At 51.4% G+C, this 136,453-nt stretch overlaps 8 protein-coding genes across 13 annotated transcripts; 5 read left to right on the top strand and 3 right to left on the bottom strand.

The window, feature by feature from the left end:
- The first annotated feature begins 8,664 nt into the window (after nt 1-8,664).
- SDHB (succinate dehydrogenase complex iron sulfur subunit B) lies at nt 8,665-15,954 on the top strand. The gene is given in 9 exon segments (XM_014054674.2): nt 8,665-8,806; nt 9,028-9,173; nt 10,289-10,374; nt 10,507-10,643; nt 13,727-13,754; nt 13,757-13,842; nt 15,194-15,295; nt 15,469-15,591; nt 15,718-15,954. Coding segments are annotated over 9 exon segments (858 nt in total). The 5' UTR covers nt 8,665-8,734; the 3' UTR covers nt 15,796-15,954.
- Nucleotides 15,955-18,379: 2,425 nt separating this feature from the next.
- On the top strand, nt 18,380-49,753 carry ATP13A2 (ATPase cation transporting 13A2). 2 transcript variants are annotated; one of them, XM_087702113.1, is made up of 30 exons: nt 18,380-18,602; nt 19,379-19,746; nt 22,284-22,357; nt 23,869-24,036; nt 24,210-24,268; nt 24,581-24,683; nt 24,930-25,009; nt 25,802-25,879; nt 27,317-27,386; nt 30,526-30,660; nt 30,821-30,887; nt 32,093-32,224; nt 32,428-32,595; nt 32,724-32,834; nt 34,343-34,389; nt 35,142-35,330; nt 35,417-35,623; nt 38,163-38,276; nt 39,088-39,244; nt 39,361-39,481; nt 40,083-40,207; nt 40,351-40,493; nt 42,438-42,548; nt 43,394-43,473; nt 43,846-43,998; nt 44,957-45,053; nt 45,883-46,106; nt 46,301-46,452; nt 46,578-46,750; nt 47,944-49,753. In XM_087702113.1, exons 2-30 carry the CDS (start codon nt 19,713-19,715, stop codon nt 48,112-48,114), a joined length of 3,543 nt encoding a protein of 1,180 aa, XP_087558239.1. In that variant the 5' UTR covers nt 18,380-18,602; nt 19,379-19,712; the 3' UTR covers nt 48,115-49,753. The 2 variants fall into 2 exon arrangements, with proteins under 2 accessions (XP_087558239.1, XP_087558240.1); XM_087702114.1 differs by lacking the exon at nt 35,417-35,623.
- Nucleotides 49,754-49,827: 74 nt separating this feature from the next.
- Nucleotides 49,828-56,568, top strand: MFAP2 (microfibril associated protein 2). The gene is made up of 9 exons (XM_014054675.2): nt 49,828-51,324; nt 53,403-53,485; nt 53,908-53,982; nt 54,109-54,141; nt 54,465-54,545; nt 54,722-54,760; nt 54,980-55,067; nt 55,867-55,940; nt 56,129-56,568. Exons 2-9 carry the CDS (start codon nt 53,446-53,448, stop codon nt 56,230-56,232), a joined length of 534 nt encoding a protein of 177 aa, XP_013910150.1. The 5' UTR covers nt 49,828-51,324; nt 53,403-53,445; the 3' UTR covers nt 56,233-56,568.
- On the bottom strand, nt 56,569-84,544 carry CROCC (ciliary rootlet coiled-coil, rootletin). Its single transcript, XM_087702115.1, has 36 exons — nt 84,471-84,544; nt 84,073-84,243; nt 82,584-82,769; nt 81,440-81,523; nt 79,295-79,392; nt 78,563-78,728; nt 77,999-78,105; nt 76,354-76,569; nt 76,163-76,259; nt 74,680-74,772; nt 74,345-74,551; nt 72,748-72,947; nt 71,172-71,354; nt 70,830-70,974; nt 70,277-70,423; nt 69,719-69,949; nt 68,941-69,134; nt 68,014-68,141; nt 67,534-67,700; nt 66,627-66,806; nt 66,294-66,428; nt 65,797-65,940; nt 65,403-65,641; nt 65,039-65,198; nt 64,306-64,473; nt 62,901-63,279; nt 62,008-62,201; nt 61,778-61,898; nt 61,205-61,368; nt 59,906-60,121; nt 59,541-59,765; nt 59,281-59,430; nt 58,908-59,108; nt 58,521-58,652; nt 57,531-57,656; nt 56,569-57,412 (listed from the first exon to the last, which is right to left on the bottom strand). The coding sequence occupies exons 2-36, from the start codon at nt 84,205-84,207 to the stop codon at nt 57,326-57,328; spliced, it is 5,805 nt and encodes a 1,934-aa protein (XP_087558241.1). The 5' UTR covers nt 84,208-84,243; nt 84,471-84,544; the 3' UTR covers nt 56,569-57,325.
- A 663-nt stretch (nt 84,545-85,207) lies between these two features.
- Nucleotides 85,208-91,061, bottom strand: NECAP2 (NECAP endocytosis associated 2). Its single transcript, XM_087701869.1, has 8 exons — nt 90,906-91,061; nt 90,564-90,664; nt 90,333-90,446; nt 89,421-89,502; nt 88,495-88,603; nt 87,476-87,644; nt 86,279-86,366; nt 85,208-85,286 (listed from the first exon to the last, which is right to left on the bottom strand). Exons 1-8 carry the CDS (start codon nt 91,037-91,039, stop codon nt 85,241-85,243), a joined length of 843 nt encoding a protein of 280 aa, XP_087557995.1. The 5' UTR covers nt 91,040-91,061; the 3' UTR covers nt 85,208-85,240.
- A 901-nt stretch (nt 91,062-91,962) lies between these two features.
- Nucleotides 91,963-101,634, bottom strand: SZRD1 (SUZ RNA binding domain containing 1). Of its 4 annotated transcripts, none has more exons than XM_087701968.1 (4): nt 101,502-101,634; nt 96,153-96,202; nt 95,611-95,862; nt 91,963-94,085 (listed from the first exon to the last, which is right to left on the bottom strand). In XM_087701968.1, exons 1-4 carry the CDS (start codon nt 101,589-101,591, stop codon nt 93,983-93,985), a joined length of 495 nt encoding a protein of 164 aa, XP_087558094.1. In that variant the 5' UTR covers nt 101,592-101,634; the 3' UTR covers nt 91,963-93,982. The 4 variants fall into 4 exon arrangements, with proteins under 4 accessions (XP_087558094.1, XP_087558097.1, XP_087558096.1 ...); XM_087701971.1 differs by having other exon boundaries at nt 95,611-95,865; nt 101,502-101,567; XM_087701970.1 differs by lacking the exon at nt 101,502-101,634 and adding an exon at nt 96,988-97,562.
- Nucleotides 101,635-102,384: 750 nt separating this feature from the next.
- On the top strand, nt 102,385-125,965 carry FBXO42 (F-box protein 42). Of its 2 annotated transcripts, none has more exons than XM_087702657.1 (10): nt 102,385-102,503; nt 109,451-109,732; nt 112,836-112,952; nt 113,095-113,229; nt 120,542-120,695; nt 120,808-120,918; nt 121,007-121,103; nt 122,762-122,818; nt 123,719-123,838; nt 124,692-125,965. In XM_087702657.1, exons 2-10 carry the CDS (start codon nt 109,465-109,467, stop codon nt 125,823-125,825), a joined length of 2,193 nt encoding a protein of 730 aa, XP_087558783.1. In that variant the 5' UTR covers nt 102,385-102,503; nt 109,451-109,464; the 3' UTR covers nt 125,826-125,965. The 2 variants fall into 2 exon arrangements, with proteins under 2 accessions (XP_087558783.1, XP_087558784.1); XM_087702658.1 differs by having other exon boundaries at nt 109,448-109,732.
- Nucleotides 125,966-131,065: 5,100 nt separating this feature from the next.
- On the top strand, nt 131,066-135,311 carry CPLANE2 (ciliogenesis and planar polarity effector complex subunit 2). Its single transcript, XM_014072493.2, has 5 exons — nt 131,066-131,245; nt 131,367-131,519; nt 133,572-133,696; nt 133,834-133,970; nt 135,005-135,311. Exons 1-5 carry the CDS (start codon nt 131,140-131,142, stop codon nt 135,249-135,251), a joined length of 768 nt encoding a protein of 255 aa, XP_013927968.1. The 5' UTR covers nt 131,066-131,139; the 3' UTR covers nt 135,252-135,311.
- Nucleotides 135,312-136,453: the final 1,142 nt, after the last annotated feature.

The raw sequence follows: 136,453 nt of genomic DNA, 5'->3' as shown, positions 1-136,453 counted from the left end.
CCTATCCTATTCTAGAGGAGGAGGCCTCAGACACATTTTCTGGGCTGCTCCCTCAAGAAGATCATGGCCGTTAACACACAAAAACCCCTAAGACTGTCATGAGATGGTACATTCCAACGACTCTCTAACTGCCTAGGACCCCCCCCCCCCCGCCTCCATGAGAGGAACCCAAAAACTCCAGAGAAAAAGACCTCTGAAAAGGTCAGCAGGGCAGAGATCCAAGCCCTTCCTCCCTTGCTCAGAATGTCTTCTCCTCCACCTTTGGCCCTTGTCTTTTGGGGGAGGGGGGCAGAGGGCATGGAGGGCAGCAGGACGTCTCCCTTCTAGAGAAAGGCCAGAGGTGTCCTCACCCACCCCAAAATCTATCTTCTTTTTTTCCTAATCAAATGTTCATGCTAGTACTTTATCTTCTAGGTGCCAATAGTTATTATAATATGGCAGGAAGCTTTCTCAGCACATGTCATAAACGTTGACTGGGCTGCCCTGGCTCATTTACCTGCCATTTGTCCTAGAAGATGGCAGGTAATTACATTGCGAGAATAAAAAGGCGGCTGAAGCCCAATAATAGAGGTAGGAGACAATTAGAAACAATTTATTGACTATCTTCTTAGCATTAGCAGCAATTGTGAAGTTTAGGTGCCAGAAGTATCAGCTGGCACCTAATATTTGACAGGAAGATGATGGTCAATAAGTTTGTGTTTGTGAAGTCTGTTTTTTTTCCCCAGTGGTTCCAGAGATGCAGCCCTCCCTTGGGCCATGGGGACACCCTGAGGTAGGTAACCTATAGCCACAAGACTAGGTAGGAGATGAGCCATGAAGGTAAACAGGCTCTTTGGGGTTAACTGGGCTGGAGGGATTTCCCTGGGCTCAGCCCAAATGACCTCATCATCTTCCTTTGTTTTTCAGCGAATAACATCGCGTGGGGGCCACTTGCCCCCGATAGAGCCAGGGTGTCCCCCGCAGCGGTCCAACACCCCCTGCCCCCCCCCAGGTAAACAATTTAAATCTTCGGGGGAAGCTTTTGAGTGTCCATTACTGAGCATGTCATAATAGGACACGCAAAAGCTCAGTGTGAGGGTGGGGATAGTGGAAGGTGAGTGAGAGGATATATCAGTTTATTCACACCTGCTTTTTAAAAAACTTTTCCAGACCTAGAAACCCCAGGTTGGGAACCGCTTAGGACGGTAAGGGGAGAGGACATCACGTAAGTCTACATTCTAACTGTTAGGAAATTTCTCCTCCGTTCTACGTTGCTTCTTTCTAGAGTCTCAACACCTTTTTTACATCTTAGTGGCCAAAACTGGATGCAGGATTCCAAGTGTGGCCTCCCCAAGGCCTTATAAAGTGGAATCAACACTTCACTTGATCTGATTCTATCCCTCTCTGGATGCAGCCTAGAACTGGGTTGGCTTATTTGGCAGCTGCTGCACACGGCTGGCTCCTATTTAAATGGTTGTCCACTAGGACTCCAACATCCCTCTCCCAGTTACTACTATTGAGCCAGGTACCACCTATACTGTACCTGTGCATTTTGTTTTTCTTGCCTAAAGGTAGAACCTTATTTTTTTCACCATTGCATTTCATTTGGTTAGATTTTATTTATTCATTCACTCATTCATTCATTCATTCATTTGTCAAGAAGTACAAGGAAGCAAGTATGAAATCTGTTGATACATTCCAGAATCGTCTTTCTTTTATCCTTTGGGCCACAGTACACAAACCCTCACATGCAATCCGGCCACTGCCATTTCCCTCGGCCCCCGCCACGCCTGGGGGTGTTTTGGGGGGTTGCAGCCGGTTCCTCCCCCTCCCTTGTCCCCAGCCAGGATCAGCCTTGTAGATAGGATGGCCCAGTCTCTCTTAATGGGCCCTGGACTGAAGAAAAGGTTTGATGCTTCAAGTGAGAAAAACAGGGGCTAATTTCTCTCTGGTCTTTGTCTTTGCAGCAGCAGAAGGAGGAGGAAGAATGAGGAGCTCCAGAAAATGGATCCCCAGCTTGCTAATAAGACCCCAGAACTCTGCAGAGAGCTTGAGGAGAAGGAGAGGAGGTGAGACATTCTCTGGTAGCAGCTCTGACTTGGGCTAAAGGGTAAAACTAAACCACTTAGCAAGGAATGGAAAGGGAGTGCCGGGGATTTTTAGGGAGTTTTTATTTTAAATAGGTTGGATGGTTTGAGGGAAAATCAGAGGGGGCTAATTTCGCTCTTGTCTTCCTCTTTCACAGAATAATGCAATTAGAGGAAGAGCTGCAGTGTGAGAAGAACGAATACCGGAGCCTCTTCTGCAGAGTTCTGGAGCAAGCTGGGGAGAAAAGGGAGCTCCTCATTCTAACGAAAAAGCTGCAGGAACAACTGGATAGGTAAGAAATTTATAGAAGAATCCGTCCGTCCGTCCGTCCGTCCATCCATCCATCCATCCATCCATCCATCCATCCATCCATAATTTCTCCTCTTTCTCTTCATAATTTACAGGCATGCCATCATGTTCGAGACCATGGTGGAGGAACGTGTGGCCCTCAAGGCCGAAGTGGAGACACTTCGGCAGGAAAACCGGAGGTTGAGTGGGGAGAACACCTTCCTAACCAAGACCTTCAGGGACCGGCTGAGGAGGTGAGGAGCCCTTAGGCAGGAGGGGGGAGGGGGGATAGCTGAATATTAGACTGGGGAGGCCACATTTGAAGACCGGCTATTAATTCTCCCCTTCTGCTCCTTCCAGAGCAAGAGAATCCCTCACCCGACGACCTTTGTGAGGGACATCACGAGGGAAAGGAGAGGACCAGGAGGAGGACTTGGAGAAGCTCCTGAGGAAACCATCGAAGGAAACATCTGCCGGGAGCTTCGGGTAGCCTCCTCCTCCCCTCCCCCTCCTCCTCCCCCCTTCCCCTTCCTCCTCCCCCTTCCTTCCTGTCCCCTCTCCCTCCCTTTCCTCCCCTTCCCCTCCTCTTCCCCTTCCCCACCCTTCCCCTCCCTTTCCCACCCGTCCCCGTCCCCTGCCCTCCCCTCCCCCATCCCATCCCCTGCCCTCCCCACCCCCTCCCTTCCCCTTCCCTTCCCATCCCACCCCTCCTTTTCCCTCTTCCCCTTTCCTTCCCCTCTCCCCCTCCTCCCCACCCCTTTCTCCTCTCCTCCCCTTACCCTCTTTTTCCCCTTCCCTCTTCCCCTCCTTTCCTCACCCCCTTCTCTTCCTCCTCCTCCTCATTCTTCTCCTCTTTCCTCCTCCTTCCTCCCCTTCATTTTTCTTCTCCTCCTTCACTTTCCTCTTCCTTCTTCTCTTTCCTTTTCCTCCTCCTCCTTTTTCTTCCTTCTCCCTCCTGCTCCCACTTCCACTCCTCCTTCTCTTGCCTTCTCTTCTTTTTTCCTTTCTCCTTCCCCTCTTCCACCACCTCCTCCTTTTCCTCATCATCACATTCCCATCTTCTCCACCAGCACAGCCTCTTCTTCCTTCTCCCTCTCCTCCCCCCTCCTCCCACACCTCCTCCCCCTCCTCCTTTATCTCTTCCTGTCCTTCCTACTTCCTCTCTTCCCTCTCTCCATTCTTCTCCTTCTCCCCCTCCTTCCCTCAGCTTTTTCTTCTTCTCCTTCCTCCTCCTCCTTCTCCTTTCTCCTCCTCCTTCTCCTCCTCCTCCCTCCTTCTCATTCTTCTTCTCCTTCCTCCCCCTCCTCCTCCCCCTTTCTTTCCCCTTCTCCATCTCTCACCTTCCTCTTCTCCTCCTTCCTACTGGTCCTCATTCTTCTTCTTCTCCTTCCTCCATTCTCCTCCTTCTCATTCTTTTCTTTCTCCTTCTCTTCTTCCTCTCTCCTTTAGCACCACCTCATCATCATCTTCCTTATCATCCTCATCACATCCTCTTCTTCACCATCACTTCCTCTTCTTCCTTCTCCCTCTCCTCCTGCTTTCCCTGCTCCCTACTCCCACCACCTATTCCTCCCCCGCCTTTCCCTCCTCCTCCCTCCTTTCCCTCTTCCCTTCTCCTCCTCCCCTCCCCTCTTCCTAATCCCCTCCCCCTTCCCCTCCCCCTCCCTTTCCCCTTCCCCCTCCTCTCCCCTTTCCTCCTCTCCCCTTCCCCCTCCCCTTCCCCTCCCCCCTCCTCCTCCCTCCCCCTCTCCTTCCCCTTCCCCCTCCTCCCCTTCCCCCTCCTCCTCCCCCTCCCCCCTCCTCTTCCTCCCCCTCCCCTTCTTGTCCTTCCTCCCCCCATTTTCCCTTTCTCCCCTCCCCCTTCCTTTCCCTCCCTCTCCCCTCCCCTCTCCTTTCCCTCCTTATCTCTGCCTCCATCAAATCCAGCCGTCCCTGGAAAGGCCTCCTCGCTCAATTTCCTGAGGGTCATGCAAGACTCCACCATGGTTTTGTTTGGTCCAGTTGTTCCTGGTTTTTTTTTGTTGTTGTTGTTGCTCTGTGCCTCTGACGCACAGTCCTTGTCTGTGTTTTCTTCAGCTCCCAGGACTGGCCCATGTTTCTCCTCAACTTCCTCTCTCTCCGATTCTTATTGCCAGCTCCACCGTCCATCAGCCGACCACAACACAACTATGGAAAAGGTGCTCTAATGAAATCTAGGTAGACATAAAACATTTTGAATGAAAAGCTTGCCAGGGCCAAAAGAAACATTGCAGGAGCAGAGAAGAAAAGTGTCTCTCTAAAGATCACCTGGCACACTCTGAAGAGAAAGCCACCTCCTCTCTACCAGAAAACACACCACCCAGGACAGGTGGGATTTTCCAAAGGGCTGGTCTCACTGGGCTGGTTCACAACCTGGCCGGAGCGCAGTCATGGAAATAATTGCCGAGCCATTCAAGGTTGACCACTCTTTACCACTGATGAGCTTTTTCATATATGTTGACCTTTATTGACCTACATTTACTTTTCTTGACTTTTCATTTATATTGAGCCAGTTTGATCTGCGTTGTCCTCAGTTGATCTTGTTTGACTGTTGCTGACCTTGGTTGACCACAACTGACCAATGTTGACCACAGTTAAATGCATTGACCACTGTTGACTAATGATAACTACTTTTCATCAATGTTGACCACCATTGACCACCATTAACATGTTGATTACTGTTGATCATGATTCCCCACTATTGATCAGTGTTGACCACTGTTGATAATGGTTGATCAATGTTGAATAAAGTTGAACTATATTGACCACTGTTGACCACTGTGTGATCTATGTTGACCAATGTGGACCATAGTTGACCTTGGTTGACCACTATTGACTATTGTTGGCCACTATTTACCTTGTTTGACCACTGTTGACCATTGTTGACTTTTGTTGACCAATGTTGACCACCATGAATCAACATTGATCTCTGTTGAACTCTGTTGATATCTGTTAACCAATACTGACCACCATTGACCAAGGTTAACCAAGGTTGCTCACTTTTTTTCTGGTTGTTAGCTGCTCATTTATGTTCAGGTCTAGCCTCAGAGAGATAATGTAGCACTTAGGGATGAAGATGAAGCTCAGCAAACCAGCAATGGAGGCCAGGATGGAGAAGATTTGCACAGCTTCCATGTACTACTTCCCTTTTGGTGCTCAAATAGGTAGGCACAAAAGTCACCCAGACACTGCAGAAGACCAGCATGCTGAAGGTGATCAGCTTGGCTTAGTTGAAGGCCCCAGACAGATTTCTGGCCAGGAATGCCATCGTGAAGCAGATGGCAGTCAGGAAGCCCATGTGGCTGCGGGTGATGTAGAACATGACAACATCCCCTTCATTGCATTTCAGGATGATCTCTCCAGGTTGGGAGTGGAGGTCAGAGTCAAGAAATGGGGGACAAATTCCCAGCCAGATGCCCCCCCCCCCATTCCCTTCATAAGGCACACCTGGGGATGGAGTTTAAAGGAGAGGCAAATGGGGTGGGAGGGGCGGTTGTTGGGAACAAATGCGGAGTTCATCTTGTGTTAACTTTGTTACTGACATGCTACTTCACTTCTGGAACTCCTTATCTTGCTTGACCTGCCAGATTAATTACCTTATCTTGTCTGGTTGGATTCATACTTGGAAGTTTTCTGCTTACAACGTTTGGACTGGAGTAATTTCAGCCAAAGACTGTTACAGGTTTGTGGGAAAGATTTTTTCCAGGCCGGAGAGTAAACGGGACACAGCTGGTGTTAATAAAGGGACTCATACCGGTTCCCTGGTTGTGTTGCCTTTGTGCCACGCCCTGAGTCATCATAGTGTTCATTGTGAAAACTTTGGGTTTTTTTGGCATCTTTAATAAAGTTAATTTTCTGTTAAATTCCGGAATTGTCCCATGGCCTTCTTGCACCTGCCTCAGGGTGGTTGAGCTCCTTACTCTCAAAGCCAGACCTGGATGGGTGAGGACCTTCCCTATGACTCTCCTTGCTGCAAGACACTTACTTTTCAACCTGACACCGTTGCATAGCGTGTCTTCCTATTTGGATTCCTATTTGTTGGATTCGTTGTCTAGTTTGGAAATAAACAATCAGCAGCCAAGACTTCCCAAGAGAAAACAATGGTAATTTTACTCTTCACTTTGCAAAGCGGGTCAACCACACACACGCAGGTACAGTGGAAACACCTTAAATCAGGGAGGGCTAACCTTTTCCCCATTGCATGGCAAATGCGGGGGAAGTGCAGGGGGATCAGGCGAGGGCATGGCCACAACCATAATACCATGCATACAAACTCCACCCCCACCTCCGTACACATGCAAGTATGACCCACCACCACCTTGCTTTTGCTGCGTGATAGACCTGTTTTCCACCCTCCCCAGGCTCCAGAGGCTTTCTAGGAGCCTGGGAAGGGCGAAAACAGCCTCCCCCCTCCCCGAGGCCCCCCTCCCGAGGCCCTCCCTTTAGGGAAGCCGTCTGAAGCCTCCCGAGGATGAAAAACAGCCCTACAGGCAAACCGTACCCTACAGGAAAGTTCAGTTACTTTCCCAAACTTCCAATTAGCCTGTAGGACTGTTTTTCTTCCTCCGGAGCCTTCAGGAGACTTCCCTAAAGGCTCTGGAAGGCGAAAAATGGCCCTACGGGCAACCTGGAAGTCACTTTACCGAACTTCCGGTTTACCCACACATAGGGCTGTTTTTTGCCCTCGGGAGACTTCAGGAGACTTCCCTGAAGCCTCCAGAGCAGTGCTTCTCAACCTTGGCAACTTTAAGCCCTGTGGACTTCAACTCCCAGAATTCCCCAGCCAGCTGAGAAACAGTGCTCCAGAGGGAGAGAAATGGCCCAATGCGCAAACCGGAAGTCCGTTCCCTAAAATGAATGCCGACAGAGCTGACAGGGCACGTCTCGCGTGCCCTAACAAATGGCTCCCCATGCCTCCTGTGGCACGCGTGACATAGGTTCGCCATCACAGCCCTAAATCATCAATACATTTGCTTCATATTCCCTAGTGCAGCTACAAATTTGCCTCCCACCTCTTCTTCATTGGCTTAGTAATTATGATGTCACAACCTATCCAAAGTGTCCAAAATGAATACATTACATCTCCCACTATTTTAATTCTATCTCCCCCCTGCCTTTATTTACGAATAAGCCTGGGGAATTCTGGGAGTTGAAGTCCACAAATCTTAAAAGTTCCCAAATGTGGACATCCCTGCTTTAGAGTAGCTAACACAGTGTTTCTCAACCTTGGGAACTTGAAGATCTGGCTGGGGAATTCTGGGAGTTGAAGCGAATGCTGGCTGGGGAATTCTGGGAGTTGAAGTCCGGACATCTTCAAGTTGCCAAGGTTGAGAAACACTGAGCTAATATATCAGTACATTCTGGTTATGGCCGGGTTCTAGCATAGCAAAGGCCTCTAATCCTAGCTCCTATGTACAATTCTCAGGCTTCAGCCTAGCTCATGATTTTAGAAACAAAACATTTCTGTAAACACAATACAACTCGTTTCCCGCAGTCTGAATCCCAGAACACGGCAGCGCAATACGGGGCACGTGTCACAAGGAGGGTCAAACAGCATCATAAAACGAGCACGTTGCTTCATATACAGCGAAAAAAACGCGTGCCACAACCGTTCTAACACTCTGCTGTCCCCCAAGTCGTAGGGTTGCAGTCGGCTGCTGCCCTCTGAAAAGAACCCGAAGTCTGCGGCGGAGGCCGAACGACGCCTACACTGCCGCTTGGGCTTGCAGTTGCGCGAAGCAGCGCAAAGAGACTCAGTCTCCCGAAGCTACGTTCCATCACCACCGGCTCAGAAGTTCCCGCCACCATGTTAGGGGCCATAATGAGTGGCACGGTCGGCCAAAGGGGCGGCGGCTCCGTAATACCCCTTTCTTTGCTGACTGACCGGGCCCGCTAGGGTTGCGGCCACGAAGGCCGAGGAAAGGGGGGTGGGGCGTCGGAAGCAGCGGGACTTGAAGCAAGTTTGGAAAATTAAACCTCGGGCATTTGGGGAGTTCAATGAAGAACCGGAAGTGGGTGGGGGACCGCTTTCGCGGAAGGACAGGCAGCGAGATTCTTTGCTGACTTAGCGGGTCCGCTAGGGCTGCGGCCACGGAGGCCGAGGAACGGGCCGCGCTGGAAGGAGCAGGACTTGAAGCAGGCTCGGAAAAATAAACCTCGGCCATTTGGGGAAGCTCAGTGAGGAAGTGGGGAGTGGGGGGACCGCTTTCACGGCAGGATAGGAAGCGAGGTTCGGCCATGCTGGGGAGGGAATTGAACCGGAAGTAGGGGACGGCTTACGCGGGAGAACACGGAAGCAGCTGCAGTCGCGTCCCTTTTCACACTCCGAAAGGACGCGGGATCGTCACCCAGAGGGCGCGGGATGGCGCTGATCGGGACGGCGGCGGCGGGTTGGGGGGCGGCGAGGGGAAGGGGCGGCGCGGCGCTGCTTCAGGTGAGCGAGGGGCGCAGGACGGATCGGCGGGGGTGGGAAAGGGACGCTCTCCGGCTTCGGGCTCGGACTTCTCAAATTTCTAGTCCTCAGTGAGGACGTCTAGTCCTCGCTCCGGCTCTGCTCGGGCGCCGGCTAAAGTAGCAAAGTTGGAAGGGATCTTGGAGGTCATCTAGTCCGACCCCCCTGCTTCCCCTCCGCCTCGTTGGGTGTCCCTCTCGCAGATCCGCCGCAGAGCTCACGCCGGGCCGGCTGCATCGCCGGCTACGGAGGCGTCCCCGCGGCTGAAGAGGTTCGCCGTCTACCGGTGGAGCCCGGACAACCTGGGAGAGAAGCCCCGCATGCAGACCTACGAGATGGACCTCAACAAGTGAGTGGCCCTAACGTGGAGAGAAAATTGGTGATGAAGAAGTTAGGTATTATTATAATTATAATAATATATAGTTATAATAGGGAGGCGATGGCTCGGTGGCTAAGATGCTGAGCCTGTCAATCGGAAAGGTTGGCGGTTCAAATCCCTAGCACCGTGTAACGGAGTGACTTGTCCCAGCTTCTGCCAACCAAGCAGTTTGAAAGCAGGTAAAAATGCAAGTAGAAAAATAGGGACCACCTTTGCTGGTAAGGTAACAGTGCTCCGTGTGCCTTTGGTGTTGAGTCATGCCGGCCACATGACCACGGAGACATCTTTGGACAGCGCTGGCCCTTCGGCTTTGAAATGGAGATAAACACCGCCCCCTAGAGTCGGGAATGACCAGCACATGTGTGCAAGGAGAACCTTTACCTTATAGTTATATTATTAACGTTATTGTGATGAGTATAATAACAAATATGTGGATTATGAAATGTTGAAATAACTACCCAGATTACGCACTCTTTGATGGAAATGGAAAGTGATATAAATAAAACAAATCAAACATGGGGGAGGGAAACAAGTGAGTTTCCCCCCCTTCCTGAAGGGGCAGAGGCATCCGCCGGATACAAAACCGCTATTCTTATTCCGCAGGGCAGGCCAGCCCCTCAGCTTCCTAACACAACGGGGCTGAACGCGGACCGTAAACTTGTAGGTTAGCAAATCTAGAAATCTCTAGAAAAAGTGCAGAGAAGAGGCAACAGAGGATGAGGGGACTGGAGGCTAAAACATACAATGAACGGTTGCATGAACTGGGCATGGCTAGTCTTGTGAAGAGAAGGACCAGGGGAGACAGGATAGCAGCCTTCCAATACTTGAGGGGCTGCCATAGAGAGGAAGGGAGTCAAGCTATTTTCCAAAGGACCCGAAGGCCAGAGAAAGAATAATAATGGATAGAAATTGAACAAGGAGAGAGATTCAACCTGGAAATAAGGAGGAACTTTCTGACAGGGAGAAACAATCCACCAATGGAATAGCTTGCCTAATCTCAAAATCCTAATCCTAAAACAGCCCCTGGGGGGTTGGGGGGAAGAGGAGCTGCATTTTCTGACAGCTAGCGGGTTCTCCTCTTCCAGATGTGGCCCGATGATTCTCGATGCCTTGATCAAGATCAAGAATGAAATGGATTCCACCCTGACTTTCCGCCGGTCCTGCAGAGAAGGTAAGAGTGGCCTCCTTTGCGGTCTGGAGGAGGAAGAGTAGGAGGAGGCTGCAGGTTTGACCGCCATCCCAAAAAGCTTCCTTTTTGCTCTTGGAAAGCTCCGTTCTCTGTCTCTCCCCCCCCTCCCCCCAGGCATTTGTGGCTCATGTGCCATGAACATCAATGGAGGGAACACTCTGGCTTGTACCAAGAGGATCGACACCGATCTCAACAAGGTCACTAAAATCTACCCTCTCCCTCACATGTATGTGGTGAAAGACCTTGTGCCGGTAAGTCCAGGGAACGGATGGTCTCCCCAAGGCGGATGAAAAGGGGATGTGTTGGGGGCCCTCGGTTTGCAGAGCCTCTATCGTGGGCTGGCCGTGCTCAGTCAACCCTCCGCCTGCCTTTCTTACCGGGGACGGCAGCCTGGATCTCAACACGATTTCCCCGTACCAGTCATCCAGATGTTCTGGCCATCTGGCTTCTGCAGGGGGATCCTGGGTTCCACCACCATCGTCACCAATGGGCCTAGAGCCAGGAGAAGGGCACTGGCAGAATAGAGTAAAGTAGAATAGAATGTAGAGCAGAGTAGAGTAGAATAGAATGTAGAGTAGGGTAGAGTAGAATAGAATAGAATAGAATATAGAGTAGCGTAGAATAGAAATTAGAGTACAGTAGAGTAGAATAAAATGTAGAATAGAATAGAATATAGAGTAGAATAGATTAGAATGTAGAGTAGAGCTGAGTAGAGTACAGTAGAATAGAATAGTAGAGTAGAATAGAAAATAGAAGAGAATATAGAGTAGAATAGAACGTAGAATAGAATGTAGAGTAGAATAGAAAATAGAACAGAATATAGAGTAGAATAGAACGTAGAATAGAATGTAGAGTAGAATAGAAAATAGAATATAGTATAGAATATAGAGTAGAATAGAATAGAATGCAGAGTAGAATATAAAATAGAAAAGAATATAGTCTAGAATAGAACATAGAATAGAATAGAATGTAGAGTAGAATAGAAAATAGAGTAGAATATAGAGTAGGATAGGATAGGATAGAATTCTTTATCGGCCGTGTGATTGGACAAACAAGGAATTTGCCTTTGGTGCATATGCTCTCAGTGTACCTAAAAAGAAAAAAAAAATATTCATCAAGACTCAAGATACGTTCAACACAGTGATAGTCATAGGTTAATAAATAGGCAATCAAATCATAGTAGGAAACAAACAAAATTATATAAATGGTAAGAGATACAAGCAACATGGTTATAGTCATAAGTGAGAGGAGATAGGTAATAGGAAGGATGAGAAGAATAGTAATACCGTCTTAGTAGGTAATTTGACAGTGTTGTGGGAATGAGTTGTTTAGCAAAGTGATGGCGTTTGGGGGAAAAACTGTCCTTGTGTCTAGTTGTCTTGGTGTGCAGTGCCCTATAGCATCATTTTGAGGGTAGAAGTTGAAACAATTTATGTCCAGGATGCGAGGGGTCGGTAGATATTTTCACAGAAAGGTGTATGTTCTGTTTTGTGCCAGGCAGCCTTCACCTCCAGCTAGACAATTATACTTGTTGCCTCCCATCGTGCTTAGCCTGAATTGGTCGTGTAGTTTTGGCTTAGCATGGTACATATGAGATGCTGTACTTACAAGCTACCTTTTACATCAATCCTCAATCACAGCTTATTCACAAGAGCCGTGGTGGCACAGCGATTAGATTGCAGTATTGCAGGCTAATTCTGCTCACTGCCAGGAGTTCGATCCTCACTGGCTCAAGGTTGACTCAGCCTTTTCAAGGTCAGGATCCAGATTGTTGAGGGGCAAAATAGGTTGACTCTTTAAACTGCTTAGAGAGGGCTGTGAAGCACTGTGAAGGGGTATATAAGTCTAAGGGGTAGTGCTTTTTTTTAACTGAAAATTTTTTGGGAAAAAAAAAGCTTTTACAAATATTTACCTCCCCTCCCCCCCCCGAAACCAAACCCCCCCCCCCCCGACTTCCCAGAACAAATACAGGGTATAAATCTTTAACAAAGATGTTCTAAAATAAATTTAAAGAAAGTTAATATCATTTTTCATTTGAGCTTTAACTCCTCTTTTGTTAGGCTAACTCTAAACAGATTATATCATTCTTGCTTCTTCACTCATAAACTATCTTAGTCCCGTATTTATTTTGAATATAGTCAATCCATCTTCTCCACTCCAGTTTATATTTCTCATTTGAGTGGTCCTTGAAATATGCTGATATTTTAGCCATCTCTGCTAAGTTTGTTACTTTTAATGTCCATTCTTGAATAGTAGGCAGATCTTCCTTCTTCCAGTATTGCGCCACCAACAGTCTTGCTGCCATTATTAAATGCAAAATCAAGTTAGTCTCTATAACGGTACAATCAGTAATTATACCTAACAGGAATAACTGAGGGGTAAACTTATCCTTTTTTAAAGAACATTTTGCATAATCTACCATATTTTTATCCAAAATGCGTTTAACCTTTTTACAAGTCCACCATATATGATAATATGTAGCATCGAGACAATCACATCTCCAGCATTTAGGTTGTAAATTCGGATACATACAGGCCAGTTTTTTAGGGTCTAAATGCCATCTATAAAACATCTTGCAAAAGTTCTCTCTCAAATTTTGGACTTGTGTGAAAGGGCTGCTGCTATTATTCCAAAAGCCGTTTCCCTTCAATAAGAGCTCGATGCTCTTATTGGGTAGGAGGGAGGGAGTTTTTACGAGGGGTGTTAGACTTTAATGTAATATGATTGCACATGTATACTGTTTTCTCTTATTTTTTCTTTAAAACTACGATATGTGAAGTATATTATGGAAGTACAAATACTATCAACATAGATTGGAGTTTGCTCAGAAGCGGAAAATACACCAATGAGAGGAAGAGTGGGAAACAGAAGGGAGATGGGAAGAGAGGGAGAGGAGAGGGTAAGGAGGGAAGATGAGGAGGATAAGGAGGAGCGGAATGTAGAGAGCAAGATGGGAAGAGAGGGATAGGAGAGAGGGTAAGGGGGAAGATGAGGAGGGTGAGGATTAGGAGGATTGGAATGTAGAGAGAGGAGAAGGAGAAGGGAAGGGGGAGTAGCAGGAAAGGATGATGGAGGGAAGATAGGAAGTAGGAGAGAGGTAGAAGAAAGAGGTGTATGGAGAGCAGAAGAGCTAACAATGGGCTTTTATCTTTTTGGGGGGCGTTGATGACAAGAGGAACTGATGTAATCATTATTTATTACTATATGATACTGGCTATGTATAGTATACATGTGATTGTATGTTATGAAAATGGAAATTAAAAATATGTTTTTAAAAAAAGAAGAGCTCGATGCCATGTGTAAACTCAGGCTGTGTTCCTTCTCCCTCCTTCAGGACCTGAGCAACTTCTACGCCCAATACAAGCTATCCAGCCTTACCTCAAGAAGAAGGATGAGTCCAACCAGGGCAAAGAGCAGTATTTCCAGTCCATAGAAGATCGGGATAAGCTGGTCATTGCCGTTTCCTTCTTGCCTCTTTTAGCTGAAAGCAGCGCTCAGCGGTCACTGCTGTTTTGGAGAGCTGCTGCCTCTCCTGGCTGGCCCTTATAGCTCCTCGGTGCCTCACCAAAACCCCATGATGGATAAGAGGGCACTTTTTCCTCCTCCCCTCTTCTCAGGAATAGCCAAATGCTGGAATGTGCTCCCCCAATGTGTGGCGAGCGTTGGATTTCAAAGTGCATCCTGGTCTGCCCAGGCCAACCCTAAAACAGTTTCCTTAGCATCACGAAAGGGGCTACATGATAAAAAGCAGGGAAGGAGGGAGGCTGCTTTACCCCTGGGGTGGGTGGAGAGGAGTGAGAGAGAGAGAGAGAGAAGGCAAAAAGGAGAGAGGAAAGAGACAGAGAAGGAGGGGGAGAGAATGAAAAGGGGGAGAGAAGGGAAAACGGGATGTGAGAGAGAGGGGAGACAGAGGAGAGGGGGGAAAGGATAGAAGGAGAGGGAAAAGAGACAGAAGGAGGGGGGAAAGGAGAGAGAGAAGGGAAAAAGTGAGACAGGAGAGGGAAGAGAGGAGAGGAAAGGGGGAAGGATAGAAGGAGAGGGAAAGAGACAGAAGGAGGGGAGAAGGGAAAAAGGAGGAGGAAAAAATAAGGGGGAAGAGCAGGGAAAAGGGAGAAGAGAGAGGGGGAAAGGAGAGAATGGAAAAAGGAGAGGAAAAGATGGGGGGAAAGGAGAGGGAGAGAGAAGGGAAAAAGGGGAGGAGAGGGGATAAAGACAGAAAAAGGAGAGGGGGGAAGGAGAGGAGAGAAGGGGAAGGGGGAAAGAGAAAAAGAGGAGAGGAGAGAGAAGGAGGGAAGAGGAGAGAGAAGGGAGAAAGGGAAGGAGAGGGGGAGGGAGAAGGGGAAAAGGTGAGGAAAGAGAGAAGGAGGAAAGAGGACAGAGAAGGGAAAAGAGAAGGAGAGGGGAAAGGAGAGGGAGGGGGGAACAGAAAAAGAAGGAGGGAGAGAGGAGAGAAGGGAAAAAAGAGGAAAAAGAAGGAGAGGGAAAGGAGAAGGAGAGAGATGGGAAAAGAGAAGGAAAGGGGGAGAGGGAACGCAAAAAGAGAAGGAGAGAGGAGAGAAGGAAAAAAAGGAGAGTGGGAAAGGAGAAGGGAAAGAGAGAGAGGAGGGGAAAGGAGAGGAGAAGGGAATGCAAAAAGAGGAGGGAGAGAGGAGAGAAGGGAAAAAGAGGGAAAAGAGAAGAAAGGGAGAGAGAGAGAGAGAAGGGGGGAAAGGAGAGGCTGGTGGGCTACAGGGGTCGCACTGTCTGCCTCTTCAGGGAATTCCTCTCCTTCACGAGGCGTCTCTTTCTCTCTCTCTCCCAGGACGGGCTCTACGAGTGCATCCTTTGCGCTTGCTGCAGCACCAGCTGCCCCAGTTACTGGTGGAACGCAGACAAGTACCTTGGCCCAGCCGTCCTCATGCAGGTAACGGGGGCCGCTGGCAAAAGACCCCTCTCCCCCTGCTCCTCGGCTGGCCGCTGTCTCAGCAGGCGCTGGATGGGGAGGTGGGCCTCTGCTCTTAAGGCCCGGGAGGCAGTGGGGGGGTGGGGAGAGAGAGAGGAAAAGCGGATCCTACCCAAGAGCGGCTGCTCCCTCAGGCCTACCGCTGGATGATCGACTCCCGGGACGACTACACGGAGGAGCGCTTGGCCCAACTGGAGGACCCTTTCTCCCTCTATCGCTGCCACACCATCATGAACTGCACGCAGGCCTGCCCTAAGGTGGGTGCTTGGGACCAGGTCCCCCACCTGGGATGGGAGCCGGCTGCCTCGAGCGAGGGTGAGCCGAGCCAGGGCCAGAACAGTGCTCACCAAACCCTCCCTTCCCCGTCCTTTTCTCTTCCTTAGGGCCTGAATCCCGGGAAGGCAATTGCCGAAATCAAGAAGATGATGGCCACGTACAAAGAGAAGGCGGCCCACGGCTAGCTGCTTCCCCCTTGCGCGGAGCCTGCCTTCCTGCCGGGGTGGGTGGGGATATAATTTATAGCTGGGGTTTCAGTGGGGTCACAAACTCCACCCCTTGTTTGTGTGGAATTGTACAGCGAAACCTGTAAAGACTAATTAAAAAAAAAAATCAGTTTGCTACTTTGTTCCTCTCCTTTCCCCCCTCTGTTCGGTTCAGGCTTCGCTGCCAAGGCTTCTCTGCACGGGCCTCAAAAGACCCCGAGGTCTGTGTGTGTGTTGTGGGGTGGGTGAGCTAGAAGCCCAGTGGGTCAACTTTCCTTCTGACTAACCCCCACCCCTTTCTTCAGTTCACGCACAGCCTGTATTCCTTCAGCAACAACGTCCTTGAACGAACAGCGAATAAGCCCATAAAAATACGCCTTGCCCAAATCTGGAAAAGTAGATTAACACCTCTTTATTTATGTAAGGGGAGGCGGTGGCTCAGGCGCTAAGAAGCTGAGCTTGTCAAAAAGGTCAGCGGTTTGAATCCCTAGCGCCGCGTAATGGAGTGAGCTCCCGTGGGCCGTGACTTGTCCCAGCTTCTGCCAATTTAGCTGTTTGAAAGCATGTAAAAAATGCAAGTAGAAAAATAGGAACTACCTTTGGTGGGAAGGGAACAGCGTTCCATGCTCCTTTGGGCGTCGAGTCATGCCAGCCACATGACCACGGAGACGTTTTCGGACAGCGCTGGCTCTTCGGCTTTGAAACAGAGATGAGCATCGCCCCCTAGAGTCGGGAATGACTAGCACATATGTGCAAGGGGAACTTTTACCTTTATTTATGTACGAAAGCAAGGAGAAGACTCCCCCCTCAGAGAGGGGAAGGGGCGTTCACGGGTGGAAAGGTCTTGTACCCATTTGCAAGGATACGGGAGCAAGAGTTGGCATGCCACAAGTTAGCCACTTAAGTTCGTAATTAGGAGTTGCTTTAGGGGACCATCCATGGTGGTGTACATAAAAATGAGGTCGGGATCCACACAGCATGCCGGCTTGCCCTCAAGATTGTTTGTTTTGACTTGGTACATAATTTGTTACACAATTTGGTGAAGAGAAATGTGAGTTCTCCTCCACCAGCTTAGAAAAGGAATAAGAGCAGAGATAGGATAGAAGAATAGAATAAAATATACAACAGAACATGAATGGAATGGGAATAGAATAGAATATAGGATAAAATTAGAATAAATAGAATGGAAAGTATTAGAATTGAATTATGGAATGGAATAAGGAATAGAATAGAATTCTGGAATAAGGAATAGAATAGGATAGAATTAGAACAAATACAATGGAGTGGAGTAGGTATTAGAATAGAATAGAATATAGGATAAAATTAGAATAAATAGAATGGAAAGTATTAGAATTGAATTATGGAATGGAATAAGGAATAGAATAGAATTCTGGAATAAGGAATAGAATAGGATAGAATTAGAACAAATACAATGGAGTGGAGTAGGTATTAGAATAGAATAGAATATAGGATAAAATTAGAATAAATAGAATGGAAAGAACTGAATTATGGAATGGAATAGGGAATATAATATAATATAGGATAGGATAGAAAAAATGGAATGGAATAGGTATTAGAATGGAATAGAATTATGGAATAAGGAATAGAATAGAATATAGGATAGAATTAGAATAAATAGAATGGAAGGTATTAGAATTGAATTATGGAATGGAATAAGGAATAGAATAGAATATAGGATAGAATTAGAATAAATGGAATGGAATAGGTATTAGAATAGAATAGAATTATGAAATGGAATAAGGAATAAATTAGAATTATGGAATAGAATAGAATATAGGATAGAATTAGAATAAATAGAATGGAGTGGAGTAGGTATTAGAATAGAATATAGGATAAAATTAGAATAAATAGAATGGAAGGTATTAGAATTGAATTATGGAATGGAATAAGGAATAGAATAGAATATAGGATAGAATTAGAATAAATGGAATGGAATAGGTATTAGAATAGAATAGAATTATGAAATGGAATAAGGAATAAATTAGAATTATGGAATAGAATAGAATATAGGATAGAATTAGAATAAATAGAATGGAATGGAATAGGTATTAGAATAGAATAGAATAATGGAATAAGGAATAGAATAGAATATAGGATAGAATTAGAATAAATAGAATAGGAGGAGGGAAGAAAAATAGAATATTTTTATTCTATTCCTTATTCTATTCTAATGTATACATAATAGTATATATAAATGTTTAAAAAACTGGATATAAACCTGTATAGAGTAGTTGCAAAGCTGAAACTGTGATGTAAAATGAAGAAAGCTGTATAATAATATTTAAAGAAAGAAAGATGAGAAAGGTTGAAAAAAAATGAGGCAGTGCTGTGGTGATTTAAAAGCCCTATATAGGAACCAGTGTAGGCCTGGGGCGGGCTGCTAATGCCCTTCACGGCCAGCGGCGTCGCACTGCTGGGAGAGGGGAGCGCGAGGGGGGCGGACCTCTGAGTCGGCTCCGCTAGGACTACTTCTCCCGGCAGCCTCCGCGAGCCCAGGCCCCGCCCCCTCCGGGATCAGCTGCTGCCGAGCTCGCCCGCTTAGCTCACCTCCGCTTACCGCCGGCAGCTCCTGGGCGGACGGGCGAGCGTTCGGAGCTGTCCACCTGCTGGAGCCGCTGCCGGCAGGACCGGGAGAGGCAGCAGCTCGGGGCTCTCTTGCAAGGGAGAGCCCGCTCGCCGCTCCGCTTTGCCTTGCCTTCTTTGGGGCGCCCGGGACAGCCTGCGGGCGGTTTCGACCGGTGGTGCCTGTCCCCTGGACGCCGCAGGTAGAGCCTCTTTCTTGATCGCGGGCCAAAGAGAAAGGTGACACGTAGCACTGCGGGCGGCCTGGATTTGGAGGACCGGGGATTGTCGTCCTCCCCCCACCCGGACTAGTGAGGAAGGGGCTTTGCGGGGAGGCAGCGGGGTACGGGCGGGCAGGGGGTGGCCGCCGTTGGCCCAAGAGAAGCAGGTGCCTTTGGATGGAACCTCCTCCTCCTTTCCAGGGGGCTGATGCTTGGCTGGAGGGGGCTGCTCGAGCTTGTCCTGAGTGCCCCCACCCCGCCCCACTCAGCACTGAGCCAGCCCCTTGCCCGGAGTTTCCCCCCTCCCAAAAAGCACTTTGATTTCCGGGTGGGGGGATGCTGCTCTACCTGCATGGCTGGGCTCAGCTTCGGGGGGGGGGTTCTCCTGAGTGCCCCACTCAGCATTCAGCCAGTCCCTTGCCCGGAGTTTTCCCCCTTCCCCAAAAGGACACTTTGTCTTGGAGGGGGGGGGCTGCTGCTCTACCTGCATGGCTGGGCTCAGCTTTCCCTCATTTCCCATGGGAGGGGGGAGTTTGCCCTGAGTTTCCCTCCCCCCCCCTCCCCAGCACTGAGCCTGTCCCTTGGCTGGAGTTTCCCCCCTCTCCAAAAAGGACTTTTCCTAGGGGGTGGGCAAATACTGCTCAACCTGCATGGGTGGGCTCAGCTTCCCCTCGTTTTCCATGGGAGAAGGGGGGGTCTCAGCCATAAGAGGTGTCCCAGCCCAAGCCTTACCCACCTCTCTCCCGGCTTCCTTCCAGGGACTGCCATCCTGCCAGCTTCCTGCTCTCATCTTTTCTCCCCCAACCCCTTTGCACTGACTCCATTGAACTGTCCGACACCTGAACCCTAGAGTAAGTCCCAGGCACACGAGAGGGACAGAGGCCGGGTGCCAGGACGTGCTGAGCGAACGTGTCCGGCCGCTTCCATCCCTGCCTGTGAAGCCCACCGAGGGGGAAGGCCAGTGCTGCTCTGGCTGTAATCACCCAGTGCTGAGAGACGTGCCTTTCCTGAGGCTCCCTGTTTGGCCAGGTACCGATGGAGGGTACGGTGCTCCAATTCTCTTGAGGATGTTTGGAAAAGTTGGAAGATCCCATGGAGGCTGCTGAATGCGCCAGGATCTTGCCAGGTAAGAGGCGAAAGGGCTTAAAAAAGAGAAGAGGGGTGGGGGAGCCAAAATCCAGATGCTTCGCTGTGTTCAGGGCGGCCCCTCTCTCCGTCTCTTGCAAGATGCAGGATCTGTCCCATGAAAGGGAGATAATCCAACCAGCACCAGGTGCCTCTGGCTAAACACATCTGTGTATGATGGGTTGGAGAATCTCTCTTTATCTTGGGCATGAAAATAAGCTCCTATTTGTTTTGGGGAGCAGTCTTTCTTTCCTTCCTTCCTTCCTTCCTCCTCCTCCTCCTCTCTATTTTTTAAAAATAATTTTTATTGAACATTTTAATCCTTAAAAACGGAAAAACACAACAAGAAAAAACAAAACACAAAACACAAAACATACATAACTGTTCTGACCTCCCCCCTCCGTACACCAAGGCACTCCAAGACAAGATTACTGCTAGATGATTTATTCACTGTAAATTAATACACTGACAAGACTTTGGCAGCAAACCAGACTTCCAAGATAAGAAATACACGAGATCTTCTCCAGCGTTGGTATATCAGTTGAATCCTGCCAACAGCCTCCTCCCAAAGTCTCTCCTTATATACGCTCTTGGGAGGAGCCTAATTACAGCCACATGGGTCCAATTATCTTCTGTATCTGCGTAGTTGCTCTCGGCGTTTATCTGCCCGCCTTTGTTTGGCATCTGGGACCAACTCCCATAGCTCCTCCCACTGCTCCATGCCTCAGGCGCCTCCTGGTGGCCAACCAGACTCTCTGGTCCCTGCTCGGAGTCGGACCCCTGACGAGGGTCCTCCACATCTTCCAGAGCCGACTCATAGGGCTCCTCGCTGTCGGAGTCTGTTTGCAGCTCCAACGACTCCTGCTGGGCCACAACACATAACAATATAAAGTAATTATACAGCCTTCTGTAATAGCTTTCACATTTAGCCTTTATAGTTCTCCATTCTGCATTGCCTTCCTATTGCTTTTACCTTGTCCTATAATATAACAACAGTAGAACTAACACTGATAATAATGTTAATTATTTATATCACCATATATTTGCATTCTCTTCTATTTTGGCTTTTGGTTTCCAGCCATTTATAAATTCCTCCTCCTCTCTGTTATTCCCTCATTTCCTCATTTCTGCACTTCTTCCAAATACACGTGAAAGTATCTTCCACCCAGCACCTTGAGCTCACCGATCTCTTTAAACATGACAAAACAGCCAGGTCTGTGCCTAGACCGTGATCCCTCTAACCCCGATGGGGGCAAGCAAGATGGTGCTTCCTTACAGGGCCCAGGAGCAAAAGGGTGCCTCTGTTGGACAAGGTGCCTTGCAGGAAAGGGCTTAGCTGTGGGGAAGCAGGGCTGATTCCACACACATAGCCCCCCAAAAAAGCCCAGGCCAAAAAGGACTCTTGGGCCACACATTCTTTTGCCCTTGGAGCTCCACACGCTTCACATTTGTGACCTGAGTGATTCACGAAGCTCTTCTGCAGCTCATGTTCCAATATTTGAGGGGCTGCCCCAAAGACGAAGGGGGTTCAAGCTATTCTCCAAAGCACCTGAAGGCCAGAGAAGGAATAATAATGGATGGAAACTGAGCCGGGAGAGATTCAACCTGGGAATAAGGAGGAATGTTCTGACCGAACAATCAACCCAAGGAACAGACGTCGCCTCCAAAAGTTGTGGGAGATTCATCCCTGGAAGCTTTCAAGAAGTGACTGGGCTGCCATCTGTCAGAAATGGTGTAGGGTCTCCTGCTTGGGCAGGGGGTTGGACTAGATCAGTGGTCCCCAACCCCCGGTCCGCGGACCGGTGCTGGGCCGTGGAGTACCTGGCACCGGGCCGCACAGCGGCCGGGGGCCATGATCGCTGCAGCGGCCGGGGGCCATGATCGCTGCAGCGGCCGGGGGCCATGATCGCTGCAGCGGCCGGGGGCCATGATCGCTGCAGCGCAAAGGCTCCTGGGCCGTGCGCAAAAGCTCCTGGGCCGTGCGCAAAGGCTCCAGGGAAGAGAGCCCCGCGCAGGTACGCACGTGTGGCCCAAAGCTGACGTGTACCTGTGACCCTGCAGACGTCTCCCCAGTCTCCCTGCGGCTCTACAGAAAACGCCTCGCTCAGAAGACGTCTCCCCGGTGTTCCTGCGCCTTTAATCAAAACAATCTGATATATAAACAATCAATGTGTCATCGCGAACAACGCCCCCCCACCCCTGCGTGCGCTCAGCGGGCCACGGTAAAATTATCAAAGGCTGACTGGTCCGCGGCGATAAAAAGGTTGGGGACCACTGGACTAGATGATCTCCAAGGTCCCTTCCAACTCTTTTAATCTTTATATTAGTATTTTTCTTGTTGTTTTCAAACAATGTTGGCCTCTTCCTTGGCCAGTCAGACCGGTTTTGCCACCTCAGAGCTGACGCTCAACACTGCCTGAGGGAGCAGAGGTGTTTTCGGCGGGATTTCCCCCTTCCGACGTGTCGTTCGCCTCACAAAAAAATAAATTCTGTCTTCCGCGGCCCTGAGATTTTTTCGCTTCCTCTCTCCTTTGTTAGGTAATAGCAGCCTGTCGGGAAACCAGCAACTGAATTACCATTCTCTGGAGCACAACCCCACTAAACCTTCTACGGTGAGAATTATAAATTATATTTGGGTTGGCAGAAATAGCAATCCAAGGAAACATAAACAAAGTTTTGAAATATACACCAACAATAAATAGAAAAAGAAAGAGAGAGAGGAGGAGAGAATGAGAGGAAGATGGGGGAAAGAAGAAAGAGGTTAGGAGAGGAGGATAGAAGGGAGAGAAAGAGAAGGAGAGAGAGTAGGAAGGGGAAAAGGAGGAGTAGGAGAAAGGTAAGGGAAGAAGGGAGGAGAAGGAGAGGAGGAAGGAAGAAAGTAGAGAAGGGAGGGAGAAAAGAAAGGGAAAATAAGGTGGTGTTACAAAAGGAGGAAGGGATGGTAAATAAAGCAACCCAAACTGTATATTATAACCTATTAAAATGAAATAATAAATGTATAAGAATGATAAAGGTAAAGAAGAATAACAATCATGTGAATGTATGCTTAAAATGGTATGTAAGAGAATAAAAAAAAAATTCTTTGAGAGAAGAAGAGAGTTTCCAGTCAGGGTACCTTTGAGGCGGGGGGGGGGGGAATTAGAGGGCCGAGGGAGGGTCAGTGCCACATCAGGCAGTCAATACTGGGAACTAGAAGACTGCTTTCCCAAAGAAAAGGCTTGTTGTGGCCCACCAGCAGAGCTGACAGCAGAATTGAACAATGAGGAGGTTCGGGAGGAACATGGGCCAGTCCTGGAGTCTGGGGAAGGCTCTGATGAGGGCTCTGTGTCGGAGGCAGAGAGAGGGCCAGAGCCGTATGCCAGTTATCAGCTGCCTTCAGAGTCAGACATCAGTGAGGCAGAGGAACAGCTGGAGCCTGTTCCCAGGGTGCCCATGCACAGAGCTTCCAGATGAAGGGAACAGCTAAAGAGCAGGGGTCGACTTGGGAGGAAGGCCACAGGTGGACGATGAATGGCCCCTCCCAGAGGAAATAAAAGAAGAGGGAAAGGGGAGTGGAGTTTGCAGGAGACCATTAGTTCGCTTCATTGGTTTGTGACTCTCCGAGACTCCTTGCCAAGTTCTGCCAAGTTCTGCAAATATCGGCCTGGCAGCTCTCCAAGCCAAATAAAGTCTATGACCGTAAATCCTCCCTCAAAAGACTTTGCCGGATGTGAAAGAGCAGAATTCACACCCAATTAATAAAAGAGGGTTTTGTCGGGACCAGGAGTTTGCTTCAGGCTCTTGGGAAGCCTCGGTCAAAACAAGGCTTGAGGTCAATGTCTGAGGTGAGGCTGATGAGGAAATGAGATAAATTTGCATTTCTCTTAAGTCTTTTCTATCCTGGAGGTTTTAAGAAATCCAGAAGGGATTAAGCTGTGAGTCGCAATGTCTGGGCCCGAAGGCTTCGGGTGTTTCCAGGAAGCGTTCTAGCGCGCTCCTAATCCACAATGAGACGGTCAAATTCCGCAGTTCTCTTCAGATTCAGGATTTGTCAACCCTGCCCCCAAACTTTACCTGTCCTTAACCGACCGGCTGATTCTGCGGGCAGGGAAACTCCTGCCAATCGTGCTTCTTCCCTCCCCAGGAAGTGAAAGGTTACCAGAGGAAGACATGGAAGGCGTTCCTATGCCACTCGGTCTCCATGCTCACTCTGGGGCTCCCTCTCGTCATCTTCCACTGGAAGCCATACCTGGAAGTCTACGCCAAATGCACTCCCTGCCCCTTGCGCCAGGCAGACTGGGTGCTCATTCGGGTAAGTGCCAGAGGGCAGGGCAGGAGGGCTCCAGCCGGTTCGGGCACTACAGCGGGCCCCTGAGCGGCCCCTGGCAGGCTTTGGACCAATCTCCTCCCCTCCCCAAAGTCACTGTCTCTTCCCCGGGCAAGAGGCGCTTCTGCCTTCAGCTGTTCCCGCCTTCTTCTTTCCAGGATCAGCTGGGACGGTGTTTCGCGGCCAGAGTCCAAACAGAGCAGATCGAAGATGGCAGGTGAGCAGTGCTTCCTGTGCATTTCCCTGATTGGCAGAAGGTGTTGAAGGGGCTGGTGGGGAGGGGAATGACGTCTGTGGCTGTACCTGGAGTCGGCAGGGAGAGAGAGAATGCCTTCTGCCAAGAAGGAGGCCGACCAGGTAGTTGGTGCAGGTAAGAGGAAGGATGGGGATGCAGACTTAGATGCATCCGTCTGCCCTTCACACCCCCGGAACTCCCTCACCAGCTCAGGGGCCCTGGTTCTGGAGCCTCCTCCAGGGACCACCTTCCTGATTTCCGAAATGTCTTCTCCCTTCCTTTCTTCCTGGAAAGCCTCGAATCCAGATCAGACGAGGGGAGAAGCGCTATTGCCGTGGGTGTTTCGGATGACCAAGCGAGAAGCCAGGACACCATACAGCTGCACGAGAAGGAAGAGGTCAGCACCCCCTGGCTCCATTCTGAGTGGCTTACCAATGGGGTCCCCTGACGAGGCCTCCCTGCAGAGGGGCACATCTTCCTGAAGGCAGGCACGGCCCCAGTACTTTGGGGTACAGACGCCGTCCCTGCCCTGGCACAAAGCAGGCTGGGCAGAGGGAGCTCTTCCGGCCAGGGCCAGCTGCTGCTGGTGCTGCTGCCACCTTGGAGATCTTGATAACTCTCCTCCCTCTCCTCTCCTCTTCAGAAAAACATTCTTCGTTATTACGCCTTCGAAGGTGTGCACTACCTCTGGGTGGAAAGGCGGCAGGCCTACTGCAAGGCCAGGTGAGGAGAAGTTCTCCCAGCTCTGCATTTTACTGGCATCTTGTTATAGATTGTTGGAGGGGGGGGAGAGGAAGGGGTCAATTGGCATGTGGAGAGTAGAAATGAGAAGGGGGTTGTTGTGGCCCACTGGAGCTGGCAACAGGTTTGGACAGTGAGGAGGTTGGGGAGGAACATGGGCCAGGGCTCTGTGTCGGAGGCAGAGAGAGGGCCAGGGCCGTATGCCAGTGATCAGCTGCCTTCGCAGTCAGACATCAGTGAGGCAGAAGAACAGCTGGAGCCTGTTCCCAGTGTGCGTGCAGGCCGAGAGTGGCCAGACGAAAGGAACAGCTAAAGAACGGGCCGATTTGGGAGTAAGGCCACAGGTGGACGATGAATGGCCCCTCCAAGAGGGAATAAAAGAGGAGCGAAAGGGGAGTGGAGTTTGCAGGAGACAATTAGTTCATTCCTGCATTCTTGCCAAGTATTGTGGGCGGCTGAAAGATATCGGCCTGGCCACTCTCCAAGCCTGATAAAGGTCAGTAATTGAAGAGCTATCTTGAAAGACTGTGGGAGAGGAAAGACTGGAGAGGAATTCACTGTCAATTAAATAAAAGAGGTTTATCAGGGCTCGGACTCTGCTGCTGGGGAAACCTAGGTGAGAATAGGGCCTCTCTGCAGAATGCTTTCCTCGGATGTAGCTGTGGGCCTGACCAGTCCCGGCTAGCCTAACCGGCCTCTGGACCTCCGGATTTTAATCTGTCCGAGAAGAAATGCAACCCGTCCCCTCCCCTTTCTTTCTCTGTGTTTCTGCAGCACGTTGAATGAAGGCTGGATGTGTTCCGATCTCCGTCACTCCTGTGGGGGCCTGAGCGTCGAGGAGCAATCTGCCAGGCACGTCCCGCCCTTTAGGGAAAGGGTATTTCTCTTCTTTAGCACTGTAGTAACCTGGTTATTTTGCAGAGGGATTGTTTGAAAAAAAAAAAGATCTTGCAAGGCCACCTTCCTTCATTCCCTTCTTGCTTTCTACTTCATTTAAAAGGAGAGTTGTATTCAGGCCTTGTTAAAAAGGCTTAACGTCTCTTAGTCGAGCTGCACAAAATCCACCAGCTGTTCCCTGTCGGTGGCCTCACTCTTCCAGCACAGTTGTGGGGTACAGCTTGCTCCAAGGGGACTGGCATAGTCTCCTTCCCTACATCAGGCTCACAGAATGAGCCATGGTGGGGCAGTGGTTAAATGCGGTAAAGGTAAAGGTTCCCCTCGCACATATGTGCTAGTCGTTCCTGACTCTAGGGGGTGCTGCTCATCTCCATTTCAAAGCCAAAGAGCCAGCGCTGTCCGAAGACGTCTCCGTGGTCATGTGGCCGGTATGACTCAACGCCAAAGGCGCACGGAATGCTGTTCCCTTCCCACCAAAGGTGGTTCCTATTTTTCTACTTGCATTTTTTAACGTGCTTTCGAACTGCTAGGTTGGCAGAAGCTGGGACAAGTCACAGGAGCTCACTCTGTTATGCACCGCTAGGGATTCGAACCTCCGAACTGCCAACCTTTCTGATCAACAAGCTCAGCATCTTAGACCCTGTGTCCCTATTAAATGCAGTACTGCAGGCTATTTCTGCCGACTGCCAAAAGTTCGGCAGTACGATTCTCCCCAGTTCAAGGTTGACTCAGCTTCCATCCTTCCGAGATCGGTAAAATGAGGAACCAGATCGTTGGAGGAGATATGCTGACTTTATAAGCTGCTTATAGAAGGTTGTAAAGCACGATGAAGCGGTATATAAGTGCTATGGCTATTGCTATCAGGCAAGTGTTACAAGGATGTCAATCCAGGCAACTTTTCACACCAAGCTCCGTAAAAGCTGACTGTCGACTAGCAAATTCTGCCACACCCAATCTTATGTTTAAACCCTCTTTAGTACAAGATACTAGCTGGAGGCTGATGGGAAAGGGACATCCACATCAGTGGTGGGTTCCAGATCCCGTCGCAACCGGTACACTGCCTTAAGCCAAATAGGACATTTGCGCATGAATACGCCACCCCCCTGCGACGCTCCAGCTGCTCGACGGAGGTCACGCAGGTGCCGTACGCTGTGCGTGCATGCGCATATGGCCCAGTTGGCTTAAAAACACGTAAGGAACGAGGGTGGGCGGATGGGCCCAACGAAACACCATTCCGGTACAGTGGCCGCTGCTCCCAGCGTACCACCTGGAACCCACCACTGATCCACATTTTCTGAAGTCCTGATTCCTGAAGACATTGGCTAACTGAAGTGGGCCTTGAGGATGGCTGTGGCTTTCCTAAAACTCTGTGCTCCTTCCCCTCTCTGACAGAAAGGTAATTTACGGGCCAAACCTGATTGACGTGCCGGTGAAGTCGTACCTCTGGATGCTGATGGATGAGGTAAGCCATAGGTTAGCCGGCGGCCTTGCCCATCTTTGGCAACATGAGTGAGTGAGTGAGTGAGCAAGCAAGGAAGGTCGGTTCACCAACAAAAGGGCGCCCGACAAAACCGCGATGACAAAACCGCGAGTTCTAAACTGTGCCGACGAATGAGCGCTGAAGCGCGCCGACAACAGTGCACCAACAGAAGCGCGCTCTCAACATAACCCTAACCCTAAACCTAACTCTAACCCTAAACCTAACCCTGACCCTGACCCTAACCCTAACCCTTACCTTAACTTAAATCGCACTTCTGTCGGTGCACTGTTGTCGGTGTGCTGTTGTCGGCGTGTTGATGACGTCGTGGTTTTCGTGCCGCGGTTTTGTCGGCGTGCTTTTGTCGTCCGCGCATTTGTCGGGTTACGAGGACAGAGTCCAGTGGCTGGGCTCTCCTCCTTGGTCCAAAGACCACAGGATGGATCTTGCTTCTGTCCAGCTCTGCCACAGGGAGAACAGTAGCAATGATAAGGGATTAATCTTGTCGCAAAAAATATCCCTATATAAAAAAACAAAGAGAAAGCACAAGCAATAAATCTTACTTTAAGATCAGAGGTTTATTGTTTCATGAGCAATCTCGAACATGAACAGCCAACATAGCAACGCAATTGCACAGCAAAACCTATATTTTAAATTTTCTATTGCAATGGGTTCCTTTATAGCAAATAGCAAGTCCTACAAGGATTGCTATCTGGCAAAGGATCCCATTCCCATCTCAAGCCACATTACTTACTGTATTTTTCGGAGTATAAGACGCACCGGAGTATAAGATGCACCAAGGTTTTGAAGAGGCGAATTAAAAAAAAAGTTTTTGCACTCTGCAAACCTCCCCAAAAGGGCCCATTTTTCACGAAAACAGGCCCGTTTTTAAGGCATGAATAGCCTTTAGGAGGCTTGCAGAGTGCTCCTAGGGGCTGGGTGGGGGCAAAAAGGAGCAAAAAACAGCCCGTTTTTCATTCATTTCTGCCCTCCCAAGCCCCCAGGAGCTCTCTGAAAGCCTCCTAAAGGCTATTCATGGCCATTTTGGTGAAGGGGGCAGGGTTTCAGGAGGCAAAAAATGCTGTATTCAGTTTATAAGACGCACCCAGATTTTCAGCCTCTCTTTTTGAGGGAAAAAGGTGTGTCTTATACTCTGAAAAATACAGTATACCTTATTTTTTATTGACTTATGCATTCCAGCGTTTCACTTCCTTGTTCTTTGTGACTGTCACTCTCTGCAAACATTTGCATATTTGAACTTCTCAGACTTTGTTTACTATCAATTCTTCATTTCCCACCATCTCATTCTTCCTCCTCTAAATATATCCAGACAAGTACAAACTTTGCAGAAAATGCAGACACCAGTCAGCACATTAGAAATATTAGTCTGAGACATATTGCAATTATATTAGTTTCAACTTTGGTCCAGCGAGGCCTGCAAGCTCACTCCTAGGCCTATTATTACCTGCAACTTTCCAATGGATATTTTCCTCCCCTCACAAACTCCTATGCCATCTGACCAGTGGGGGGTTTCAAAAATGGTTCGAACCTACTCTGTGGGTGTGGCCTCCTTTGTGGGAGTGGCTTGCCGCCCATGTGACCAGATAGGAAGATGCCGACGACACTTGTCAGAACCACCTTACATTACCTCACACACAGCACTGGCATGCATGAGAATATGATGTAAACTTGTTTTTAAAAGGCATCTTTGGTTTGCGTTAAAACAACTTCAACACACGCAATGTTCTGATTGCACCACAAACGCAGAAGTCATCCTTACCTTTCACAGAGGCACGGAGTTTTATAAATATGAGCATGATAGTGTAGAATAATCATATCCAAGGACCAGTGGTGGGTTTCAAAAAATCTTTGGAACCTCTTCTGTAGGTGTGGCCTGCTTTCCGGGTCCACTGGGGGAACCTCTTCTAACCGGTTCGGTAGATTTGACGAACCGGTTCTACCGAATAGGTGCGAACTGGTAGGAACCCACCTCTGCATCTGACTCTCAGCACCTCTGGTCGGTCCACATCAATCAAATTCAGAAGTTATGAAGAGGAAAAAATTAAAAAGGGGCAACTGTGAACTCTTGGCGCCAGAGCAAGTTACAATGCAGTATAGCAGGCTGACTCAGCCGACTGCCAGTACTTCAATCCTCAGTCGCTCAAGGTCTTCCATTCTTCCGAGGTCGGTAAAATGAGAACCCAGATTGTTGGGGGCAACAGGCTGACTCTGTAAACCGCTTAGAGAGGGCTGTAAAAGCACTGTGAAGCGGTATATAAGTGCTATTGCTACAAGAGCCATGATGGTGCAGTGGTTGCCATGCAGTATTGCAGGCTAATTTTGCGGACCGCCAGCAGTTCGATCCTGACCAGCTCAAGGTTGACTCAGCCTTCCCTCCTTCCAAGGTTGTTGGGGGCAATAGGGCTGACCCTGTAAACTGCTTAAGAGAGAGCTGTAAAACACTATAAAGCGGTATATAAGTGCTAAGTGCTATTTCAATCTCTTCGGAAGGCGTTACCGTATTTTTCAGACTGTGAGACACACCGGTGTATAAGACACACCATGATTTTGAAGAGGTAAATTTAAAAAAAAAGTTTTTGCACTCTGCAGGCTTCCCAAATCCTCTGCACGCCTCATTTTTTGCAGAAAAAAAGGGCATGCAGAGCTTTAGGAGGCTTGTAGCGTGCTCCTGGGGGCTGGGGGGGGGAATTAGTAAAAGTGGCCTGTTTTCTGCCCTCCCCAGCCTCCAAGAGCACTTTGCAAGCCTCCCAAACCCTCTGTATGTCTATTTTTGCAAAGGGGGGCAGGATTTTGGTAGGCGAAAAATGCTGTGTTCATTGTATAAGACGCACCCAGATGTTCACCCTCTTTTTTGGGGGGAAAAGGTGCGTCTTATACTCCGTAAAATACGGTATGTCATTCTGCAGAGAGGCAAGCGTGAAGTCCCTCTGCAGAACCTTCGAGGCAGGCAGGGAGGGAAGGGGCTTCCCAGCTACTCCTCTGAATCATAGGCCCCGTGGGAGCTCATTAGCTTAGGAGGGGAAGGCTCTGCAGAGACCCAAAGAGTGAAGGCGGAAGTGCCGATGAAGGGCTAACCGTACCCGCTTCCTCTCCTCCCTTGCAGATCTTGAATTTATTCTACATTTTCCAAGTGTTCAGCATCACCTTATGGATCTGTGAAGAATATTACTCCTACGCCGCCTGCATCTTTATCATTTCCACCATCTCCATCGGACTCTCTCTCTACGTCACCAAAAAGGTGAGCACTGGTCACCACTTCCCTCTTCCCACTGAGCTTCGGCATCTGCCCTGCCCCTCAAGCCTACCACTGCAGCAGGAATGAGGGGCTGGCGATGCCACAGACCCCCTGCCACTTTTGCCCCTGCGGCTGCGTTGACCAAGGCCTTGGTTTTTTTCAGCAAAACAGGACTCTCCGGGACATAGCCAAGGTGGTGAGCAGCGTGCAGATCTGCCGACCTTCTGGAGGTGAGCAAAGGCGTGGTGACCTATTGGGCGGCAGCTGTTGTGGCCCGCCAGCAGAGCTAGCAGCAGATCCAGACAGTGAGGAGGGTTGGGGAGGAAGATGGGCCAGTCCTGGAGTCTGGGGAAGGCTCTGATGAGGGCTCTGTGTCGGAGGCAGAGAGGGGGCCAGGGCCATCTGACAGTTATCAGCTGCCTTCAGAGTCAGACATCAGTGAGGCAGATGAACAGCTGGAGCCTGTTCCCAGTGTGCGCATGCGCAGAGTTCCCAGACGAAGGGAACAGCTAAAGAACGGGGTGACTTAGGAGTAAGGCCACAAGTGGACAATGAATGGCCCCTCCCAGAGGAAATAAAAGAGAAGCGAAAGGGGAGTGGAGTTTGCAGGAGACAATTAGTTCGCTTCATTGGTTCGTGACTCTCCGAGACTCCTTGCCAATTCTGCAGATATCAGCCTGGCAGTTCTCCAAGTCAGATAAGGTCTGTGATGGTAAATCCTCCCTTGAAAGACTTTGCTGGATATGAACGAGCAGAATTCACAGGAAATTAATGAAAGGGGTTTTTTAAAATAAATTTTTATTTTTATTACACAGACAACACATACATACAACAATAAAAAAACAAAAAAAAAAGCATCATCACATACAGCATGTCGTTTGGTTACAGGTGTTTTAACATCCATATTCTCGAATAACATTTACCATCACAGATTTTTCATCTAGTATAACTAAATGCCTCACTTTCATTGTACAGTAATGTTCAGTTACGATTAGTATTATTTTTTTAATGAAAGGGGTTTTTGTCGGGACAAAGAGTTTGCTTGGGAAGCCTCGGTCAGAACAGCAGCCTGGTGGATCTCAAGGGCAGCTCCAGCCTGAAGCTGGACTCCTTCTGGGCTTCTGGGCTTCTTAATTCCCACTGCACACAGCCTTCGTTGGTTCCTTCTCGGGGGCCAAGGAGAAAGCATGTCCAAGCAGCCTCTTGCGCCTGAGAGCCACACCTAGGGCACCTGCTCCCTCTAGACTACGGCGCCCAAACAGGACAGTCAGATTCAACTGCCCACAAGGTGCCCGCATCTTCCCTTCCAGGAGAAGCTGGAAAAAGGAGATGCCCCCTCCAAGGTCAAAAGAGGGCTTGGCACAACTCTCACCCCAATTCTCCCAGGGGCTGGGTGGGGGACACGGTCTGAGCTTTTTCCTTTCTTGGCTACCAGAGAGAGTGGTGGTGAGTTCCGTGGATCTCGTGCCAGGAGACGTCCTGGTGGTCTCTCCAGAGGGGATGCTGGTTCCCTGCGACGCCGCATTGCTCAACGGCGAGTGTGTGGTCAACGAAAGCCTCCTGACCGGTGAGCTGGTGGGATGGGGGAAACGTCTGCTCATTGTTTTGAACCCCCCATCAGCTCTTGCCTGCCTGGATCCCTCACCAAATGCTTGACATGTTCCTGCTTGCGGAGACGTCTATGGCACCCTGATGTGGCTGCTTTCAAGAGACGTGGCTGCTTTCAGGTTTTCCTTGGAGCTCTCCAACAAGCCGCCTGTTTTTTCCCAGGGGAAAGCACGCCAGTCCTGAAGACGCCTTTGCCTCAAGACCCGGAAGAGGCCAACACCACCTACTCCCCCGAAGATCACAAACGACACACCCTCTTCTGTGGGACACAAGTCATCCAGGCTCGATCCTGCGGTGACGGTGACATCCTGGCAGTGGTGACCCGCACTGGTGAGGGCATTTCAGGGTGCTTCTTCTCTCCCCAGGCGGTCTTGAGACTGTCCGGTCTCCTGCAGCGACTGCTGGCACCCCTGGTCTCACAGCAGACTTGCCTTCTCCCTCCCTCCCTCTTCCTCCAGGCTTCTACACAGCCAAAGGGGATCTCATCAGCTCCATCCTTCACCCCAAGCCAGTGAAGCTCAGGTTTCATAACGATGCTTGGAAGTTTGTCAGCTTCCTTGCCATTCTTGGTAAGTTCACACGCAGTATCAAAAGCGGAAAAGACTGTATTTGTTGTTGTTGTTGTTAGTTGCGAAATTGGTGTCTGACATATGGCGACCCCGTGGACAATGTTCCTCCAGGCCTTCCTGTCCTCCACCATCCTCTGCAGTCCATTGAAGCTCACGCTGATTGCTTCAGTGACTCCATCCAGCCACTTCCTCTGCCGTCCCCTTCTTCTTTTGCCCTCCATCGTTCCCAGGATGAGACTCTTCTCCAGGGAGTCCTTCTTCCTTCTCATTAGGTGGCCAAAGTACTTGAGTTTCCTCTTCAGGATCTGGCCTTCTAAAGAGCAGTCAGAGTTGATTTCCTCTAGTACTGACCAGTTGGATGGCTTTGCAGTCCAAGGGACTTGCAGGAGTCTTCTCCAGCACCAGAGTTCAAAGGTCTCCATTCTTTGGCGCTCAGCCTTCCTTATGGTCCAACCTTCACAGCCATCCATTGCAACTGGGAAAACCATAGCCTTGACTAGACGCACTTCTGTTGTGGCAGGGTGATGTTTCTGCTTTTTAGTAGGCTGTCTAGATTTGCCATAGCTTTCCTCTCGAGGAGCAAGCCTCTTTTAATTTCTTGGCCTTGTAGGGTTACAGTTTAGACACGGGGAAAGAGACCATCCACCAAGGGTTCAAAATGCTTCCATCAAGAATCAGGACCAACTGAGGGTGCTTAACCACGGTCACTGGTTTGAGCCAAAAAGTTCAGGGACGTACAAGTGGAGCCTGTTTAGGACAGGGTATAGTTATAGATGGTACTTGGGAACAGCATAAAGCTGCCACTATCTACTTCCCCAGAAGCCCATTGGAAACCCTGCTAGCCCTTGTACATCCTTCGTTGGCTTGTTTCTGCTGAGGTGGCATCAGCAGGAGCTGGAATAGAAACCATCCTTGGTCCCCAGCACATCCCAAAACATGTCCTGCCTCTATGCAGCTGAGGAGCTGCTGGGCCTTGCCACCTCTGGCCACCTCTATGTAGGTTCATCGACAAATGCGCGCTCGACAAAAGTGCGCTGATGAAACCGCGGTGAGAAAACCACAAGGTCGAAATCGCGCTGACAAATGCACGCAGAAGCGTGCCGACAACAGTGCGCCAACAAAAGTGCGCCTTCAACAAACAGCTAATAACAACCTAATAACCCTAAACCTAACCCTGAACCTAACCCTAACCCTTACCTTAACTTAAATCGTGCTTTTGTGGGCGCGGTTTTGTCGGCACGTTGTGGGCGCGTTTATGATGTCGTGGGTTTTTCGACGCGGTTTCATCGGCACGCTTTTGTCATGCGCGCATTTGTCGGGTCACGCTCTGTGCAATATATCCTGCCTGTGGGTCCTTGTCTAATTGGAATCTCTTTGGCCAACCTCCTTCTGCAAGGCCTATCCCAAAGGTGACACCAGTTTCGGCTCTTTCCTTGTGGGTTTCCATGGGCTGCTCTGATACTCTTGTTTGCTGGGGTTCCCAAGACTTTTATTTCTCTTTCCTCCAGCCGTCATTGGAACCATCTACAGCATCATCATCTTAAAGAGGAACAAGGTAGGTTCAGTGCCTGGAGGCCTCGGAGTCTCTCTCACCACCTTCCCCCAACCCCAGGTCTCCAGATGTGAACTACTGCAAAGGTCCTTGCCCCACAACACACAGCGATCACCTCTTGGGTGACAAAAATTCCTCCAATTGGTGGCCTATTTGGCCAGCCGCTCATTGGGTCTCTGCTATTGGGGGTGCATGGAGTCAACCTGGGATGGCAGCAGGCCTGAGTGCAAGGCAGGCTTAAAAAGATTGGACCTAGCTGACCTTCCCCATCTGGAGTCTGTCAGAGTTTGTTGCATAAGTTCAAATCCAGAAAGCACACAGAGATACTGATGCAGCTGGATTCATTAACTTCTTTATATATATAATAATAGATGAATAAATGTACAATACCAACAGGTGGTTCTTCCAAGTGAACACAAGGCAGGAGAGTTACAGGCAAACACAAGCGGTTAATTTCATTTCCAGACAAGCCCAGACAGACTGCTTGTTTACTTCTCAGAGCAGCAGAGTGCTTAAGTTTCTGTTTCAATTCTCTGCACAGACTCGGATCTGTTTAAGCTCTCATTGTCTGACTTAGTTGCTATGCCCATTCATCAGTTGACCTTGTTCCCATGTCTCTCCCAGTCATGAATATTTTAACATATTTTAACCTCACCAAGAATCTTAACACAATCTCGTTTCAATCTCCGTTTTGCCTTCTGGGTAGCTGGGAAGCCATTCTACCCACTTGTTTCTCACGCAGTCACCGTTGGCAGGTTTCCCGTTGGCTGATAGCCCTCCGTGCTCTGGACATTGTGACGGTGGTTGTTCCCCCAGCCTTGCCAGCTGCGATGACGATGGGCACCATGTATGCTCAAACTCGGCTGAAACGCCAGGGCATTTTCTGTGTCAGTCCCCAACGCATCGACCTCTGTGGGAAGGTGCGCCTGGTTTGCTTCGACAAGGTGAGACCCCGGGACGGGTGCTGGGGTCCTGGGATGTCTGTCCAAGGACCTTAGCCGACTCTTACTTCGTTGGGGTTTCTTCTCAGACAGGGACCCTTACCGCTGACGGCATGGACATCTGGGGAGTCGTTCCCCAAGCCGGTAGCTCTTTTCTGCCCATCGTCCATCAGCTCCGTCAGCTGGCCGACGGGCCCTTGCTCCGCTGTCTGGCCACCTGCCACACCCTCTCTCTGCTTGGAAATCAGCCTATAGGTGACCCGCTGGATCTCCGGATGCTGGAGTCTACTGGATGGGTGAGAAAGAAACGTGCCTCTTTGTTTAGGGAGCAAGGATGCCATTTCCAAGGTTCTTCAGCCATGTCCTCCTACAGCAGTGATGGCAAACCTTTTTTTGGCTGCCGTGCCAAAAACGGGGGGAGCACAGGGAGGTCGTGCACTTGCATGCCACACCCATAATGCTATGTGCATCCCCCCCAGCGCGCATGCGTGCAATCGGCAACACACCCTCTTTTGTCACCTTCCCCAGGCTCCAGAGACTTTCTAGGATCCTGGGGAAGGTGAAAACAGCCTCCCCACCCCGCTCCCAACGCCCTCCGGAGGTCTCAAGAACTTCCCTGAAGCCTCCGGAGGGCAAAAAACGGACCTACGGGGAACCCGGAAGTTCAGGAATGGTGACTTCCGGTTTGTCCGTAGGGCCGACATTCGACCTCCTGAGCCTTCAGGAGGCTTCCCTGAAGGCTCCAGAGGGCGAAAAACAGACAAACCGGAAGTCACCATCCCCGAACTTCCGGGTTCCCCGTAGGCCAATTTTCTACCTCCGGAGCCTTCAGGGGCCTTCAGGAGGCTTCCCTGAAGGCTCCGTAGGACAAACAACAGTCCTATGAGCAAACCGGAAGTCCATTCCCAAACTTCCAATTTGCCCATGGGGCCAGTTTTTCGCACTTTGGAGGCTTTTGGGAAGCCTCTGGAGGGCAAAAAACGGCCTCAAAAGAAGGCCAAAGTCAACTTGTCAGCACACGCATGCGCGCTGGCCAGCTGACAGGGCATTGCCTCGCATGCCCTCCGTGTGCCACAGGTTCGGCATCATGGTTCTACAGGGTCAGAAATGGGTGAAAAGGAGAGGGGGGAGGTTCCCTTGGCAGAAGAACCAGTCTCGGCCTCTCCGCCTTAATCAAGAAAGTAAATACTCTTGAAATTTGCCATTTCAAAAGGAACCTTTTATTCAAAAGTGGTGATAGCAAGGCAAATGCACAACAAGCTCTGAGGGCCCTCAAGCCGATACAAGTAAGAATAAAAGAATTACGAGTCCCCTCCCAACTCTCTGGTGTGGATTCAGCCAATCCGCAGGTGTGAAGATGTTATTGTACCGGCTGCTCTGAGAAAGAGATCATGAAGCTTTCTCAGAGCCATCTTCCAGCTCCACTGTCCACATGGCCCACTCCCCCCCCCTGTAATTCCCCTGAGAGGTGAGAAACAGCCGGGCACTGGATGCCCCAGGCAAGGGTTATAAATCAGGTGAAAGGTTATACGGGAACGCAATGCAGGATAAAAGATAGAAAGGAAAATAGCACGTAAATGTAGCAAGTTATAATTCCCCTTCCTCTGAAGAATGGCAGCTACACAGATCTTTGTTTGTTGTTAAAAATATACATTTTTATTTTCTTTTGTTATGCATTCTGATATTATGAACTGCCCAGAATTTTATTTTATTTTATTATATAAAGTTTTTTTAAAAAAAATTTCATTTTCATAACATATGACCGCATGTATACTGTTATATAGCTAACACCGTATTGTATTAATAAATGTTTACATCAATTCGTCATACCATCAACTCCCCAAAACAATTATTGGCTCTTCTGCTCTCCATACACCATATTTGTACTTTATCCCTCACTTTCTTCTTCCTCTCTCCTCCCTCTCCCTACCTCCTTTCTTCCCTCTGTTATCCTTCTCTTCTATACTTCCCCTTCCTCTCTCCCCTTTCCACTCCTCCTTTCTCTTCTCTTCTTCCCCCTGTCCTCTCTACCCCTCTCTTCTTTCCTTACCTCTCTCCTCCTCTCTTCCCTTTCCACTCCTTTCTCTCCTCCTCTTCCCCCCCTAAGCTTTCTCCTATCCCTCTCTTCTTCCCTTACCTCTCTCCTTCTCCTCTCTCCCCTTTCCACTCCTCCTTTCTCTCCTCTTCTCCCCCACGCTCTCTCCTATCCTTCTCTTCTTCCCTTACCTCTCTCCTCCTCTCTCCCCTTTCCACTCCTCTTTTCTCTTCTCTTCTTCCCCCTGTCCTCTCTATCCCTCTCTTCTTTCCTTACCTCTCTCCTCCTCTCTTCCCTTTCCACTCCTTTCTCTCCTCCTCTTCCCCCCCTACGCTTTCTCCTATCCCTCTCTTCTTCCCTTATCTCTCTCCTCCTCTCTTCCCTTTCCACTCCTTTCTCTTCCCTCCTACGCTTTCTCCTATCCCTCTCTTCTTCCCTTACCTCTCTCCTTCTCCTCTCTCCCCTTTCCACTCCTCCTTTCTCTCCTCTTCCTCTTCTCCTCTCTCTTATCCCTCTCTTCTTCCCTTACCTCGCTCCTCTACTTCACACTCTTCATCTCATTTACTTGGTGAGATACACGGATCTGACACCAGCATTCACCAGACGCCCAAGACCGGCATCCCAAGGGACTCTCAATTCCAGTGACTATCACTTTTAGTTGTTGTCTTTTCTGGTCATCTTGGCCACGCTAAGCCCTGTTCCAAACGGCTGAGCTTTAAAGTGGGATCCGTTCAAGGGGCAACCATGTTTCCCACAGGACATGGCAGCCCCTCCCTCAGCCTCCTCTTTGCTTTTTGCAGTCTCTGGTAGAAACCGAAGGGCCAGAGGTGAAGGCCTCCCTGGAACAAGACTTTGGGACCGGAGCTCTGCTTGTCGTGGCTCCCCCGCTGCCGAGAGAGCAGCTGCCCGGCATGGTGAGGCTCTATCCTTCCTCGCGGCAGGAAAGAGGGACGGGCTCGCAGCCTTCTTCATCAGAGGTTGGGTGCAATGCAGAAAGCAGCCTGGGCGAAGGTGGTTTGTGGGACATCTAGGAAAAACCCACTATTGTGGCTCACTGGCTGCCAATGGCGCTGGCAGCAGACTTGAATAATGAAAGAGGTTGGGGAGGAACTTGGCCAGTCCTGGAGTCTGGGGAAGGCTCTGCGTGGGAAACAGAGATAGAGGTAGGGCCATCGACATTCCCCAGCTGCCTTCAGAGTCGGAGATAAGCAGGGAAGAGGAACAGCTGTTCCAGATGCATGGATACGCAGAGCTGTCAGGAGAGAACAATTGAGGACCAAGGGCCGACTCGGGAAGAAAGGCGCATGAGAACGCTAAATGGCCCCTCCCTGGCTGGGGAATAAATAAAAGCAAAAGGGGTGTCGTAGGAGACAACTGCTTGGATTTGTTTTGGAAGATTTGTTCCTATCGTGTCTTGTAGACTGTTGAGAGAGTTTAATTTACAGCTTTGTGGCTGACAGCTCCCAGCCTGGCAATTATTCAAAGAGCTGATAAGGTCTGTATTTCAGTTAACGCTTGGAAGGATTATTGCCTGGGCTTTTCTGTGTGTGAATGCTATTAAGTCATAGTAGCTAAACAAAGATGCTTTTTTTTTTTCGGGACAAGGAGTTGTTTCTTAGTTCTGCTAAGGCTGGGTCCGAACACCCACTTCCTCTTACCCGCTTCACAAATTGCCCCCTTCTTCGGGCTGCTTTTGGGAGCTCAGCTGTGGCCTTTTCTCTGCAGAAGCCCGCCGTCCCCATGGCTGTCCTCCGTCGCTTCCCGTTTTCTTCAGCCCTGAGGAGGATGAGCGTTCTGGGGAAGGCTCCCGGCAACAGCCCCGTGGAGGCTTTCATGAAGGGAGCTCCGGAGACGGTGGCCAGCCTCTGCCAGAAAGCATCAGGTCTTTGCTGAAGTCTCCTTGGAGGGCATATATGGGGGCGGGAAGGAGGGTCTTCTTATGCTTTCTGACAGCGTGTCTTCCTCTCCTAAAAGCTGCTCTCCCCTCTTGCTTGGCAGTCCCCCAGGACTTTCCCCAGCAGCTATGCCAGTTCACAAGCAACGGATTCCGCGTCCTGGCCCTCGCTTATAAGCCCTCGGTGGCCGTGGGGAGCTTTGAAGAAGCCCAGGAGGTGACCAGGTGGGTGGACATCCAAACCGTTGCCTTCTGCCCTGCCAGCATGCTTTCCGGGTTTCTCCCTGGTAAACACATCATCTTGCTCTTTGGGGTCACGACCTTGGCAGAGTGTTAAAATACCGGTGGCATTTTGATATCCGAGGGCATTAAGTGCAGAATGGCACGGAAGCCACATCAGTTGTTCCTCTCTAGTTCCTGGCCATAAAGTGGCACCCTTAACCCCTCTGGCCATTAACCTTCTTATGATATGATGAAAAGTTGATGGAGGGGACACTCACCACATACCTGGATGCAGGGGTGGGCTGCTGGGGGTGGGGTTCGAAGGGGTTCGGGAGAACCTCCAGCTAAGATTCTGTGCAGTTCAGAGAACTCCCAAATCCCACTCCTGCCTGGCGTTACCCAAGCCAGATAAGGTCTGTGACTGTAAATCCACCCTTGAAAGACTTTGCCGGAGGTGAATGAGCAGAATTCACAGCAACTGAATAAAAGGGTTTTTTGTCGGGACAAGGAGTTTGCTTCATGCTCTCGGGAAGCCTCGGTCAGAACAGTATCTCAGTGGGTCCTCCTGGCAAGGCCCGCTGATAGAACCTTCCTCCTTGGGCAGAGACTGGGTGGAGACGGACATGGTCTTCCTTGGGCTCCTAGTCCTCAAGAACGTCCTCAAGCCCGAGACCACGCCAGTCATCCGTGTGCTGCGTAGTGCCGGGATCCAAACCGTCATGGTCACAGGTGAGAAAAACAGGGAAGGGACCAGGAAGGCCGTGGGAGCAGATTCTCTTCTCCCTGCAAAAACCTTGAATGGCGGGGAGGGATGTTGGTGGCTTCTAGCCTGAGGATGGACTGCTGGGCTCAGGTCTCCTTCTGCTCCTTAGGGGACAACATGCTCACTGCGGTCAACGTGGCGAGGAGTTGCCAAATGTTGCAGGCGCAGGAGCGTGTGGTGTTCGTGAATGCAGCGCCCCCCAGCCGTGGCAAGGCAGCTGCCCTTACCTTCACTCCTTCAGAGCAGGTCAAGGTGAGACCTCTTCCTGGCTGAAACCCCTCCACGACCACAGTTGGCTGTGGGGCTCTTTAGGGGAAGGGTTGGGCTGCATCTCTGCTATTCAAGCTTCAAAAGCTGACAGCCTGACATTAGCAACAGTGTGTGTGTGCTGGGGGGGGGGGGGGGAGATTGGAATGTAAGGAAGAAGGAGGGGATGGAAGCCCAGCTGAGCCTTCTGAGAAGCTACAGCCAGCCAAGGTCAAGTAACCAGATGCAAAGCTGGGAGATGAGCCTTTTTTTCCTAAATAATATCCAAGGACCTAATTGGAGATTTACAAATACCCAGGTGGAGGGAAGTGGGGAGAAGAAAATTTACTTGGCATTGTTTACACGGGAAGACCTCAGATTCAGCTTTCACTACTGCTATAACCACATAAGCATCAGTAAAGTCAGTGGTGGGTTTCAACATTTCTTAGAACCTCTTCTGTAGGTGTGGCCTGCTTTGTGGGAATGGCTTGCTGGCCATGTGACCGGGTGGGAGTGGCTTGTCGGCCATGTGACTGGGTGGGCATGGCCAACTTGTAAAATATGGTGAAACTCACTTAACAACGCTCTTGCTTAGCAACCAAAATGTTGGCTCAGGAACTCTGGCATTGAAGCACGCAAGTCTTAAAGCTGTCAAGTTACAAGACCCTCGCACCCCTAACCCTTTAGGAAAAAAACCCCAGGGGTGTTCAAACTTGACAGCTTTAAGACTTGTGGACTTCAACTCCCAGAATTCCTCTTCTCGCTCTTCATCTTGATGATGTGCGGATGGGCGGGGAACTGGAACCGGTTCTAAACGGCACGGTAGATTTGTGGAACCTCTTCTATAGAAGAGGTTAGAACTGGCAGGAACCCACCCCTGAGTAAAGTATACTCTTGGAAAAAACACATGGTCAGGAGTCTTCCTTTGCTAGATCAGCAGTCACCAACTAGTGGTCTGTGGACCACTGGTGGTCTGTGAGAAAATTTTAGTGGTCCACAAAATAATTATTTGCATTTTTTATATTGAACTAAATTGGGGGGTCCTCAAACTACGGCCCCTGGGCTGGATACGTGTGATGAACATTTGTGTTGCTGCAGAGTCTCCCTCTTTGGGAGGGGGGCAGAAATTCTAACTTGGGTCTGCTTCAGCCTCCTGGTGGGGGGCTTTGGGCAAAGGTTGGAGGGAAGTGTCAGTGGTGGCAAAGAGCCGGAAGGCCTCGTTCCAGTGGGGCTGCATCATGGCCTGGAACTGGCTGACCATCTCAGCCCGCTGAGCCTCCAGGCGCCGGTCCCTGGCCTTGCACTCCCGCAGGTCTTCCCTCTGCTTGGAAAACCTATGCTCCTAGTCCTCAGTTGAGGTGCTTCTGCTGAGCCTCCTTCTTGGCCAGATCCAATTTGAACTGAGTTGTTTTGCCAACTCTTTCTGATGATGGCTGCTTAGCTCCAGCAACTGCTTCCTGTTGGGGCCCTAAGGAGCCCGGGCGGGCAGGCGAGGAGTGGCTGGGAGGGGAGGGGCGAGTGGAGGCTGGTGAGGCACACCTTTTGACATGAGTGACATCAAGTTAGCCACACCCACTCAGTCACATGACCACCTAGCCACACCTACCCAGCCGGTCATTAGGCAGATCATATTAGTGGTCCGCGGGATTTAAAATTTTGAATTTAGTGGTCCCTGGGGTCTGAAAGGTTGGAGACCCTTGTGCTAGATGACTGAGTGGGATGGTTGAGAGTCTTTTCTTTGCAATCTCTGTCATCTGAATGGACCGTCAACCACGATGGGTCATGCCCAGCAACAGCTAGTATCTCCTTTCAGACAGGAGGAGGAGGTATCTGTTGTAACATGAGGGAGGGAGGGAGGGTGAAGAGATAGCCCTACCAAAGCCAGGTTCCTGCTGACGCGGGATGCCAAGCGAAGATGAAAAAATCTGCTTGTTTGCGGGACTGTTGCAGGATGCACAACAGGAAGAGAGCAACTTCCAGGAACAGCAACCGTGCTCCTTTGCCTTGAACGGGAAATCCTTTGCGGTCCTCTGTGAGTGCTTCCCAGCCCTCCTGCCCAAGGTAACACCCACTGGAGAGACGAACTTGTCTCTGGTCATCTCAGACCAGCCATCCCTTCTTGCAGGATGCACCTGTTCCTGGGCTTCTCCCAAGGTTCTCGTGACCAGTGTTGTGGCATGCCAGCGGCCAGCAATGCTGATTCTGACAGTGAGAAGGTTAGGGAGGAACATGGACCAGTCCTGGATTCTGGTGAAGGCTCTGATGAGGGCTCTGCGTCGGAGGTAGAGATGTGGCCAGGGCCGTCTGACAGTGATCAGCTGCCTTCTGAGTTGGATATCAGTGAGGCAGACAAACAGCTGGAGCCTGTTCCCAGTATATGCATGTGCAGAGTTGCCAGATGAAGGGAACAGCTAAGGAACTTGGGAGTAAGGCCAGAGGTGGACAGTGAATGGCCCCTCCCACAGGAAATAAAAGAGGAGCCAAAGGGGAATGGAATTTGCAGGAGACAATTAGTTCATTCATGCATTCTTGCCAAGTATTGCGGCATCTGAAAGATCTCGGCCTGGCCATTCTCCAAGCCTGATAAAGGTCGGTAATTGTGAACTATCTTGAAAGACTGCGGGCCGGGACTTTGCTGGAGAGGAATTCACTGTAAATTAAATAAAAGGGGTTTATTGCGACGAGGACCTGGCTTTGTGCTGCTGGGGAAGCCTAGGTCAGAACAACCAGCCTGCTTTCTGGCAACAGTCTGATGGGAGAATCGAGTTGAGCCGCCACTTGGCACCAGAGCAGAGGCAGAGGGTCTTTCAGTAGCAACAACTCCTGATCATCCTGATCATCCAAGTTTTTCCCATTCCAGAAGGGCAATGACACAACTCACCTCCCCCTCTTGATGTTCTTTGCAGATATTAGTCCAAACCACTATTTTCGCGCAGATGTTACCTGACCAGAAAACCCGGTTGGTTGAGCATTTGCAACATCTGAAGTAAGTATGGGGGATGGAGGCACGATTTCCCCGCATCCCTCTAGTGGATGGGAGAGGGGAGGAAAGGGTGTGTGTGCAGAAGCACGGGAAGGATCTGATCCCGCACAAGCCCCCACTTGCGAACCTAAAGCCTGGCATCTTCAGAGCCAAAAGGGAGGCCTTTCCTGTGAGATCGAGAGTAGCCAGCATCACAGTTGCATCTGGAGAGAAGGGGAAGGCAGAAGTTGAAGCAGGCTGCATGAACTCAAGGTTGTGGGCTGAAAGATATTAACTGTACTCAAGACCAGCTCCCCCTACTCCCTTTTTGGAGAAAAAAAACAAGGTGGGTGGGAATTGATCTTCCGCTTTAGGGAATGATTGTGTTGCCTGCAGTTACTGCGTGGCCATGTGTGGAGATGGGGCCAACGACTGTGGGGCTCTGAAGGCAGCCGACGTGGGCATCTCACTTTCAGAAGCAGAGGCCTCAGCAGCGGCACCGTTCACTTCCCAGAGGGCCAATATCGAGTGCATCCCCATCACCATTAGGTAAGTGGGATGGGCCCAGCTTTTTGAAAGCCACCGGTGGCGGAATCAAGGGCCTCCTTTCTCCCATCCAGGTTCTCCTCTTCCTGGAGAGGCCACGAGTATAGGTGACTTCTTTGAGAGAGGGAAAGTCAAACCCTGCCTCTTTGCAACAAGCTATGTTGACCATGTGGGACGCCGTGACTCAGTGGCTAAGACGCTGAGCTTGTCAATCAGAAAGGTTGGCAGTTCGGCAGTTCGAATCCCTAGCACTGCGTAACGGAGTGATCCCCCGTTACTTGTCCCAGCTTCTGCCAACCTAGCAATTTGAAAGCATGTAAAAAATGCAAGTAGAAAAATAGGAACCACCTTTGGTGGGAAGGGAAGAGCGTTCCATGCGCCTTTGGCATTGAGTCATGCCGGCCACATGACCACAGAGACATCTTTGGACAGCGCTGGATCTTCAGCTTTGAAACAAAGATGAGCACCGCCCCCTAGAGTCGGGAATGACTAGAACAGATGTGTTTTATCTTGTTGACCATCTCCCAGCCTTCATGTACCTGGCTAAGCAACGGGAGTCCTCTCCGTCAGAAATCCAGGCTTAACTTTTCTCTCTGTTGAATCTGTCCAAGTTTCCATTCCAAAAATGATCTTGACTTGGGGGTGGAGGGTCAACGATTTTGATTCTAGGTGAAAGGAAGCCCTTGGGTCTTCCTATAGTGTTCAGCGCCCCCCCCCCCCAGTTTGTCCTGGGCTTCTAGGCAGCTTCTCGCCCCTTGAATGGATTAGGTTTCTCCTTGGAGACACTCGGTGAAAGATTCCATGTGAAATTTGAAATGCCGTGTTTAAGGCGCATCCGTTTGCAAAGAAAGCGGGGTTTTTCTTCCCCCCGGACGAATGTTTTCTTCCCTTGAATTCCTTCACCCCATGAGCCCAGTCCCTGTTTCTCCCAGAAGGATGACTGGCCATTTCTTCCCTTTAGGGAGGGAAGATGCTCTTTGGTTACCTCCTTTGGCCTCTTCAAATACATGGCATTCTACAGCCTCACGCAATTTGTTTCCGTGCTCCTGCTGTACACGGTAAGGCGGCCATTTTCCTTCCTGCTCCTTTGGCTCGCAGACGCTTGGGAGTCCCGGCGAAGGTTTGCAAGCAGCGATGTCTAGAAACCTGAGCTCCAGGCATGGGATTTGCTCAAGGGAGGGCATCAGGTACAGGGACGACATAAAGCGACAAAGCCCTACCTAAGTAAAACAAAATGCATGACTGCAACCAGCAGAGAAATTTTTTTAAAAAATCAGAGGCTTAAATTAGAGGCTTCTGAATGGGAACAGGAATAGCCCTGTGCAAAAGAGCTACAAAAACTGGAACCTCCACTGAACCTCAGAAGGAAAACACAAACTAGATGTACGTACTAGAACCAGGGTGTCAAACTCAAGGGCCGTGGGCCAGACGCGGCCCGCGATGTGGTTGGATCCATCCTGCGGGGCCATCCTGGTGTACCCAATGCGTAGAGGAAACATGCCGGCAGTTTGGGGAATGGCATCAAGCTGGCCATGCCCCCGTTGGCCACACCCACCCCATTGGCCACACCCACCTGGCCTCCAAGGTCAACCACAGCACTAATGCGCCCCTCAATTAGATTGAGTTTGACACCCTGTGCTAGAATTAGGGAGGCCTGGTTTGGAACACCTGGCGAGGATGGGAAGGACCCATCCTGGCTGGGATGACTCCAGACCGGAGGAGGTTCCTGTTTCTTGGGAGAACCCCAAGAGAGGGGAAGGTGACCCACGTCAACGAGCAGGGCTCCCCCAGCATCCGAGATGCAGAGGCTCGGCCCTCCTCGGCACGGCGGCCATTGCATCTCTCTGTTTCCTCTGTCCCTCCTTCTTTCTCTTCCCCCTCGTCTAGCTCAACACCAACCTGAGCGACGGGCAGTTCCTGTTCATCGACCTCATCATCACCACTACGATGGTTGCCCTCATGGGCAAGACGGGGCCTGCCGAGGACTTGGGCCTCAAGCGCCCACAGGGAGCCCTGCTCAGCCTTGCCGTCCTGGGCAGCCTTTGCCTCCAGATGGCTCTCATCGTCGCCGTCCTGGTCATCATCTACTTCATCACCGTCTCTCAGCAATGGTGAGTGAGGAGAGAGAGAGAGGAAGCCCAGCAGTTGACGCTCTCTGGCTGCTTTGGCCCAGCCCAATGGAGGCCGGTTCCTCGGCTAGCTCAGCCCGCTGTGGGGTCGGCCTTTTTCCGGCCTCTGCAATCTGGCAGGGGTGGGTGGGGTTGCCGCCAGCCCAGTCTCAGTCGCCTGCCCGCTTCCCTCTCAGGTTCACCCCTCTGAACAGCACTCTGTCAGCCCCTGCAAACCTCCCCAATTATGAGAACACCGTTGTCTTCTGCACCTCGGGGTTCCAGTACCTCATCCTGGCGGTGGTCGTGTCCAAAGGCCGCCCTTTCCGCAAGCCACTTTATACCAACGGTAAGTGTTTTCTGCTCAGTAGTTCTGCCAGCTCGAGGCCCAGGACGAGTCGGGCCTCTTCCTCCCGAGCAGCCCATCTTCTGCCTGGCCCTGCCAAAGCCTCGTCTCCGTCTCGCTCTCCTCAGTGCCGTTTTTGATGGCCTTGCTCTTGCTCGCTGGCGTCATGATCTGGCTGACCGTCTACCCGCTGACCTTCATGCAAAAGCTCTTGCATCTGAAGAGTGCCGGCGACCTGAACTTCAAAGTGATCTTGTTGGGGATGGCTGCTCTCCACTTCTTCACGGCTTTTGTACTGGAGGTAACCAAGGAGCAATGTAATTTGGTAATTTAATAAATTTGTATGCCTGGGCGGCTTACAGAGACAAGATAAAAGTTAAAAAAATTAGAAATAAAAAAGATACAATTTTAAAACAACACACCATCCATTCCATCTAGGTGGGGCTGGACATTGTTCAACAGCCCCAGGCCTGCCGGAACAGCCAGGTTTTGGTGGCTTTCCGGAAGGCCGAGAGAGTGGGAAGGGTCCGGATCTCTACGGGTAGATCGTTCCACAGGGCCGGAGCAGCTACAGAGAAGGCCCTCCCCTGAGGGGCCGCCAGCCGGCATTGTCCGGCCGACGGCACCCGGAGGAGGCCCAACCTGTGAGATCTTAATGTAGCTGGGAAAGCAGACCTTTTAAGATATGGAAGCAACTCATTGCAGTCTTCTGTGAAGGTCAAACCAAGACCCTCCCCCCCCTCTGACTGGGCCATGCTTGGCTGGGGGAAATGGGACTGCTGAGCGGCTGAGTGTCAGGGGGAGGAGAGTGAGCGGCGGTGGGTGTTGTGGCCCAGCAGCAGCCAGTGGAGCTGGCAGCAGATTTGGACAGTGAGAAGGTTGGGGGAGGAAAGAGGGCCAGTCCTGGAGTCTGGGGAAGGCTCGGATGAGGGCTCTGTGTCGGAGGCAGAGAGGGGGCCAGGGCCGTCTGACAGTTATCAGCTGTCTTCAGAGTCAGACATCAGTGAGGCAGAACAACAGCTGGAGCCTGTTCCCAGTGTGCGCATATGAAGTGTGTGCCAGACAAAGAGAACAGCTAAAAAATAAGGGTCGACTTGGGAGGAAGGCCACAGGCGGACGATGAATGGCCCCTCCCAGAGGAAATAAAAGAGGAGCGAAAGGGGAGGGGAGTTTGCAGGAGAAAAATTAGTTCACTTAATTGGTTCTTGACTCTCTGAGACTCCTGGCCAAGTTTTGCAGATATCGGCCTGGCAGCTCTCCAAAGCCAGATAAGGTCTGTGACTGTAAATCCTCCCTCGAAAGACTTTGCTGGAAGTGAATGAGCAGAATTCACAGCAAATTAATAAAAGGGTTTTTTGTCGGGACAAGGAGTTTGCTTCAGGCTCTTGGGAAGCGTAGGTCAGAACAGTGGGCTTCCTTGGAGCATCAGGCTGCTGCAGTTGCTAGCCACGGTGACCCCAAACCTCACCTGTTCCTGGTCTGCTTCTCCCATAGGTGGGCCTGGACCACGGCCTGCTGAACGGCTTCCGGAAGCTGCGACGCAAGAAGGCATCAAAAAAATTGTACAAGCAGCTGCAGTGGGAGCTTAGCCAGGAGAAGAGTTTGTGGCCACCTCTCCACGCGCCTCTCTTTGCCCCCACCAGAATCTCCCCAGCCACAAGATGACGCTTAGTCGGTGACTTTCCGTGTGGAGGGTCTCTGCTGTGGTTCCTTTTTTGGATCTAGCTCCTTCCTTCCAGCAGCTCTCCCGAGATCCTCCGGGATCCTCCTTCGACTGACAAAGGCAACTCTGAGATGCCTCTCCCTTGTGGCGTTTCTCATTCTCTAAGAACATCGGCGAAGGGGAACGAACTGGCATTTCTCTCTAAGCCACACAACCGATAATGGAGCTGCTGTGCTACGGAGAACCCATCTTCATCAGCCTCTCAGTCGAAGCCATGGGAAGCACCAACATTTCTGACCACTCTAAGGGAGTTGCATCTTTCTTGATCAGCCTTTTTTTACAACCACATGCTGGGTTAAGAGGAAGCTGGCAGAGACATAGCAATAGCACTTAGACTTATATGTCGCTTTACAGTGCTTTTACAGCCCTAAGCAGTTTACAGAGTCAGCCTATTGCCCCCAACAATCTGGCTCCTCATTTGACCCACCTCGGAAGGATAGAAGGCTGAGCCGACCATAAGCCGGTCAGGATCGAACTGCTGGCAATGGGGCAGAATTAACCTGCAATCCTGTATTCTAGCCACTGTGGCCCTTAATAGGAATAGCACTTCGACTTATAGACCCCTTCGCAGTGCTTCACAGCCCTCTCTAAGCGGTTTACAGAGTCAGCGTATTGCCCCCCCCTCAACAATCTGGGTCCTCATTGTACCCACCTCGGAAGGATGGAAGGCTGAGTCAACCTTTGAGCTGGTGAGATTTGAACGGCCAAACTGCAGCTAGCAGTCAGCTGAAGTAGCCTGCAGTACTGCACTCTGACCACGGCGCCACCTCGACATCCCATTGGCCAAGGCGAGAATGGTGTCCCCTTTTCCCAGTGACCTTTGGGCCTTTTGGCTGCCGGACAGGGAATGTCAGCAAATGCAGAACTTGTCCCACATCAGAACTTCGAGGCAGAGGACGACGAAGGGCTGTCTCCCAAGGGCTGTTCCCTGGCCAGTCTGGGAATCAGCTCCCTTCCGCGGAGGGCGTCTTCTTTCTACTGCGAAGAGATCTGCTTCCTACGTATGGGCAGCCTTGCGGGTGGGTGGGCTGCTTTAAGCCACTACCACCCCAACTGAAAAAAGAGAGCCCAAAGGACCAGAAAGAGCTGGGCTGTTCAGTCTGTTTTCCTTTGGCTACGATTTTCATTTGTTTTGTGTGTTTGTTTGTGTGTGTGTGTGTGTGTATATACATATCACAGAAGTGAATAACACCCCTTCACAGTTTATAAATATTTAAGGATATCTTTTCATGGGGCAGCACTGAAGAAATGACCCTTAGCTACAATGTAAAGTAGTGAGAACACAGCTTTTATAACAGTGTAAATGTGCTGTCCCCTCAAAATAATGCAGCACACACAGCCATTCATGTCTAAACTGCTGGCAAGACATACTTAAATATTTACAAAATGTGAGGGGTGTGTGTACTAACATCTGCGATATACTGTAGGTAGTCCTCAACTTAACTCTTACAACTGAGCCCCAAATTTATGTTGACAAGTTGAGAAGTGAGTTTTGCCCCACCACACTTTTTTTATAACTGTTCTTGTTATAAAAATGAATCACTGCAGTTCATAAATCGGTAACACTGTCATTTAAGAGAATCTGGCTTCCTCGCCAACTTTGTTTATCGGACTGTCGTGGAAGGGGAGCACATCACACACACACACACACCGGGACACCGCAACCATCATAAACAGGAACCGTTTGCCAAGCAAGCAAATATAAATCATGTGACCATGGGGATGCTCTGGGTGGTCGTTAAGTGTGAAAAATGGTCATGTCACTTTTTTCAGTGCCATCGTAACTTTGCTCACCAAGCGAACTCTTGTAAGTCGGGGACTACCTGGATATGTACATATACATATGTGTACGTATGTATATATGTATGTATATCTATTTGCCAGTTTCTTTTTAATATTAGCAATCGTGTTTAGTTAATTGGATATTCAGAAGGGCTTAAAAGTAAAGGTTCCCCTCGCACCTATGTGCTAGTCGTTCCCGACTCCAGAGGGTGGTGCTCATCTCCGTTTCAAAGCTGAAGAGCCAGCACTGTCCGACGACGTCTTCGTGGTCATGTGGCCGGTATGACTCAACGCCGAAGGCGCACAGAACGCTGTTCTCTTCCCCTATTTTTCTGCTTGCATTTTTTACATGCTTTTGAACTGCTAGATTGGTAGAAGCTGGGACAAGTCACGGGAGCTCACTCCGTTATGTGGTGCTAGGGTTCCGAACTGCCGGATTTTCTGATCGACAAGCTCAGTGTCGATCCACAATCACAGAAGCAATAATGTATTCAATGAGTAACTTCGCATGAAGGAGGTCTGGGACAAATTGGGGGGGGGGAATGCGCAGGAGAGGCAGGTCCCCTACTTAAAAGGTGGCCTCTTCAGGCCTGACCAAGAGGCAGGGTGAGAGAAGGGCTGACCCGAGCCTTGCAGACAGAGACTCTTCCGGCCCAGGCAGCTCCATTACCAAACGATCCTGGAAAAAACGGCGGTGGGCCCTGCTGGAGCCGCGCTCTGCCCTAAGAGGGGAACGGCTGAGAAATGGACTATAGCCAAAGCCAATCGGTAGTTCCCATGTGCTTTCCATACCCCCCACCCTCTGTGTTCCCAGTGGTGGTGGACAAACTGGCCAGAGAAAGAAACAGCAGCTTGTTTGAACCTTTCCACCGCATGGCAAGCCACAGAAAGCCCACACCGTTTCTAACGGGAGCCTCTCAAGGGGGATAGGAAGGCATCCTTTCTGCCGGTCTCAGAGGATGGTAGACTGCCTCTAAGCCTGGAGGCTTCGGGGATCAGCTTCAGTCCAAAAGCCGCCGCTGGAAGGAGCTGCCCAGTCCCGCCTTCTCCCCAAGCCAAAGAGCGCATCGCACTAGGGAGTCCCAGCAAAACCGCCGTGCTCGCTGCCTTTCTCCATCGTGGACCCTTGAAATAAACCTACTAGGTGAGCTACACCTGCGTGTGCCAGTTGCAGCTGCAGCCAAGCGGGGGAGAAACCTCTGGAAAAAAAGTTCAGTCCTGCTGCCTCGAGAGAAGTTGGCATTAGGACCCAGGAGGGAGGCTGCGTTACTGGAAGCCTGGCTCCTTCAGCCTCTTTGGAAAGCGAGACCCGGGCGAGGAGGAGAGAGCGTGAAGTCAGCCGCCGGAGAGGGAGAAAGACCCCCAAGTTGGTAAGTTGGCTGAGGGGCACTGCGGGCTTTGCGGGGGCAGGAAAAGGGGCACTTCGCGGTCAGAACTTGCAAGGGGATGCACTTCGGAGCTGCCACCTTTTCTTCCATGCAGGGAAACGATTACCTTTCAAATAAAGTTTTTAGCCACGGGAAACCTAAGAGCTCCCCCCAACCCTTCTCCTCCCGCTCCCCCTTTGGATGCCAGCAAAAAAATTCCCAAAGAAAGAAACAAAAGGGTAAAGAAGTCTTCTGCCTGGCAACTAAGTTGGCTTGGTAGGAAAGCCCCCTCCCCCTCATTTCCTGAGATCTGGACTTTCGCTCGGGAGTGGGTGGGTGAGTGGGGAGGGGGTCCTTTTCTTAGGAAGTTTGACTTTTGGAATTACTTGACCGGTGGTCTTGCTCTGTTTTGGAAAGGGGGGAGGGGGTGTTGCTTCAACACCCCTGAATTTGACCATTCAATCCTTGGGGCCAGGAAGGAGGAGGGCTCCCCTTTTGTTCTCCAGCTTCTTGCAAGGGGGGTGGGTGGGTGGGTGATGGGATGGGGAGGTGGAGTTGTGGAGGGCTGCCGGCCATTCTTGGCTTTCCAGAAGTTGGCTGATTGCTCCCAGATGTGCATCTGGTTTCTCTAAAGCAGGAACCTCCTGCGTCTGAGCCCCTTCCCCCTCGCACCTCCGCCGTCGAGCACAAGAAGGGAGGGTGAACAGGAAAAGGGGGAACTGGGGCCTTAAGCCAGCCCGGCCCTCCTCCACCCACTCCCCATCCATCAGCAGCACGTTCCCTACATCTACCTGGTCTGGCAGGAAAGCTGAGCCAACTTGGGTTTTTCTGGGCCGCTTTCTCGGGCTCCTCTTACTCCTGTGAGCTAGAGAATACCGGCTGGTCCACTGCGATGGGAAACGGGACAGCCCCGGAAACTTTGCTCAGGCACCTGGCGGGATCTTCTCCTGGACTGGACTCTGCAGCGAGAAGCGAGTCTGTGTCGCTTGGTCTGAAGTGTCTTTTGGCCAAAGCTGCTGGCCTGTGACGAGTCCTCTTATTTTTTTCCGCCCACTCCTGCAGGGTTGGGCAGGGGAAAAATCCCAGCGAGGGTGGGGGGAAGGATGCTTTGCAGTAGTGGGATTCAAATTTTTTACTACCGGTTCTGTGGGTGTGGCAGGGGAAGGATACTGTAAAATCTCCATTCCCTCCTCACTCCAGGGGAAGGATACTGTAAAATTCCCATTCCCTCCCCACTCCAGGGGAAGGATACTGTAAAATCTCCATTCCCTTCCCACTCCAGGGGAAGGATACTGTAAAATCTCCATTCCCTCCCCACTCCAGGGGAAGGATACTGTAAAATCTCCATTCCCTTCCCACTCCAGGGGAAGGATACTGTAAAATCTCCATTCCCTCCTCACTCCAGGGGAAGGATACTGTAAAATTCCCATTCCCTCCCCACTCCAGGGGAAGGATACTGCAAAATCTCCATTCCCTCCTCACTCCAGGGGAAGGATACTGTAAAATTCCCATTCCCTCCCCACTCCAGGGGAAGGATACTGCAAAATCTCCATTCCCTCCTCACTCCAGGGGAAGGATACTGTAAAATCCCCACTCCAGGGGAAGAATACTGTAAAATTTCCATTCCCTCTCCACTCCAGAAGGATACTGCAAAATCCCCATTCCCAAACTTCCGCTACACCGGTTCTCCAGAACTGGTCAGAACCTGCTGAATACCTTCTCTGGAAAACCTGCTGAATATCTTCTCTAATGCTTAGGTCTTTGGAGATCAGCTGGAAGCAACATTCTCATCCATGGTTGAACTTGAACTCCTTGACTGAAGAGGTTAACCATGGGGGGCTCAAAAGACAGGGAGAGTTCCCAGCATCCTTGGCCGGAGAATCTGGCCTGTACTAAGGACAGGGTGCTTACTGGCTACCCTGGGCAATTTGACTCCACTGATTGAGCCTTGCCCAAAGCAGCTTGGGAACCACACCAAGGTTGTTTCTGGGACAAGAACATAACTCTGAAAAGGGTGTGTGTGTGTGTGTGTGTGTGTGTATTCTTCCCTCCAATCTAAGACAGTGTCCTGTGTCTTACAGCTCAGCTCCAATTTGGCTGCCTCTGAAGCTCCCCCAGACAAGGATGAGGACTCTTCTGGCCCTTCTCCTCCTCTGCCTGCCAGGTAAGAGGCAAAGCTGGGTCCCCGACCACCTCCCTCCTCCTGCCCGGAGTCCTCCTTGCTTGAGCAAAGGGATCCGGGACTCCCCACCACCGTCCCATGACTTCACGGAAATGCTGAAGACAGGGCTACATGCAATGACACGTCAGGTCTCCACTTTCCCAAGTGCTTGGGGAGGGCGAAGGGGTCCCTCGCATGTACAAGGCAAGGGGACCGCAGAAAGGGATGTCCAGCTTTCGTTCGTGTCACTTAAGCAAGAACCCCCTCCCCTCCCCACCGGGCAAGAAGCGTGAAAAGGGGAAGAAGGCCCGCTTTGCAGTGGCTCTCCGAGTCGACAATGCCGGGAAGGACCCCCACCTGGGCAGATGCGTGCCCCACCCTGCAACAGCCAGCCTCAATTTCTTCCCCTCCTCCCTTCTCTGCAGCACTTCTGGCTCAGGGGCAGTATGACCTCGACGACCCTGCCTATCCCGAGCCCCCGTATGCCCCTTACGAAATTGGTAAGTACCAGCAAGAGCCCAGGGGCCCCTCTCCGGCTGGCCATAGCCAATCCTGATCGGGGGGTAGAACCCCGCTCTTACAGGAGTTTGATATATCCTTCTGGCCTCTTTCTTCCTTGTTTTCAGAGAGTCAAGATTATTACGATTACGCCGGGAACGGTGAGTCTGTCCAAGAGGCCAAACCTGGCATAGCTCAACTGCCTGTCTTGTAAAAGCAGCTGTCCTCAACACTTCTGGATTGGCGGCACAGTGGGGGTGGTGTAAGTGTGTGTGTAAGTGGGAATAGTTCCTCTTGAGGGGAGCAAGCGGCCGCCACTCACATGAGTGGAGCTTCGCACATGCTCACACACACCCATGCCACCTGTTCGGCCCACTTTCCAAAAGGACCGCAGCCCAGTAGTGGGACACACCCCAGGGGTTGAGGAACGCTGTGGTAAAGGGCTTGGATAAAGCGGCCACCCCCTTCTCCCTCTGCCCTGCAGATCTCTCCCCCCAAACTCCGGAGGAGCACTTCCAGTCCCAGCAGCAGAATCAGCAAGAGGTCATTCCCGCCCCAACCCCAGGTGAGCAGCCTGTAGGGCGGGTCAGTGGGGCGGAAGGGAGCTCTTCCCTGCTCTGCGATCTCCTGGCTCTGCCCAGCTGCCTGCTCCACACCCACCCACCTACCTCCCACTCTCCCAGGGTTAACGGTTACTCACACCTTGCTACTATCTGGGCTTTTCTCCCCACCCTCCCCTAGATATTTCTGAGACGGAGCCCACCGAACCGGGGCCTCTTGGTAAGAAATCACCAGCTCTGAAATCAGACCCTCTTCCTGAGGTCTGCAACAAACAAGTTGGTTTTGGCACCCCCCCCAGGACTCTTCCTCTCGTCGTAGAGAGGGGGAGGCTGCTGTTCCTGAGCCTATCTGGCTGGGGAGGGGGCGGGGGTAAAGCAAGTTAAAGACTCTTGGGACTGAATGGAGACCCCCCTCCCCCGTCTTCTTCTTGGTCTCCAGACTGCCAGGAGGAGCAATACCCCTGCACCAGGCTGTATTCCATTTACAAGCCTTGCAAACAGTGTCTGAATGAGATCTGCTTCTACAGGTGAGGGGCCGCAATTGGATTGGGACCAAACCACACACACCCACACACACCCGCCCTGGAGAGCATTCCTCTACAAGCTTCTCTCCACACGGCAGGCAAGGTTCCCCAAGCAGACTTGGGAGGGCGCTGGTGTGCTTGCAATGGGCCTGCAGGAAACACTGCAGCCGATCCCGCGGAAAGCTGTGCAGGCGGGCGAGGGGAGGGAGGCTGCCTGCCGATTCATATTCGGACAGTGAGGAAGTTGGGGAGGAACATGGGCCAGTCCTGGAGTCTGGGGAAGGCTCTGATGAGGGCTCTGTGTCAGAGACAGAGAGGGGGCCGGGGCCGTATGTGAGTTATCAGCTGCCTTCAGAGGCAGACATCAGTGAGGCAGACGAACAGCTGGAGCCTGTTCCCAGGGTACCCATGCACAGAGTTGCAAGGTGAAGGGAACAGCTAAAGAACGGGGGGTGACTTGGGAGTAAGGCCAGAGGTGGACGATGAATGCCCCCGCCCCCAGAGGAAATAAAAGAGGAGCGAAAGGGGAGTGGAGTTTGCAGGAGACAACTAGTTTGCTCCATTAGTTCGTGATTCTCCGAGACTCCTTGCCAAGTTTTGTAGATATCGGCCTGGCAGCTCTCCAAGCCAGATAAGGTCTGTGACTGTAAATCCTCCCTTGAAAGACTTGGCTAGATGTGAATGAACAGAATTCACAGTAAATTAATAAAAGAGGTTTTTGTCGGGACAAGGAGTTTGCTTCATGCTCCCGGGAAGCCTCGGTCAGAACAGGGAGACATTCTGTGGCCTTTTCCGCGTTCAGCCTCCGCAGGGTCTACGTGATCAATAAGGAGATCTGCGTCCGTACAGTCTGTGCTCACGAAGAACTCCTAAGAGGTACGCACAAAGATCGAAGGGCCCTGGGCCCTTGGGTCCTCCAGTCATGATGGTTACAGGGCCAGCCGATTTGGGACATTTCTTCCCAGCAGCAGTTGGGGACAGCTTTGCCTAAAACTTGGGGGGTGGGAGCGGGGTTGTGAAGAAGGAGATGTGGGGATTCTAACTCCTGATGGTGGCTCCCCCAGCCGACCTCTGTCGTGACAGATTCTCCAAGTGCGGCATCATGGCGACCAGCGGCCTTTGCCAGACTATGGCCACCTCTTGCGCTCGGAGTTGTGGCGGTTGCTGAGCGGGGAAAAGGGTCGTGGCAGTGGACGGGAGGAGATTCTGGACCACGGATGATGCCTCTGGTTCGTGCCCAGAGGAACAACGGCCCTTCTTGGGGGGCCCTCCCCCACCGTGGCAGTGACACACCTGCAGGGCTGCTCAGGCGTGACTCGGGCCGGGGTCTCAACAGGGACCCAACTTCATCCTTCCAGAAATGCCGACCATCACGCCAGCTACCGGTTGGGTTGGGTTGAAATGTCTTGTAATTGCAAGTTATATTTTTTGTACGGAGCGTAATTTTCTCCCCACCCACCCTTTTTTTACAAAACGATCTTAAAAATTAAACAGACCAAACATGTTACCATTGTCCATTCTTTTTCTGGCAAAAGATGGTGGCACAACGGGACACCCTCCTTCCTGCATTTTCACAACCCTTCCCAATAGAATTGGGGTGGGGAGGGAGGACGGAAACTCTCAAATCTGCCATTACAAACTATTCCCCTTCTACGTAATGAGGGGAAAGCCTGAGAAAGCCACAATGCCGCGGATATAAAAAAAATAACTTTCTACTTTCCTTGATTGGCTGCTACATAAAGAGTCCCAACAGAGAAAAATACACACCTGATTAGGTTCTACGGTCCGATTAAAAAAATATATCCTTGGTCGAGGATGCCCTTCGGCCCATCATGGGACACAAACGCTGCTCCAGGCAATGGGGGGTGGGGGGCTCTCCCTCCCCAGCCAGAGACCAGGCCAGGATCTACTCAGATGCCCACCCACCCACCCCGTTCTCCACCAGGAAAGAAATGGAACCTTCTGGCATCAGTTGCGCTTGGCTTGCTGCTCGCTTTCCCTGGGGGCTCCTTTTCGGTCATCTTTATGGGGGGGGGGGGCGAATTCTCCTTCTGATCCAGCTTGGATCCGAGAAGTAACCAAACTGTTCAGACAACCGAGGCCTTCTTGGGACAGCAAAAAGAAGAAGAGAGGAGCGGTTCGCACTACCTTGCACCGCGGGCGAACCTAGGCCCTGAGGGATAGGAGGTCGGTGGCCTCTCTTGCTGTGGCACTCTTTAGAGCCGTGGGGCTCAGCTCCTTCTGCATGTCTGCTGCCACAGCTAGTTTCCGGAAACGAGAGGGGAAGCTGGGAAATAAGGTTGTCCCTTCTGGGTGTCTTGCTGCAGCTGCTCCTTCAGAGTCGAGATCTATGGAGGGATGAGGGGGGTGGGGGAGAAAGGCCCCTTCAGTATCCAGGCCAGGGGGGGTGTCCAGGAGTAGCAGCACCGCAGCTGGGCCAGAGTCCCCAGGAGGGAGGGAGCTCACCTGCTCTTCCAGCCCTTTGCCTCCAGGACGGGAACTGCTCAGGCGCTCACCCTCCTGCCGCTGAGGGGAGGCCGCTTTGCCAAGAAGCTTGTTGCCCCGGGCCTGCTCCAGCTCGGCCACCTGCGCCTAGGTCAGCGGAGGGAACGTCAGTATTAATGTCCATCTTGCACCCTCAAGGGGACACCTAATGGCCCAGTGGTGGGATTCCAATTTTTTTTACTACTGGTTCTGTGGGCGTGGCTTGGTGGGCGTGGCAGGGGAAGGATACTGTAAAATCTCCATTCCCACCCCACTCCAGGGGAAGGATACTGCAAAATCTCATTCCCTCCCCACTCCAGGGGAAGGATGCTGTAAAATCTCCATTCCCTCCACACTCCAGGGGAAGGACACTGCAAAATCCCCCATTCCCACCCCACTCTGGGGGAAGGATAGTATAAAATCTCTATTCCCCCCCACTCCAGGGGAAGGATACTGCAAAATCCCCCATTCCCCCTCCACTCCAGGGGAAGGATACTGAAAAATCTCCTCTCCCCAGTCCAGGGGAAGGATACTGCAAAATTCCCCATTCCCTCCCGATAAGCTGGGACTCGGGAGGCAGAGAATAGATGGGGGCGGGGCCAGCCAGAGGTGGTGTTTGCCAGTTCTCCGAACTAAAAATTTCCGCTACCGGTTCTACAGAACTGGTCAGAACCTGCTGAATACCACTTCTGCACCAGCCCTGTCCCGCCTGCTTTAACTCTCAACTTTCTCCTTTTCACTCAGCTGGCCATCTGGGCCAGCGTCGACATCTGGGGAGCTAAGTGCTCCTTGTTTTCCTGGTTTTCCTCCAGCATCCCAGGGAGTGGAGCCCCCCACCCCCCTCCCCACTCTCGTTCCTATCCAGGAAGCTGGCGAGAGCTGAGGCACACACTCCTTCGAGGCATCCGAAGGGCAGGATGCTTTTAGCCGCACAGAGACTGCCACCCGCCAGGCCCCTGTAGTCACTGTTACCTCCAGCTGCCGTATCAGCTGCTGGGCTCCCATCAGCTCTTGCTCTGTGCCCGTGAGGGAACGATCCAGGCGCCCTTTTTCCACGGAAAGCCGCACGGAGTCCTCGTGAGTCTTCAGCTTCTCGCGCTCCACCTACCAATTCCACCACGACTCAGTGGCTGCACAACCCCCCCCTCCCCCATGACTCAAACACCCAGCAGGAGGGGATTTAGAGGGGGGGGAAAACACTCTGCGGGAGCCCCTCAGTTTACGGGTGCTCTGTGAGCCCGAGCCCTACCCCCACCATGCCCAATTCATTCCCTCCCCTCTGGAAACCTGCTCTTGGTCCCCTCCAGACCTCCCTAAGGCCTCTCGTCTCTTGCTTCCCCCAGAGTACGCACAACTGACCTTGTCCAGGGTTCTCCGCAGGGCGCCCTTCTCCTTCTCCAGGCGCAGGGACAGGCGCTCGGCTTCCCGTTTCTCGCTCTCGAGCTGGGCCAGGGCCTTCTGCAGACTGCCCAGGCGCTCCTGGAGCAGGCGCCGGTCCTCTTGCACCTTCTGCAGCTTCCGCAGGGCCGCCGCCTCCCCCTCCTGGCGTTGGTGCAGCAGCTGCAGGCAGGGAGAAGAGGACATGGGAGGGAGAGTTTCCAGGCACGACTCACCCCTGCCCGCTAATCCCGGGAACGAAACCAGCTCTTTAGGCCCACCCGGATCTCAGGCTCTGGCCTTGTGGGTCTGGTTCCTCATGGAAAGGGCACCTCCGAGGGCTCAAGAAACTCACCTCTTCCTGCTGTCTCCCCAGCCCCTCCAGCTCCTCCTTCTGCAGCTCCAGCTCAGCCTGCTGCCCTTTCAAGGCTTGGAGCCGCTCCGAAAGGGCCCCGTTCTGCTTCTTTGCTTCCAAGAGGGCATGCCGGGCTGCATCCAGTCGCTCCTGAAGGGATATAGGATGGATGGATGGGGGCCCGTCTCTCTCAGCAGAGCAACAGGTACTTGTGGCGAAGGAAGGCACTGCCGGTGGGGCCCTGGCCTTTCTCCACTCACCTGCAGGACTCTCTGCTCATGCGCTCCGGTTGCCAGGGCCTTCTGCAACTGCAGCAGCTTCTCCTGCGCCGAAACGGAGTTTCTCTGGGTCTCGGACAAGGTGGCTGTCAGCCCCTGCACCTTCTCCTTCAGGGAAGTCTCAGAATCGGCAGCCTTGGCCAGCGAGAGGTTGAGTTGGTCCAAGGACTGCTGCAGTGCACCGGCTCTCATCTCGCTCTCAGTCACCTGGTGTGGCAGGAACGAGCCAAAGTAAGGCTGTCAGCGGGGCAGCCTAAGGCTCCTCTCCGTGCTCGTCCATCAAGGGGGTAGGGCTGGGCCCTTGGGTGGTTGTGATGAGACCCCCATGGTCACACACAGGACCTCACCTGCCTCTGCATGACGGCAATGCGCTCCTGAAGAAGCTGGAGCTCAGCCTCGCGGTCACTCAGCACCACCTTGGCCCGCTGCAGTTCCCCTTCCAGCGACCGCCGCAGGAGCTCCAGTTTGGTGCTCCGGCTCTCCGAACTACCCAAGGAGTCTCTCAGCCGTCGTTTGTCCGCCTCCAGCTTGGCCTCGTTGGCCTTCATCTTGCTGAGTTTCTCCTGCAACAAGTGAGAAGGTGGAAAAAGTGATCATAATTGCTTCCGACTTGCCTGGCAGGGACAGGCTGAGCTGATCCGGATGTGACCAGCTGAGAAACAGCTGAGCTGGGGGGGAGGGCAGAGCACGGCCGGCTTCAGGAGACGGAGCTAGGATGAGGAAGTCCTCCTGGGATGCAGCAGAGGAAGCTAGATGGGAGCACCGGTTCTTCCACCTCCACCCAGGTGGAATTTGACATTCAATTTTTTTCCCTACCAATTCTGTGGGCGTGGCTTGCGGGGATGTCCGGTGACTGAGTGGTCATGGCCAACTTGATGTCACTCGCGGCCACGGCCATTCAGTCAAAGGACCCCCTCACCAAGGGACGCCCAAAGAACCCGGTAGGAAAAAATGTGTGTATGAGCACAAGAAGGGCTCATAATGAATGCTGTGGCAGAGAATCCGAACGTTTCTCCCTCCATTCACAGCGGAGCTGCTGCAGCCTGTCCCTTTAAAGTAGTCCCTGGGAGGGAGGGTGCTGGGGGGGACCATAAAGGAAGCTGCAGCTCCGCTGTGAATGGAGGGAGAAAAGTTTGGATTCTCTCTGCCACAGAATTCAATGTTAAATGCAGCAGAGAGAATCTGAATGTTTGTGTCCCATGATGGGCCGAAGGGCATCCTCAACCAAGGATATATTTTTTTAATCAGACTGTAGAACCTAATCAGGTGTGTATTTTTCTTTCTCCCTCCATTCACTGCTCCCTTTATTGTCCCTCCCGGCTCCCTCCCTCCCAGGGATTACCTAAAAGGGACAGGCTGTAGCAGCTGCGCTGTAAATGGAGAGAGAAATGTTCGGATTGGGTGGGTGGTTCGAGCGGCGACTGGGCAACTGACCGGGCAGGCATGGGCGGGGCCAACCAGGGGTTATTTCTTCCAGTTCAGGGAACCAATTCAAATCGTCCCTATCCGGTTCACCCTATCCGGTCCAATCTGGTCACCCCAGCCTCCACCCTTCCATTAGATGCTGAGAAGGATCGAAGAATTCCCCCCACCTCTCCCCGCAAGGCCACTTTCTGAATAGGAACCCAGTTTTCCTGCACACCCACCTGCGTAGCCCTCTGCTCGCTTGCAGCTGCCTGCAGATCGTGCTCCAGCGCAGCCAGCTTCTCCGCCTGGGCCTTGCGCTCTCGTTCACTCCAGCGCAGGGTCTCCTCCTGAAGCATCAAAGCCGTTTGGGCCCCCGTCAGCTTCCCATCCAGACTACGCCTCTCTGCAGAAGGAATGACACTGCGCTCAGGAATGGGCTCCCTGGGGCTGTCTTCCCTTTTCTATGTGGCAGGCGGGCAGCTCCGGTGATCAATGGGCCAAGCCCTCATTCCTCAAGGGCACAAACCAAAAGAAGGTGCCCCCGACCAAGGGGAAGTTGTCACCATTCTGCCTCGGCTGCCAGACGCTGTAGTCGAGGGCCACTGTGCCTTCTTAACAACTGCCTTTACAAAACTGGCAGGTGTTTATTCGGGAGAAAAAGGGCTTTGCTTATGCTCATCTTCTTTCTGGAAGTATCCAATGAGAAAAGCTGTATCCAGAACAAACGAAGCGTGAAAGGACGTGTTCGCCCCCAGCTTCTGCGTTCAGGAGCACAGCCACTTATGTTTCCCAGAAAGAGGGAAGAAAGCTACCTTCCTCGCAAGCCGCCACCTGCTTCTGCAGCTGCTGCACACGGCTGCTGGCCAGGTCACGCTGGGCCTCCGTCTCGGCCAACTGACACTTCAGGCCACCCAGCTGGGAACGAGCATCATCCTGGATCCCGGAAGACAGAGGAAAATTCAGACCAAGGGTTTTTTTGGGGGGTGGGTGGGAGAGCCGTTTACCGCTGCAGACGGACAAAATGCAATTCCTCTCCTCATACCCGCTCTTGCTGGGCCTCCCTCAGCTCTTCCAGGAAGTCTCGCAACACATTCTGAACGATCTCCGGGTCGATGTCTGCCACCAGTTGCCCAGCCTGGCTGGGAGACGGGGGGCGCTCTGGTGAGATGGGGAGGGAGAACAGGCCGCTGGCCAATGAGGCGGGGCTGCCACTGAGCCCCTCAACGGTAGACGTTCCTGCGGAGAGAAGAGGACATGGCTGTCACCTGTTGTGGCCCACCAGTGGAGCTGGCAGCAGAGTCAGACAGTGAGGAGGATGGGGAGGAGCACGAGCTGGGGAAGATTCGGACAAGGGCTCTGCGTCAGAGGCAGTGAGGGGGACGAGGCCATCTGGCAGTGATTAGGTGCCTATAGAGCTAGACAGGAGGCAGAGGAATAGCTGGAGCCTGTTCCCAGTGTGTGCAGAGCTGCCAGAAGGAAAAAGAAACAGCTCAGAAATCAGGGTAGAGTTGGGAGTAGTCACAGGTGGAAGGTGATTGGCCCCTCCCATAGGAAATAAAACAGGAGCGAAAGGGGAGTGGGCTTTTGCAGGAAACAATTTCTTCGGTCAGTCATTAGATTCGTTTCAGGAGTGTGAAGATCTGTCCATGAATCTCAGAGACTCTGTGCCCAGTCTTTCCTTGCACAGCTCCTCATTTGAGATATATTTACATGGCAGCTTTCCAAGCTAGATAAGGTCTGTGGTCATAAATATTCCTTTGAAAGACTGTTTGCCAGGCCTTTGCTATATGCGAAGGAGAGGAATTCACATTCGTTTAATAAAAGGGGTATTGTCGGGACCAGGACTCTGCCTCCTGCTTTTGGGGGAAGCCTAGGTCAGAACATTGCCTGCCCAGCACTAGAGATCTGAAACAGACGTCCAAGAGAGAGAGATACCTTTGGGAGGAGAGAAGGGTATCTTTGGGGAGCCACCGCTGACCCTTGCTCCAGGGACACGGCCTCTGCGGCTGACGCCCAGGGTTCGCCGGAGGGCTGAGTGAAGTCTACCCAGCTTGTACTCCGCCTCTCGTTTCAGGCCCTCCAGACGGCCCAGCTCCACTTCCAGGCCCTGGGCACGACCCTCGGCCGCGCTCAGCCGCAGGCCCAGCTCGGCCCCCTCCGCCTGGGCTTTCTCCAGCTTGATCTCCAGGTTGCGGGCATCATCCAGCAGCTTCTTCTCAGTGACCCGGGCTTCCTCCAGGCTCCCCAGAAGCCCCTTCTCCCTTAGGCGTGACTCCTGCTCCAGGTCCATGAGCTTCCGCTGCAGGTTGTGGAGCTGAAAGGAGAATGACAGGATAAGGATGATTTAAAGCTGACCAGCCAATGTAAGGCTGATGCAACAGTATAGGCTGATGTAATGATGAGTCAGCAGAGGTATCGCTGCTTTAAGAAGCCAAGTCTTTACCCCTTTAAGAGGTGTTTATATAAAGGAGGCCATGAGAGGGTATATATCTCTCTCTCTTCATGTATCTCTCTTCTTGTATCCGTTGCAAAGTTCTCTGTGTAGTGTTAAGATTGATTGCTTGTCAGGTATTTGCTACCATGTATGCTTCTGTATATGTCTTGTATATAAACCACTGTTAATTGACTCTCTTATGTGCTGTGTTTTGCTCCCGGGTTCTCCTAAGAATAGTCCCGCTGCAAACGCTCTGGCAGAGGCATCTTGAGTAAAGAGTAGAAATATCCAGGCTGATCGCCTTATAGAAAGATTCCATGAAAAAAAATCCAAACAAGCCTGGGGGGAGGACGTAGCCTTGAATCCTATACTTGTACTCAATTTTGTTTTGCTTCGCATAGGTTGCTTCTGGAAAGTGAGGGGAGCCAAATGTCAACTCTCAGTGTTGTCATGGAGACAGAATGAGGGGGAGTGAATTCCACGCATACTGTCGGCTGGAGTTGGATCTGATTACTGCTTGGAAGGGGTGCATCTTATACGGTAATGTGATTTATGACATAGACTGAGGGGAGGGAAGGAACAGAGGTATAACTCAAACAAAGCAGAGGCTTGACTGCGAACAGATTTTGCCTAATGGTGCTACTAATAAATGACTAGTTTTGTATTGAAAACTTGACTTGTTACTTATGAATCAATTAGAGCATTTTTCGGAAATTGACAGCTCTGACAGAGAAGCCTTTGGGTACTAGAGGCGGCGAGCCCCAAACTCTTGCCTGCCCAGCTGAATCCAGATGGGCACGTCGTAAGGACACAATGGACTGCGAAAATCACGGATCCTCCTTTCTTGGCAATGGTAGGCTGGAGGAAGAGAAGCCAAGTTCGAACCGAACTCGGAGTCCACCTCACCTCTTTCCGGGCCGACTCCCGGCTGGCCTCGCTCTCTACAATCTTCTGCTTGAGGCCGAAGGATTCCCGCCGGCTCTCCTCCTCCCGCTGTTCGTCAAGGGCCACTCGGGCCTGGAGCTCAGCTACCTCTTTGTTTTTCTTGCTGTTTTCACTGTCGAGCATCTTGACCTGAGAACAGAGAAAACTAAATCACAGTCCGAGGCAAAGGATTCCTCAAAGCTCCAATTTATTAAGAGAGCCATGTTGGCACATCTGGGAAAACCCAAATCTGAAAGCTTCCCAGTTTCCCCCACCCAGTTGAAAGTTCAAGATCCTGCCCCTATAGCCACAAGTCCATCACATGGTCCTATCTTCCACTGCCACACTGGCAGCTTCCACTCATCCAGATCTGGCCAGGTGCAGAGACAAAGGATGACCTTGGCTCTCCAGAAAGAATGTTATTATGGCTACATATCACCCAACTCCTTATAATTCTCTCACCCATTTTTTCCACAATAGAAAGTAGACAGTAGAAAGTGTGGCAGGCCTGAAGTCCAAAAGAAAAGGTGGCTTGCAGGCATGACTCCCTCTCCCTCCCTCCCTCCTTCCCTCCCTCTCCCTCTCATGGAAAGGAAGGCAAAGCAGAACCAAAGGAGTAACTTACGAGGGGATGAGAAAAGAGAGCTGTACCCTTGGGTAGCCCCCTGCCCTTCCCTCCCTCCTTGCCATGCCCCCTCCTGTCTGCACCCCACACCTGTCTCCGCAGCTCCTGCAACTCCCTACGGGCCTCCAGCCGTGACTGTTCCACCTCCTGGAGGCTGCTGCGTATGTCTGTGGCCTCCTTGCCAGCAGCTGCTTGGGCCTCCTCCAAGACTGAAATTTTCTGGTCCTTCTCCTCGGTTGCGCGCTTCAAACTGGAGATGGGTTAAACAAAAAGGAGGGGGGGAGACCTTCTTCAGCGGGGAAATCGTGAGCCCATCCATCCTGTTCCCAAAGAGGCTGGAGGTTTCAGAAGCATGGGGAAGCCGCTTCAGTCAGCAAGAAGCAGGATGTGCGCGGGCAGCATTCACAGCAGAAGGTGATGCGACAACAGCCTTGGGATTCATCTCAGGCCCCACCTGATACGCTCGCTCTCAGCCCGCTTCAGAGCCATCCGCAGCTCCGTGTTGGACCTCTGGAAGGCCTCCTTCTCCTTGCCCTCATCGTTCAGGCTGCGCCGTAGTTCCGCCACCTCCTTCCGTTGGAGGTCGCAGGCCTCCTGGGCCTCGCGCACCTTGCGATGGGCCTCCCCCAGTTCTCGGCGAATCAGTTCCCGGGCATCCTCCAGCAGCTGCAACCGCGTCTTTAACTCCTCCACCTAAACAGCAGGATTCCCTTTCCGTTTCTGCAGAACGCGACCTCCACAGGCCGGGGTCAGGCCGAAGGTCTGCAGCTGAGCACCTGCGAATGCAGCCCTTCCCTCCCTCCCTGCCTGCTCAGGCACCTTCCACCCTGTTGAATGCAGCCCCTCACCTCGCAGAGGGCAGACTCCCGCTGCTTCGCCAGGTCCCTGGCTTGGTCCTGCAGGCCCTTAGCCTCTCGTTTGTGCCCTACGATGGCCTCTTCCAACTGAGAACGCAGATTTCGCAACTCTGCGTTCAAAGCACTGGTGGTGCTCTGGTTAAGCATAGAAAAGTCCATCAGTTGGTTCCCTGCCTGCCCAGAAACCACACACACCCACATAAAGAACCAGAAAGAGACAGAAGAGGCCATGCAGACACCTGCTCCTAATTCAACCCACCAGTTGTCCAGTGGAAGGAAGGAAGAAAGGAAGGAAGGAAGGAAGGGAGGAAGGAAGGAAGGGAGAGGGAGGGTGGAAGGAGAAAGGGAAGGAAAGGAAGGAGGGAAGGAAGGGGAAAGAAGGAAGGGGAAATGCCTGCCATTGGTCTGGGTGCAGAATCTCATCCGTTGGCAGAGAAGGGCTCTGCCCTACCCAGGGGAGATGCTCCAGGGTCCGCCAGTCCCCTTACCCGCTCCTGCTCCTGGCGGCTGCGGCTCTCACGCTTCTGCCTTTCCAGCTCCAGGGTGAGGTTGGCCAAGGTCTGTTGGGTGGCCAGGAGCTTCTCCAGGAGGACGGCCTTCTCCGAGTCTTTCACAGAGAGTGCCTGGGGAGGGAGCAGGAGCAGGTCACCCAAGGAGCTTCCCCAGCTGGGACAGAAAGCACCCCGCAACCACCGCACCTCCAAATAGGGGAGGACCCCTCTTCCTAATCCCAGCAAGGAATTGTCTCCGTTCAAAGCTTCCCTTCAGCAACCTCCGATACCCCAGGTCCCCCACTGTGTCCGAGGGGCTCCCATCCTCACCTGCTGCTTCTCACTCTCTGCCAGCAGGAGGCCCTCGTCCCGCTCCCGCTGCAGAGCAGACACCTCCACGCTCAGCTCCTCCTTCTCGGCCTCGTGTTGGGCCAACAGATCCTCCCGCTCCTGCCTCAGCTGGTGCCTCAGCTGGTCCCGCTCGGCCTCCTGCTCCTGCCGCAGTGCCTCCTGCCCAAATGAGAGAGAGAGTTAAGAGAGGAGGGAGGGAGAGAGGGATGAGATCAAAAGATAAGAGAGAGCGGGATGAGGGGGAAAGAGAGTGGGAGAGAGAGGATATAGAAAGATATAGAGAGAGATGAGAGACAAAGAGGGAACAGGGGAGAGGAGGGAGGGAGAGACATGAGATGAGAAAGAGAGATGAGAGAATAGGGAGGGAGGGAGAGGTGGAGAGAGAGAGATGAAAGGGGAGGGAAGGAGGGAGAGAGAGATGGAATGAGAGAGAAAGAGAGATGAGGGGAGGGAGGGAGATGAGATAGAAAGATAAGAGAGAGAGGAATGAGAAAGAGAGTGAGAGGAGGGAGGGAAGGGGAGAGATGAGAGGAGAGAGAAGGAGAAAGATGAGAGGGGAGGGAGGGAGGGAGATTAGATAGAAAGACAAAGGGATGAAAGAGGAAGGGGAGAAAGAGGAGGGAGGGAGGGAGAGAGGGAGGGAGAGTGGGAGAGTGTGTGCACAGAGGAGGGAGGTGGCCAGGAGGCGTCACCTGCTCCATCCCGAGATTGGGCAGGAAATCCTGGTCTCTCCCACAATTTCTCCACTGCACCTATATCTCCTTCCCATGTGGAGAAAGCCATGAGGCTGCATGGCCAGAAGAGCATTCCTGCTGGAAGCCCCTCTCCCCGGGGACTTCCCTCCAACAGCCTCCCACCCCAGCCCAAGGCCTGGATCCCATCCTACCTTCTCCCGCTGGAGTCGCTCGGCCTCCGCCTGGGCAGCTTGCATGTTCTTCCGGGCGGCCTGGGCCTCCTGCTCCGCCAAGGCCCGGTTCTGGGCCACGAGCTCCTTGTCCCTCTCCAGGCGGCTCATCTCCATCTCCATCCGTTTGTGGACATTTGTAAGCTCCGCTGGTGGGGGAGGGAGCGGGAGGGAAGGGGGTCAGCAGGGTAAGATAGACAGATAGAGTTGGGGGGGGCTGCGAAGAAGGGGTGCCTTGCTTTTCCTCTGCCCAAGGATCGAGGACCACGAATATATGCAAAGCAGAAGGGGAGATCCTGGTAACCGGCCCACCGGGAGGTAAAAGCTGTCCCCTGGGCACAGCGCCCTCTCCTGGGATGGAGGAGGATAAAGAGCAGGGGCAAGATTCAGCCGGTTTGGACCTGAGTGGGTCCATGCTCTGCTAAAAGACCCCGTCCTCCCCTCCCCGCCATCTCCAGGTACCTTGCAAGGCCTCTTTGGCCAGAAACAAGCTCTGGCTGCCCGTTTCCAGCTGTTCCCTCCGGGTGTCCAGGTGGGCCAGCCTTTGCTGGGTCTCAAAGAGCGAGGCCTCCAGGGAGTCCTTCCCAGACCTAGCCGGCACAAGGATCAACCCGGTCAGGGTGGGGATGGGGGGGATAGGCTAAGCCTCATCCTCTTTGCAGTCAGGCCTTCCAGCTGCGGCTTGAGGGTTAAGCTGCCCCCACCAGTACCTGTTGACCTGCTAGTCACCTCGGGACCAGAGGGCACAGATGCGCGCAGAGCAGGGGTGGGATTCAGCCAGTTCAGACTGGTTCGGGTGAACCGGATGCTAGTTTTAGTTCCAAGGACTGGCTGGCCTCGCCCGCCCCTCCCAGGAGTTTCCATGCAGCCTGTTTTGAATGCCAGGTAATTGCAGGGCCCACATGGAGGCTCTGGAAGGGTGAAAAACGGGTCTCCCAGAAGTTCCGGCCTCTGGAGTCTAGGGAAGGCTATTTTTACCCTCCCGGAAGTTTGAGGAAAGCCTCTGAAGCCTGGGGAGGGCGAAAATCCCCCCCCCCCCCGGTGGTGCAATAGGCCACGCTCACCATGGCTACATCCACCAAGCAATCAGGCAGAGAACCAGTTGCTAACAATTTTGAATCCCACCCCTGGCACAGAGCCCAGGTCTGCTTCCACAGGACAGCAAAGGGCTTCGGCTACTGCCTGACTGCAGGAAGAAGCCCCCACCCCACCCCAAGACCTGATTCTGGCCAACCATCATCCTTTGAGAAAGGAGACAGAGCAGCGGGACCAAACCAAGCTCCTCCTTGCTCATCCGTCAGCCCGAGCGCATGAGCTGCCATGCCACTATGGGGCTGCAAGCGCACCAGCGTTCCTTTTGTGACTACTCGGGGGCCCCCGGGCACTCACCTGAGGCCAGCGAGCTCCTCCAGCAGGCCGTGGTTCTCCCGCTCCAAGGCGGCCACCTGTACCATCAGCCCGGCCTTCTCCTTCATTAGTGTCTCCTTCTCCTGGGCCACCCGGAGCGCAGACTCCTTCTGGCGCTGCAACTCTTGGCACGCCTGGTCCAGCTCCTTGCCAGCTGCGTTCCTTTGGCGGGAAAGCTGTGGATGGAGTGAGAAAGGCCACAGGGCTGTTGCCACGGCTCTAGCAAGTCGGTCCCCGCCCATGCGAGGCAGAGGATAAATATTGTGACCTGACGGCCACCAGCCTCTCCAGCAGCCAAATCAGAGGAGGAGGAAGAGCATGGGAGCCAGGGTCAACATCAAGGCAACCTGAGAGCTCCGAGGGGGGGAATGGAACTGGCAGAGAGAGACGGAGGCATGGGCCATCCGTCAGCCTTCACATGGAGAGTCAACAGCCCCCAGGTATGGAGGTGGCTGATGAGGAAGAGGAGGAACTGCTGGGTTCAGTGCCTTATTGCAGATGCACGGAAGGCAGAGGAGAGGAGAGCAGTGGAAATCAATGGGCCGGCCCTTGGGATGGAAAAGCCACCACTGCTAGCGAGACCCAGCATTCCTAATAAAGGAATATTTTGAGTTCACATCAGAGGGTTTGTCATGTTTGAGGAGCTGGGTCAGAACAATAAGCCACCTCCCAGCGAAAACAAAACCCTTAAAGCCCGGGCAGATCGTGGGCAACTGGGATTGGAAAACAGAGTCAAGGTAGGCATGCGTGTGCCAAATACCTGTGCCAGCTGTTCCTGGAGCTGGCCTTTCTCCCCCTGCAGGGCCAGCAGCTCCTGCTCCAGGGCCACCTGGCTCTGCTCCACTGCCTGCAGGGAATGGCCCAGGCCTCGGCACTCCGAGTCGAGCTCCAGCTTCTCCTGCACCAAGCGGGCCAGGTCATCCCGGATGCAGGCCTTCTCCAGCTCCACCTCCTGCTTCCTGCTCAGAAGACAAGCCTTCTCCTCCTCCAGCTGCCCAAAGGAGATGCCCAAGGCCGCTGTGAGGGACGGCAGGTGTTGCTGCTGCTCCTCCCATATGCTCAGCCTTGGCATTTTCCAAGGGGAAGAGACTGGCTCTTCCTGTCTTCCTCGTTCCCCTTAAAGCCACTGTGGAGCATGGGACGCTCTGTGCTGAGAGTCATCTATGGTCACCTTGGCAAAGGCTGCAGGGCCTTTGGCTTTTGCACCGCACGCAAAGCAGGCAAGGGAGACTCGGGCATCTCTGCAACAGTTGTGGACGCAGGGCAATCTCCCCCCACCTTCCCCCCCGTGGCCACACTCACCACTCGCAGCCCTAACCTGGATGAGAATCTGGTTCAGCTCCGTTTTGTCTTGTGCCAGCCCTTCATTGAGGGCACTCATTTTGGCAAGGGAATCACGCATGGAGGCCTCCTCCGCCTTCAGCCGGTTCAGAGCGACTTCCAGTTCAGCCCGGCTCCCCTCGTTCTGGATGGGAGGAAGAATGCAATGGTGGCAAACAGGAGCCTCTCCACATGGAGGCCACAAAGGACTGTGGGCATCCTGGGGTCCAGGCCAGAGCTGCTGGCAAGCAGTACCCTTGATCAGTGGCGCAGTGGTTAGAGTGCAGTACTGCAGGCTACTTCTGCTGACTGCCAGCTGCCTGCATTTTGGCAGTTTGAATCTCACCATGCTCAAGGTTGACTCAGCCTTCCGTCTTCCGAGGTGGGTAAAATGAGGATCCAGATTGTTGGGGGCAAGAGGCTGACCTGTAAACCGCTTAGAGAGGGCTGTAAAAGCCCTGTGAAGCGGTATGTAAATCTAACTTGCTATTGCTCCAGCCAAGGTGGGCGCAACACACCACGGGCTCCCTCCCTCGCCTGAACCTCCTTGCCTTGGCTAGAGCTTCAGCTCCTTTGGCCTTCTCCTCTTCCAACACCTCCTTCTCCAGAGTCGCATGGCTGAGGGCTTCCTTCGTCAGCACCAGCTCGTTCCTCAGGCTGGACTTGGTGGCCTCCAGGTGTTCTAGCTGTCTGTGGCTATCAGGAGGGCAAAGAGAGGAGGGGACCACAGAGGGCCTGGCTGAATGCAACAGGCTCTGAATACCTGAGAGATAGACAAGACCAGAGCAGGCCAGAGTCCCGTCCCCCCACACCCAAACTTCGGGGCTCCTCCTCCTGAAACCTTGGAGATGGGACTCCTTTGTAGGGGGGCCTCCAACCCAGCCCCCGCCTACCTCTGTTCCACTTCCTTCCAGGCATGCTCCCGATCCTTCAGGAGGTCTTCTCTTTCCTCCTCCAGGGCATCGCGCTGGTGCTGGAGGTCGCTGCTGGTCAGCTGCAGTTTCTCCTTCTCTTGACGCACCTCTTCCAGTTCCTGCTCCGCAGCCCAGAGGCTCTTCTCCAAGGACACCTTCTCACTAATTTGAGGGGGAGACAACAACAGCCTTGTGGGAGCAGCAGGGAGGAGCCCAAGACAGCTCTGGCCTTCCCGAGGCCTCTCGAAAGCAGAGGAAGAGCAGGCTGGCTACCAGTGGCCACGTTTTGGAGTCGCTTACCAAGATCTCTGCTTAAAGGGTCAGCAGCAGCCCAAATTATGCTTTTTTAATGGAGAGGCCAGTGAGTGCAACACAGGCTTCACCGCTAATTAGCCACCAACATTGTAGAAAAACGGCCACTCTTGGAATAAAGGAAGTGTTAGGGTTCCAAATAGCATCCAAAAGTAAATCAGAGTCCGAGGCAAAGGATTCCTCAAAGTTCCAATTTATTAAGAGAGCCATGTTGGCACATCTGGGAAAACCCAAATCTGAAAGCTTCCCAGTTTCTCCCACCCAGTTGAAAGTTCAAGATCTTGCCCCCACACCCACAAGTCCATCACATGGTCTGATCTCCCACTGCCATGCTGGCCGTTCCACCCCTCTAGTTCCAGTCAGGTGCAGAGACAAAGGATGACCTTGGCTCTCTAGAAAGAATTTTGTTATGGCTACATAGCATCTAACCCCATGCAATCACCCCTCCCATTTTCCCACAATAGATAAACGAATAGTAGAATAATAGTAAGTGTGGCAGGCCAAAGATCCAAAAGAAAAGATGGCTGTAGGCCTGATAGAAAATTTATTTATCTAGACCAGGGTGTCAAACTCGATTTCATCAGAGTTGTGTGACCTCAGAGGGGCTGGGGGAGGGGGTGTGGCTGGGGTGGGTGTGCCCAACTCAACGTCACTCATGTCGGGGGTGACTGTGGCAGCCTGAGCACTCTGCCACCAAAAACAGGCTTCCAAGCTCCGTTTTTGGTTGTGATGGCCTCCTGCAGCCCTCTGCCAGCAAAAACAAAGCTTGGGAAGGCTGCACGGGGCCCTCCCGAGCTCTGTTTTCACTGGCAGAGACCCCATGGGCCAGTCCTTCTCTGTTTCCAGGGCTGCTCTGCAGGCCAGATCTAAGCACCCTGTGGGCCGGATCCAGCTCCCAGGCCTTGAGTTTGACACCCCTGATCTAGACCCACTAGAGAGCAAACTGCAGCATTTGGGTAACGCTCCCAAGGAAGGAATGATTTTCTCAGTCTGGATTTACAATGCAGTGCGGCCACAAAAAGGTGAGAGTTTAGGGAACAAAAGGGAGTGGGATTAGTTACTCCGAGAGCCTCCAGTCTATATTCCTCTGCATTAATGGGCGAAGCACGAATGCCCAGCACAAAGGCAGGCCAAAGGCATCCAATGGCTCACCCAGAAAGACATAGCAGGCCTCCCACCAGCACCCCAAACCTTGGGCAGTTTGGAAAACACAGATCGGGGAACCCCATATTTCTCCTCTTACCCGCCCAGTAATTCTACCACCGACCGGAAGTGGCTGGCATCCCGGTCTGCCTCTTCTCTGGTCCGAGCCAGACTCTCCACCTCACTTCGTAGCTGTAGGACGGTCTGCTGCAGAGACTGTCGCTCGTGGTTCTCCTCGGCCAGCTGCGTCTTCAGGGAAGATGCCAGATCCTGAGCGGCCTCGTACTTTCCCCGCAGTTCCTGGGCACAACAATGAACCAGGTCACATGTTGGGACAGACCGAGAGGGAACTATTCACCCTGCCACCCACCCTGCCATGTGCATGTTCAATGCCAAGGAAAGCAGAATCAAGCCAATACGGAAGAACTGCAGGAAAATCTATCTATGCTACCCGTGCTTTCTTTCTGATGCTTTCTCGTCTCCATGGCTGGGGGTCACCCCAGAAGAAGTTAAATCTTGAAGAAGTGGAAGTGTTAGAAATTTCAACAGAAATGGGGATAATGTGTGTGTGAGATCCAGAAGGATGGTCTTCCTGCTTGACCCCCAAAATCGACCTGCTCTTATGCCACCCAGAGCAGGGTTCCCCAACCTTTCGGATCTCAGGGACCACTAAATTCATAATGTTAAATCCCGCAGACCACTAATATGATCTGCCTAATGACCGGATGGGTGGGTGTGGCTAGGTGGTTATGTGACTGTGTGGGCGTGGCCAACTCGATGTCACTCATGTCGAGGGACGCCTCGCTGACCTCTACTTGCCCCTCCCCTCCCAGCCCCTCCCAGCCTACCCGCCTGGGCTCCTTAGGGCCCCAACAGGAAAGAGGTTGCTGGAGCTAAGCAGCCACCAGGAGAAAAAGTTGGCAAAAGAGCTCAGTTCAAATTGGATCTGATCGAGAAGGAGGCTCAGCAGAAGCACCTCAATGAGGACTAGGAGCATAGGCTTTCCAAACAGAGGGAAGACCTGCGGGAGTGCAAGGCCAGGTACTGGCGACTGGGGGCTCAGTGGGCTGAGATGGTCAGCCAGTTCCAGGCCATGATGCAATCCCAAGTCGGAGTAGTTTGAGAATCCCTGATTTAGTGCAATATAAAAAATACAAATAATTTTCTCAGACCACCAACGGTCCATGGACTACCAGTTGGTGACTGCTGACCAAGGGTTAAATCCAGCAGGTTCTGACAGGTTCTGGAGAACCGGTAGCAGAAATTTTGAGTAGTCCAGAGAACCGGCAAATGCCACCTCTGGCTGGCCCAGAGTGGGGTGGGAATGGGGATTTTGCAGTATCCTTCCCCTGCCAAGCCCACCAAGCCAGTCCTATAGAACCATTAGTAAAAAAATTGAATTTTACCACTGCCGCTGACCCAGAGATCCTCTGCGGCAGGAATAGGATGCCTTCCCAGGAGGGCAGCAGGGGCCATGGGGGCCATCCTCAGCCTCTCCTCCCAAGCATTCGGCTTTCCCGGCCCCACGTCCCATCCCGCATTTATTTTGCTGCCCGTCTCGCTTTGAAGTGACTCTGGGCGGCTTACAGCACAAAGACATTAAAATCCCCAGGGATGAACATTCCCAACACAATAAAGTGACAGCTTTGTGTAACATTTGCTTCCTGGGTGCCAGGGGACCACCGTGCCTTCCTCACCTGCAGCTGCAGCTGGCGCTTCTGTAGGGCGGACTGCACCATAGCCAGGGTGGAGACGGCAAAGACGGGAGAGTGGCTGCGTCGAGGCGAGGAGCTCCGCAGGGGGGAGGGCAAACCCCGCAGGCCGGTGCCGTTGCTGGCCGAAACCTCCGTCTTTGGGTTGGACGGTGAGAGGTGACTGGTGCCTTCAGCGTCCAAGATCACTGCCTGAGGGATGGGCCAAGAAGAAAACGACCCATTGGAATGCAGGAAAGCACCTCACGGGCCCGCCCATTGCAAAGACTAGATCTGTTCCCATCTCTTGAGATTTAGTGGGCTGTCCCAGAAGGCAGTACCTGGGCAATCTCTCGCAGCGCCTGATGCAGCTTCTCAGCTTCCCTCCTCAGAGCTTCCACCTCCACAGCCTGTTCCTGCGCACGGGAGGCTTCCTGCAGTGGTAAGGACAGTTGATAAGTAAAGGTGTAATGTTATTGGAGATCTATTGAAACTGCAAATGAATGCCAGTAGGTGGTTTAAATATAAATGATTCTAGATAAAAACATGTTTAAATAATGGTAACCAAATGAGAATTGTGGTACAGGGATAGTAAAATACGTAATTTTTCTTTCTTGACTTAAAATGTACAACTCAATTTGAATGAAGTATATGTAAGGATTGTGGAAGAAACACACGGAATATATTTGGAACCAATTGATACGCTTTCTACAAAATGTAATGAAAGATGACTCCTTTTTTTGTGTTTTTGTTTAACTAAAAAAATAAAAAAAATTCTCCAAAAAAAAAAAAAAAGGGCAGTTGGGAAGGCAGCTCTGCCTGAACGTTTCCAGTGCACCTCTCCACCCCCCCTTATCTCAGCTGGGGCTGTTTCCCACAGCGTCCTCCCCCCAGGGCCAATGTTGTGGCCCGGCGGCAGCCAGCGGAGCTGGCAGCAGAATCGGACAGTGAGGAGGTTGGGGAGGAACATGGCCAGTCGTGGAGGTTGGGGAAGGCTCTGATGAGGGCTCTGCATTGGAGGCAGAGAGGGAGCTAGACAGCGGTGAAGCAGAGGAACAGCTGGAACCTGTTTTCAAGTGTGCGCATGCACAGAAGACAAGAACAGCTTCCGCGAAGACAAGCGGTTCTTGTCTTCGCGGAAGCAGATAGGCTCATCCTCGAATTAATAAATAAAGGGAAATCGGAATACTATGAAGCTTGGAATAGATTTTACTATTGGTATAAGACAAGGTGACAAGACTGGAGCACACTGTAAATAATGTGATTGGATAGAAGGATAGAAAATGTATTAAGTAGGCTAATATTGGGCAAGATATTTGTATATAACGTGATTGTATGGTCATTAGACTTCGCTGTGATGCACTGTTTTAAATGTAAAAACAATTAAAAATATATATATTTAAAAAAATAACAACTAGGGAAGCAGGGTTGACTTGGGAGTAAAGCCACACCTTGGAGGTAATTGGCCCCTCTCATAGGAAACAAAAGAGGAGCGAAAGGGGAGGGGGGCTTTTGCAGGAAACAATCCGTTCCTTCGGTCGTTTCAAGAGTGGAAAGTTCTGTCTGTGACTATAAGAGAGACTGTGCCAAGGGTTGGCTTGCCCTGCGTTTGAAAACTAGTTATTTGGCAGCTCTCCAAGCGAGATAAGGTGCGTGTGGATAAACATTCCTCAGAAAGACTGTTTGCTAAGCCTTGCTGGCTGCGAATGAAAGGAATTCACAGTTGTGTAAATAAAAGGGGTTTTGCCGAGACCCAGATTCCACTTTCATGCTTTTTAAGGAAGCCTGGATCAGAACAGTCAACTTCCTGCCTCCGCTTCTCACCAAAGTCTCCAGCTTGTTGGTCAAGCCTTCAATCGTCCTGCCCTTCTCCAGGTTCTGCCCTTTCAGGCGCTCCAGGCTTGAGAGAGCTTCGCTGAGCCTGAAGCCGGAAGAAAGCCCCCCACAAGTCAGCCCTCCGCAGCTTCTAAGAGCAGAGCCAATTTCGGAGCGTGCCCCCTCTCTCCCCAGCCCACCTGGTGCTCAGCTCCACCTTCTCGGTGTCACACCGGACCTGCAGCTGGATCACGTCCCTGACCTTGTCCTCCAGCTGAGCTGTCAGCAGCGCCTGCTTCTCCACCGCCGCGCCTGCAGTGCTCTCGGACAGGTCAAGGCGGCCGCTCAGGTTCAGGCAGGTGGCGTTGACGGCGCGGCTCGTGTGGCACAGCTCGCTCTTCAGCTCCGAGAGGTCCCTACAGGAGGAAGCGGAACCTTTGCATGGCAGAGACAGAAGAAGGGCTCCTGTTAAAAGGCACTCCCTGGAGGCAGGGCGCAGGGAGATGAACGTGAGGCTACGGCTCTCAGGCCCCTCATCGCTCAAGGGGTTTGCGAATCCGGCAAGCGCAGGAAAAGCAGAGCAGGAGCAGAAGAAATCTCAAGGAGATACGGGCACGCAAGAGTGGTGCAGCCCAGGAAGCAGCAAACAGAGGCTGAACATAATATAGTATAGCTAAAGGTTCCCCTCGCACATATGTACTAGTCGTTCCCGACTCTAGGGGGCGATGCTCATCTCCGTTTCAAAGCAGAAGAGCCGGCGCTGTTCGAAGACGTCTCCGTGGTCATGTGGCCAGCAGGACTCAATGCCGAAGGCGCACAGGACACTGTGACCTTCCCACCAAAGGTGGTCCCTATTTTTCTACTTGCATTTTTTACGTGCTTTCAAACTGCTAGGTTGGCAGAAGCTGGGACAAGTCACGGGAGCTCACTCCATTACACTGCGCTAGGGATTTGAACTGCCAACCTTTCTGACCGACAAGCTCATCAGTGTCTTAGCCACTGAGTCACCTATATGCATACAGTAGACAAATCTATATATCATAATACATGCCATTGTGATGCAAAAGATATAAGTCCCTCACACTAGTGTATCTGTGGTTCTAGAAGCTCCCAAGCATTCTAGATGAGTTTGCAAAAAAAAACCAAAAAACCCTCTGTTCTTTTACTGTATGCAGGAAGAAAAGAAGGTATGTCTTGTCTTCGCTTGATTGGGGAAATGCCCCATTAGCTCTCGGAGAGGACACTTGGTTTAAAACTGACAGCCAAAGTAATGAAAAGATAATGATTGATTTAATAGCTGACCAGCTGTTTTAAGGCTGTAAACCGAGATGAGGAAATGAGAATGAATCAGCAGGGGTTACTGCCACTTTAAGAAGCTGTCTATATAAGGGAGGCCATGTGAGGGCAATTTCTCTCTCCATGTGTGCTTCTGTTTTATAGTTAAAGATTGATTGATTGATTGCCTGGTTTTTTTGTCTGTCTGTCTAATCTATCTATCATCTATCTATCTATCTATCTATCTATCTATCTATCTATCTATCTATCTATCTATCTATCTATCTATCATCTATCTATCTATCTATCTATCATCTATCTATCTATCTATCTATCTATCTATCTATCTATCATCTATCTATCATCTACCTACCTACCTACCTACCTACCTACCTACCTACCTACCTACCTACCTACCTACCTATCTATCTATCTATCTAGTCTTGTAGATAAACCACTGTTTGAAAAACAAAACCTCAGTGTATTATATTTGCTCCTGGGTTGTCTCAAAATAGTAGTCACTATGAACACTCTTGACATGCCTGCCACACCTTAGACCCCAACACTAACCTTTCCGTCATGCTCTTCGTTTCACTGAAGTGCCTCCTGAGGCTGACCACTTGCCGCCAGAGGGTGAGCAGCCGGCTGTGCTCACTGCTGAAATAGTCGTTGAACGACTGAAGGAAAGAGAGGGAGAGAGAAAGGAGAACAGCTCCTACTGACTTCTAGGGGACTCCAACTGCTGTCTCAGAACTCCAAGAACCTCCAATTTTGTTGAGCTATTGCACAGCCCATTCTAACACTAGCATTTAGACTTATATACCTCTTTACAGTGCCTTTCCAGCCCTCTTTAAGCAGTTTACAGAGTCAGCCTCTTTCCCCCAACAATTTGGGTCCTCATTTCACCCACCTCGGAAGGATGGAAGGCTGAGTCAACCTTGAGCCAGTCGGGATCGAACTGCTGGCAGTCGGCAGAATTAACGTGCAATGCTGCGTTCTAACCAATTTCCCCCCACAGCTCAATAGGAATAGCACTTAGACTTGCATACAAATTGCAGGCAATCTGGAATGAATTCTCCTTGCCGCCAAACCACCCCCCCCTCTTCCTGTCCCTGCAGGTCTCCAGCCCCAAACCTCTTCCTCTCGCCTCCACTCCGCCTCCCGCTGCTGCAGCTCCTCTCGGGCTTTCGTCCAGTCCATGGTCAGCTTTCGGATGTCCTCGCTGAGGGCCTGATTGGCCACGTTGGCTTGCTCCAGCTGTTCCCTCAGCATGGCGTTCACCTGGGCCAAACTGGCGCTCCTGACGGTGAAGAGGCGAAAGGGCATCATTGCCCATGCCCAGTGGGACAAGGAAAAGTTCACCCCCCACTTCTAGGTCGTGTTATTGGCAAAGCGGACAGGCCAAGGAGTCAGACTAAAACAGGCAGTCCTCGACTTATGGCTAAAGTGGAGCCCAAAACTTCTGTTGTTAGGGGAGACATTTGTTCAGTGAGCTTTGCCCCATTTTACGACCTTTCTTGCCACTGTTGTTAAGTGAATTGCTGCAGGGGTAAGTTAGTAACACGGTTGTTCAGTGAATCTGGCTTCCCCACTGACTTGGCTTGTCAGGTCGCTAAAGGGGAACACACATGCCCAGGGGACACAGCAACGGTCATAAATGTGAGTCAGTTGCCAAGTGCCTGAATTTTGATCCCGCGACCATGAGAATGCTGCCAAGGTCGTCGCCATGAGAAACAGTCCTGAGCTACTTTTCCCAGTGCTGTTGCAGCTTTAAATAGTCCCTAAATGAACTGACATAAGCCGAGGACTGCCTGTACAGGAAAAGCAATGGAGAGAGGGGCCGTCGTAGCTTCTCTTCAGACTCACCTTTGCTGCTCTTCCTCTAAACGGATCAGAGCGTTTTCCAGGTCGTTGCTAGGATCCTCATCATGACATAACTGCGAGTCGGACATGTCTAAGTGGCCCTGAAAGGTTGGGGCAAGAGAGAACAAAATGAAGGACCAGGTCCCAGCACAGCTGCCAGGGTTCTAAGTATTGCTCAAAGTTCCAATTTATTAAGAGAGACATGTTGGCACATCTGGGAAAACCCGAATCTGAAAGCTTCCTGGTTTCCCCCACCCAGTTGAAAGTTCAAGATCTTGCCCTCACACCCACAAGTCCCATCACATGGTCCAATCTCCCACTGCCATGCTGGCAGCTTCCACCCATCCAGTTCCGGTCAGGTGCAGAGACAAAGGATGACTTTGGCTCTCTAGAAAGAATTTTGTTACGGCTACATAGCATCTAACCCCATACAATCCCTCCTCCCATTTTCCCACAATAGAAAATGCATAGTAGAATAATAGTAAGTGTGGCAGGCCAAAGATCCAAAAGAAAAGGATGACCTTGGATTCTAGAAAGGAATTTTATTTTGACATCATCACAGTCTACTCCTTACTATTCCCCCCCCCCCCAAAATTCCTCACTAATGTAACAGCATAGTAGAATAGAATATTAGTGTGGCAGGCCAAAGATCCCAAAAGGAACTGGCTGCAGGCCTGACACTGAGGTTCTTCCAACCTGGAGGGAGCCACTGTTGTTGAACATCTGCTTAAGCCCAGCTACCTCCCCCTTCAGTGCGAACTCGCTTTTTAGGTTGGGAAAAGCTCCCTTCACCCTGAGATCCCAGATCTTGGAGGAAAAGTGGCTTCTCGATGCCACAGATCCAAAGAGAATCACGGTTTTCATTCTGAGTGTCTGAGACTTGGGATCTCCTGGGATCCTTTGGGGAAGCTTTAAAAACTCATGTCGGGTTCAAGCTCAAAACATGAAAGCCAGTTTGCAACCACCTTTGGGCCGTCCTGTTGTGGCGCGCCAGTGGCCACCAGAGCTGGCAGCAGATTCGGACAGTGAGGAGGTTGGGGAGGAAGATGGGCCGGTCCTGGAGTCTGAGGAAGGCTCTGATGAGGCAGAGAGGGGGCCAGAGCCGTATGCCAGTTCTCAGCTGCCTTCAGAGTCAGACATCAGTGAGGCAGATGAACAGCTGGAGCCTGTTTCCAGTGTGAGTTGCCAGACGAAGGGAACAGCTAAAGAACAGGGATGGACTTGGGAGTAAGGCCACAGGTGGACGACGAATGGACCCTCCCAGAGGACATAAAAGAGGAGCAAAAGGGGAGTGGAGTTTGCAGGAGAAAATTACTGTGCTTCATTGGTTCGTGATTCTCTGAGACTCCTTGCCAAGTTTTGCAGATATTGGCCTATCATCGTGATGGCGAACCTATGACACATGTGCCACAGGTGGCATGCGGAGCCATATTTGCCAGCACGGCAGCCCTCAGCTATGGGCGCATGTGCGTGCCGGCCAGCTGATTTTCAGCCTTTGGGAGGGCCAGGGAGGGCATTTTCACACTCCCCAGGCTTCAGGAACGCCTCCGGAGCCTGGGGAGGGCAAAAACTCCTCACATGTGCAGGTGTGGGGGGCACATATGTGCATGCGATAGTGCGTGCACACACAGTTATAGCACACCCTTAGAAAAAGGTTAGCCATCACTGGCCTATCAGCTCTCCAAGCCAAATAAGGTCTGTGACTATAAATCCTCCCTCGAAAGACTTTGCTGGATGTGAATGAGCAGAATTCACAGCAAATTAATAAAAGGGTTTTTTGTCGGGACCAGGAGTTTGCTTCAGGCTCTTGGGAAGCCTCGGTCAGAACAACTCCATTTGCACTGCTGCTTCTGAAGGACTCGCGTCCATCGAGAGACCTTGATGCCGTTGGGCTACAAGGTTAGCCAGCCCCAAGGCAGAGAAAGTGGGCCAATGAAGGTAGCGACAGGACTAAAAACTCTGTGAAAAAATGATCTTGACAGAGAGATGGAGGGCGGCCTCTACAGTTCACACACAGCCCTGATGTCCACATGGAGTTCTGCACACTGGGCAGCTGATACCAGCTGCAAAAGCATCACAACTCAAGGATCCACCTGGCCCAGTGGTCTCGCCCTGGCCTGCTACACTGAAGAAAAAAATGCTTCTCACTGTCAGCTGCTGATGCTCCAGCTCTGTGGATTTCTCCAGCAGCTGCTGCTCTTGTTCCCCACACTTCTTCTTGTACTGCAAAACCTAGAAGGGAAGGAAAAGAAAAGTGTGCCGAGCTGTTCTGACCCAGCTCCCCAAACATGACAAACCCTCAATCAACAATTCCTTTATTAGGAGAGCCGGCAGCCCTGGCAAACAGTCCCTCTCTCACTGGAGGCTAAGAAGTCTGTCTGCCTGGGAGGTGAATAGTTGTCTGCCAGATCTATTCATCTCTGCCTCCTGCCTTTTATCCTCAGAGCTAGGATGGGGCTTTGCTAGCAGCAGTGGCTCTTCTGTCCCAAGGACCGGACCACAGATTTCCACTGCTCTCCTCTCCTCTGCCTTCTGCGCATCCGTGCATCAGGCACTGAACCCAGCTGTTCCTCCTCTTCCTCATCAGCCACCTCCGGACCTGGGGGCTGTTGTCTCTCCATCTGAGGGCTGAAAGACGGTCCACCTCTGTCTCTCTTCCAGCTCTACTCCCTCTTCCCCCTCAGAGCTCTAAGGTTGCCTTGATGCTGACCCTGACTCCCATGCCTCTTCCTCTGATTTGGCTGCTGGAGCGGCCGGTGGTCGACAGGCCACAACACAAGCAGACACAACTGCAGTCTTTGGCCCAACGAGCAAGTGGAGGACCACTTTCACCTTGGCTACTGCTGGCTTCCAAGACAGGGCTGATCTTCTTGAAGGAAAAGCTAGCTCGGCCTTGCAATGCCAGCATTAACTTCACCCTGGCAGAAGGGCCTAGTGGCTTCAATTTAAGGTGGGCCCCCTTTATTTCCTCCACCTAAAGAAGCCTGGGGAATTATGATAGGAGAACCGGAATTCCTGCAGAAATATGGGCTTTCTAAGTGTTACTTACTTAGACTTAAACCAAGACAAGCATTAAGTACCATAAGCCGAGAGGGAAAATCCTCGGAGCTTTACTCTGGGATCTAACTCAGGTGAACTGTAACCTTAAACAGGACTGAAAGAAGAATGCAGAGGCAGGGAGGCGTCTTGCAATCAAAGGGGACACACACGCACACACAAACACACACACACACATCGAGCCTGGAGCACCTGGAGGCACGCAGGCGGCTTTCCCAGCAGCTGCCCAACCCACCTTGGCTTGCAACTTCTGCACCAGCTGCGCCTGCCGCTGCTGTCCCTCCTGGTAGGCCTGCAGTTTGCGTTTGTAGGATGCCTGGTCCTCCTCCAACCGCCGGCGCAGCTCGATGTTCTGCTTGGCCAGGCTCCTGTTCTCCAGGCTCTCCTGCTCTCCCGTCTCCAGTCGCAACGCATCCTCCAGCTGAGGCAAAAGACAACCAGCTGCCACATACCCGGGATTGCCTTAACATTGTGCACATCGGCTTCCCCCACACACAACAGCGGCCGCTCTGGGAGGTGAGTTTCGAATGGACTGAGAGAGGAAGCAGCCCGAGAGTGAGGACCGGAGTTCACTGTCCAACCCTTCTCCCAAGAGAGGAGGGGGGGAAGCATTCAACTGCCTGTCTTTTGGCCGAATTGCCACATTCCTTCTATTCTCTCCTCAACTGGTTAGTTCGATGTGTTGTGTCGGCCCACTCCTAAGTCCCCATTCGGCTCAGAAAACAAGCAGAGCATCGGGTAAAAATGCTGCTTCTACAAGCTGCCTGCCCCTCACCCTTCTTTAAGACACCTGGCAGAGGGACCCAAAGAGAGACCCAAAGAAAGGAAGTGTGGGGAGGCCTACTGAGGCAACCAGTAGATCAGGTGAAGGAAGGACAGTTGCAGCTTCCCCGAGGTCGCAAAAGATAGGTGTCCCCTTTCGCAGCCTTCAGACGAGCCCAAGTCCATGGGGAAACCAGATTCACGTAACAACCGTGTTAGCCACTTATCGACCGCGGCCATTCACTGAAACCCGGTGGCAGGAAAGGTTGTGAAACGGGGCCAAACTCACTTAGCAAATGCCTCCCTTAGCAACTCTCTTGCGGTCGTAGGTCGAGGACTGCCTGCACCCGCCTCCTTTGGGACGAGGGTCCCTCTGGCGTCAGCTGGGCTGCCCCTTTCTCACCCTCCCCTCCCCCAGGACCCTCCCTGCCCCCTCCCCTCCAGGACCCTCCTCCCCTCTCAGCAACTCCCCGGGACTCTCCCTCCCCCCCAGGATATTCCTCCCCCCCTCAACACCATCACAGGACCCTCCCCCCAAGGACCCTCCTCCCCCCTTAGCAACCTCCCCCAGGACCCTCCCTCCCCCCCAGGACCTTTCTTCCCACTCAGCACCCCCCCAAGACCCTCTCTCCCTCAAAGAACCCCCAAGGACCCTCTTCCCCCTTCAGGACCCCCCCAGGGCTGTCCCTCCCATCCAGAACTTTCCTCCCGCTTCCTGCCAGAGCCCCGCCCCTTTCTTTCTTTCCACTCAGCAACTCCCCCAGGACCCTCCTCCCCTCCCCGTAACCTCCCCCCCTCAGAACCCCCCCAGGACCCTCCTACCCCCTCAACACCCCCCAGGCTGTTCCTCCCGTCCCGAACCTTCCTTCCCTCCCCCCCGAAACCCCTTCCTCCCCTCTCCCCCCCAGGACCCCCTTCATCTTCCTCCCCAGGACCCCCCCACTCCCAGGACCTCCCCCTACCCTCTCGCTGAGCGCGTTGTACTTGATGGCCAGCTCATCGCGCTCGGCTCGGCTCTGGGCCAGCAGGTCCTCCACGCGGGACAGTTCCTGCTGCAGGAGCCGGTTCTCCTCCTGCACGGACAGAAGGGACGACATCTCTCGCTCGGCCCGGGGAAGAGGCGGCGGCGGCGGCTGCAGCGGGAGAAGCGCGCGGCCCACCCAAGTCAGCCCGGGCTGCAAGACAGACCAACACCGCCCCCCACTCAGTCGGGACTACAACTCCCAGCACCCCTTGCGCAAGGGGGCTCCGTCCGGAGGGTCGCCGCTTTCTTCTCTCCCGGAGAAGTCGAGTAGGGGCCGCGGGCCGCCACAGAGGCCCTTTCCCGTCGACGCCGCGCTGCAACCCGGTCCTCTCTTACCCGGGACTCAGAGCCGGAGGACGCCGGCGAGGAAAGGGCACGAGGCCCGCCGCCTGAAGGGCCTTTTCCCTTCCCTCCCCCTCGCCTCACAGCGCCGGTTGCTATGGAGACAGCCAAGGAAGCGGCGCGCCTGCACGTCACACACACCCCCCCCGCCACTAGCCGTCTGGCTACGGAGGCCGCCCAAGGCCATTCCGGCTCACCCGCGACGGTCAATTCAAAAGAACTGCGAGGATGGCTGGCGAGTAAAGTTTTTTTTATTATTCGAGACACACGGAGTGCAAGAGAGAAAAGATTCCAACGGGAGTCCCGCGGAGAGAAAACGATGCGGTCAAGCCCCTCGGGGTGGAGTCTCTTCCAAAAGGCAGCCACCTTGAAGGCGTCCCAAAGGCCACTTCCCAACCCTTTGGGTGCTGACCCTAACTAAGCCAACATTGTTGGGTTATCCTCCGTCCTGGAGGAGTGGGCACAACCATTCACCCCCACCCCTCCCAAAGTATATTGCTCCTCTTGGAAAGAGGCAGAAGAGCAGGCGAAATGATCTCAGCTTACACACACAACCACTACATACACACATATATACACACACACACCAGGTGATGGCGGAGGAAGAGAGAGCAAGGTGATGTTTGCAGGGTTTTGCCCTCCCTCTGCCTCCCCACGAGATCCGAAGCCAAAGTCAAACCCATCCAAGGCAGAGGATCTGTTTGCAAGAGCCAGCAGGGGGCGGCCCATCATCTCCTTGATCTTTGGGCCTTCTCCCCTCGACTTCAGAACTGGACCCAACCGGAGTTCTGCTGAGGCTGAGAGCCGGACCTACGAGGAGACAAAAACACCCAGGCTTCCTTAGAAAGCATGAAGCAGAGTCTGCAAAACCTTGTTTGTTTACCCGACTGTGAATTCCTTTCATTCACAGTCAGCAAGGCTTGGGAAACAGTCTTTCAGAGGAATGTTTACCAACACGAACCTTATCTCGTTTGGCAAGCTGCCAGATAACTAGTTTCCAAATGCAGGGCAAGGCAAAATGTGGCAGAGTCTCTTATAGTCACAAACAGAACCTTCCTCTCTTGAAATGACTGAAGGAACAAATTGTTTCCTGCAAAAGCCCCCTCCCCCTTTCGCTCTTTTGTTTCCTACAGGAGGGGTCAATCACCTCCAAGATGTGGCTTTACTCCCAAGTCGACGCTGTTTTCTCAGTTGTTCTTGTCTTCTGGCAGTTCTGTGCATGCACACACTGGGAATGGGCTCCAGCTATTCCTTTGCCTCACTGCTGTCTAGCTCCCTCTCTGCTGCCGATGAAGAGCCCTCGTTCGAGCTTTCCTCAGCCCCCAGGACTGGCCCATGTTCCTCCCCAATTTCCTGCCGGACTCTGTTGGCTGCTGGCGGGCCACAACATTGGCCCTGGGGGGGAAGACGCTGTGAGAAATGGCCCCAGCTGGGACAAGTGGGGAAGTCCCTATTTTTCTACTTGCATTTTTTATGTACTTTCAAACTGTTAGGTTGGCAGAAGCTGGGATAAGTAACGGGAGCTCACTCCGTTACGTGGTGCTAGGGATTTGAACCACCAAACTGCTGACCTTTCTGATCGACAACCTCAGCATCTCAGCCACTGAGCCACCACGTCCCTAATCTAAGCTATATAACAATAAAAAAAGAGACAAAAATGCTAAATTTTTCATGGTGCAGGACTTCGAGACAATTCACCACTGTATGGACACAACAGTTCCTCTGTCCTTTGGGGGAGAGAGAATGTGCTGGGGCAGGACTTATCCTCCCAAAACATGACAAAAGGGGCATCTCGTTCTCACCCAGAAGCTGTGGTGAAATCTCCCCAAATGTCTACAGAAGCTTCTCTTGAAGAACTTGGCGGCTGTGGGGGCCGAGACTCGGCAACATCTGTTGGCAAACAAAGGGGGAGAGAAAGAGGTTAGCTTTGTATTTCCCGTTTCCAGATGCTGCTCGGTGAAAGGGCTTTTGTCTGAGCTGGCAAAGAGAAGCCTGTTACTTAGCATGTATCCATTTTTTTAAAAATGACCCTTACATAACTGATGCCTCTACTAAGGGACAGCTAGATCAGGGGTCCCCAAACGTTTGGATCTCAGGGACCACTAAATTCGTAATTTCAAATCCCACAGACCAGTAATATGATCTGCCTAATGACCCGGCTGGGTGGGCATGGCTAGGTGGTCATGTGACTGAGTGGGCATGGCCAGCTTATGTCACATCGAGGAGCGCCTTACCGGCCTCTACTCACCCCTCCCCTCCCAGCCATTCCTTGCCTGCCCGTCCGGGCTCCTTAGGGCCCTAACAGGAAGCAGTTGCTGGAGCTAAGCAGCCCCCATGAGAAAGAGTTGGCAAAACAACTCAGTTCAAATTGGATCTGGTCAAGGAGGCTCAGCAGAAGCACCTCACTGAGGACTAGGAGCATAGGCTTTCCAAGCAGAGGGAAGACCTGCGGGAGTGCAAAGCCAGGTTACCGGTGACTGGAGGCTCAGTAGGCTGAGATGGTCAGCCAGTTCCAGGCCATGATGCAGTTTCAGTGGAACGAGGCCCTCTGGCTCTTCGCCACCAGCAACGCTTCCCTCCAGCCTTCACCCAAAGCCCCCCACCAGAAGGCTGAAGTAGACCCCAAGTTGGAATTTCTACCCCCTTTCGATCCATACAAAAAGACCCCAAAAGGGGAGACTCTACAGCAACACAAAGGTTCATTGCACATATCCATCCCAGGGGGCGTAGTTTAAGGACCCCTGATTTGGTACAATATAAAAAATGCAAATAATTTTTCTGCGGACCATCAAAGATTTTCTCATGGACCACCAATTGATTACCGCTGAGCTAGATGATGGGCAAAAATGAGGTGTGTGGTCCTCAGAGTGGATGTAAAAGGCCCTGGCTGATCCCATCTACTACCAGACAACTCAAGAAGTCTGAAAGGCAGGAGCTCCCTTTTCCAATTTGGTACCAAAGTGAATCCCCCCCACCCCACTCCAAGGAGCCAGACAGACCTGTTTGGACAGCATCTACCGATGTTCCCAGAGGAGGCAAGGGAAGCTGCTCTTCCGGTGTGGGGAGGAAGGGGGTCTTTCCCCCTGGAGGCGGGGGGAGAAGGGGGAGCCCCGCGTTGTCAGCAGTTTGTGGCTTACTTCCCAAGGAGCCGTCTTTTTTTTTCATGTTCTGGGGAGGAAGACCAAAAAGCTTTCAGGCGGACTTGGAAGCCTCCCACTTGAGGACAGAAATTAGCCCGAGGAGGAGGGATTTGCCCTTGCTTCTTTCTCAAATGTCGGGCTCCAGGTTCTGCTTCCCTTCCCACGACTCAAACATGGCAGAAATCACCCACCGAGCTAGCAGAGGGCCAACTGCACCACCGAGCCTTGTAAGCACACCTGACTGCATCTTGTTCTGACCGAGGCTTCCTGAGAGCATGAAGCAAACTCCTGGTTCCCACAAAAACCCCTTTTATTAATTTGCTGTGAACTCTGCTCATTCACATCCAGCAAAGTCTTTCAAGGGAGGATTTACGGTCACAGACCTTATCTGGCTTGGAGAGCTGCCAGGCCGATATCTGCAAAACTTGGCAAGGAGTCTCAGAGAGTCAAGAACCAATTAAGTGAATTGTCTCCTGCAAACTCCACTCCCCTTTTGCTCCTCTTTTATGTCCTCTGGAAGGGGCCGTTCATCGTCCACCTGTGGCCTTACTCCCAAGTCGACTCCTGTTCTTTAACTGTCCCCTTTGTCTGGCAACTCTGTGCATGCGTACACTGGGAACAGGCTCCAGCTGCTCTTCTGCTTCGCTGATGTCTGACTCCGAAGACACCTGATAGCTGGCATACGGCTCTGGCCCCCACTCTGCCTCCGACACAGAGCCCTCATCAGAGCCTTCCCCAGACTCTAGGACTGGCCCATGTTCCTCCCCAACCTCCTCACTGCTCGATTCTGCTGTCAGCTGTGCTGGCCGCTGGTGGACCACAACATGTCTGTCTTGCTTCCACAACCCTGGATAAAAAACCCCCAAGGTCTTTCTCACCCCAATGCTGAGCGTGATGGTCTGCCCATCCTTGAAGCCCAGGTCAAGTTTGGGCACCTGGGTTGGGTTTTGGGCTTCTTTGGCCAACTCGGTCTGTTGCTTGACCCACCTGCAGAGAGAGAGAGGGAGAGAGAGAGAGAGAGAGAAAGAAGAAAACGCGGTGGAGAGCAAGAAAAGATGTGGGGAGGAAGCCTTTCCTCCTTGGAGAAGCCAGTTACTTAAGACAGACATTTTTTTCCTGGAAAATAAATCCACATAGCAAAGGTGGCCTCCCATATTTGTATTTCCCTCTAGAGCAGGAAACAAGGGGTGAGAAACAACCAGTGATGGAATCTGTGCAGTGGGAGGATTCAAAAACTTTTACTAGCGGTTCCATGGGTGTGGCTTGGTGGGCATGGCAGGGGAAGGATACTGTAAAATCTCCATTCCCTCCCCACTCCAGGGGAAGGTTACTGCAAAATTTCCATTCCCTCCAGATCAGCTGGGACAGGAGGCAGAGAATAAATGGGGCGGGGCCAATCAGAGGTGCTATTTACTGGTTCTCTGAACTACTTAAAATTTTCACTACCAGTTCTCCAGAACTGGTCAGGACCTGCTGAATACCTCCTCTGGCCTCTGGCTACCTTAGCTATTTCCTCTTTATTTTTAATACATTTATTGTCTGACTGTGTTGATCTTTTATATTTGTTTTATCAGAATTCAAATCTCCCAGGGTTGCATGACAGCGGGACGGGCAGCAAATAAATGTAATGCATGATATAAACAAAGGTTATCTGTTTTGTTCCCAGATGCCAGATTTTTGCCAGGTTTTGAGTGGCGGGTGCACGTCAAAGAAGGATCAGCTGTGATTGGTCATGGGAGACCGCGCTGCTGATTTCCCTTCCTGACCTCCAGCAGAGTTCTGGCACCAAGGAAAGGCTGCTCACTTGAAATGATCTTGCAGCGCCACATTGAAGTCAAAAGCATCCCCTCGGTCAACAAAGCCAATTCCGATGAATGCACGGCGCCCTGTAAGGAAAACTAAGCTCAGGAAGGCGGCGGAAGTCGCTGGCTGTAGGTTAGCCCAGCAGGAAGCCTGAAACAGAGACCTCAGGAAGGCTGAGTCGTACCCAAAGCATGGCACACGCAGCTCCAGTTTGCAGCAAGAGCCACCCAAACGGCCCTCTCTACACAGGCTGCTGACCAAGTGAGAAGCCACAGGCCCACAAGGGAGAGGGTGCCGAGAGTTCAGCCTCCATCCTCACAGTGCATATCTGCCAGGATGGGCCGTAGCCACACTGAGATGCCCATGGAGCTGGTTAATTAGAGAGTTACCGTGGATAGCAAAGAAGATTCGGCGTATCAAACAGGGAGAGGCATTGAGAGAGGAGAGCCAAGCGGAAGTTTAGAGACTCAGGAGGAGCCCAGATTGGGAAGCAGCCGGACAAATAGAGAAGAGGGGAAGCGGATGGCCCAAGGAAGGGCTGCCCACAGCCTTGCACACCACTTAAGGAAGGAAACGAAGAGTGTGTTTCACCAGGTTCGCTTACAATGACTGCTATCCCTTTTACCCAAGCACCTGGGAAAGCCCCCACCATCAGCACCAAGGTCAGATGCCACAGAAGAGGCTTTCCACATAAAATTATAATCAGCTTTGCCCTCCCCCAAACAACTGCATCCCCCTCCCCCCCCACCCAGAGAGCTGGATCCAAAGCAAGGGACTGCTGTGGCCTAGAGGTGGAGCTCTCGCCTCACTATCAGGAGGTTGTGAGTTCAATTCTAGGTAGAAGCAGATGTAGGGTCTGCTGCTTGGCCAGGGGGTTGGACTAGATGACCTGCAAGGTCCTTTCCAATCTCACCTGTCGTACCATTCCCATCTTCAACCCGGATGACAAAGTATCGGCTCGAGTCCGTCACGCTTTCCACAGCAATCCCAGGAAACTGGTCCACGGAAGCCTGGGCGAAAAGCTCTCCTGGGGGAGGGAAGGAGAGTCAGGTGGGCAGCCGGTCCGCTGCTGCCTCGGGCTGTTTAACCTGCCCCGACCACTGCCCTCCAGGGAGACCCTCAGCCACCCGGGCGGCCCCCTTACCCGAATTCTTGTCCTCTAGCTTAATGAAGGCCACGCTGCCGCGGGCTGTAATACGCATTCGGCCGCTCCAAGTCGGCTGGTCCAGCTGCCACTCCGCGGCACTAGCGGCAGGAGGAAAAAACCAGCTAGCCCGACCGGCTCCCCCTTTTCCCTTTAGGAAGTAGGGAGTGGGTGGGAAACGTGTGCAGATGATCTCTGCGCAAGCGCAGGACCCAGCCTCAGCGCAGCAGATTTTCCTCGGCGGCACCGGGGAGCCGGTCAACTCAGCCGGGGATGATGGGAGTTTGGAATCCCGCACCGCCCCACGAGGGCAAAGCGACATGGGGGACGGGGGAGGCTCACCGATAGCCGCGGTTGGAGGCGCGCGGGGGCACCCGGTAGACGTGGACCTCCGGCTTGACGCACAAGACGGACTCGTAGTCTTCGCTTTCTGCCATCTTCGCCCCCTCACCGGAACGCTGGGCTCTTCCGGGCATGCGCAGGAGCCTCCTCTCCAGCAACACCTGCCGTCACTTCCTAGCCGCGGGCGGGCGGGTGAGAAAGGCGAAACCCCGCCGAAGGCGCCTTTGTGTCTTAATAAAGCGGCTCTGGCGGCCCCTGGCGGGTGGGAGGAGCAGAGCATCCCGACTCCCGGCCGGTGGGGGGGGGGGAATCCGATCCGGCTCTGCCCTGCCTGACCCCCCCACCCCACCTCAAAGCTCCCCTCGCCCCGGGGAATGAGAAGCAAGAAAACTTGGGAAAAAAAAGTTAACGCGTTTATTTCAAACACAGCGTGTAAATCTTTCGTCCGCGAAGGGCAAGCGCTGCCTGGAAGAGAAGTTCTTCGGTGGAGGGGCGGGGGCTTTAGCGCCGATCCCTCCCTTCCCACAAAGCAGACCTCCTCCACAAAAAGAGACTCTTCCTCCGAAGGGTGCCGCTTCCCGGTCCGCGGGTCCACAGCAACCACCACCCTGGTCCGTGATCGGCTGAGCCTCGGACGCCCCCTCCCCCATTAGGTCATGGGGGCGGGGTCTTTGCCTTCCTCTTGACGCTCCCCCCACCCCCAGGGATCCAGTCACGGGAGCCGAAAAACCAAAGCTCCCAGTTGGTGGCGAAGAGCCGCCGCTGCCGTGGGAAAAGTTGCTCGAAGTCGATCCGCTGCCGTGGGAAAAGCTGCTCAAGCGACGCGCCCTTCCGCCTTTTAGCAGAGGTCCCCAAACCTGGCAACTTTTAAGACTTGTGGACTTCAACTCCCAGAATTCTTCAGCCAATCCACAAGTTTTAAAAGTTGCCGACTTGTGGACTTCAACTCCTAGAATTCTTCAGCCAGCAGACTGGAGAATTCTGGGAGTTGAAGTCCACAAGTCTTCAAGTTACCTAGTTTGGGGGCCTCTGGTATTTAGAATCCAAAGGGAGAAGCCCAGATCCTGGCCCCGAAAATGGAGGCCGGTTCTGGGAAGGGCCAGCCGGTAGTGAGGCAGTTACTCTGCGGTTAGAAAAGGGGAGAGGCAATCCTGGTTTCAAACAGGGAGGGAGGGGAGGGAGGGAAAAAAGGCCAGCCAGAAAATGTGGGGATCAGCCAAGTGGGAAGAGAGAGGCAGATGGAAAGAGAGGGTTACCCACTGAAGGGCCAGCCAGGTTTTTTTCACTTTTTTGTACACAGGTAGTTTTTATTTCTATTATTATTGTTATTATTACTCTTTTGACTGGTTACTCCTTTTGCCGTGTTGTGATACAACATCCTGTGTTGATGTACAAAGAGACACCTGTTCTGGCACCCCCAAACCCCCCCCTGCCCCACACACATATATACACACTTAACACCCTCTTCTTGCACGACAGCCGGAGGCATTCCCTCCTCTCCCAGCGGGAAAGAGGATTTTTAAGGGTGGGAATTCCCCCCCCCTGACAGACCCCCCTCCCCAAATTCCGAGGTGTCCCTTTCTACACCAGGCAGCAAAACCGAAAGGCAGACTTGGGAAACACAGTGAAGCGAGCTAGCCCAGGCACCTGGAAGTGGTGTGGGGAGGGGGGAGGCTCTCCACCTCCGCCCGCCCCCTCAATATGGCTGCTAGGGAGTGAAGCCCCAGCTGGTCCGGACACTTGGCATCTTTGGGCAGGGTCTCTTAAACCAGCCCCCTTCCCTCCAGTGTTTTTTTTTTTGTCTGACCAACTGGGAAAAAGCTAAAAAGAGTATTGCTTGGGGGGGGGGGCGCAAGCTACAGAGTGATCCCTCCCATCACTGTAAATCCGTTCTCCTCCGGAGGCCATCTTGAAAATGGCGCCTAGACCTATGATTAAGACTTTGGTGACCCCCCCACCCCGTTTCGAGAGGGAAGGAAATCTGATCTCCGGCCTTTTCCAGATTTCTAGACCTTGCTACCCCCCAACTTCTTTGCCTTCCCAATGGCAGACTGACCAAGAACCAACGGGACCAAACGCCTTACCGCTCGGGGCCCTCCACCTGGCCAGCACAAGCAACACTTGGGCCCGCTGCCTGCATCCTCATGAGGACCCAGCAGGGCGTGATGGGGAGACAGGAACCTACTCTATTCCTAGCGCAAGAGTCCTAGTGGCGAAAAGCAGCCCTCCCCCCCATCTTTGATCGGAAGCAGCACCAAGAGGCAAAGGGAGTGCTGGTGAAGACCGGGAGGGCAGAGCAATCCCTTCCGCCCATACTCGGCCCGCAGAGGCAGAGGCACTGGGGTCTCTGTTGGGCTCGCGAAGCGGCGGAGCTGGCCTTTGTGGGAAGACGGCTGCCGCCACGACACGCCTTCCTCTGCTCGTTCCAAGCGGCAGTAAGCAGGAAGGGGAAGAGGTCACCTGCCGCCACCTTTCTCCCCGCCTCCCCTCCTTTCTCAACACTAGAGACTACCGTTTCTCAGAGATTAAACAAGTTAAACAGCTAACACACCCCCTTTTCTTCTTCTTCTTCCCATGCGTGAAGGCTCCAGAGCCATCCCGTTCCCCAAAGCAAAGGATCACACCATTTTTTGCGCACACCTTCCGCCCACCCACCCCATTTGCACCTTGCTCCAAAGGCAACGCACCCCGACATGCGCATGTCGAAAAGCAGAGCCCCTTCTCCCCCGCCACCCTGCTACTTCCAATGCCAGAGGGAGACGCCAACAGGAGAAGTCATTCCTTTGCGAGGGGAGGGAGGAGCCCCCGCTTCAGCAGGCAGCGCGTTGCAGCAACCCGGTTCCCCCGGAGGAGAAACCTGCCCCACCGCCTGTGCCTCCCTCGGCACGCCCTCCTTGGCATGTCAAGTCTACGGGGCAGGCGCAGCAGGAGTCCCAGTGCCTGGGCTGAGGGTCACACGAGGCAAGGAGCCAAGGGGACGCTTGGGGCAAGTCCCACCCCTGTGGCTCAGGTCCATTGGTCTGCTGAGGAGAGGGGGGAGCACCCTGCTTTCATACTGGCTGGTCGGCCGGCCAAGCCTATCTGCGTTGCTTGAAGCCCTGCGAACCGTCGGGGCCCAGTGGCTGCCTGATCACATTGCTGGGCGGCCTGGGGTCTTCTGGCTGGGAGATCCTTGTGGGCCTGAGGGGGAGAAGGGGGGGGGAGAGATAAGAACAACACTCAGTTCAGCTAAAAAAGCTCCCCCTCCCCCAAGTCTGTAGGAGAAATTATACTTACCGTATTTTTTGGAGTATAAGACACACCTCCCCCCCTTAAAAAGGGTGAAAATGTGGGTGTGTCTTATACACTGAATGTAGCCCCACCCACTCACCCCCACCCTTCAGCCTCTGACTCCCAGCAATTTACCTCTTTGCAGCAAATGGGGGCTTGTGAGGCTTCAATAAACTATAGCAATCCCTGCAGCCTTTAACAGCTGATGATCGGGAGAAATTGAAATTGAAACTTGCTGTTTGCTCCAAATAGCAAATTGCTGGGAGCCAGATTTTTTTTTCTCTTGTGCTAATCAGGCTGTTTGCTGCAAGGAGGTAAGTCAGCAACTATAAATGCCTATACAATGTTCAAATTATTAGACTTGTTTTCTGAAGAGTGCTTTATTATTATTTCTAGACAGCAAAATGAAGTTTTTTAAAATAAACGCTTGATCTGAAGACGCCCTGTGCTATTGTTTTGAAATGTGCTATTCTTTTAAATAACAGAGAATAACTACAGTATACTTCCAGAAAGCACATCAATTTTAACAACATCTGTACAAGTATAGTCTGAAATATAACACTTCCAACAGTGTATATTGTCTGTACTGCTGGTTGCAAGGAGGCAAATTGCTGAGAGGCAGATATTTTTCCCTTGTTTTCCTCCCCAAAATCTAGGTGCGTCTTATATTTCTGAGCGTCTTTTACTCCAAAAAATACGGTACTTACTTTACTTTATTGTCATTGTACGTATGTACACCATATACACATACAACGAAGTTCACATAACCCCCAGATGCCAGGCCCAACACACATAACAATCCCCAAACCCCCACCCACCGACCAAAAAATCCCTCCCCATAACCACCCAAGCATCCACACAACAGACCAAGTAGTGCTGTCCAACAGCTCACTGATGGTGGCCCTTTAGTTCATTGTTGAGTGCAATTATAGCTCTGGGATAAAAGCTATTCAGAAGATGTGCGGTCTGAGTTTTAATTGTTCTGAATCTTCTGCCAGAAGGCAAAAAGGTCTAAAAAGATTGTAAGCAGGAGGGGAAGAGTCTCTGAGAACGTTGCGCAACTTCCTCGAACAGAGAGATGCGAAGATGTCATCCAGGGCTGGTAGCTGGAGCCGGGTGATATTCTGGGCAGTTTTAATGATTCTCTGTAGAGCTTAGCCGCAGCTCTAAGAGGACTAGGTGGTCCAGCCTCAAAGAGGCCCATGAGGAGATGCTCCTTTGGGAAACCAATCCCAGAGCTGTACCGCACCTCCCTCCAGATTGAAGACTGACCCAAGGCCCTCAAAGTGGCTTCCCCTAAGATGAACCCAATGGGATAAAAGCCTGAGCTGGCAGGCCCTACACCTGCATCTTCTGGGCATGGACAGGATCCTGGCCTGACCCTCAGCAGGCAGAGTGGGGCAAGAGAAATGTCGCTGTGTCAGGGCTCCCTTACCTGTCAAGGATAGGTTTTTCTTGCTCCTCTTCCGGACTGGCGCTGCCCAAGATCCGCTTCCTGGCCTCTGCGTATTCGGCCTCCCTCTGGGCCAGGGTCTTCACCGGGATGGCAGGCCGGCTGGCAGAGTTGGGGTTGGTCAGCACCCCGTTGCTGGTGGGCCGCTTCAGGATCCGAATCTGCGGAGGGGGCCCCGAGGGAAGACTGTCGTCCTGAATTACGATCGGCACTTTGGGTGGGGACTTGGATTTCCTGCTGGAAGGAAGGAGGGGACCAACAATTTTTTTGTGTGCAGTTGGCCAAAACAAAAACAAAAAACCCCCAACCCTTCAACCAGTCCTCTGAACTATTTCCCCGAAGCGCAAGGCAGACAGACAAGCTTATTCCTCTCGGTTGCCCATCAAGATTTTCTGACTAATCAGCAGAATCAGGGCTCAGTTGTTTATTTTTACATGGAATCTTTTAAGAAAACAAACAAAAAACAGAACACCACTCTATTTTCCCAGCCATACCCAGCGTGGAAGCTACTGAATGATTCTTACCTTTCTTTTTGGCTGATCTTCAGTTTCTTTTCCAGTCGCCTGTCTATTTCCTGCAAGGCAACATCATGGGGTCAAGTTCCATCCCACTGGGGCCAGACACTTTGTAGTACCAAGTGACCAGCTGGCCCTCCCTTTTCCCCGGCAAGACAATGCCAGATCTCACCATCGGTTACTAACTCATCTTTGAAACATCAAGAGGTTCCCAGAGGGGGGGGGAGGGAGGGAGGGGGGAGGGAGATGGAGAGAAAGAGGGAGGGAGGAGGAAGGGATAGATAGATAGATAGATAGATAGATAGATAGATAGATAGATAGATAGATAGATAGATAGATAGATAGATAGATAGATAGATAGATAGATGATAGATATAGATAGATGATAGATAGATAGATAGATAGATAGATAGATAGATAGATAGATAGATAGATATAGATAAAAGATAGATGATAAGAGATATATTGAGAGAGAAGATAGATGAGAGAGAGAGAAGATAGGTAGGTAGGTAGGTAGGTAGATAGATAGATACCCCCTCTCAACCCTTTTGCTTTTCAGATGGAGAAAGCCGAGGCCTTCCCTGGGAAGGGAGCCCAGGGTGAACTTTATCCACCGACCAGAATCCCAATGGGCTCATGCCAGACATGGGAATCCATCGGCAGCTGCGTCTGCTGACGCTTCGCATTTGAGCAAAGCAGGGAGATAAAATTAGAGCCCGGTTTTGTAGGTTGCCCAGATGAGCAGCTGAAAACCAGACGGGCTTTCTCTGCTTAAGAGTCCCAGGCGGTGCCTTTGGGCCCTGCTGATCCAAGCGCCTCAGATAACTTCCACTGGCACACTTACCATCATGGGCACAGGACGTGCTTGGTCATTCTCACTGGCAAAACCATGGGAAGGGGGAGGGAGAGGATGCCCCCATTAAAGATCGGTAAGCAAAAAGAATGAGAATCTGTTCTCCGCCTTGGGAGACCAGTTCTCTGGTCCCAAGCCCGGGAGGCCACTAGAGGTGGCCCAACACCCTGGCCAGTTGGCTGAACTATCCTTGCAGGTATGACAGCGTCGGAAGGGTGGCGGTTTTCCCACAGCAGGGACGTGGTCCCAGCTCAACCAAGGCCGCTTTCTGGGGCTGTCTTTGTTGGCCGTGTAGGAAACGGTCGTTCCGGTGGCCGTTCCTTGATGGAAAGGGCGGCCTAAGTGCCAGCCAGAACACTTCAGCCGTCCCGCGGCTGGTTTTGCAATCAGGCAGGCATTCCCTCTAACAGCTCTTCCCCACTGAGGTGTCACTGCTTTGTAGTCCAAAGTCTGGAGAGCGAGTTAATCTTTGAAAGTGAAGGTAAGCTCTCGCTTGGCTGAATGAGTTTTCTTCTCCAGCAAACTCAAAAACACGCAAACCCCTGGGTAGATTTTCAGCTCATCCAAGTGGTTCGTTTTACACGGGCCAAAATTGGGCTCTTGGTTCAGGTCAGATCACCACTCCGAATGCCGCCATTTTCAGCTGGGAGGGCACCCCCTTCCCCGCTGAATTTCTTTCAGAGAACATCAAGATTGCCCACCCACCCCATTAAATTATCTGCAGCTGGTAGAAGCAACCCGCGACCCGACAAAAGGGCGAACGACAAAACCGCGCCCGACTAAACCATGTCGCTGACGTCATCAATGCGGGGACAACAGCCAACGCGGAGAAAGAAGGGCGCTTTAAATAGTGCGTTGAAAGAAAGCCGATTCAACTTAAGGTAAGGGTTAGGGTTAGGGTTACGTTTAGGGTTAGATTTAGGGTTTACAGCGTGCTTCGGTCTCCGCGCTGTTGTCGCCCTGTTGATGACGTCAGCGACGCGGTTTAGTCGGGCGCGGTTTTGTCATTCGCCCTTTTGTCGGTGAACTGAAGCAACCAGCCAGCGTGATTCCATGAGATGAGATGGGGGGTGGTATATAAATACAATTAAAAAGGTAAAGGTTCCCTTCGCACATATGTGTTAGTCGTTCCCGACTCTAGGGGGGGGTGCTCATCTCCGTTTCAAAGCCAAAGAGCCAGCGCTGTCCAAAAACGTCTCCGTGGTCATGTGGCTGGCATGACTCAATACCGGAGGCACACGGAACGCTGTTACCTTCCCACCAAAGGTGGTCCCTATTTTTCTACGTGCATTTTTTACATGCTTTAGAACTGCTAGGTTGGCAGAAGCCGGGACGAGTCACGGGAGCTCCCTCCGTCACGCGGCGCTAGGGATTCGAATCGCCGAACTGCCGACCTTTCTGATTGACAAGCTCAGTGTCTTAGCCACCGCGTCCCTAAGTATATAATAACTATAGTCGCTAAAAATCACAGGAGGTGATTCAGTGAGAATATTTGGGCAAAGAAGGAAAAGGCAAGGTGACCGCAGAGAGGGCTATATGGGAAACAAGTCTGGCATCAAATCCGTTAGTCCAGTGTTTCCCAAACTTGGCAACTTGAAGATGTCCGGACTTCAACTCCCAGAATTCCCCAGCCAGCATTCGCTGGCTGGGGAATTCTGGGAGTTGAAGTCCGGACATCTTCAAGTTGCCAAGTTTGGGAAACACTGCGTTAATCGAGAGGGAATGGACACAAGGAGGGGAAGCGACTGTCAAGCCTGCCTGTGAAGGTCCAGAAGTCTGGAGGACAGCGACATTTACGCATGCACACACACACACACACACCAATTTGTGTCAGACCCCTATTCTAGAGACTTCTCTGCCCTTCATACAGTCCTCACTTCACTCAAAGGGTCATCCTGGACAAAGAGGCGGGAATTAGAAGCGCAGTTAGAAGGCAAGCAGGAGCTCCTGCATCCCGAAAGGACAAGAAGCAATGGGTGGAAACTAATCCAGGAGAGAAGCAACTTAGAACTAAGGAGAAATTTCCTGGCAGTTAGAACAATTAATTAGTGGAACAACTTGCCTCCAGAAGTTGGGAATGCTCCAACACTGGAGGTTTTTAAGATGATGTTGGATAACAATTTGTCTGAAGCGGTGTAGGGTTTCCTGCCTCCAGAAGCCTAAACAGGAGGTTGGACTAGAAGATCTCCAATGTCCCTTCCAACTCTGTTATTCTATTCTATTCTATTCTATTCCCTTATTCTACTCTACTCTTATTATCTATTCTATTCTGCATTCTACTCTATTCTCTATTCATATATTCTCTATTCATATAAATACAATATACCTAAACCTAAAAACCTATTCCACTCCATTCTTGTAAATACTTCAACACTGGAGGTTTAAGAAGAGATTGGACTGCCATATGTCAGAAGTGGTGATGGGTTTCCTGCCTAAACAGGAGGCTGACTCTGAAAACCACTTAGATAGGGCTGTGAAGCAGGATATAACTCTAAGTGCTAGTGCTACCTTCCTTCCTTCCCAGAATGCGGTATTGCAGGCTAACTCTGACCAATACCAACAGTTCAATCCTGACTGGCTCAAGGTCGACTCAGCCTTCCGTCCTTCCGAGATGGGTAAAATGAGGACCCAGATTGTTTGTAGGCTGACTCTGTAAACCACTTAGAGGGGGCTGTGAAGCGGCATATAAGTCTACGGGCTATTGCTATCACTTGCACAGGGCACAGAGCGAAAAGCCCCCAAAAGGACAGTGCATAGAAACCAGCAAAGCAGGGAAGAACGGCTTATCACTTTCACATTACCGGTAGTCCTTGACTTACAACAGTTCATTCGCTCGAAGTTACAACGGCACCATCAAAAACAGTGACTCGCTGCCCATCTTTCACACTTCTGACTGTTGAAACATCCCTAACAGTCACACGATTTATGTTCGGAGGCTGATTCGTATTTATGATGGTTGCCGTGTGTGTGTGTGTCTGTTTGTGTGTGAGAGAAAAAGAGAGGAGAGAGAGAGAGAAAGAAAGAGAAAGAGGAGAGGGGGGAGAAAGAGGAGAGAGGGAGAGAGAGGAAGAGGAGAGAGGAAGAGAGAGAAAGAGGAGAGAGAGAGAAAGGGGGGAGAAAGAGGAGAGAGAGAGAGAGAGGGAGAAGCGATCCTCTTTCCCGCAAGCGAAAGTCATCGGGGAAGCCAGGTTCATTTAACAACCAGGTTCCTGACATTAACGATGGCTGCGGTTCCCTTAACAACTGTGGCGAGAAAGGTCGCAAAATGGGGCAAAACTCACTTAAAGGAAAATCTGCCTCAGCAACATCAATGTTAGGGCTCCATTGTGGTTGTAAGGTTGGGGACTGCCCGCATAAGCCAAGGATTTCCTCCCTAGCTGCAAATCAGACCCCTCACATCCTGGACAGAAATTGTTTCAACTCCTACCTTCAAAACATAGAGCACTGCACACTAGAACAACTAGACATACAGTTTTGTCCCCGAACGCCATCACTCTGGTAAACAAATAATTCCCTCAACCCTGTCAAACTATTCACTAAGGCTGCATTACTATTAATATTAGTCTTCTCATCGGTCCTATCCATCTCCTCCCACTTAGGACTGCAGGACTGTAACTGTGTCGCTTGTATCCTTACGATTTATATTGGTATTGATCCTTTCTTGATTGCTTATTTGATATGATTATCATTAAGTGTTGTACCTTATGATTCTTGAGGAATGTATCTTGTCTTCTTATGTACACTGAGAGAATATGCACCAAAGACAAATTCCTTGTGTGTCCAATCACATTTGGCCAGTAAAGAATTATATTCTCTTCTCTATTCTATTCTACTCTTGTAGTTGTAAATGCTTCAACACTGGAAGTTTTAAAGAAGAGATTGGACTGCCATGTGACTGAAGTAGTGTAGGGTTTCCTGCCTAAGTAGGGGGTTGGACTAGAAGACCTCCAAGGTCCCTTCCAACGCTGCTATTCTATTCTATACCCTTATTCTACCTGCAGGCGCCCTTCCCCCGCCCCCTTCCACTTCCAGGATCCCTGCAACGGGGAGGCGGCTGAGCCGGGATACGGAGCTGCAGTGGGGGGACGGAGGAGGACGAGCGATCCGAAGTCCAAGCCTCCTCCAGGGCGCAGAGGATCTTCCTTCCCTTCCTCGCCCGCAGGCGGAAGGGCTGCTCTCCCGCTCCAGGTAGCTCCTTCTTTTGGGAAGCGCCCACTTCCCAGCCCCGACGGAGATCGCTTCCTGCTCTACTGCGGAGGGCTGCCTCCCACCGGGGAGAGACCCGGCTGTCCGCCCCCCCACCGTTCCCGGCGCAGAGGGAGAGCCGGTGGCGCCCAGACCACGTGTTGGGGGGAAAAGGGGGCACGGCCCCTTTAAGAGGCCTAAAGAGGCTCGGCCGACCCGGGATGCCTCGCCTGACCCCCCTCGCCCTCCCACCCTGGGGGACGGCCCGTCTCCCCTCGGGGCCCCCGCTCGGGAGCCGGGCGTCGTTCGGCTGGACTCACCCCGCTATCGGCCGCCTCCTCCCAACTCTCGGCGACCTCCTCATCTTCCATTGTAATGCCCCCTCCGCCGCCAGCCCGCCCGGAGCGCATGCGCGCGGGCGCCCAGTCCTAGCCTGTCGGCGGCCGCGGCCAGCCGGCCCCGCCTTTGGCGTCAGCTCGCGCCAATGCGCATGAGCCGCAGCGGCTCTCCCCCCCCCGCTTCTTCCCTGGCTGGCCGGCTGCCGGGCGAGCGCCCCCTACCGGGGGACTCAATTGCCTGCCGTCTGATTCCCGCCCACCTTATCGGGAGACGCCCTGGAAGGTTTTACGCATGCGCACTTGGTGCCCTCAGCTGGTCCCAATTTATCGGTGCAAAATTTTCCTCTCGGCTTGGTTACGTTCCATGCTCGCTGGGTTTACGGCCGGGAGAACGGTGCCAAATACTAATTCGCGGGGAGGAAAGCAGGACTTTCACCTGCCCTCTCTCCCACCCACCCCCGAAAGTGGATATGTGCGGCCTTGAGGGCGAGAGTTCCATTAGCCCGAATATCGAAGTCGCTCTTCCACGAGTGCGGCCCCTAGTGGAAGAGAGAGAGAGAGAGAGACAATCTCCCTGCCAACGGTGGTGTGCAACCGCGGGGGAGAGGCACAAGCTTCAGGCGCAAACGCATTTTTTTGCCTCCCGGCACGCCCAGCCTTATACACGAACCCCGGAAACGTTCTTCCGCCACGCCTATCATGGCGGCCGCCCCTTTGACCTTCTGGGACTGGGCCGAGCGCATGCGCTCCACGCCCGCCAGGCGGAGCCGGGGCCGAGCTCCGCCCGCACAAGCGCGCGCGCATGCGCCCCCCACGCCAGCCCGCGCCCTCTCCCTTCCCGGTTTGGGACAAGCTGCAAGATGGCGGCGTCGGCCACGGCGGCCGGGAAGGTCCATCAAGCTCTGCGCGAAGCCGGCCGCGGGGCCTACGGGCGCCCGCCCAAGCGGCAGGAAGCGCTGTGAAAACCGGCGGCGGCGATCTCAGGTGAGGCCCCTCGACTCCTCCCGGGGACGGTGTGGAGGGTCTTATGGCCCGGGACTTTATCTTTCGGCCCGGGGCTGCCGTTGCGAGGTCTACCGGGAAGACGATGGCGCAGAGACAGGAGGGCTGGAGGGAAAGCGGGAGGTCCCTCTCCGCCGCCCGGTCCCGGCCTTCGTTTAATCCACTATAAAAGCGGGGGAAAGGCGCTGAACAGCAGCCCTGCAGGCGGCTAGAAGAAGAAAAACACGAAGGGGTGGGGGAGACTCGGCCGGGGCGTTTCCCCGTTGGGTTGCTGTGCGCTGAATCAATCCATCCGAATAGAGCTGGAAGGGACCCTGGAGGTCTTCTAGTCCAGCCCCCTGCTCAGGCAGGCGATCCTATACCTTTCCAGACAAGTGGCTGTCCAGTCTCTTCTTAAAAACCTCCAGTGATGGAAGCACCCACAACTTCTGGTGGCAAGCCCTTCCACTAAAAATAATATAATTATTAATTTTATGTGTGTGTATGTGTGGTGTATATATATATATAGCATTTTTTTGCTGATAAATAAATGAAGGGAAACTAGTATAGATCTATTTCAAACTATTTAGCTCTCTCATCAGCTAGCCATACCCATACCCTTTTGAAGGGGCTATTTTACATGTTAGGCAGTTATAATAACCTCTAAGCCACAAGCTCTCCACCCTTATCAGCTGAGCCAAGGGAATGATTAGATGTTTTGTCAAGGCACCTTGTATGCCAAAAGGCAAAAGGGAAGCAGTAGGCTCCCTCCCATACACAAACACACCATTCAAACAAGGTGGCTGTCCAATCTTTTCTTAAAACTTCCAGTGATGGAAGCACCCACAACTTCTGGTGGCAAGTTATTCCACTGGCTAATTGTCCTCCCTGTTAGGAAGTTTCTCAATAATAATAATAGTAATAATAATACACAATAATAAATAATAATGATCAGAATAGTGCTGGAAGGGATCTTGGAGGTCTTCTAGTCCACCCCCCTGCTCAAGCAGGAGTATATCATTCCAGACAAGTGACAGTCTAGTTTCTTCTTAAAAACCTCCAGTGATGGAGAACCCACAGCTTCTGGAGGCAACTTCTGTTCCACTGGTGAATTCTCCTCACTGTTAGGAAGCTTCTCGTTAGTTCTAGGTTGCTTCTCGCCTTTATTTTTTAGATAAAGTTTTTTACTTTTTCATTTTCATAACAAATAACCACATGTACACTATTACATAACCAACATCATATTATATTCTACATCAGTTAGTCTTGCCATCAATTCCCCAAAACGATTATTGGCTCTTCTGCTCTCCATACACCCTATTTGTTCCCTACCCTCTCTCCTTCTCCCTACCTCCTTTCTTCCCTCTTTCATCCTTCTCTACTTCCCCTTCCTCTCTCCTTCTCTCCCCTTTCCATTCCTTCTCTCCTCTCCCTCCTCTTATCCCTCTCTTCTTCTGTTATCTCTCTCCTCTACTTCGCACTCTTCATCTCATTTACTTGGTGTATTTCAGCCTCTGAGCAAGCTCCATTTTATGTTGATGGTATTTGCTTCTCTCCTTAATGCAACACAGGTTCCTTAGGTGGAGGATAAGTCCAGGTTGGTTTAAATTCCTCTCCTAAGTTGCTTCTCTCCTTGATTGGGTTCCTTTAGAATATTAAATAACAGAGTTGGAAGGGACTTAAGGCCATCTAGTCCAACCCCATGCTCAAGCAAGAGACACACCATTTCTGACAGATGGCTGTCCAGTCTCTTCTTGAAAGCTTCCAGTAATAAAGCTCCCACAACTTCTGAAGGCAACTTCTCTTCCCACAACTTCTGAAGGCAACTTCTCATCGGTTGATTGCTCTCACTGTCAAAAAAATTCTCCTTATTTCCAGGTTGAATCTCTCCTTGATCAGTTTCCATCCATTATTCTTTTTCTGGCCTTCAAGTGCTTTGGAAAATAGCTTGACTCCCACCTCTCTGTGGCAGCCCCTCAAATATTGGAAGGCTGCTATCATGTCTCCCCTTGTCCTTCTTGTCACTAGACTAGCCAGGCCCAGTTCCTGCAACCCTTCATGGTATGTTTTAACCTCCAGTCTTCTAATCATCCTGGTTGCTCTTCTCTGCATTCTTTCCAGAGTCTCAAAAATACTTTTGTACCGTGTGACAAAATCTGAATGCCACATTCTAGGTGTGGTCTTACTAAGGCTTTATAGAGTGGTATTAGTACCTCCCTTGATCTTGATTGTCTCCCTCTGTTAATGCAACCTGGGATTGCTTTCCGGGACAGCAGTGCAACACATGTGTGAGCACAGTTTGATTTCATCTTATTTGAAAGAGAAGCTGCAGCATTCCCTAACATACTGCCCTGGGAATTCTGGCCGATTTGAGCCTTGAGGAGCCATGCAGGAGAAAGGAAGACCTGGAGAGTTAGCCTCAAGTATCATAGAAAGTAGGGATTGGGGACTGTTGCTTCCTCAGTCCTCTTGCAATGGAAAAGTTTTCAGGACTTCAGATTCATTCCCCATTAAGCTATCGGAAACGTCAGCTCAACCTGGCAATTAAGGGGGCTCTGTTTTCTGACCCTGAGGTTTGAAGGAAAAGGGGGTCCCCATTCCCGCCATCATGTGTGGAGCTAAGGCAGGGATGTTCTTCAGGCTCCTTTGAGATATGGGCCAGACAACTGGGTCTGCTTTGGTCTCATTTTTTTGCACACTTTCTCCCCCCCTCCCTCCTATTAAGCTTCAATTACTTGCATTTATATCCCCTACTTCCTGCCAATGGAGAACCCAGCTCTCACCATAAATGACCCTCGCTGTAGCACAGAGCACTTGCAAAAAGTCCCGTCCCCCCCTGCATTAAGGGCTAGGACACTGATTGCAGAGCCTGTTCAGTAAGAAGAAAGACAGAATCCGAATAGAGCTGGAAGGGATCTTGGAGAGCTTCTAGTTCAGAGGTCCGTGAGAAAATATTGGTGGTCAAACATGTACGAGATAACAGGTATAAGTGTAAACATGGGCATGAACACAGGAAATGGGGACAGTAGGACAGGGACGGTAGGCCGGCGCTTATGCACTCCCCCTCTTAGGAATGGGTTGAGGTCAACAATAGACAGCCTTGGGTTAAAGTTTTGGGGGTTTGGGGAGTCGGGTAGAGCATTCCAGGTGTTGACCACTCTGTTGCTGAAGTCGTATTTTCTGCAGTTTGGAGCGGTTTGTCTTGAGTTTGTATCTATTGTTTGCCTGTGTGTTATTGCGGTTGAAGCTGAAGTAGTCGTTGACCGGTAGGACGTTGTAGCAGATAATTTTGTGTAGTATGCTTAGATCAGACCTTAATCAGCGTAGTTCCAGATTGTCCAAGCCAAAAATTTCAACCCTGCTGGCGTAAGGGATTCTGTTGGGAGCAGAGGAGCGGAGGACTCTTCTCGTGAAATACCTCACTTGTATTAATGTCCGATAGACAGTGTGGATTCCAGGCAGATGAGGCTGTATTCTGCTGGGCAGCCTTCCACATTTTTTTCCGGATGAACAGCCGGCCTTATGCAAAGTCTGCGATTCCCTGCCACAACTGTCTGGGAGATTCTCAGGAGATTTGGGTGGGTGGGGGGAGGGAGGGAGGGACATCTTCCTTGATCTTTGGAGGAAGGGGGGAGGTGAGGGGTACTGTTGCCCCTTTGATCTTTTCCTGAAGGAACAACCTGGGAGGATGTAATTAGCAAACAGCCGCGGCAGGCAAGAAACACTCTCAAACAGCTTTTTCCGGCAAGAGGGTCCATCCCAAGATTGTTCCCCAAAGGAAGCGGGAGGGGGGAAGGATCAGGAGACTCGCAAACTCCTTGGCCCTTGCCTTCTTCTTCTAGAAGATACTTACAGGACCCTACATTGCTTCCCTAACTCTTCCCAGCTCCCCCCTGCCCCCCTCCACCCCGCAGCTATTTCGCCAGAGTTGATATTTGGAGGGTTGGGCTTTTTTTTGAATTTTTTTTTTATTCTCTTACATACAGTTGTAGGTATACATTCACATAGTTGTTATTCTTCTTTACATTTGTCGTTCTTGTACATTTGTTATTCCATTTAAAAAGTTGTGATATACAGTTTGGGTTGCTTTTTTTTTAAATTAAAGAGTTTTAATAAATTTTACAAATATTTCCCCTTCCCTCCCTCCACCCCAACCCTACCCCCCCCTTCCAATCCTCCCTCCCCCCAACCTCCCAGAGCAAAATGCAGGGTATAAACATTTAACAATCATACACTAACATAGGCTAACTAACTTTAGCATCCTACCTCCTCTTGTACTTTAACTCCCCTTTGATTAAGATAACCTTAAGTAAATTATAACATTCCTTGTTCATTCATTCATAAGCTAACTGAAATTTCTTAGTCCGATATTTGTTTCGAAATAGTCAATCCATCTTCTCCATTCCAACTTGTATTTCTCATCTGAATGGTCCTTCAAGTATGCTGAAATTTTGGCCATCTCTGCTAAGTTTATTACTTTTAACGTCCATTCTTGAATAGTAGGCAATTCTTCCTTCTTCCAGTACTGCACCACCAACAATCTTGCTGCCGTTATTAAGTTCAGAATCAAGTTGGTCTCTATAACTGTACAGTCTGTGATTATACCTAACAAGAACAACTGAGGGGTGAACTTTATCCTCTTTTTAAGAAAAGTGGTTATATACAGTTTGGGTTGCTTTATTTACCATCCCTTCAACCTATTATAATACCGCCTTATTTTCCCTTTCTTTTCTCCCTCTGTCCCTTCTCTACTTTCTTCCTTCCTCCTCTCCTTCCCCTTCCTTCTTCCCTTACCTCTCCCCTACTCCTACTCTTCCTCGTCCCCTTCCTACCCTCTCTCCTTCTCTTTCTCTCCTTTCCGTCCTCCTCTCCTTACCTCTTTCTTCTCCCCCCCACCCCTGTCTTCCTCTCATTCTCTCCTCCTCTCTCCCTTTCTTTTTCTATTGTTGCAGGTGTCTCTTTCAAATCTCAATTTATGTTTCCCTGGGATGGTATTTCCGCAAACCCAAATATAATTTGGCATCATTTCTTATTCCCTTACCTTCGCTAATCTATCCTAACTATGTTTTTTCCCCACCTTTATATCTCGCTCTTGAATACATACTTGTATATTTAATATTTTCTTTTCTGTTTTCCCCTTCTCCCCCTTCCCTTTTCCATTTAATAGTGTATCGTTTGGGTTCTGTATCTTCTCCTTACTTCCTTCTCTAGCTTCCTAGTCTCTTACATACAATTGTAGGTATAGATTCACATAGTTCTCCTTCTTTACATTTGTCATTCTTGTACATTTGTTATTCCGTTTAAAAAGTGATATACAGTTTGGGTTGCTTTGTTTACCATCCCATCCGTCTGTTTTAACACCACCTTATTTTTCCCTTTCTTTTCTCCCTCCCTCCCTTCTCTACTTTCTTCTTTCCTCCTCTCCTTCCCCTTCCTTCTTCTCTTACCTGTCCCCTACTCTTCCTCTTCCCCTTCCTATCCCCTCTCCTTCTTCCTTCCCCCCTCCTCTCTTTACCTCTTTCTTCCTTCCCCCCCTCTTCTTCTCGTCTCGTCTCCTCTCTTCCTTTTTCTTTCTGTTGTTGTATATAACTTAATATCATTTCTTATTCTCTTTCCTTCACTAATCTATCCTTCCTATGTTTTTTTTCCCTTTATATCTCATTCTTGAATATAGACTTGTATATTACTACTTACGTTTCTGTGTTCCCCAGACGACACACTATTAAATGGAAATGGCGGGGGGGGGAAATGGAGGGTTGGCTTCTTTGTGGTGAAAAAAAAGCTGTCCGATGATGCAAATCCATTTGTGAGCAGAAGAGAAGCAGAGCTTTAGAATAGAATAAGAGTTGGAAAGGACCTTGGAGGTCTTCTAGTCCAGCCCCCTGCTCAAGCAGGAGACCCTATATACCATTTCTGACAGGTGGCTGTCCAATCTTTTCTTGAAAGCCTCCAGTGATGAAGCTCAGGATCTGCAGGAGCCTCAGCCCCATCCCCGTTGCTCCCTAGTTGCCCGGATTCTCCTGTGCATTGGGAGGGGTACAAGGAGCATTCTGAGCAGAGCACAGGGATGTCCGTCAATGGGAGGGTATGTCCCTTTCTCACACACCCCGAATGAATATGCTGGCAGGGGACTTAGCAGATGGTTGCCTCCTGAGGCCATTCTCTAGGGCTAGGGTATCAAACTCAAGGCCCACGGGCCAGATCTGGCCAGTGGGGTGCTTTGATGTGGCCCATGGAGCCGCCCTGGAAAAGCAAAGAACCAGCCCACAGTGCCTTTCCCAGCAAAAATGGCGCTTGGGAGGGCCACAGACCAAAGGTGGTATTCAGCCAGTTCTGACCAGTTCTGAAGAACCAGTAGTGGAAATTTTGAGTTGTTCGGAGAACCGGCAAATACCACTTGTGGCTGGCCCCGCCCCCATCTGTTCTCTGCTTTCTGAGTCCCAGCTGATCGGGAAGGAATGAGGATTTTGCAGTATCCTTCCCCTGGAGTGGGGAGGGACTGGAGATTTTGCAGTATCCTTCACTTGGGGCGGGAATGGAAATTTTACAGTATCCTTCCCCTGCCACACCCACCAAGCCATGCCACGCCCACCAAGCCACGCCCACAGAACCGGTAGTAAAAAAAATTGAACCCCACCACTGCCGCAGATGGCCCTCCCAAGCTCTGTTTTCACTGGCAGGAAACGGAGCTCAGGAGCCTGTTTTCCTTGGCAGAACGCTCAAGCCACCACATGCACCCAAGTGACCTCCAGCTGGCCATGCCCACCCTCCATTCCCCTCCGAGGTCAAACACAACCTTGATAGGGCCCTCAATTTTGACATCCCTCTTCTAGGGGTTCCCAAGTTTTCCCAGCTCAACCTATTGGCGTGGGCTGCTAAGAGAAGGATCCCCCACCCCTCCCTGGGCCAGTAACCCATAGCCTTTTCCCTCCCCATTTTTTTGGAAGCAGGGGACTGGAATGCCATGGCTAACTCAGAGAGCGACGACGACAGCTTCATGGCTGTGGATTCCGAGGACGCCGTGGCAGAAGGGAGCATGGACCAGGAGGATGGCCTGTGTGCTGCTCGCCCGGAGGAAGAAGAAGAGGAGGAAGAAGGAGGGGCTCGTCCTCACCGGTCCATGCAGGAGTTGCCGGAAGAGGTGCTGGAGTATATTTTGTCCTTCCTCTCCCCGTATCAGGAGCACAAAACAGCCGCCCTCGTTTGCAAGCAATGGTATCGACTCATCAAAGGTAAGAGAGAAGAGTTTTATTTATTTTTTTCACCTGAGTGAAAAAGGCCCAAACAGGTTGGACGAAAGTATAGTATGGTATAGGTATAGTATAGTAGTGGTATAGGTATAGTGTAGTATAGTAATGGTATAGGTATGGTATGGTATGGTATGCTTTAGTATAGTATGGTATAGGTATAGTATAGTAATGGTATAGTATAGTATGGTTAGGTATAGGTATAGTATAGGTGTAGTATGGTTAGGTGTAGTATAGGTATAGTATAGGTATAGATAGGTGTAGGTATAGGAATGGTATAGGTATAGTATAGGTATAGTATGGTATAGGTATAGTATATAGTAATGGTATAGGTATAGGTACAGTATGGTTAGGTATAGGTATAGTATAGGTACAGTATGGTTAGGTATAGGTATAGTATAGGTATAGTATGGTTGGGTGTAGTATAGGTATAGTATATAGTTAGGTGTAGGTATAGTATAGGAATGGTATAGGTATAGTATGGTTAGGTATAGTATAGGTATAGTTAGGTGTAGGTATAGTATAAGAATGGTATAGGTATAGTATAGGTATAGTACTAGGTATAATACTATACTATAGGTATAGTATAGTATGGTTAGGTATAGGTATGGTATAGTAATGGTATAGGTATAGTATAGTAATGATATAGGTATATTATATATATCCCTCCGGGATTGGGCGGCCTATAAATTTAATAAATGAAATGAAATATTATGGTATGGTTTAGTATAGTATGGTATAAGTATAGTATAGTAATGGTATAGTATAGGTATAGTATGGTTAGGTGTAGTATAGATATAGTATAGATATAGTTAGGTGTAGGTATAGTATAGGAATGGTATAGATATAGTATGGTATAGTATAGGTATAGTATGGTTAGGTATAGGTATGGTATATGTAAGGTATAGTAATGATATAGGTATAGTATGGTATGGTTTAGTATAGTATGGTATAGGTATAGTAATGGTATAGTATAGGTATAGTATGGTTAGGTATAGTATGGTTAGGTGTTCTATAGGTATAGTATAGGTATAGTTAGGTGTAGGTATAATATCGTAATGGTATATGTATAGTATAGATATAGTATGGTTAGGTATGGTATAGGTAGAGTATAGTTTAGTGATGGCAAACCTTTTCGGCACCAAGTGGCCAAACTAGAATGTGTGTGAACCCTGGAGCTCCGGAAACCCGAAGACCCGCTAGCCGGTGCGCATGCATGTGACGGCCAGCTAGTCTGTGGGTTTCCGGCACACACATGTGCGCTAGCCAACTGGCCTTCATGGGTGCCTAAGCACCGGAAACCTGAAGCCAGCTTGCCGACGTGCACATGCCTGTTTGGCCTTATTCGGGCCGTTTTTGGTCCAAAAATAGCCTGAAAATGATCAGAAAAACGGCCCGTGTTTTGGCCATTATCTGGGACATTGTCAGTCAGTTTACAGACCATTTTCCGCCACTCCAGCAGAAGAGCAACTGGCTCTGTGTGCCACAGGTTTGCCATCACAGGTATAGTGTATTGTCATTGTACATCATGTATACAATGAAATTGGTTTTTGCCTCACTGGTGCAATCCATGAAAAAAAAAATACAAACAACATAGATAGTATAAAGAATAATCTCTATGCAAGTAGTTAGGAAAAGAGAACGAAAAAATTAGTCATACGTTTCCGCATGTGCAAGGAGTGAATGTGGTTGTGTTTAAGAGTGACAGCCCAAGGATATAAACTATTCTAAAACCTATTTGTTCGCCTGGCTATGCTTCGATGTCTTCTGCCCGATGGTAGAAGTGCAGAGAGACACTGACCAGGGTGTGAATCATCTCTTGAGTATCTTCTTTACTCTGCTGAAGCAGCGAGACCTGGAGAGGTCACCCAATGGTGTTAGAGGGCAACCAATGGTTACTTGTGCTGAATTGATTACTCTCCATTAAACCAGCGTACCATACAGTATGCAAGGACACTTTCCTATCGTGGACCGATAGAAAAAGATCGGCAGTGCAGCAAAAGGGCAGCGATGGGAACCGGGCGAACAGACCGTTGGGTCAGCATTTTGTAACCCGACGTCTCCAGAAAGTATTTCTGGAGCTCTTGAGAATGCCAGAAATGGAGGAAGCAAAGAGGGAGAGGGCTGGAAGGAGGACTACCATATTTTTCGGAGTATATGATGCACCAAGATTTTGAAGAGGCAATTAAAAAAAAAAGTTTTTGCACTCTGTACACCTCCCTTTTATTCTGAAAACATGCCCGTTTCCCCCCCAGAAAAAGGCATGAATAGCTTTTAGAAGGCTTGTAGAGTGCTCCTGGGGAGGTGCCCCCCCAAAAAACGAGGAAAAAAATGGCCCATTTTGCAAAAACAGGGTCGTTTTTTGTCAAAAAAAGGGGGGGCATGCATAGCCTTTAGGAGTCTTATAGAGTGTTCCTAGGGGCTGCAGGAGCAAAATTGAGCAAAAAACGGCCCGTTTTTTGTTCATTTCTGCCCTCCCCAGCCCCCAGAAGCTCTCTGAAAGCCTCCTAAAGGCAATACACAGCCATTTTTGCAAAGGGGGCAGGGTTTCGGGAGGCAAAAATGCTGTGTTCAGTGTATAAGACACACCCAAATTTTCAGCCTCTTTTTTGAGGGGAAAAAGGTCCATCTTATACTCTGAAAAATATGGTATTTCTCCCCTCTCCCCCCCCCCCCCCCGTTTGGATCTTTCCTTCGCTCTCAGGGACTGCCTCCCCTATCTTCCTCTGCAGGGGGTTTAGACTTCCTCCTTCGGCCTGGCTGGTTACTTTCCTCTAATTTCTGCTTTTGTTTTGGGTTATTGTTTTTTTCCCCCCACCTTAGAAGTAGAAGCTGTTTTGTTCTTCAGGATAGTGATATATAGAGTGGCTCAGTTGCTTTGAGCATTTTAACACACTGCTGGAGGAAGAAGAGGAAGAGTGTGCTGCTGGTTAAGGGGCTGCCCTTGGAGGGGAGAGGCCCAGGTTGAAAAAGCCACTAATGCAAGCTCTGTGGAGGCGGGGGGGGGGGATTTTCTCCATTTGCTGCCCAAGGCAAATTAGATCCATCACCAGTCCCCCCTCTCTTACTGCTTTCCCTCCTCTTCCAGGTGTCGCCCACCAGTGTTACCACGGCTTTATCAAGTCCGTCCAGGAAGGGAACATTCAGTGGGAGAGCCGCACCTATCCCTATCCCGGGACTCCCATCACCCAGCGCTTCTCGCACAGTAAGTACTAACTGGCTTGGGGCCCTTAGCCCAATGAGGAAAGCCCAGGCTCTTAAGCTTTCCCGCAGAGGCTGGATGGGGGTCCCAGTGTTGGCCAAAGCCGCTCTAAAGCCACCCTGTTTTTTGCCCTGCCGCTTTCTAGGTGCTTGTTACTACGATGCCAATCAGTCCATGTACGTCTTCGGGGGCTGCACCCAGAGCAGTTGCAACGCAGCTTTTAACGACCTCTGGAGACTTGACCTGAACAGCAAGGAATGGATCCGGCCCCTGGCCTCAGGTGAGGGGCGCAGCTGGGGGCGTGAGGGGTCCCGATAGCTGCAGCAGCTGCCCCAAGAGGGATTTCTGGGGAAAAGAGCTACTTGGGAGGTCACCCACCGCCCCACGGCTGTTGCCCACCACAGAGCAGCTGGGCGGCTACTGGCTGCCTTCATGCTGGGAGAAACTTGACGCCTGGAGCCAGGTGGAGGCAGACCTGGCCTTCTTTTGATTTCCTCCACTCTGCCTTTTGGTTGGGCGTCCCCAGTAGCTTCTTCTCCTTCACAGCTGTCTAGCTATTGGGAGCGGAGACAATATTATGGTGGGTAGGGGGGGAAAGGGGTTCTCCCTGCAAAACAAAACGGAGGTGGAAAGGGTTGTTGTTGTTAGTTGCGAAGTCATCGCAACCCCATGGACAATGTTCCTCCAGGCCTTCCTGTCCTCTACCATCCTCTGGAATCTGTTTAAGCTCACGCCTGCTGCTTCGGTGGCTCCATCCAGCCACCTCCTTCTCTGCCTTCCCCTTCTTCTTTTGCCCTCCATCTTTCCCAGCATCGGGCTCTTCTCCAATGAGTCCTTCTTCCTTCTCATCAGGTGGCCAAAGTATTTTGAGTTTCCTCTCCAGGATCTGGCCTTCTAAAGAGCAGCCAGGGTTGATCTCCTCTAGGACTGACCGGTTGGATCACTTTGCAATCCAAAGGATTCGCAGGAGTCTTCTCCAGCACCCGTTCAAAGGCCTCCGTTCTTTGGCCTTCTTATGGTCCAACCTTCACAGCCATCCATTGCAACTGGGAAAACCATAGCCTTGACTACAAGCCCTTTTGTTGGCCGGGTGATGTCTCTGCCTTTTAGGATGCTGTCTAGATTTGCTATAGCTTTCCTCCCCAGGAGCAAGTATCTTTTAATTTCTTGACTGCAGTCCCCATCTCGCTGATTTTGGAGCCGAGGGAAATAAAATCTGTCACTACCTCCATTTTTTCCCCGTCTATTTGCCAGGAATTGAGAGGGCCAGATGCCATGATCTTAGTTTTCTTAATGTTGAGTTTCAAGCCAACTTTTGCCCTCTCCTTCTTCCCCCGCATCAAGATGCTCTTTAGTTCCTCTTCACTTTGGTGGAAAGACACACACACACACACACACACACACACACACACACACACACACAAAATCTCCTGTGGGTGGCCTCCTTAAGGGCATCCAACCCCCTCAGGTGACTCTTAGTCGGCCAATTCCGAAGGGATGACCTTGCTTAGCTCCTGCTTGTGGCCCCAGGAGGGGCGGGAAGCTCTCTGGCGGCGTGCCCTGCCACCTGCCTGTTCTCACCATCTCCTCCAGGTCCAAGGACTCCCTGGGCGTTCCCTGGGACAGGTATTTGATCAAGCTGATCAGACATGTCCCTGCTAGTTACAGCCACCAGCCAGAAAAAGAGTGTGGGAAATCAGCAGGTTCTCACAATCCTCCAATTCACACCAGGAAGGCAACCCTTTGTCATAAACAAAGACCTTTTTTTCCCTATTCAAATTCCAAGCTATTTACTTGGGATTGCAAAATACATTTTGGCTAGGTGCTCAAGAGGCCTGCCTTTAAAATAAGGCACTCGGGAGGCCTTTTAAATGTAGAAAGAGGCAGCGAGAATCCAGGCCCAAGGACGGTCTCCTTCTCTAACCCAGGGTTCAGCAACCTGCGGCTCTGTGGCCGCATGTGGCTCTTTCATCCCTCTATTGCAGCTCCCTGTTGCCTCTTGGCTCCAAAATTGATAGAGCTTTCGGTTAGGACAGGAAGAGGAAAAAGGATGCTGTGCTAGGAGGAGACTCTATGGTTGTGGAACCAGATTTCTGGTCAGGAGAAGAAAAAGGATGCTACACTAGGAGGAGTCTCTATGGTGGGAGTACCCGACTTCCGGTCAGTTCCAGAATGTATAGGGATTTCAATTAGGACAGGTAAGAGGAAAAAGGATGCTGAGCTAGGAAGAGACTCTATGGTCAGCTCCAGAATGTATGGGAATTTCTATTAGGACAGGAAGAGGAAAAAGGATGCTGAGCTAGGAAGAGACTCTATGGTCAGCTCTAGAATGTATAGGGATTTCGATTAGGACAGGTAGAGGAAAAAGGATGCTGAGCTAGGAAGAGACTCTATGGTTAGCTCCAGAATGTATGGGAGTTTCTATTAGGACAGGTAGAGGAAAAAGGATGCTGAGCTAGGAAGAGACTATGGTCAGCTCCAAAATGTATAGGGATTTCGATAAGGACAGGTAGAGGAAAAAGGATGCTGTGCTAGGAGTAGACTCTATGGTGGGGGAACTGGACTTTGATTCAGCTCCACAATTGATAGGGATTTTTGGAGAAAAGGGGGGACTTTTTTGAGGTTTGAGACTGGGGACAACATCCATCTCTTCAGGAAGGCAGTGGCTGATCTCTGCAGCCCAGTTTTTCAGAAAAGAGCCTGCCCAGAGGGCTCCCATCTGCTCAGAAAGAAACACCCCTGGGTGACTTATATCACATTCCAGCAAGTCCCGCATGCTCTGCAGTTCCCCTGTGAATCTTTTGGAAAGCAGTACCTGGTCCCCAGGTGTGGCAGAGGTTTTTTTTTCAGAGTAGGGAGGTTCTACCACGCTCTCGTGCCTTAGTTAGAAAGTTAGTCCAAAGGATTTTTTTTTTAAGCCTTTATTGGCAGCCTTGCGATGATTTCCCCTCCTTCAGTTCCAAACCTTTTCTCGTCAAGAGTACAATGTGTGTGGGATGAGATTGGCTGATCCTCCCTTTGTGCACCCCCACCCCCAACACAATACAACCCACAGTGAAAGACAAAACAAAAAACAAAAAAATCCCTAGCCCAGCGAATCCTCCTAACACACACCCAGCTCTATTGCACCAGATGAACTTTTCGCAAGTCAATCGGACTCTGTTGTAGATATTTTTCATTCAGGAGTCAGACCGCCCACGGATTAAAAACTATTCTTCAGCCTGTTTGTGCAGCTGACTATGCTGCTTTTTATTTATTTATTTATTGAACACTTTTTTCTAATTTTTTTAACACAATTATCATCTTGGCAACGTTTCCACATCGGTATACCTCCATTTTACCATGTTTATCGATACGTGTGGTTTATATACTTCTTTTATGCATTTTGATCTACTAATTTATCTACATTACCTCTTCTATCCATACATATGTACTTATGCTTCTTTTATACATATTAATCTACCAATGTCCTAATTTGTATACACTACACCCTATATCTATCTATGTGTGCATATATTCCTCTTATACATATTAATCTATTAGTGTACTATTTTATATACAATACATCTTATATCTATGTGTGCATATAGTCCTCTTATACCTATTAATCTATTAGTGTGCTACTTTATATACAATACATCTTATATCTATGTGTGCATATACCTCATACCTATTAATCTATTACTGTGCTTTATATACAATAATATATCTATATATGTGTACATATATTCCTCTTATACCTATTAATTTATTAGTGTACTATTTTATATACAATACATCCATTAATGTACTATTTTATATACAATACATCTTATATGTCTGTGTGCATATATTCCTCTTATACCTATTAATCTATTAGTGTACTATTTTATATACAATACAGCTTACGTTTTTTTATCTTGTTCCTCTGTCATTATTTTCTCATTTCTTAATCTTTCTTCCCTTACTGCTTTCTTATTCTTTACATCTTTCCTCTATTTCTACCATATTTTCCATACCAAGTAATAATGCGGCTGCCTATGCTTCTGTATCTCCTTCCCAATGGCAGGAGAATAAAGAACTGCCGTCCAGGCTGAGAGTCGTCCCTGAGGATTTCTCTCACTCTTCTAAGGCAGCAAGCCCTAGCGATGTCATCTAACGGTATCAAGGGGGGGGGCACCCCACAATGTTTTGTGCTGTGCTCGCCACCCTCTGTAGTGTCTTTCTACCCTCGGCTGTCCATTCCCTCAATTCCCAAATTCCTGGCAAAACATTCTTAGAGCTAAATTGGGCCTCTCTCACACTTCCCTCTGAAATGCTGCTTTTTTAAAAAAAAAACCAGACAACTTTACTGCTTAAGGAGAGCAGCAATTATAGTTTTCCGGAGACTGTTTTCTCCTCTCTCCCTGCCCCCCCCCCCAAAAAAAACACACACACAATCGGCGTGATTAAATAACCGTGAGAGCTGAATTTCGCAAAGACAGGCTTCCTTCCGGCAAATGAAAGCAAGGGGTTGTTTCTCTTACGGGACACGGGCCTCAGGCTAGTAGGAAAGGGAGCCTGTCGCCTGCCTCTTCGTGGGCCTTGGGGTAACCCGGAGGGTCCTCATTGCCCTCTTTTTCCCCTTGATCGCTGCTAGGGCTCCCCTGACGTTTGGGTTGTTTTCCGAAGAACCCCAGCGGGCAAAGGGGGCTATTTTGGGGCCAGGCCTTTGCTTTATCCACATCCTGCGGAATTCAGTTGCTTTCTCTGGGGAATTGTGCTCCCCCCCTCCCCCCCCCCACTGGGTGTCACGGCTCTAACTTTAGCTACCTATTTTAGAAAAGTCTGAGATGGTTCGTTTTTATAGGCCCCGGGCCATAAATAGCCCCCTTCCCAATTAGGATCCCTGAGGTCTCAGTTGAACATGTCAATAGCGCCAAGTTCCCACTGGCTCCCACCCCACCTCCCCGCACGTACCTTTCTCGTACTGCTTTTTGGAGGGGGCAATGGACTACCCCCACCCCTGTTTTCTCAGGAGGGAGAAGAGCTTCCTGGTGGTCTGGCTTCAGTGTATTTTTGGCTTCCTTTCTTTGGAATTGGCCCCCTTCAACATCTCAACAAGTCTTAGAGACAGGGTTGAAGGTAGACGGAGCTCTGGACTCTGCCCAGCAGGAGCATCGTCCCCTGAAATTTGGAAAGAGGATAGGTAGCTTTGAGCATGGAGAGTTGGTGCGGTGGCCTAGAGGTGGCGCTCTCGCCTCACAATCAAGAGGCTGTGAGTTTGCACGGCGGCTAAGACGCTGAGCTTGCCGATCAGAAAAGTGGGCAGTTCGGCGGTTTGAATCCCTAGCGCCGCGTAACGGAGGGAGCTCCCGTGACTTGTCCCAGCTTCTGCCAACGTAGCAGTTCGAAAGCACGCTAAAAAAATGCGAGTAGAAAAAATAGGAACCACCTTTGGTGGGAAGGTAGCCGGGTTCCGTGCGCCTTTTGCATTGAGTCACGCCGGCCACATGACCACGGAGACGTCTTCGGACAGCGCTGGCTCCTCGGCTTTGAAACGGAGATGAGCACCGCCCCCTAGAGTCCGGAACGATTAGCACATAAGTACGAGGGGAACCTTTACCTTACCTTAGAGGCAGATATTTCTCTCTCTGGGAGCAATGAGAATATAGCTGCTGATTATAACTCCGCAGTGGTGACAGGAAGGGCATCGGGCCAGTAAACACTTAGCTCCATTCAGTTGCCCAGACTCCACTCCGCAAGAGATTATGGGGTCATTAAAAGAAGAAGAAGAAGATGATGATGATAAGTAGCTTTGAACATAGCAGCCCAAAGCACTCCGCTCATCCTACTGCTTCCCCACTGAGCTGAACTAGCACCCGAGCATTCCCCCCCTCCCCGGACAAGTGGGCTAGGCGTTATCGGGCTTACAGTGACTGTTCAAACGGCCCTGGGGAAAAAGTGACTCACAACCATTTGTCACAGTTACGACTTTTCCAGCATCCTCGCTATCAGGGGTGGTGGTCAAAATTCAGGGGCTTGGCCACCACTTCGTATTTTTTGAGGGTCATGGTGTCCCCCGTGTCCTGACCAGCAAAGTCCATGGGGGGGGGGGGGAAGAAGCCAGATTTCACTTCGCAACCGGGTAACTAACTCATCACCTGCAGCGATTCACTTAACAGCGGAGGCAAGAAAGGTCATGAAATGGGGCAAAACACGCTTGACAAACCTCTCGCTTAAGAACGTACATTTTGGGCTCCTTTGTGGTCATAAGTCAAGGACTACCTGCGTTGTTCTTCCTCCCCCCTCCCCCACCCTTGAGTGTCCCTTCCCTCATTTAAAGCCTTTGGCAAAACGGAGGGAGTGGCACATTTATTGCTGCGGGAAATAAATAGCTGTGAAGAGAGCAATCTTAGCAAGAGTGTTCTGGGGGAACCTGTTTTTACTGCCTGCAAAATTAGTCACCTCTATAAAAGGCTGGGCAGGGGTGGGGGGAGGCAGGAGGTGTCTATCGGCCTCCAAGTCAGAATTAGACACCTGCCTCCAATAAAGTGTTCCTTTGAAGACAAAACCATGGATTGTGGCGAACAGGTTGCACGGTTCCAATTGTTTTGGCAGACTTATTACAAGTCAGTTGGTGAGGAAGGAAACCGGGGGGGGGGGGGGGGGTAAAAATCGATGGGTTTTTTTTAAAAACAAAAAAATCAGCTTTTTTTTTCAAGTTTAAATCTGATTTTTTAAAAATAGTATATCGCCTTTATCGTCATTGTACATCACGAACCAGGTTCGTTGTATATATTTTGTGCAATGGCAATAAAGCCCATACTATGTATACAACAAAATTGGTTTTAGCCTCACTGGGGCAATCCATGAGAACAAATACAAACAACCTAAATAGTATAAAGAATAATCCCTCTGCAAGTAATTAGGAAAAAAGAAAAAAGAAACATGAAAACTAGTCATACGTTTCCGAATTTATCTTAATAAAATGCTTTTGGAGTAAAAAAAAAATTAAAGATAGTTTTTTGCTTAAGATACATTAATACTTTAGTTTGTTCAGCATGAAATGGCGCTTACCATATTTTTTGGAGTATAAGACGTACCTTTTTTCCCTCAAAAAAGAAGCTGAAAATCTGAGTGCGTCTTATATACTGAATGCAGCATTTTTGGCCTCCCAAAACCCTGCCGCCTTTTCAAAAATGGCCGTGCTTAGCCTTTAGGAGGCTATGCATGCCCCTCTCTTTTTTTGACAAAAACGGGCCCATTTTTGTGAAAAACGGGCCGTTTTTGTGAGATCTGCAAAGTGCAAAAACTTTTCTTTTAATTTGTCTCTTCAAAATCTATATTCTGTAATATTGGGACTGTCAGTGAGTCAACAGAGGGTCAGAGGAGGACAGAGATGATAGTGGCTCTTTAAAAATGTCGATTTAAATTGAGCCGATTTAAATCGAGCCTTTTCACTAGTGACTTAAATCGTGATTCAAATCGACTTGATTTAAATCAAATCCACCCTGGGGGAAACCGCTCTGTCCAAAGGTGCCAGGTGGTGTTTAGCTGCAGCCTCAACCACCAGGCGAGAGCCCCGGAGCTTCTTTGGGAATATCGCCTTAAAAACCACTCTGCCGTCGCAGGTTCCTACCCGTCGCCAAAGGCCGGAGCGACCCTTGTTGTGTATAAGGACCTGCTGGTGCTGTTCGGCGGCTGGACGCGGCCAAGCCCTTACCCCCTGCATCAGCCGGAGAGGTTCTTTGACGAAATACACACCTACTCGCCTTCCAAAAATTGGTAAGTAACGTTTAGCTGTTTCAGGCGCCTGGTTTTCTCTGATAAAAGAGGTGGGCAGTAGCGCGTGCACCCATTGCCTTTTTGAGCGTCAACCCTACTCTTCCTCCTCCAGGTGGAACTGCGTGGTGACCACCCACGGCCCTCCTCCCATGGCCGGCCACTCCTCCTGCGTGATCCAGGACCGGATGATTGTCTTCGGAGGCTCTCTGGGGTCGCGGCAGATGTAAGTCTCCAACGCTCCTCCTTTTCTGAAGCTCCAGGCTCCCTGAAAAGCCGTCCCAAGTTCCTCCCATCTCGCTCTCCCCCTGCAGGAGCAGCGACGTCTGGGTCCTCGATCTGGAGCACTGGACCTGGTCCAAGCCGAACATCTCCGGGCCTGGGCCTCATCCGCGAGGAGGCCAATCCCAGGTAGCGTTGTGGCAGAGCTGTCCACAGATTCAGAGAGCAAGGAAGTTGGGGAGGAACCTGGGCCAGTCCTGGAGTCTGGGGAAAGCTCTGATGAGGGCTCTGTATTGAAGGCAGAGAGGGGGACAGAGACGTATGCCAGTTATCAGCTGCCTTCAGAGTCAGATATCAGTAAGGCAGATGAACAGCTGGAGCCTATTCCCAGTGTGTGTATGCACAATGTTGCCCGATGAAAGGAACAGCTAGGAAACAAGGGTCGACTTGGGTGTAAGGCCAGACGATGAATGGCCCCTCCCAGAGGAAATAAAAGAGGAGTGAAAGGGGAGTGGAGTTTGCAGGAGGCAATTCGTTCGCTTCATTGGTTCTTGACTCTGAGACTCCTTGCCAAGTTTTGCAGATATCGGCCTGGCAGCTCTCCAATCCAGATAAGGTCTGGGACTGTAAATCCTCCTTTGCTGGATGTCAATGAGCAGAATTCACAGTCAATTAATAAAAGTGGTTTTTGTTGGGACAAGGAGTTTGCTTCAGGCTCTTGGGAAGCCTCGCTCAGAACACTCTTGCCGTAAATGGGGCAGGCAGAAACCATCCAGCTTTTCCTCCCAAGGAAACGTGTCTTCCAACTGTCAGATTAAAAGCCCTGGCTTTTCCAGTAAGAGTGAGAGGAAGGCAAGCAATTGCCCCTGGCATGGTCCTTTCTGGCAGAAGCAGGAGAGGGAAACTGAGACTGTTGGGCACAAAGTTTTGCCCAGAGACAGGCCTTCCCAGAGCCAAGAAGGTTCTGGTGGGAGCAGGGACTGGAAGACCATTTCCCAACAGAAATGGCATCATCCCAGAAGAGGCAACCTATTGTGGCCTGCCAGCTGCCGCCCCTCCAGCAACCGAATCAGAGGAGGAGGAGGCGTGGGAGTCAGGGTTGGCATCAAGGCAACTTGGGAAGGGAAGAGGGAATGGAGCTGTCAGAGAGGGAGAGACAGAGGCGGAGCCTGGGCCATCCGTCAGACCTCAGATGGAGAGTCAACAGCCGCCAGGTCTGGAGGTGGCTGATGAGGAAGAGGAGGAACAGCTGGGTCCAGTGCCTGATGCGCGGATGCGCAGAAGGCAGAAGAGAGGAGAGCAGTGGAAATCTATGGGCCGGTCCTTGGGACGGAAGAGCCACTGCTACTAGTGAAGCCCCATCCTAGCTCTGGGGATAAAAGGCAAGGGGCGGAGATGAATAGATGTGGCAGAGGAGAGGAGAACAGTGGAAATCTATGGGCCGGTCCTTGGGACGGAAGAGCCACCGCTGCTAGGGAAGCCCCACCCTAGCTCTGGGGATAAAAGGCAGGGGGCGGAGATGAATAGATCTGGCAGACAACTGTTCATCTTCCGGCCGGACGTTAGCCTGTGTTTGAAAGAGAAACTTTGTTGCCGGGGCTGCCAGCATGCCTAATAAAAAGCATCCTTTGAGTTCACTTCTGAGGATACATCGTGTTTGGGGAACACAACCAATTAGTCTTCCCTCCATAGATTTGTGATATTAACCTCGGCTTGCAAAGCGGGTGGGAAGGATTACCCTTGGCCCTCCTTCCCCATCAGCTGATGGCATCGCTGCCTGTGCCAGCCAGGCCTTCTTGGAGCTCCTTGGGTGACGTCTTTGGACTTTCCTTTCCCTGTTGTCATAGATTGTCATCGACGACGAAACCATCCTGGTCCTTGGGGGCTGCGGAGGTCCAAATGCGGTAAGTCGACAAAGCTAGGGTCCTTCCGGCCATTCACCTCCTTTTCTGCCCTTCCAAGATTTTTGTGTCTGGTGCGGCACAGTGTGTTTGAAAAGACTCCGTCAACACAGGGGTAATGCACATCTTCAGGCCACTCTTTGCCCCCTCCCCCAGCAAAGGTTTCCTCCTTGGGGAGTAAGGGTGGGCTACTGGGGGTTCGCACGGGTTCTAGCGAACCTCTAGCGAAGATTCTGCGCGATTCGACAAACCCCCAAATCCCACTCCTGGCTGCCCTGCCCCAACACTCCCAGGAGTCTCCACACAACCCATTCATCATGCCAGGTAAGTGCAGGGCCCGCATGGAGGCTTGGGGAGTGGCACGCCCATCGGAGGTTCCAGAAGTGTGGAAACTGGCCTGTTTCTGGCTTCTGGAGCCCATGGGAAGCAGTTTCCCCCCTCCCGGAGGCTACCGGAAGTCTGGAAATGAGCCTGTTTCCTGCCTCCGGAGGTGCCTCTGGAGCCCAGGGGGAAGAAGTTTTCGCCCTCCTGAAAGCTCAAGGAAACCTCCGGAGCCTGGGAAGGGTGAAAAACACACGCACTACCAGTCTGAGGCCCGTGTCCCATAAGAGAAACAACGCCTTGCTTTCATGGTGGTGCAGGAGGCCGAATAGGCCATGCCCACCCAGCAGTGGGGCAGCAAACCCGTTGCTGCAAATTTTGAAGGCCACCTCTGTTGGGGAGGTGATGGAGAAACCGTCTTCTCCAGAAGGAGGAAAGATGGAGCATGTCAGACAGGTGACCAAACCTTTCAGGGCTGCAGAGTCCGGTCTCCGGAGAACAGTGGTAGTGGAGCGCCAGGCAGAAGAGGGGGGGAAGGAGGGTTCCGTCCTACAGGTGTTTGAGCTTTCGCCTGATTTGCAGCTTTTCAAGGACGCCTGGCTGCTGCACATGAGATCCGACCGGCCGTGGGCATGGCAGACCCTGAAGGTGGAGAACGAGGACCACGGAGCCCCTGAGCTGTGGTGCCACCCGGCATGCAAGGTGAAACGGGAGGGAAGGGAGAAAGGGATCCCTGGTGAAATTCTCCTTCCTCTTCCTCTTAAGGCAGAAAGGGGGTGGGCCATGGGGGCGGGTCAGCTCCAATTTTAATAATGTGATGCAAGGCCCTAAGCTAACAGTGGGCCACTGGATGGGGCAATCATTTCACTGAGCAGCAACGGGAGGCAGGGGGAATGCCTGGTACTCTGCGTGGCAGTGGGGGGAATGCCCAGAGGGATCCTCTCTGCCCCTGCCTCCCGTCGAGACCAACTGTTAGGAGTTTCTGGGAAGGCTGCCCGCCAGCAGCCAGCAGAGCTGGCAGCAGATTCAGACAGTGAGGAGGTTGGGGAGGAACATGGGCCAGTCCTGGAATCTGGGGAAGGCTCTGATGAGGGCTCTGTGTCGGAGGCAGAGAAGGGGCCAGGGCCGTATGCCAATTATCAGCTGCCTTCAGAATCAGACATCAGTGGGGCAGAGGAACAGCTGGAGCCTGTTCCCAGTGTGCACATGTGCAGAGGACGATGAATGATCTGTCCCAGAGGAAATAAAAGAGGAGCAAAAGGGGAGTGGAGTTTGCAGGAGACAATTAGTTCGCTGAATTGGTTGGTGACTCTCCGACACTCCTTGCCAAGTTCTGCAGATATCGGCCTGGCAGTTCTCCACGCCAGATAAGGTTCTGTGACTGTAAATCCTCTCTCGAAAGACTTTGCTGGATGTGAATGAGACGAATTCACAGCAAATTAATAAAAGGAGTTTTTGTTGGGACCAGGAGTTTGCTTCAGGCTCTGTTGAATCTTAGGTCAGAACAGGAACGGGTCCTGTGTTTGTCCTGGCCTAGCTCTTTCTTTTCTTCCAGGTGGGGCAGTGCGTGGTCGTCTTCAGCCAAGCCCCCAGCGGGAGGGCGCCGCTCAGCCCTAGCTTGAACTCTCGTCCTTCTCCCATCAGCGCCACACCGCCCGCCCTGCTTCCCGAGACACGAGAATGCCGCTCTCAGTCTCCAGTTCGGACTGCTGACGAGGCTCCATGCGTGAATGGCCGCTGGGGCACCCTGAGACCCCGGGGGCAGAGGCCGACGCCCTGCGTGTCCCGGGAAGGAAGCCTGTCGCCGGCCAGGGACGATAGTTCGCCGGTGCTGAATGGCAGCGAGGCCTTGTCTCCTGGCATCACCGCCGCCGTGGGTGGGGTTTCTCCAGACAGCCCTCTCCAGCTGCTCTCGCCCAGCACGGCTTCCGTTGCCGAAGGCTACGAGCCAAAGGCAGGCCTTTCTTTGGCACCCAGACGGGGTTCTCTCCCCGATCAGAAGGACCTGCGCCTGGCAGCCGTAGACTTGAACTGGGAGGCTAAACCCCCTTCTCTGGTCTGCCAGCTGGATGGTGCGGAGAGCAGGACGGTTGGCACGATAGGCCTCAGGAATCCCCCGGATCAGACCAACGGCATTCACACCCCGCCTCATGTGTCCAGCTGCCTGACAGGAGCCGTCTCTCCTAGTGCGCTGCGGCGGAGCCTAGAGGCAGTCCAAGCGCTCTCTTCCAAGGCCCTGCCCACTCTGGCGGTCAGAAGCCCGCCCAGAGGGTCCTCGCCAGGGTCCCCAGGCGGCCAGAGCAGCGCCAACCCCGCCGAAGCCGCCGTCTCTGCTACCGCTCGATCCAGCTCTGCCCAAGGAGACGCTCATGCCTTACCACCCATTGCTCGTCGCCTGGGCCATCACCCGCCTCAGTCGCTGAACGTGGGCAAGCCCCTTTACCAGAGCGTGAACTGCAAGCCCATGCAGATGTACGTGCTGGACGTGAAGGAGGTCAAAGGGCGCGGACGGGTCCAGTGGAAGGTGTTCCATGGTAGCTCGGTGGTGGGGCCCCCCGAGACTAGCTTGCACACAGTGGTCCAGGGGCGGGGGGAAGTCATCATCTTTGGCGGCTTGATGGACAAGAAGCAGAACGTCAAGTACTATCCCAAAACAAACGCCTTGTACTTTGTGCGGGCAAAGAGATAATGCGGCCGGGGCCTCCTCCCCTCTCGGCTGCCCTAGCTCGGAGGCTCCACTCAAGCAGTTAGCCCAGTCCCGGGCATGCTGTCAAGCAGGCTGTGAATGTGGCATTCCACCCACTAATAAAGAGATCTAAGCAAATGGCACCGAGGCTTTCCTCCAATTCCCAGCACGGGCGCGGGGGCCGAAGCCCCTTTTCTACCCAAGAAAGGGCGGGTATGTGCCAGGCTCAAAGATCCACCTCGGGGACACCTGGCCAAGCAGGGCCTGGCCATAGCTGGGTACCCTCTGAGCTGAGTGCCTGGCGGGCAGTCAGGCAGGGAGAAGAGGTCAGTTCCAATGCTACTGGGCAAATGCCAAGTTCCAAAGGGAAGTGGAAGGAAGAGTCCAAAAGCCAGCCCTCTTTTGGGGGTAGCCACTTTCTACCCTTGCAGGTTGCGGTGGCTAAGATGCCGAGCTTGTCGATCAGAAAGGTCGGCACTTCCGACGGTTTGAATCCCTAACGCCGCGTAATGGAGTGAGCTCCCGTTCCTTGTTCCAGCTTCTCCCAACCTAGCAGTTCGAAAGCACATTAAAAAATGCAAGTAGAAAAATAGGGACCACCTTTGGTGGGAAGGTCATAGCGTTCCGTGCGTCTTCAGCGTTGAGTCATGCCGGCTACATGACCACAGAGACGTCTTCAGACAGCGCTGGCTCTTCGGCTTTGAAACAGATGAGCACCGCTCCCTAGAGTCAGGAACAACTGTGCAAGGGGAACCTTTACCCTTGCAGCCTTCTCCTACCACTTGGGGTGCAGGTGGGACTTTTAAGGGGGCCTCCAGGAGAAGCAGAAGCCCCCAGGGACCAGGAGTTCCCCACTCTCTGGGGCTCTGCCTATTCTATGAGCCAAGGCTTCCCTTACAGCGGGTCCCTCAAACTACTTAAACTGGGGATGTGGGGGGAATGATTCACGGTCCCTCATACTGTTGGGAGGGCGGGGCATGGTTGGTGGTCATGTGCCTGGGTGGGTGTGACCAATTTAGCAGTCCATTTTGCCTTTGACCTTCCTAAGCTGTACTTGCTGAACCTCAAGGCAGGGGTCGGCAAATTTACACTCAAAAGAGCCATTTGGACCCATTTCCTACAGAAAAGAAAACTCCGGGAGCCACAAAGGTCCTAACCGGAAGCCCCCTGTTCAATTCTGGAGCTGACCGGAAGTTCAGTTCTCCCACCATAAGAGTCTCCTCCTAGCGTGGCATACTTTTTCCTCTACCTGTCATAACCGAAAGCCCTATCAATTGTGGAGACAACTGGAAAACCCTCCCTTTGCCACAGAGTCTACTCCTGGCGCACTGTGCTTCCCTCCCACCCCCCACTGGAAGCCCCTCTCAAAATTGTGGTGCCGACCGGTGACGGAGCCGTAGCAGAGGGAGAAAAGAGCCACATGCGGCTCCAGAGCCACAAATTGCTGGCCCCTGACCTGAGGCATCTTATATACTTAATAAGACACACACACACACACACAAAAGGCAAAAGGGCGCAACCTTTCTTGCCCCTTGCCTAACTTCATTACAACAGCAGCTTCAGGCTCCTTAAAATAGGCCATGGGGCTGCCCTTGAAGAGTGTTCGAAGACTTCAGTTAGTCCAGAACGCAGCCGCGCGAGCGATTGTGGGTGCACCCAGGTACACCCACGTCACACCTATCCTCCGTGAGCTGCACTGGCTACCTATTAGTCTCCGGATCCACTTCAAGGTGCTGGTCGCTACCTATAAAGCCCTACATGGCAACGGACCTGGGTACCTGAGAGACCGCCTCCTGCCGATTACCTCCCATAGACCGATTAGATCTCACAGGTTAGGTCTCCTCCGGATTCCATCCACCAGCCAATGTCGGCTGGCGACTCCCCGGGGGAGAGCCTTCTCTGTTGCAGCTCCAGCCCTCTGGAATGACCTCCCCGTGGAGATCCAGACCCTTACTTCCCTCCCGGCCTTCTACAAAGCCACCAAGTCCTGGCTGCTCCAGCAGGCCGGGGGGCTTGCGAAACATCCAGCCCTGTGAATGTTGCGTTTTTTAAAGTGTTGTCTTTGTCTAGTTATTTCCCCTTCCCTTGTCTATTGTGAGCCGCCCAGAGTCCTTCGGGAGTGGGAGGCATACAAGACAAATAAATACAAATACAAATACATTTAAAAAAAGAATATTAAGAGCCATGCATGGGCTGGAATCCACTCACTCACCCTGCAGGGCAAGATGGAATAAATGACAGTTCCCACTGTCTTGGAGGGGGTGGGACATTCAGGTCACCCCAGGTAGTCCGACAAAGCCCCAAATGAAGAAATCTGGAGGGGGGGGGGTTCAACAGTCGAGCACACTTGCTATCAGCTATCTGACCCACTTTGCAAAAGAAGGGGGGAGGGTGGCACCAGTGGCTGCAGCTGAAATGTCTTAGTAGGTGGCCCCAGTTGCTAAGACTCTGAACTTGTCGATCAGAAAGGTTGGCAGTTCGGTGGTTCGAATCCCTAGTACAGGTTTCCTGCGTTGGACTAGATGGCCTCCAAGGTCCCTTCCAACACTTACTGTTTCCTGAGGGTCAGGCCAGGCTGTCAGCCAGGGCCCACAGCTTCAGCCAATTCCGATAGGTCAGGCAAGGGGGACACCATCGAGGGAGGGTCGGGGGGGGGAGGCATAGTCATATCAGCCACCTCCAATGCAGCATGTTTGAATATCTTAACCATTTCTAAGTCTTGAATATCTAACGTTTCTCAATCTTTGCTTCTGATCACCTGAGGGGTTGGGGGGAGAAACCCCATCTTAACGGTGAGGAGGAGGGACCTTTGGACAGGGAACTCGGCAAAGGAGGGAGGGAGTGTGAGGTGGGCTCCTGCCTGGCAGCTGCCCGCCATGGGAATCCTGCGCCAGCCTTTTGGCCCTGCGGCTCGGTTCGGCTTGTGGCTTTTTCCCACACTTGCCTTGGGAGGCGGCCGTCCTTTCCTTTCCCAGCAGAGAGAAAGCTGCGCCAATCCATCGGAATAGAGCTGGAAGGGACCTTCGAGGTCTTCTAGTCCAACCTCCCGCTGCTCCAAGCAGGAAACCCTATCGGCCATTTCAGACAAACAGTTGTCCCGTTTCTTCTTGAAAACGTTGGCGCACCCACAATTTCTGGAGGCCGGATTTCATTGTCCCCATTGTCAGGAAATTTCTCCTTAGTTCTCCCCTTTGAAGCTTCCTGGCTGGCTGCCCAGATTGCAGGGATATTCTGAGGGGTGGGTGGGTGCCCCTTAGGAACCCCCCCCCCCCGCTGCTGCCAAGACGCCCCTAAAAAGGCTGCCGGTGGCATGGCTTTCACAAGCCATGTGTCCGGCTCCACCGAACTCCCGTTTCTGGCCACGCCACATTTTAAGGGATTTCAAGGTAAAAAGACCAGACGCGGTTGAAAGCTGCTGCAGCCCACCCACCCACTCCCAGTCCTTTCGCTTGCAGAACACAGCTTGCACATCACCGTCTGCTGTTCTCTCCCCCCCCCACACACACACACGTTCATTTGCCTCTGGGGTCCTCCCACAGGAGCAAAAGCCATGGCAGTGGCCAACGCGCCACGTGAGCCCCCGAAACAGGAAGGAAAGAGTGCAGTGGGTGACTTAAGGTGGCTGCTATCTTCTCCCCCACCCGCCCCACACACTGATTTAACAGAGTTGGAAGGGGCCTTGGAGGTCATCTAGACCCACCCCACACCCAAGCAGGGGACCCTACCCCATTTCTGACAGATGGCAGTCCAGTCTCTTCTTGAAAGCTTTAGCCCTAGTTTAACAAATTAACAAGAGTTGGAAGGGATCTTGTAGGTCATCTAGTCCAACCCCCCCCCCCGCCCAAGCAGGAGTCCCTACACCATTTCTGACAGATGGCAGCCCAGTCTCTTCTTGAAATCTTCCAGTGATGAAGCTCTGAGGTAGCAAAACAGGTCTGACTGCCCAAGGAAGAGGCCAACATTGTTTGAAAACAACGAGAAACATACAGATATACAGATGAACAGAGTTGGAAGGGACTTCATAGGTCATTTAGTCCAACCCCCCGCCCGAGATCCTACACCATTTCTAGCAAATGGCAGTCCAGTCTCTTCTTCAAATCCTCCAGTGATGAAGCTCCCACAACTTCTGAAGGCAACTTCTGTTCCTTCGGTTGATTGTTCTCACTATGAAAAAATTCCTCCTTGTTTCTAGGTTGAATCTCTGCTTGTTCAGTTTCCATCCATTATTCCTTGTCTGGCCTTCAGGTGCTTTGGAGAATAGAATAGAATAGAATAGAATAGAATAATAGGAATTGGAAGGCACCTTGTAGGTCATCTAGTCCAACACCCCACCCTGGCCGCCCAAGCAGGAGACCCTACACCATTTCTGACAGATGGCAGTCCAGTCTCTTCTTGAAAGCTTCCAGGGATGAAGCTCCCACAACTTCCGAAGGCAACTTGGATTGTCCTCAGTCAGGAAATTTCTCCTTATTTCCAGGTTGAATCTCTCCTAGATCAGTTTCCATCCATTATTATTCCTTGTCTGGTCTTCGGGTGCTTTGGGAATATTTTGACTCCCTCCTCTCTGTGGCAGCCCCTCAAATATTGGGAACTCTGCTATTCTGTCTCCCCTGGTCCTTCTTTTCACTAGACTAGCCAGGCCCAGTTCCTGCAACCCTTCATCGTATGTTTTAGCCTCTTGGTTGCCCAACATCTCTTTAATAATGTGGTTCTTAATTTTAGGTTGCCTCACTCCTGGATTAGTTTCCATCCGTTGCTTCTTGTCCTGCCTTAGAGTTGCTTTGGAGAATAGCTTGAAATCTCTCCCCCCTCCACCACCCCTCCGTCCTCTCTGTGGCAGCTCCTCAAATATTGGGATCCTGCTATCCTGCCTCCCCTGGTCCTTCTCTTCACTGGACCAGCCATGCCCAGTTCCTGCAACTGTTAGGCTCCTCCAGCCATACGCAGGGACGGGACCCTCACGTCCTTCCTATGCGGAAAAGCCAGGCAACCGGCGATGCCCCGGCGCAGGCGATCCGCTTTGCAGGACGGTAACCTCGCCCCTCCGCCCTCCTCGCGGGACGGACGGCCTTAACAAAGAGGCAGCCTGGCATAAATATGAATCAGGCTCAGAATCTTGCCCGGACAAAACCGGGGATCCCCGGGGATGCCAGGGGGAGGGGCCACACCGGTATGACGTCAGGCCAAAGGGGAAAAAAGGACGGAAGAAGCCAGAGGCCGGTTGGGGCATGCGCGTTGGGAAGGGAAGCGATCCTAGCCCCTCCTCGCCGCTGGATCGGGCGCAGCGTGGGCCAGCCGGATCCCTCGCAAGGCGGGGATGATCGTCCGCCCGGGATCCGTGGTCGACCCGGACTGGCACAGCACGGAGGAAGGCAGAGCTTACTCGGGCGCCCTCTTGCGCCGGGCGCAGCGCCGATCCTTCGGTGAGGTCGCTGGGCTGAAGCCCCGGGAGATTCTGCGCTTCCCCGCCGCGCGGGCGGGGATCCAGGGCAAAGGACCACCCCGATAGCCGGTATTCTCAAAGGGGCTTCTCTCCCTGTGCAGGACTGATCGAGAGACCAGTGGTGGCTCCGCAGGCGGCTGCCGACGTAGCCGGTTACAAGGTCTTCGTATCCGGCAAGAGCGGCGTGGGAAAAACCGCTTTGGTGGCCAAGTTGGCCGGTCTGGAGGTGCCCCTGGTGCATCACGAGACCACAGGTGACCCCCTGCTTCATCCTCCTCCTCCTCCTGCTGTCCCCAAGGCAAAGCCTTAAAACCAGGGCAGCTGTCACTGGCTAAAGGAGAAGCCAGGGCAGAGCTGGACAAACTGGACGGAGTGGTGGGGAGCCTTCCTTCTGCGAGGCAGTCCTGAGAAACTTTTCCTTTTTAAAAATTACTTTATTTTAGTACAAATAATCCATGTTCCATTCAACAGTGTCTCGGGTACAAATGTTTGTGCAACAACAGTTAAAATTTACAATCCTATTTATTATTTAATCAATTCTTATCTTAATGCCAACACATTAAATAACGGATACTTTATATCCTCTTCACTTAATTCTATTAACTATTTTCTATATTTTACTCATCTACTTTTATATCTATGAGTATATCTACTCGTCTACTTTTTTTACTCATCTACTTTTATATTAACTCATCTACTTTTATATTATATTTTATTACTCATCTACTTTTATATTAACTCATCTACTTTTGTATCTTTTATATCTATGGGTATATCTACTCATCTATTTTTTTTACTCATCTACTTTTATATTCACTCATCTACTTTTATATCTTTTATATCTACTTTTATCCTCTAGCCATCGATAAAATGTTTCCCATATCACATAATAACCAGTTTATTCTTTCTCTTTAATTGCCAATGTTAATCTATTCATTTCTGCATATTCTAATATTTTCCTTATCACATTCTCCTCTGCAGGAAACTTTTCACTTTTCCAGTTTTGTGCAAATACAATTCTAGCTGCAGTTATTACATGAATAATCAAATATACATTTTCTTTACGTTTCTGGTAAGATCCCCAACAGGAATATTTCAGGTTTCAAGTCAATATGTTGTTGTATCATATTTTCCAACCACTAGCATATTTTAACCAATATTTTTTAGCTTCTACACATGTCCACCCTATATGATAATATGAGCCAGTGTCTGATGACGTTTCCTACATTTAACTGATTTATCTTCAAATATCGTCGCCAATCTTGCCTGTGGCCAATGCCATCTGTAAAACATCTTATACAAATTCTCTTTATATGCAGTTGACATTGTTAGTTTGTAATTTCTATCCCATAATTGCCACCATTTTTCTAGTTCTATGGTATAACCAAAGTTTTTTGCCCAGGCAATCATTGTTTCTTTCACTTGTTCTTCTTCTAATGTAATACTCAGTAAATAGCTCTACAGATTTTTTTTTATCATCCTCTCTTCTGTTCCTGTTAGTATCTTACCTACCATATTTTTTGGAGTGTAAGATGCTCCAAAGTAGAAGACGCACCTAGCTTTTAGGGAGGAAAACAAGAGAAAAATAAATCTGCCTCTGCCCCCCAGCAATTTGCCTCCTTGCAGCAAACAGCAAACAGTACAGATGATGTACACTGTTTGTGGTGTTACATTTCAAACTATACTTGTACAGATGCTGTTAAAATTGAAAGTGCTTTCTGGAAGTATATGTTATTCTCTGCTATTTAAAAGAAGATACAATAGCACTGGGCCTCTTCAGATCAAGCCTTTATTTTAAAAAGCTTCTGATTTTCTTAAGTTGTCTAGAACAATAACAAAGCAGTCTTTAAAAAAAGGAGTCTAATAATTTGAACGTTCTATAAGCATCTATAGTTATTGGCTTACCTTCTTGCAGCAAACAGCCTTTTAAGTTTAGCCTGATCAGAAGAAGAAAAATCTGCCTCTCCCTCCCAGCAATTTGCCTCCTTGCAGCAAAGAGCAAGTTTCACTTTCAATTTCAGTTTAAGCACTAGCTGTTTCGGGCTGCAGGGATTATCATAGCCTATTTCCTCCGCAAGCCCTATTGTTGCCTCAAGGAGGTAAATTGCTGGGAGGCAGGGGCCAAAGACGGTGGGTTTGTGGGGCTGCATTCAGTGTATAAGATGCACCCAGATTTTCACCCTCTTTTAGGAAGGAAAAAGGTGCATCTTATACTCCGAAAAATACGGTAATTCTTCCTGAGACCCTCTCCTGAGATGGGGGGGCTTCCCTAGGAATCTCTTCCCAAGTAACTCTTTCTTTCCCAGGGATCCAGACCAGCCTCGTCTACTGGCCGGCAAAACTGCGAGAGAGCGGCAAGGTGCTCTTTTTTAAGTTCTCCTTCTGGGACTGTGGCGAAGCCATGCTGAGAAAGTTTGACCACATTTTACCCGTGAGTTGTTCACGGAGAGACTTTCGGGGCCAGGTTGTATTCTGGGGCAGGGGGGTAGAATGGCGATGCCACTTTGGGGACCCCCTGTTCCTTTTTGGAGTTGGGAACCCTTGTGACGTTTCCTCCCTTCGCCGCAGGCCTGCAAAGAGAAAGCGGACGCCGTCCTCTTCTTGTTCTCCTTCACGGATCGCGCGTCCTTTCTCGACCTCCCTCACCAAATCTCTCGCGTGACAGACGGAACGAGGCACATGGTCCGAATGGTTGTGGGCACCAAGTATCCTTTAAAGCAGTGGTCCGTGGACCACTGGTGGTCTGTGAGAAAGTTTTGGTGGTCCGCAGAAAAATTTCTGCATTTTTTATATTGCACTAAATTGGGGGTCCTCAAACTACGGCCCCTGGGAAGGATACGTGCAATGAACGCTTGTGCTGCTGCAGAGAGTCTCCCCTTCGGGGTCTTTTTGTGCAGGTTGGAGGGGAGCAGAAATTCCAACTTGGGGTCTGCTTCAGCCTCCTGGTGGGGGGCTTTGGGCGAAGACTGGAGGGAAGCGCCGCTGGTGGCAAAGAGCCGAAGGGCCTCGTAAAAGTGGGACTGCATCATGGCCTGGAACTGGCTGAACATCTCAGCCCAGTAAGCCTCCAGGTGGTGGTACCTAGCCTTGCACTCCCACAGGTCTGCCCTCTGCTTGGAAAGCCTATGCTCCTAGTCCTCAGTGAGGTGCTTCTGTTGAGCCTCCTTCTTGGTCAGATCCAATTTGAACTGAGCTGTTTTGCCAACTCTTTCTCCTGGTGGCTGCTTAGCTCCAGCAACTGCTTCCTGTTGGGGCCCAAAGGAGCCCTAGCGGGCAGGCGAGGAGTGGCGAGTAGAGGCTGGCGAGGCGCCCCTCGACATGAGTGACATTGAGTTGGCCACGCCCACCCAGTCACATGACCGGCCCACGCCCACCCAGTCGGTCATATTAGTGGTCCGCGGGATTTAAAATTATGAATTTAGTGGTCCCTGAGGTCCAAAAGTTTAGGGACCCCTGCTTTAAGGAGTTTCTCCCCAGGCTGCCCCAGAGAAGGGCCCTGAGGGCAGTCTGCCTCTTTTTAAGATTTTTTTTTAAAAGAAATATTAGGCTTTTTCACAATAACCGTCCTTTTCTTCCTGCAGCCTGTCCTTGATCCCAAAAAATAACCCTTTCGAAATTAAAATATTTACAATCACTGCAAGGATTAAGAGGGGCAGCCGAGTCCAGAGCAGAAGAATCGGCTCAGGCTGAGTTTGTCACTTTCTTACTGCTTGGCCCTTCCTTGACCAAATGTCTCCAGGTTTGACCAGTTTGCCCACACGGATGTGACCGAATCAGACATGGCGTCTTTCTCCCACACCTGGGGTTTGCCGGTCTTGCGGACAAAGAGTGTCGGCGAGCGGCACTCGGACGGATACGCCGGCCTAGCTGAGGTGGCCCATCTCTTGAACAGGCTCGCCGAACATCTCTGGAGGCAGGACCAGGTGGCGGCCGGCCTAGTTTCTGGAGAGGAGAGCCCTACCATACCGCAAGCACTGGCTTCATGAAATCCTAATTCTGCTGCATCGGTTTCCTTTCAATAAACTTGGTTCTTAATGGCCTTTAAACCCCAATCTTTGTATCTGCTGTCAGGGAAGCCCCTTGGGCCAATTTCTGGGTTATGTCGATGGTAAAAATGCCATCAAGGAGGCAGAGGGGACAGAAGGCAGCCTGGAGGACAGGCCTCCACAGATCCAACTTGTGAGGCTCCCAAGAGTTATTTGCAAGTTTGTGCCAGATTCTCTTGACGGGCAAGAGCAGAATTGTTCTGAGCGAGGCTTCCCAAGAGCCTGAAGCAAACTCCTGGTCCCAACAAAAAACCCTTTTATTAATTGACTGTGAATTTTGCTCCTTCACATCCAGCAAAGTCTTTCGAGGGAGGATTTACGGTCACAGACCTTATCTGGCTTGGAGAGCTGCCAGGCCGATAGTTTCAGAACTTGGCAAGGAGTCTCGGAGAGTCACCAACCAATTCAGCGAACTAATTCCCTCCTGCAAACTCCACTCCCCTTTCGCTCCTCTTTTATTTCCTCTGGGAGGGGCCATTCATCGTCTACCTGTCGCCTTACTCTCAAGTCGACCCCTGTTGTTTAGCGGTTCCCTTCATCTGGCAACTGTGCATGCGCGCACTGGGAACAGGCTCCAGCTGTTCTTCTGCCCCACTGATCTCCTACTTCGAAAGCAGCTGATAACTGTCAGACGGCTCTAGCCCCCTCTCTGCCTCCCATACAGAGCCCTCATCAGAGCCTTCCCCAGACTCCATGACTGGCCCATCTTTCTCCCCAACCTCCTCACTGTCCGAATCTGCTGCCAGCTCTGGTGGCCGCTGGCGGGTCCCAACAAAAATTGGATCTGATCTGCTTAGAAAGAGGGTGGCATCTCACCCTGAATTCTCTCTGCCCAACAGTTGCACCAAGAAAACCCCCCACCTCAGGTCATCCTAAGCAAGTCAACATTCAACGCACATTTTTGATGTCCACGTTTGACCCATTTTTTCCCCCACTTGTCTTCATGCAGGCGAGTGAATAAACATGTTCAATGTAGGCGTTGGACATGTCTCTCTAAATATGCATATCCACAGGTAGTCCTCGACTTAAACAGTTCATTTAGTGACCCTTCAAAGCTATGGCACTGAAAAAAATTTGACTCGCGATCCTTTTTCACACTGAACTACCACTGCCACATCCCATTGGTCACGTGATCCAAATTC

Source organism: Thamnophis sirtalis, unplaced genomic scaffold (genome assembly GCF_051295495.1).
Source record: "Thamnophis sirtalis isolate CommonGarterSnake01/CBP01778 unplaced genomic scaffold, rThaSir2_p1.2 scaffold_15, whole genome shotgun sequence".
Classification (NCBI taxonomy): Eukaryota; Metazoa; Chordata; class Lepidosauria; order Squamata; family Natricidae; genus Thamnophis; species Thamnophis sirtalis.
The sequence above is the reverse complement of the archived record's forward strand: the minus strand, read 5'-3'. Positions and strand labels throughout refer to the sequence as shown.

What these genes read in the sequence shown, in the direction of transcription:
- ATP13A2 (XM_087702113.1), top strand. Translation starts at nt 19,713, where the DNA reads ATGGAGGCTGCTGAATGCGCCAGGATCTTGCCAG. An exon ending in CAGGCCTACTGCAAGGCCAG is followed by an intron (nt 25,010 to 25,801) that starts GTGAGGAGAAGT and finishes GTGTTTCTGCAG; the next exon opens with CACGTTGAATGAAGGCTGGA. An exon ending in TCACGGCTTTTGTACTGGAG is followed by an intron (nt 46,751 to 47,943) that starts GTAACCAAGGAG and finishes CTTCTCCCATAG; the next exon opens with GTGGGCCTGGACCACGGCCT.
- MFAP2 (XM_014054675.2), top strand. Translation starts at nt 53,446, where the DNA reads ATGAGGACTCTTCTGGCCCTTCTCCTCCTCTGCCTGCCAG. An exon ending in GTATGCCCCTTACGAAATTG is followed by an intron (nt 53,983 to 54,108) that starts GTAAGTACCAGC and finishes CCTTGTTTTCAG; the next exon opens with AGAGTCAAGATTATTACGAT. An exon ending in CACCGAACCGGGGCCTCTTG is followed by an intron (nt 54,761 to 54,979) that starts GTAAGAAATCAC and finishes CTTGGTCTCCAG; the next exon opens with ACTGCCAGGAGGAGCAATAC.
- CROCC (XM_087702115.1), bottom strand. Translation starts at nt 84,207, where the DNA reads ATGTCGTCCCTTCTGTCCGTGCAGGAGGAGAACCGGCTCCTGCAGCAG. An exon ending in ACAACGCGCTCAGCGAGAGG is followed by an intron (nt 82,770 to 84,072) that starts GTAGGGGGAGGT and finishes CTTTTGCCTCAG; the next exon opens with CTGGAGGATGCGTTGCGACT. An exon ending in AGCGACTCCAGCGGGAGAAG is followed by an intron (nt 66,807 to 67,533) that starts GTAGGATGGGAT and finishes TCATTTGGGCAG; the next exon opens with GAGGCACTGCGGCAGGAGCA.
- NECAP2 (XM_087701869.1), bottom strand. Translation starts at nt 91,039, where the DNA reads ATGCCCGGAAGAGCCCAGCGTTCCGGTGAGGGGGCGAAGATGGCAGAA. An exon ending in GCCTCCAACCGCGGCTATCG is followed by an intron (nt 90,665 to 90,905) that starts GTGAGCCTCCCC and finishes TCCTGCCGCTAG; the next exon opens with TGCCGCGGAGTGGCAGCTGG. An exon ending in GGTAGATGCTGTCCAAACAG is followed by an intron (nt 86,367 to 87,475) that starts GTCTGTCTGGCT and finishes GTTTGCCAACAG; the next exon opens with ATGTTGCCGAGTCTCGGCCC.
- SZRD1 (XM_087701968.1), bottom strand. Translation starts at nt 101,591, where the DNA reads ATGCGCTCCGGGCGGGCTGGCGGCGGAGGGGGCATTACAATGGAAGAT. An exon ending in AAGATCAGCCAAAAAGAAAG is followed by an intron (nt 95,863 to 96,152) that starts GTAAGAATCATT and finishes TCCTTCCAGCAG; the next exon opens with GAAATCCAAGTCCCCACCCA. An exon ending in GAAAAACCTATCCTTGACAG is followed by an intron (nt 94,086 to 95,610) that starts GTAAGGGAGCCC and finishes TCTCCCCCTCAG; the next exon opens with GCCCACAAGGATCTCCCAGC.
- FBXO42 (XM_087702657.1), top strand. Translation starts at nt 109,465, where the DNA reads ATGGCTAACTCAGAGAGCGACGACGACAGCTTCATGGCTGTGGATTCC. An exon ending in CACCCAGCGCTTCTCGCACA is followed by an intron (nt 112,953 to 113,094) that starts GTAAGTACTAAC and finishes GCCGCTTTCTAG; the next exon opens with GTGCTTGTTACTACGATGCC. An exon ending in GGTGCCACCCGGCATGCAAG is followed by an intron (nt 123,839 to 124,691) that starts GTGAAACGGGAG and finishes CTTTTCTTCCAG; the next exon opens with GTGGGGCAGTGCGTGGTCGT.
- CPLANE2 (XM_014072493.2), top strand. Translation starts at nt 131,140, where the DNA reads ATGATCGTCCGCCCGGGATCCGTGGTCGACCCGGACTGGCACAGCACG. An exon ending in GGTGCATCACGAGACCACAG is followed by an intron (nt 131,520 to 133,571) that starts GTGACCCCCTGC and finishes TTTCTTTCCCAG; the next exon opens with GGATCCAGACCAGCCTCGTC. An exon ending in CGAATGGTTGTGGGCACCAA is followed by an intron (nt 133,971 to 135,004) that starts GTATCCTTTAAA and finishes AAATGTCTCCAG; the next exon opens with GTTTGACCAGTTTGCCCACA.